The sequence below is a fragment of the Pinus tabuliformis genome, chromosome 4_1, assembly GCF_031772625.1.
Source record: "Pinus tabuliformis cultivar Carrire ecotype Pingquan chromosome 4_1, CPIR1, whole genome shotgun sequence".
Lineage (NCBI taxonomy): Eukaryota > Viridiplantae > Streptophyta > Pinopsida > Pinales > Pinaceae > Pinus > Pinus tabuliformis.
In genome coordinates, this window is record NC_142303.1 from 856,834,284 (window position 1) to 856,978,462 (window position 144,179).

General features: G+C 37.5%; 1 protein-coding gene across 1 annotated transcript; it reads left to right on the forward strand.

Annotated features, from left to right (window-relative positions):
• The first annotated feature begins 106,379 nt into the window (after positions 1-106,379).
• LOC149178911 (uncharacterized) lies at positions 106,380-107,030 on the forward strand. The gene is made up of 2 exons (XM_089422281.1): positions 106,380-106,613; positions 106,734-107,030. Exons 1-2 carry the CDS (start codon positions 106,380-106,382, stop codon positions 107,028-107,030), a joined length of 531 nt encoding a protein of 176 aa, XP_089278407.1.
• Positions 107,031-144,179: the final 37,149 nt, after the last annotated feature.

Sequence of the window (144,179 nt, forward strand, 5' to 3'; positions counted from 1 at the left end):
AGAAAACTGCTAAATAAAAAGCATCCCAGGCCGAGATATCGCAAGTACCACCCTGTCCCGGACCATCGCAAGGAAAACTATAACCAAAATATTTTTTATCTGGCATTAACCTGGAACCACGCGCATCCAAAGCACCTTTAACTAGGATCAATGTAGTTGTATGCAAACCTAGAGCAATAGCATGATAACCAAAAAGTCTCCAGGACCAATTGTTGAGAACAATGAATTATTATTATCATTAATAGCATTTAACCAACCGGGTAACCATATGCTCTTACCTGCATCGAATGCTGGACCACTTGTTGAAGATAGGAGTATATCGAAACCATATAACGTATTACCATGAGCAGATTGTATCCACTGAGCAAATATGGGCTCGATCAAGATTTGTTTTTCTGGAGTACCGAAAGCAAGCATAACATCATTATGGACATAAAGTCCCAAGGTATGGAAACCTAGTAATAAACTAACCCAACTAAGATGAGATATTATAGCTTCTTTCTGCTCCAACATTCTCGCCAATACATTATCCTTATTCTGTTCCGGATTATAATCCCTAATGAGGAATATAGCTCCATGAGCAAAGGCTCCTACCATAATGAACCCAGCGATGTATTGATGATGAGTATATAATGCAGCTTGGGTGGTGAAGTCTTGTGCTATGAATGCATAAGCGGGTAAAGAATACATGTGTTGAGCTACCAAGGAAGTTATAACCCCCAAAGAAGCTAAAGCAAGACCCAATTGAAAATGAAGAGAATTATTGATTGTGTTATAAAGACCCTTATGTCCGCGTCCTAATAGGCCTCCTGGAGGAACATGTGCCTCCAAAATATCTTCCATACTGTGACTAATCCCAAAGTTGGTTCTATACATATGACCAGCAATTGAAAAAACAAATGCAATAGCTAAATGATGATGAGCCATATCAGTCAGCTATAAACTTTGAGTTTGTGGATGGAATCCTCCGAGAAGAGTTAGAATAGCAGTTCCCGCCCCTTGGGAGGTACCAAATAAGTGACTACTAGAATCAGGATTTTGAGCATAGAGATTCCACTGACCTATGAAAAGCGGTTCTAAACCTTCGGGATGCGGTAATACATCCAAAAAATTATCCCATCTGACATGCACTCCCCTTGATTCAGGAATAGCGACATGAACTAAATGCCCTGTCCAAGCTAGAGAACTGACTCCGAAGAGTCCTGACAAATGATGATTGAGACGGGATTCGGCATTTTTGAACCATGAAACACTTGGTCTCCATTTAGGTTGTAGATGTAACCTACCCGCTATTAAAAAGATGACAGAAAGAAATAGCAAGAAAAGAGCTCCAGCATAAAGATCTTTGTTTGTGCGTAAGCCAATTGTATACCACCACTGATAAACATCGGAATAAGCAATATTGACCGGACCAGGAGCACCTCCTCGGGTAAAGGCTTCTATAGCTGGTTGACCAAAATGAGGATCCCAAATTGCATGAGCAATGGGTCTTACATGTAAGGGATCGCGTACCCATGCTTCAAAATTGCCTTGCCAAGCCACATGGAACAAATTACCAGAGGTCCACAGAAAGATTATTTCCAAATGACCAAAGTGGGAAGCAAAAATTTTATGATAAAGGCGTTCTTCGGTAATATCATCATGACTCTCAAAGTCATGTGCGGTCGCAATACCAAACCAAATACGATGAGTAGTTGGGTCCTGGGCCAAGCCTTGGCTGAACTTTGGAAATCTTGATGCCATATACTTTTCAAATCCTCCTAGCTTTTATCCTACTGCAATAATTCTTGCCATGAAGAACGCCCATGTTGTGACGATTCCACCCAGAAGGTAATGAGCTACTCCTACAACACGTCCCTGTACAATGCTCAAGGCTCTAGGCTGGATAGCAGGAGCAACCTTCAATTTGTTATGGGCCCAAACAATAGATTCGATGAGTTCTTGCCAATACCCACGGCCGCTGAATAAGAACATAAAACTGAAGGCCCAAACAAAATGAGCACCTAAAATTAAAAGACCATATGCAGATAATGAAGAACCATAAGATTGGATCACTTGAGAGGCTTGTGCCCATAGAAGGTCACAGAGCCACCCGTTAATCGTAATGGAACTTTGTGCAAAGTTTCCTCCCGTAATATGAGTTACCACTCCCTGATCACTTATATTACCCCAAACATCGGACTGCATTTTCCAGCTGAAATGGAATATTACTACCGAAATTGCATTGAACATCCAGAATAAACCAAGGAAGACATGATCCCAGGCAGATACTTGACATGATCCTCCTCTACCAGGTCCATCACAAGGAAAGCGAAAAACCAGATTCACTTTATCAGGTATTAAATGGGAGCTACGAGCAAATAGAACACCTTTAAGTAGGATTAAAACAGTCACATGGATAGTAAATGCATGAATGTGATGTACCAAAAAATCCGCGGTTCCTAATGGAATTGGTAACAAAGCCACTTTGGAACCTATTGTCACCAAATCACCACCTCCCCAGGTTAAGCTGGTACTCGCTGTTGCACCAGGAGCTGTTGAACCAGGTGCTGAAGCATGAGTGTTTTGTATCCATTGCGCAAAGATAGGTTGTAATTGTATAGCAGTATCTAAGAACATATCTTGAGGATGTCCTAGAGCGCTCATAGTATCATTATGAATATACAGACCAAAACTATGGAAACCTAAGAATATACATACCCAGTTGAGGTGTGATACAATTGCATCACGATGTCTAAGAATGCGATCTAATAAATTGTTGTATTGAGTAGTTGGGTCATAGTCTCTTACCATAAAAATCACTGCATGTGCAGCAACGCCAACTATGATAAACCCACCAATCCACATATGATGTGTGAACAGAGAGAGTTGGGTACCATAATCAATAGCTAGGTATGGATAGGGAGGCATCGAATACATGTGGTGAGCTACAACAATAGTTAAAGATCCTAACATAGCTAGGTTAATAGCTAGCTGAGCATGCCACGAGGTAGTTAAGATCTCGTAAAGACCTTTATGGCCCTCCCCCGTAAATGGACCTTTATGAACTTCTAAAAGGTCCTTGAGATTATGGCCAATGCGCCAATTGGTCTTATACATATGACCGGCTATCAGGAAAAGAACTGCAATAGCCAAATGATGATGCGCAGTATCGGTCAACCACAGACCCCCCATTACTGGATTTAATCCTCCACGAAAAGTCAAAAAGTCTGAATATTCTGACCAATTCAGGGTTAAAAATGGGGTCAATCCCTCAGCAAAACTGGGATAAAGTTGAGCCAAAAGATCGCGATTTAAAATAAATTCATGAGGAAGTGGTATCTCTTTAGGATCCACTCCAGCGTCTAGAAGTTGGTTAATGGGTAGAGAGACGTGTATTTGGTGTCCTGCCCAAGATAGAGATCCAAGTCCTAGTAACCCTGCTAAATGATGGTTCAACATGGATTCTACTTCCTGGAACCAAGCCAATTTTGGGGCAGCTTTATGATAATGGAACCAACTAGCAAAAAACATTAACGCTACAAAGATCAATGCACCAATTGCAGTGCAGTAAAGTTGTAATCCACTGGTTATTCTAGATGCTCGCCAAATCTGGAAGAACCCAGAGGTTATTTGTATCCCTCGAAAACCTCCACCTACATCCCCATTTAATATTTCTTGGCCTACTATTGGCCAAACTACTTGGGCACTGGGTTTGATGTGAGTGGGATCAGCCAGCCATGCTTCATAATTGGAGAAACGAGCGCCATTAAAGTACATCCCACTTAGCCAAATAAAGATGATGGCTAGTTGACCAAAATGAGCGCTAAAGACTTTGCGAGAAATCTCTTTCAAATTATTAGTATGGCTATCAAAATCGTGAGCATCAGCATGTAAGTTCCAGATCCAAGTGGTAGTATCAGGACCTTTAGCTAGCGTCCTTGAGAAATGACCAGGTTTGGCCCATTTTTCAAAAGAGGTTTTTACAGTATCTCTATCCACTACGATCTTTACTTTCTTTACTTCTGGTTCCGGTGAACGAATGGTCATTGAATTCTCCCCTTTTCAGACGGGACTTAAATAATAAGAAACCTGCCAATAGCAATTAGTGAACTTACGAGAGATATATCTCAACTCGTTTCTCCCTTTATTTTCTAGTTTATGACTGGAGCGACTATGATACGGGAGTCAATCTGAGGCAGGTGTTCAATTTTATTATGACATATCTTTGAGGTGCTCAATGGACTGTGGGCTTTTATCATGCAAAAAAGCCTTTTTTTTGTAATTTTAAAAAGCAACGGTGATTATTACACCGTTTCTAGATGGATAAATAAATATATCTGTATATATGGATATATATATATATATATATATATATATATATATATATATATATATATATATATATATATATATATATATATATATATATATATATATATCCATCTATTGATACTCCTCTTATGTCCCATATAAAAGGCCATCCATTATAAATCGTTATTCATGGATCATTAATGAAAAAAATATCCGGATGGATTTTACCCCTATTAAGAAGATCCATCAAAAATCCAGAATCAAAAAAGGTATTCTTTTTATATTGTAAATATATTCCTATAAGATGTCGACGAAATAGAATCTGATTTTTGGGAATATTCTAGAAAAACCCCATTGATTTCAAGTCAGATATTCAATAATGAAAATGATTTCCCAATAATAGAAACTCTCATTCTCCAAAGCGTCCTGTAATCTTTAACCAATTTTGTGCTTCGATGTAATTGCCCAGAGCAAGTGCTATAGCTTGTTCCCAATACTCAACAGCTTGATCGAACCAAGCCTCCGCAGTTTCAGGATCTCCCTATCGAATGGCCTGTTCTCCTCGGTCGGGATAGGTAAACTTGGAAAAGTTTTCTTCCCTCAGAACTGTACTTGAGAGTTTCCTACCTCATACGGCTCAATCCACTATTCTTTAGTCCTCTACCAAAATTTCCAAAGAATTGGAGATGATTCATTGGGAGTTCATATTAACCAAAGGACCAAAAAAAATCAATGACATGAGTTTCTGATTTAACTTCTAATCCATTCAATGATCAGGTTCTATCTTTTCTCCTACCCTCAAAAACATGAAGTATATCTCTTTCTATAATTTAGATTGATTGTCCAAATCAAAGTATTTTTGCAAGGTAACTATCTCAGTTCCGTATAGAATTTTTGGAGAGTACTCTCTGGCTGGAGTACTTCACATCTTTAGGATCTGATGCTACACCGCTGCTCAATAGCTTAGTAGATCAACTCTATTACATAAGTTGATTCCTGATTCTTGTCAATGAGCAGATTTGATCGTATCAGCCCGAACCTTCTTTCAATAATTGATCTTTATGGTGCTTCCATCATCAATTGAATTTATTATCCATGGAATATTTAGGCTCTATCTATTCATATTCAGGCTCCTATGAGAGTTTTTTTCGCTACAGCTGATAAAATACTGTTACTTGGGATGGTGCATATGTAGAAAGCCTTTTCTTTTGTCCTTACTCGTAGTAGTTATTAACTAAGTTATTCTATGGTACAGATAGTCGCACGTAATGACAGATCAAGGCCGTATTATTAAGAGCTTGTTGTAAGGATGGGTTCCGTTCTAATGCTTGGAAATAATATTCCAAAGCCTTCGTATGTTCCCCATTACTTGTATGCACAAGACCTATATTATATAGTATATAACTTCGATCATAAGGATCAGTTTCCAGTCGCATAGCTTCATAATAATTTTGTAAAGCTTCCGCATATTCCCCTTCTGATTGAGCTGACATTCGTTATGGTCGTTCATTCCATTGAAATGATCTTCGATTCAAAACCGTACATGAGATTCCCACCTCATACAGCTCCTCCTTTCTTTACAGTAGGTAATATGGGGAGTAATCCGTGGAATTGAAAAAAAAAAAAAGATTCTGACCCAGTATTATGAATTAACAGGGGCTAGTGTATTTCCAATGAATCTCTAGCCATCCTTCTTGCAAAGATTCTTTTCCAAATACCAAGGATCTTACTACTAGGAATGGAACCTCTAACAATTTCTTTGTTCTTAACGCCCTGTATTATTCGGGGATTAATCACTTCAACAATCTCCGATGGTTCCATTATAAGGGTATCCGAAGTACAAACGAGATGGATGTTTGTTGTCCCAACCATTCTCACTACCCTTCAGAAAAGGGTAATGCATATGGGCTATAACGAAGCTTTTCTGTTGTCGATTTCCATACGTAGTGCTTTCTCCCCTCATGCGCGCCTATCAAATAGGTTCAACTATACAAGCAAGGCCTATTGCATAGGTGTAACCTTTCGCTCGTTACTAAAATCCTTAGGAGATGAAAGCATCTAAAGGTGCATTGACCGGGGATACACGACAGAAGGAATTGTTCTATCTCTAGAACTCACCTTCACTGAGCGTAAGTTTTATTTTACCCAATTTTTATTCCCGAATACCTTACCTTTTCTTTCCCCAAAAAAGAAGAACGGAAAAAATATCAAATCACACCATCTCTGTAATAGGTAAATGCTTCTTTCTCCCCCGGAGCCATCGGGATTATTCGCAATAAGATATCTGCTACAATTGTGAAGGTCTTATCAAATAAAATTGTCATTTCTCTGAGATCTAGGCATAGTCAATTACAGATTTGATAATTTCCTTCATTCCCTTGCGCAAATGATTCCATGAACGAAATTTTTTTCTGGTGCACAATACCATAAAATGGATTTCCTTACAATCGTAAATATGTTCTCATCCTATCTATTCCAATCTATTCCAATCTATTCCTTAAAATTAGAATAGATAGGGAATAAATTGAATAATTGTTCATTAATAACATGAATAATAATGGAAAAAGGCTCGTATTGAAAGAATAATAGATTGGGTAAATTCGGGAAGTCCAGTTCGATTATGATCCGAACAAAGAAAGAGTTAAACGATCGAGCATTGCATAATGAGGATGAAATGCCTACCCAACAATTGTGTGCTTTATCCATATAGATAAAAGAATATCCGGAAAATATAGTCATCATGACACAGGATCATTGCCAAAGAATTAGTTCTTATACAATTGATAAGATGATCACTACAGATCTATATATGATCATAATATGGAATGGATCAGTTAATCTGTCTTAAATTCTTGATTAGGCGATCCGAATACGTGAGATTAACCAGGATGATTGAGGATTTCCTAAAATAAGAGGAAGTTGTAAAAAATGTCCTTTCATCTTTCCAGGGGGGATTGAATCATTACCTTATTTATTACCTATTTATTTCCGAAAGATTGAACTGTTCGTACCCGAACAAAAAGAATTTGTTTCGTAAGGAAGTTGCTATTGACTCATTTTATTAATTAGAACCAAGAGATCTCATTATAAACTAAGATTTCATTTCCCAATCAATTACGAATTTCTATAGTTCTTTGCTATTCCCCATTCGGAAGTAATTCGTTGAGATTATGCACTTTTCTATCTCCAAAGTGCAGCTGGTTGGACCTAGCCATATTATTCGAATATACAACTCACACACACTCCCTTTCCAAAATAGATCAGTACACTAAGCACCACACTTGAATTTATTATATTTGTTTCTAAAATATTGGTATTTGATCTGAAACCCACAGCGGAAGGCCAATAAATCAAGGAAATGAAAGGATCAATTACATTTTTCATACGCTCTCCCCTCATAAATAAGGATATGTTCTACAGAATTTTGTTATTTTCTTATTTGATCCTATCTAGTTCTGGATAATAATATTTGGGATACTTAACTTAGTCCCAAGTCTTTTATAAGGATAAAAAGAATTTGCTTCCCCTATCCACTCCCTTCCCTGCCGCACGCGTCATGAATCTTTCCGACCGAAGTATAGTTATAGGAAGAATAATTCATTTGCTAATTATTCAGATCAACCTCTCCTGCAGTTTAACAAGTAAATTATTGGAGAAATACTAATGTAATGATGAGGTGTAGGGATCTTTTTTTTTTCAGGATTAAACAAAGGGATTCGCAAATAGAAGCGCTAGGGCCAAAACTAGTCCATAAATAGTTAAAGCTTCCATAAAAGCTAAACTTAGCAGTAAGGTACCTCGTATTTTACCTTCTGCTTCTGGTTGTCTCGTAATACCTTCTACAGCTTGGCCCGCAGCAGTGCCCTGGCCAACGCCAGGTCCAATGGAAGCAAGCCCTACAGATAATCCAGCAGCAATAACAGAAGTAGCAGAAATTAAGGGATCCATGGTAATCTCCTCTTACTAAGGTTGGGAAATAGTTGATAATACAATAGTTTCATCTATTGAGTGTTCACCAATGGTAAAATTATGGAACGATTTCTTCTGAACAACTAAGAACAAAAATATTTATTGATGATATCAAAGTGATAATATCAACGAATAGGGTATCCCTTATGCAAATATTTCATCATAAAAAGATTTATTTTTCATAATATTCAAAATAAAGATTCCATTTTATTGGGCATATGAATTCTTATCACGGAGAGAGAATAGACTGCGTAAGAGCCTATAAGTCATTATATATCACATCTATAGATGTGATATTAATCCATATAATCTATAAGGCTTATAATCAATATAAATGGATTAATATATGAAATGAACTATATACAAAGTAAACACGTTCGAAAAAATCCTCCCCTTAATGGGAACAAAAATTTAATCGTTCTACGCCAGTACATTCTTTACTAAAACAACTCCAATTAGTGAACCTGTTCGATCCTGTTATCATATTTCTATACAAATGGAACAATCGGATCCACTCTATTTGGAGATCTAATGGACAGAAGTAGTTAACTGATCTTAAATCTTGTTACCAAGCTCTTTTTACTAAGAAATCTGATTTGCTTCTACCATACATATCAAGTCATGCGTTGGTACGATACTTAGAAAATATTCTGTCTGATTGGACAATGATTTAATGATGAGCCTCCATGGATTCACCTATATAAGCTGCAGCTAGAGTTGCAAAGATCATAGCTTGAATACGGCTCGTAAATAATCCCAGTAACATTACAGGTATAGGAACTATTAAAGGTACCGGAGAAACAAGAATAGCAACTACCAATTCGTCAGCTAATATATTTCCAAAAATTCGAAAAGTAAGTGATAAAGGTTTTGTAAAATCTTCTAAGATGTTAATTGGTAAAAGTATTGGGGTTGGTTGAATATATTTACCAAAATAACCTAACCCCTTCTTTGTAAGACCTGCATAGAAATATGCTACTGACGTAAGTAAAGCTAGAGCAACCGTAGTATTAATATCATTTGTAGGTGCGGCTAACTCCCCTTGAGGTAATTTTAGAATTCCCCAAGGAAGAAGAGCACCTGACCAGTTAGAAACAAAGATAAATAGAAACATAGTTCCAATAAAGGGAACCCAGGGACCATATTCTTCCTCCCCAATCTGAGTTCTGGTCAAGTCCTGAAAAAATTCAAGAATATATTCAACAAAATTTTGACCACCGGTAGGAATGGTTTGTGGATCTCGAACAACTATGGTAGCTGAACCTAATAAGACAACAGTTAAAACCCAAGAAGTTATAAGTACCTGTCCATGAACTTGAAACCCCCCTATTTGCCAATAAAAATGTTGACCCACCTCCACACTGGATATCTCATAGATATGATTCAGTGTGCTAATAGGAGATCTTATGATATCCATATCCATATTACCCCCTTGTAAAGATGAACTTAAAGAAGAAAATAAATTATTTCTGTCAAATGAGAGATTCCTCAATTATTTCACTCTCATCAGAATTTTTGATGTCACGAGATAATAAAAAGGGTATTCCATTAAGCATATTTTTCAATTTGGAGCAGCCAACCAAATCAATAAATGAAATTCCCTCTTACGAGATCTTGGATGGAATAGCAGCCAACTCAGTAAATCCTCAGGTCCTCCCCCCCCCCCCCCCCCTTTTTTTTAATTTTTTTTATTACTTTCTATTATCCCTTCATATAGCTATAATGACCTTAATGCCCTTCCTTCGCAAATTGCTGACGTTAATCTGTTTAGGATCAATTGGATTGAAGCTATACCATCATCATTAGCTGGAATTGGGATATCCACGAGATCTGGATCACAATCTGTATCAACCAAGCAAATTGTCGGAATACCCAAAGTTCTACATTCCCCAAGAGTAATGGATTCTTCTCGTTGATTGGTAATTATAGCAATATCGGGTAAGATTGTCATATATCTAATCCCACCTAGATATTTCTGCAATTGGTCTAATTGTCTCTTGAGCATAGCTGCTTCTCTTTTTGGAAGTTGATTGAATCGTCCCGTATCTTGTTCTTTTTTTAAATCCTTGAACTTCTGAAGTCTCGTCTCTGTAGTAGACCAATTAGTTAACATACCACCAAGCCATTTTCTATTTACATAATGACATCGAGCTTCTGTAGCAGCTGATGCTACTAGATCCGTTGCTTGATATTTCGTACCGACTATCAAGAATTGTTTTCCTCTACCTGCTATATCAAACAGCAAATCACAAGCTTCTGATAAAGAACGCACAGTTTTAGCCAGATTTATAATATGAGTATCTTTACGCTCTGTAAAAATGTAAGGTGCCATCTTAATGTTCCATTTCCTAGTTTTATGCCCTAAATGAACTCTTGCTTCCATCATCTCTTCCAAATCAATGTTCCAATATCTTTTGCTCATTCTCATTCTCTTTCCTCCCCAAAATAGTGAAATAAAATGTATCGTAATATCTAATTATTCCAACGGAATCAATTACATCTCAAAGATTGCCTGTCTGTCTAGTACGTGATAGAAACGTTCTCACTCATAGAATATTTGATATTCTTCCTATTATAGAAGAGATATTCATGAACATAACAAGAAATCTATTTCTCAAGACTATTTCTCAAGACTATTTTAATTGCTGTTTTAATATATTGTGATATTTGTGAGAATTGTCTTGAAAGGAAAAAAAATGTACTTTGTCATGATGAAATAAAATGTCCTTCACTTTGTTTCTAAATAGATTCCTATTCCCTATTCTTGGATCTATTCTGTTTCGTTTCCCTGAACGGTGAATATGTTGCCCAGTACCGGCAGGTATCATCCCCTCGAGAATAACATTTTCCTTCAAGCCTTTCAACCAATCGATACGACCTTGTAGAGCAGCTTTAGCTAAAACCTGAGCAGTTTCTTGGAAACTCGCTTCGGATATAAAATTTTGAGTATTCAGAGATGCCCTTGTTATTCCTAATAACATGGTTTGATAGTAGATTGCCTCTTCCAGAGCACAATCCATTCTCTGTGCTGGTGATAATACAATGAGTTCCCCCGGTGAAAAAACATTAGCCGTTCCATCTTCTGAAATTAAGACTTTCGATGTCATTTGGCGTACAATAACCTCTATATGCTTATCACCAATTCGTACCCCTTGGGATCGTTAAAATTTTTGAATCTAATTGACCAAATGAATCTGAATTTGTTCCATAGTTATCCTAGCGCTTATGAATAACCCCCAAAGAATTCCAAGAAATCTTGTCATATCTCCGGTCCAATTTTCAAAACTTTCTTTCAGATTCATCGATATTGAATTATTCAAACGGGCTTCTGACAATTGTTCAACTTTACGAAGACCTTGAATTATATCACTGGATTTGAACCTTTCATATATCAATGTTATCAATGTATCTCCTTTGTCAAGAATTTATCCATAATGACTATGGACAGTCGCTTTTCGAGTAGCCAAATAAGGTTTAGCTGATCTAATGACTAAAGATTCCTCATCAACTGCTATAATTTGACCAGGTTCGGGGAGTGGTTCATCCTCGGATATCCATACACTTTTAGGAATCAATTGTCCAAGACTAACTACTAGAATTTTTTTTTCGCAGAATTCGGATTCGGATGAGGAAGAGCACCAATTTGGACCCAATAGATTGGAAATGATGTTCCTGCACGGATCGAAATGATAAATTATCATATTTTTGTCCATGAAATAATATTTAGGTACTTGGAAAGTATTGAAAGAATTGTGGAAAATGGAATGTTTCTTTGATAATACTTTTTTATAAGTTAGAAAATGTGAGGATGGAAAACGGTTGGTTACACTATGTAAATTACCCAAGAGACCTGAAAATTCAATGATTTTTCTCATAGGATCCTTTCTATTTGAGTGATTTCCCGTATCATAACATTTAGAATCATTGAATAGAGCGATTCGAAAATAGTCGGATGGTGATAGAACCATAAAAGATCCACTGTCTTCTTCCCCATTAGGTAATGAACAAATAGTTCCTTGATGCTTACTAATTAATTGACTAGCCCCACTAGAAGATAAAAGATTAGTGTGGTCCAAATTGTTATGGAACATCAAATTTGGACTTGTTTTATTGTCCCTTCTCCCCATGAAAAAAGGGGGGTATTTCATCAAGCTAATTTGAACCATATTGTTAACGATCTTATTTGTTCTTACTGAAATAAGAGAAACATAAGCCTCAGATTCTATAGAATCTATTTGTTCCAAATCAAATCCTATACAAGTTTGAACCAATGGAATACTTATATCACTCATTACTTGGATTCGTTCACCATCTTCATACGAAATAGAATAGCTAATTTGAATCTGCAAGTTGTCCCCTTCCCTCGATAAATCTAGCGAAAAGGGTGTTATCATATTCGACCCATCAGGTATTCCATGTTCTACGTTAGAATATTCAAAAATGGAATTTCTCTGTAGAATACCACTTTTGGGTATTCTAAGAATCGCATCAGGACAAGGTATTATTCCTTTTTCCCATTCTTTATCACACTGCAATGAGACGATGAATCGATTCATTTGCTTTTTCCCCTTAATATTGTAATTATTAGGGTAAAAGACATAAATAGAGTCTCGATGCTTGTTGGATATGGTCCGATCAGTTTTGGTTTCTGAATAACTGAAGATTTGTTCTTCCTTCTCATAGCAATTTGAGTCACCTGATCTATGTTCCACTTGATCCACGTAAGAATCGGAAAGTGATTGATGTTTGGCAACAAAAGGTTGAACATATACTTGATCCTGATACTTATGAAATGGAAAGGGTACTACACGGGATCCGTATATACCTCCCGATAATATCCATAGATAACCTGTCCTGAGTATAGGATGAACATTACCCTGTACATATTCAGGTGCATGACACACATTGGTACTCCAGTGCATTTCTCCTTCTAAGTCAAAAAATATATTTTTGCGAACTTTTTCCTTGAAGGAAGATGTTCTAGCACGAACCTCGGCAATAAGCTGTTCCGATTCCACATATTGATCATTCTGAACCAAAAGCAAACTTTGTGGCGGAATGGTTAAGTTCTGTACTTGATCCCGACCATCAATAGTAATGGATAAGTTATTATGACATAGATAAGCCGGATGTCCATTACGTGTACGTGTGGGATAAACCAAATTTTCATTGAATTCAATCTTTCCATTGAAAGGGGCTCGTATATGTTCTGCAATATCACCAGTAAATACCCCCCCGGTATGAAAAGTCCTTAGTGTTAGTTGAGTTCCTGGTTCTCCAATGGATTGGCCCGCAATAATACCTACTGCTTCTCCTAATTCAATCAAGTGACTGTGAGTGGTACTCCGACCATAACATAATTGACAAATCAGAGATATACTCTTGCAAGTAAAGGGGGTTCGTATATATATTGGTTGTGTTCGAAGGTTTATTAATTGATTGGTAAGTCCAACTCCAATATCCTGATTGTGCATGGCAATGCATCTCCTATTTATATATACATCGTCTGCTAGCACACGGCCAATCAGTATTTGTGTTCGTACAACAATTTCATTTCTGTCCCTCTCTCGACCTCGAATGGGACTTACGAAAATACCTTGGATAGTGCCACAATCTGTTCTACGTACTACAATGTATTGAACTACTTCAATGAGTCTATGTGTGAGGTATCCAACATCTGATGTTTGTACAGCAGTATCCACAACTCCTTTACGAGCCCCATAACAGGAAATAATATATTCCGTTAAAGAGAGCCCTTCACGTAAATTCCGTCGAATGGGTAGATCGATGATTTGTCCTTGAGGATCTGACATTAATCCTCTCATACCTACTAATTGGTGAACCTGAGATGTACTTCCCCTAGCTCCTGAGAAGGACATCACATGTACTGGATTTAAGGGATCATTCATGCTAAAATTCAGATTCATTTCTTTTCTCAAATATTCACTGGTAGCATACCATATCTCAATCGATTGACGTAATTTTTCCACTGCGTGTACATTCCCATAATGATTTTGTTTCTCCGAAACAGAACCTTGTTGCTTCGCGTCTTGGATGAGCCATCCTTTGGAAGGCGCTGTTAAAAGATCATCAATTCCTAATGAAATAGTTGTATCAGTAGCTTGTTGAAAACCCGAAGTCTTGAGTTGATCCAAGATATGTGATGTATATGTCATTCCGAAGTGATCTATTAATATGATAATAAGCTTTTTAATGGCATTTTTATCCATCACTTTATTATAAAAGGGCAAATTATCAAAGGGCAATCTAGTTCGTTCCTTCATAAGGAAAAATCTCCATATTTTCATGGGCAGGATTAAGCAATGGGTTCAAGCCAGTTATTCGAAGGCTTCCTCGATCTCTATATCTGCACTAATGAAAAAATCATAAGATCAATAACATTAGATCCTGAGAGCTGGTAGTGATTTATTTGGGTGTTCAGAACAGGCAAACCCTTGTATGGATTCTTCCATTTCTCGATTGAAATGAGTACGACCAATAGTTGTTCGAATGTATATATTAAGGATTTCTCCCATTCTACCTTTTCTTATTCGATAATGTTCATGGATTTCGTGGAAAGTACCCAAAGATTCATATTGAACTTCGATAGGGGCTTCTTGGTTTACTGAGGTAATGATACGTAAATCCACTTCCCCCCACCGGAGCCATAAGGGGCTGTATAAGTCAATTCGTTTCTGTCGGTAAGCTCTGAGCACATCGTCATAACTATAAAAGGAAGGTTTCTTACAAGAAAATCTTTTGTTTTCTGAGTGATACGGATGGTACCTATTCCCATAAATACCTTGACTATTTTGGACCGTTGATATATAAAGTCCAAGAAGCATATCCTGAGTTGGTATAGAAATAGGATCCCCGTTAGCTGGGGACAAAAGATTTGTCTCAGAAAACATGAGTAAATGAGCTTCTGCTCTAGCTTCTAGAGATAAAGGTACATGGACAGCCATCTGATCTCCGTCGAAGTCTGCATTAAATCCCCCACAATCCGATGGATGTAAACGAATGGCACGTCCTTCTACTAAAATAGGTTGAAACGCTTGTATTCACAATTTGTGTAAGGTAGGTGCTCGATTCAACAATATGGGATGTCCTTGCATAACCTCTTGAAGTACTTCCCATACAATGGGTCCCTTATCTCGAATCATACTTTTAGCAGTTCTTAGGTTGGGAGCAATATGTCGTCTGATGAGACTACGAATTAAAGATGCTTGAAAAAGCTCTATTGCTATTTCTGAGGGTAATCCACATTGGTACAATGATAGAAAGGGACCCACCACAATAACGGAACGACCTAAATAATCAACTCATTTCCCTAGTAAATTTTCGCGAAATCTTCCCTCTTTGCCTTCGATCACATCTGATAATGATTTATAAGGTCTATTATGACTGTCTCTCATTGGTTGTCCACAGATACCATTATCGAGAAGTGCATCTACGGCTTCCTGGATCAATTTTGTTCGATAAATAACAAATGACTCAGATATCGTGGGACCTTATCCTCTCCCTCTCCCTTATGGTCGAGCACCTTTCCTCACCATATGAATAGTGAGCCCCCTAAAGGGTCCTCTCCTTAACAGTCGAGCCTGCTTGCGCATCCTTATTAGTCGAGCGTGCTTACGCACCCTAAAGGTCCTCTCCCATTGGTCGAGCGTGCTCCGCATCCTCTCCTTAATAGTCAAGCCTGCTTACGCATCCTTTTGGTCAAGCACCTAACTAGATGCCATTCTGTCTCTTTAACCATTAGGTGCTCAGCCCCCGGCATGGTCACTCTGGAGTCTATTTAATGCCTTCCTATCATTTATTACCCTATGTGTATATTCAGGCATCCGGCAACTCCATGCATGAGTTACTAATTAGGTTTTTCTCTTTTTTCAGGAAGGCGTAGCCCATCGCATCGCTATAACTACATAGCACCGCTATAGGGTATGATTCCCTCACACCCTAGAGAAATGCTATAGCACTGCTCTGGCAACATTGCTTTCATTACAGTTATCTATCCCAGCGTAGCCTCTCCGTAACTACTCTAGAAGTGCCCCAACCTAATAGCAGTAATTCAGGATTTACACGTACACATGAGGTCTCCACTTTCCTATTAATAAGAAAAAGGAAACCAAGTTCACCCAAAGGTCTGGATTCAGTTTGTGTTCGACTAGTGAATTTGAAAAAAGAAAGCTGATCTTAATCCGCGGGTCTTAATTCTCCTAGTCTTTTCAACCCGCCATGACTTCCTCTATTTGACCAAGGATCTCTATCCAGAGTTTCTCCTAGGCTGCTCTTTCCACTACTCTACCTGGCCTGGAAAACGACCTCAATATAGTTTCTTTCTTGGATAGAAGAAAGGATAGGGTGAGGGTGAGCCTGTCGAACTCTCGACCTATGGGAGAGGTAACGTGCGAGGAGAGGCCCGGTAGGGTGAGTATGCTTGCGCATCATGACTGGAAGAAATGCATAATGACATATGCCCATAGCAGCATTTTCTACTAAAGCATAATGACATATATAATGAATGTCACTATCTCTGGTCTCGAAGTCACCTCTAAGTCATGAAATATCAGGTTGGAAAAACCACAATGACATATCTAATTCATGACTGGATTCGAGAGCGTAATTACTGCTATAATATATGCATTGTCGATCGAGCTATCAAAAGACCATAATGACATATATAATAGCAGCTATAATGAATGAATGGAAGGCATGGCAGAGGTTCGCGAGATCGATCTAATTGCTTGCGAAATGACATATATCGAGTCATGAATGGCTGCATTTTCGGCATTCGAAAGGTGCGAAGCCGCTTGTTCTTCCGAGAACAAGGGCCCTTACTTCTTAGGGGTCACTCACTATTCATATGGTGAGGGTGAGGTAACGAACGCTCGACCCCCGGGCCGCCATCGTTTTAACGCTCACTCATCATATGGGTGAGGGTGCGTTAGCACACTCGACTGTCAAGGCCGCCATCGCCCCTACTTTTTCATGGGGTCACTCACTATTCATATGGTGAGGGTGAGGTAACGAACGCTCGACCCCCGGGAGAGGGCCCTTACTTCTTCATAGGGACGGAGTCACTCACTATTCATATGGTGAGGACCGGAGGGGCTCGACTGTCAAGGCCGCCATCGGTCACTCACTATTCATATGGTGAGGGTGCGTAAGCACGCTCGACTGTCCAGGAGAGGGCATTTGATGCTCAAAATAGATCATACTCAAAAACAAGAGTTTGGTCCTGGCTCAGAACGAACGATAGCGGGGTAGAGTAATTGGTCGACTCGTCAGGCCCATGACCTGAAGACTGCAGGTTCGAACCCTGCCCCCGCCTCCCCAAAAAACGATATCGAGCAGCAGGGTCAGTAGCTTACCTTGAACCAATTGATCCCATTTCATTATAACCACCAAATATGAGGGCAACAGAGCAAGCGCCAGAACCATCAGTGTCCATTGAATCTGACCAGGGAATAGAATAAGATTGAACCTGCGCCGAAAAAGGTTGAAAGGATAATGGCTCCTACGCTTGCCGATGATGTGCTTGCAACAAGTGGAGTGCCTTTTCTTTCACTTGCAGAATCTCTTTCTCGTTTTCCTAGTTAGGTTCGGGCTAACGATATCGGGGTCCGGTTCCAGGGCGAGTAGTTTCAAGGTCTTCGAAACTATGAATCAGGCTCTTCGCACGGAGGGTATGCTACTCATGGGTATGTCGGGTATACCTCTAAAGGGTGCACTTACTAAGATGCTTCCCAGGGCGCTACTAAATACTAAGTACTGACTCTACTACGGATGCTTATGGTGCTGGTGAGTATACTATATACCCTAGTTATCCATCTTACCCAACCATCTGTTACCCTTGCTTTTGCAGGATCAACCGAATCCACTGCTGCTCCTGCTACCCTTGCTCTAGCCACTTTCTATACCTACGTGGGTGGGCGCCTTTGCCCTAGCTACGGGTGGTGCTAGTGCTAATGAATCGACAGAATAAAGAGCATCTAGTTCAAGAGCCCGAAGCATCCTTGCTAGTTACAGCTTTCCTTCGTCCGGTTCTACCCCTATCACTAAATTATTCATCCCTATCACGATCTCGAAACTTTAGACCGCTGAATGTTAGGCAGTCAGAAATCCCATCTATCCTTCAATTTTGTGGTCCCCATTCCGAACTGGTATGAACTGGCCGGGCGGGCCTGAAGGTCCCCCGGCCCCACACAGGTTTTCTGGATTCAGTTGTTCACAGTCGCATTGTTTTTCATTGGACCGGATGTTGGAGTTCATATCGGCGGATCTAGATGCTGCTCATTTCCCTTGAATTCTCCCGGCCATACCCTACCCTTGTTGATACTCAGCTTTAGGATTGAACAGCCAATCAATGTATGTGGGAAACAAACACTATATAACTTCGGTTAGTAGGTTTCTCGGTGGCTATAGTAGGTTTCGTAAATGAGTACATATCTATCTCCACCCTCCTTCAACTGATGCGACGGAAGGATCCCGGGTTCGAAAGGATACAGGAAGTCAAACAAACCCTGGGAAATCGAAGATACAGGAAATCAAACAAACCCTGGGAAATCGAATATCATATAAAATAGATTCAGCCACTCATGCATATATATTTCTACATATATAAGGCCACAATGGGTCTGATGTTATCTGTACAAGTTTAGCCGCCTATCACCTGACGATAGGAAGGGGGTGGGGGAGGATCGTAGCATATATTGATTGGAGCGTAGCTTATTGACTTGACTGACTGACCTTCCCAAATATATGCCTTACTTCCTTCTTCATGTAGCATCCTTTGAAAGGAAAGAGTGTAGCATATTGACCGCCGCCCCGCCCTGCATTGACCCGTTGGAGCGTAGCTGACTGACGGTTGGTTGAGGGTGACCGAGTGTATCTATCTCTTTGAGCGTAGCTATCAACCAGCTAGAAACCATATCACCTTATATATTCGGTGAGTAGTGTGAGGGTATTTTAAGAAATAAGGAAGAGAAGGCTTTACCAAGCGATTGAAACGCACGCATATATAAGAGCGTAGCTGATCACCCATATATAAATAAATATATATATCTATTTCTATTTATATCCGTATCCGGTGAGAGGTGTAGCCACATATATCCGTGTAGCCACTCACCTGATGAAGGCTCCGTAGGAGTGTGAGGGTGCTGGGTTGCTTTAGTAGACATCTGAATGGAGTGAAGGTGAGGGGTTGATTGAATATGCGAAGCGAAGTGAGACCACGTAGGGTAGCTGCTACCTTCTCTGGGGTTCCGGGGTGCTTGCACCAGCTTGCTTGGGGGCTCAGACCTAGGACCTAGCGATGGGAGGGAGGTATGCTTGCCTGCCCCCCTACTCAATAGAGTACTTATACCAGATGGAGGGCTCCTGTTGTTTCAAGTGCTGCTCCTCTTTGGACGCTATTCACTATTATAGTGTTATTACATATATAATGAATGACTGGGAAACAATGAATTCAATGATATTACGATGGAGATTCGCTGATCCAACTTCCCCCTATTACTACCTCAAATTCATGGAACTATCCATCCTTGATAAACACCTCCCACCCTAGTTTGTCGCAAGGTAAATAATAACGGATTAACCCGAGGGCTACCATTTTGTATCGATAGCTAATGGCCACGGGGTTCTTTCCCAATCCCAATACAAACTTTTGACTTGGCTTCAGAAAGCCCTTTTGGGTTAGTCGATAGATTACTCTATCCATTGGTACTTTGAGAGTGAGGTTACCTCCCTTTTTATCCCCCCGAGGTAATACCAAGTGGGCCCCTAAGATACACCCCGCTTTCTTGATCATTTTGACCTTAAAATACAGTCCGCCTAGCTCAGTTTTCATAAACTGGCTAAGTGGGTTGAGTGTATCTCGCGCAAGGCTATCCAAATTGACTCCCGTTCCTATCGTGCAGTCATCGGCATAACGCCCATATGTGAGTCCTTTCTCTTTACAGATAGACAGGGCGACACCGTCTAGTTCGTGAAGAACCACATTCATAAGGAGCGGAGAAAATACCGCTCCCTGCGGGATCCCCTTACCCGTAGAAGACTCATTTTGGCCTTTATCATCCAAAATAGGAGTAGACAAAAATTTCATTAGTAGTTCTAGGAATAAGGGGTCTGCTATGTGTTTCTCCAGTAAGTGAATTAATGTCGAGTGCTCAATGTTATCGAAGCACTTTTTGACATCTGCGTGGATGATTCGTTTTATCCCCGTCCATTTGCATACTTCTGCGAAGAAGGAGTGAGTGCTCACTGATGGGCGAAATCCATATGAAACTGGCAGGAAAAGGTGTTCGAATATTTGTTCCAACGCATTGGCGACGGACCTGTGCACAACCCGATCAATTGGGGAAGAGATCGTTATTGGCCTTGTATCCTTCGATTTGGGCTTCGGAACAAATATCCTTCGCATGGGAGAAAAGTCGAACGTGCCTTTCAATAAAGCACAAGATATATGTGCTAAGCGCTCTTTCGAGATACCCGAAATGGTTTCCCGGGTGATGGCATGAGTCATTAACCCCGGGTTCGCCTGGATATTCTCATACGCGCTAACTAAATTATCAATATGCAATATTGTGTATAAAATACGGGTCCACCGGCCTTCCTTATTTTTGATTAATAGGTTCTCTTTTTTTTTTTCCCGTAAAGCCTGTAGCTATTATTATATCGGATCATATACCAATTTAATTATACAGATATATCATAGTTTAGGTATGGAAGTTATGCACGAACGTAATGCTCACAACTTTCCTCTAGATCTAGCCGATGTTGAATCTATTTCAATAGGTGGATAATACTCTGATGGATTGTTATTGTGTATTGCTTAATTGAAGCATACCAAGCCTTTCATTCATTTTATTGAAAGGCTTGGTATGCTTCAATTGTTTGGTGTTATTCTTCATACTTCTTCCCATTCCATCAATAATGGATATGTGCAGTTCCCCTGCATCCAGCAGGAATTGAACCCGCGAGTTCGCCAATTATGAGTTGGGCGCTTTAACCATTCAACCATGGATGCTGGATAAAGATCATCAACATATTCATTCTATAATATGAGTATAGACTCAGATCTAAAATTGGGTAGTTCAGGATTGGGACCCATTTACATTCTTTCTCTCATACTTGATTCATGTCAAATATTCTCAATAGACATTCAAATAACATTTCATTGAATTAATTTGATAATAAGCCATGGATGAAACAAAATATGTGAATCAATTAGACTTGATTGTATTTATTGTTCAGTCCTTTGGTCTTCCACTCATGGTGGGTGGGATAATAATGAAGAAGTTGACGTAAAAATATAAGAATTTGATCTATTTCAAAGGAGTATATTCATGTTCCTATTTCCCTAATATAATACTTTCTGGCTGGATATTTTCATTAATATATAGTCTCATTCCTACCTATTCTTGCATCCTTTATTTCCGGAGCATTGGATCCCATTGGTCAAGAACCAGACTACTAGTTACGAATCAAGTATCGAACCAATGGGAAGATACTTGTATCCGATCTAAGATCATTATATGTTTGCTCTAGTTCTTGTTGTTCTTGATGTTGGAACAGTCTCCCTTTCTCTATGGGCTATGAGTTCTAGTATACAGGGTATATCTGCATTTATAGGAGCTTCAATTCTCGTGCTTATTTTCATCGTTGGTTCAGTCCATGCGTGGTGAAGAGGAACATTGGAATGGTCCTTAATTTCCGAGTGGGGGAGGGAAGTACAAAATGACATAAAGCCAATGATGAATCCTATGAAGTTACCTTTACTCGATCAAATAATTTTGAATCCAGATATTTAAACTACCCCAAACGATCTGTCGAACGAATTGGGCCAGACTCTCCAGTTTATGAATGCTCCTTTACAGTATTAATTGTGGTTTCATCGAATTTGCTTCATTAATAGATTCGCGATTCGACTCCGATTGTTATGGTCCGGTACCAAGATCTGGACCTAGACGAGCTTACCTCATTATAACAGCGGGGACTGTGACCATGAAAAAGGCTCCTTCTGTAGTGAGATTTCAAATGCCAGAACCAAAATATGTAGTTGCCCTGGAGCATGTACTATCACAGAGAAATGTTTGGTATAGATTATTATAGTACCGTTCGCAAAGTAGATAAGTTAATTCCTGTGGATGTCTATTCGCCAGATTGCCCACCTGAACCAGAGGCTATTATAGATGCTATAACGAAACTTCGTGAAAGAAAAGAAAAGATAGTTCGATGGATATATGAGGCCCAAACTCCAACAAGGAAAGAATAAAATATTTCACTATAAATCATAGGGATCATCATATTGGATCCAGTATTCATACTAGAAACTATGGTCAAAAGTTATTACATCAATCTTATGAACCTCAATTCGAATCTACTTTCGAGATACCCTCTGCAACGTTTGGATCTACTTCAACTCTGCAATTATAGATCTATCATTGGGATAATCTATCCCATTTCGATTCGGATGGAATAGGATGAATAGATTCCGGCTAGTGCCGAATTATCAGTCCCACCATCAAATCTTGACTTTTGAGTTCTCGATCCTACTTTTTTATATGTACAGAGTATCGTGATTCAATTGGAACAGACAGAGAGGGACAATATGAGCAAAGAAGAGGGAGAGAATAGATTGATCCATCTATCTATTTTGATCGGGGTGTCCCGTATGTAGATATACATCTAGATAGAATAGATTTAGATAAATGGATATGGAGACATGGATATTGACATCGTGCCAGGAACCAGATTTGAACTGGTGGCACGAGGATTTTCAGTCCTCTGCTCTACCAATTGGGCTATCCTGGCTCTTCCCTGTGGATCATCTTGGTACAGGGTTTTAACTTGCTTGTGTCAACTAAAACGAAGTAAAAAGGTATTTTTACTAGTTTTTAGAATGATCTTTATTATTTTCGATCTGGAAGTCACTAATATGATAAAAATGGACTGCAATTGAATAATTTCAAAATGATCTAATCTATGTAGATCATATATCACAAAATAAATTGATCATATGATCAGCTTATTAACAGATCAACTCAACTGGTCATAAGATGGATGAAACGATTCATGTTCTAATTTCTTCTCTTCATGAAAAAAAAAAAAAAAATAGCGAGGTAAAAGAATCGAGAAATTAGAATGGATTTGAACCAATGGAATTGGAGAAGATAGATCAGTTCGTTCGGGAACAAACCTAGGTGGGGATAGAGGGACTTGAACCCTCACGGTCTACAAAGACAACAGATTTTCCTCCTACTGGAATTTGCATTGTTGTTCATTGACATAATTTCCAGTTCCTCTCCGATCTAGTGCGTTCTCCTATATAGCGGTATCCATGCGATCTTTGGTATGAAATCCTCCCCTTATAAGGGGTGTGACGCTTTTCACTCCCTTGCTGATGTAGGTAGAATTATATACAGAGAGAATCACCCTTTCTTTATTCATTATTTATGGCATGGCGAGTCTTTTCCATCAGAAGCACTCACTCAAGAAGTCGAGCCAACACGCATCCATCGTTATGAAATTCACGACCCGCTTTCTTTCTTCGGGTAAACGTGAACTTTCTTTCTATTACGACACAAACAAAGTGAGGTGAGTGAGCCATCTCTCTCTTTCCCAGTTCTTGATCGACTTTCGAAGGGCTATAGATCGACAATGCTGCTGGTCATCCGGTTCTTTATATAGGTAATTTAGCGCATCGTTGACTTGATGAAATGAGTGGGTAAAAATAGCAGTGAAACAGTGTTCTTTATGCACTGACTTATTTATGCTAATTACCATGAAAAAGAGAGTGACGTGACGTCGGTCGAGCACTCCGTGGGGTGGACTATCTATTGGGGTGGGGCTTTGGTCGAGCACTCCGCCCTAAGTAAGTCGATTTGGTGTGATCTTTTCATTTAGATATATCCTTATATTATACTGCTATTTTTCGTCAATTGAGTTGTAAAGACTTTCTTTTTTGCTAATAAAATATGCTTTATATACGTTCTATTTACCCATAACCGGAGTAATTACAACCATCAAAAGAAAGCTCCATAACCGGTTCCGGAATCAATAATTACATATAGAACTTACTTGAACTCTCCACCCTATTGGGCTATCGGTTGGGTTTACCTTTCTTTCAGGCCCGGTCCTTCCCTAAATAAGTATTTCCTTGAGGGGAAGCACTCACTTGAAGTCTTCCCGATAAGCTTTGACCCTTTTATACAAACAATAGTCAGATATAGGGATGGATTTACGGCTAAATTAAGGACCTTGTCTATCTCCTTATTTCTTTTTAGGGCAGATACGTTCTCGTTCGTGAAAGGCGCCTGATATCTTCTCTTTATGTCCCGTTAAAGGATAAATGACTTAGGAATTATTCCTGAAATATATCGTACAGTAAGAGGGAGATCGAGGGCATTTCAAAACTTTTCATTTTGGGGCCAAACCACTAAACAAAACGTGAAAACCCTCTCCGGACGCCGTATCCGCTGGTCATTATTTATATACGTAATTACGTTTAAGAAAGAAAAAGTGTAGTGCCTGTTAGGTAGCTCCAACCCGGGAGCAAAAGTGCGCTAGAGAGAGGCAAAAATGCCCAACCACAAGTGTGCTACACAAGAGATGCACAAGTGCACATAAAAGAAAGAAATGCCAATCACAAGAGAACGCCAAAGATGTAGATGCCCTGAGGCAGAAAACATTTTATAGGATAGATCCAGAAGATAAAAATATGATAATGTAAAATGAGAGTTGTAATGTATTTATACAAAACTCAAGTAGGGCGCTGCCCCCAAGAGGGGTTAATGAGCCTATGTGTACAAGTTTACTTATTTGTAACATACTCTATTATTCTCTTGCGACTTTAACATTCCTACCTAGATACTATGACCTATGGGGAAACAACCTAACATACTTTTACTCATACTAAGCCCTACTGACCTTTTACCTTTGGGATACCACAAGACAGTCATACTACAGACTACGCTCCCCCATGCTGGGAAGCAATATGCCAAGGGATCGCTCAACTTCGTTGACCTATTCTTGATTTTACCTCGGAGGATCTTCCCTGTAGCTTTGATTATTTGCTTTATGGTATGCTTCTTAGTTCTATGTCTGCTTGCCCTTACCTCCGATACTGCCTGCCCCGCATCATCCGAATAAGGAACGAGCGCTATACACCAGGAAAGGAAAAGAAGGAACGATGATCCTACCTACAAGGGGCGATATTGCTTGTGAATGAGTGCTACCGACTCCAACCAACTTCCTACCGAACCTCTACAACAGGACTGGACGAAAACTAGTGGAATCAAACTGAACGGAAAAAATCAGTCATACAGTGCTTGACCTAATTTGATAGCTAGAATACCTGCTATAAAAGCAAGAAAAAAAGCTATCAAAAATTTAACCTCTATTACCATATCTTCATTCCCTCCCCAATCAGTTTGATTAAATGCGTTACATGGATTATTCCATTTATTTCTCTCCAGTATCAAATTTTGTTATCTAGATATTGAAGGGTTCTCTATCTATTTAGGGTTCTCTATCTATTTTATGTATTATTGTAAAGATATCAGTTGCTCAAGGCCATAGGTTCCTGATCGAAACTACACCAATGGGTAGGAGTCCGAAGAAGACAAAATAGAAGAAAAGTGATTGATCTCGACAACATTTTATTCATACATTCAGTCGATGGAGGGTGAAAGAAACCCAAATGGATGTAGAAGTTATTGCACAGCTCACTGTTCTGACTTTGATGGTTGTATCGGGCCCTTTAGTTATAGAAAGATAGAGCTTTGGATGGATCAGAGATCCATCCAAATATCCTTTAACTATTTAAGTTGATAATGTAACGAATAAAACCCACCTGTATCACTAAACTATACACGCCACAATCCCATTGACGGATATTCTGTCACTTCTTTCCTTCCACATTTGAATCCAAATTCTGGAATTCCTTAATTCTCTCTCTTCTATTTCCAAGAGAGAAGAAAGGATTCTATCCATTCTAGTTTTAGAAATTCTAGGTTGTTCTTTCTCTTTATCAAGGAATTTTTTTTGCTCAACTCCTCTAATCTTCTAATTGAATTCTTTCTAATTCATTTTAGAAAGATCTTCCTCTTCCAGGAAGAAAAAGTTCCATAAACTGGAATGGATCCATATTCTTAGCTCTCAATCTTTGTTGATCTCTTATAGTAATCACATCTTGAGGTTTGCAAGGGTAACTTGGTATATCTACCATATGGTCATTGACCCGGATATGTCCATGATTCACTAATTGTCTAGCTCCGAGAATGGTGGGAGCCATACCCAATCGAAAAAGAATATTATCCAAACGCATTTCAAGTAATTGAAATAGGACCTTACCCGTTGAGCCTTTGGCTCTTCTAGCAATACGAACATATTTCAGCAAATGCTCTCAGGTATAACTTGTCTCCATCCGCTTCGTATCAGCTCAGCCCGAAGTTTCCAGTATAGCAATCCTTAACCTACAAGCTAATATAATATATGTTCTCAACTTGATATCTATAAAGATAGATGGATCATCCATATCCAATTTGTTGTCCATCTACCATAGTAGACTCACTCATTCATAGATGATGAGGGGGCCCTTTTAACTCAGTAGTAGAGTAACGCCATGGTAAGGCGTAAGTCATCGTTTCAAGTCCGATAAAGGGCTCATGTTTCCCACGAAGAAAGAGGGCCCGGGTGTCCATTTCTATTACATAGATAGAAATATTTTCACTGAAATATGAAAATGACAACAAATCGGATTCGGATCCAGTCCGTTTTTTATCTTCTTTTATGAGGCGAATGACGGGAATTGAACCCGCGCGTGGTGGATTCACAATCCACTTCCTTGGTCCAGTTGGCTACGTCTGCCCCGGAAAAACCAATTTATCTATCTATAGTCATTTCTTCCAAGAATAAAAAACAAACTAACGTTTGTTCTTATGTGGGTTGGTGACCTCTGATAGGGGATCAAAGCAAGATCGATGACTAACTCTCAACTCTCGCACAAGTTGTATGCCTTATTATCAAATATGTGATAAATATGAAGTATTTTGTATTTCTCCCGGAGAAATATCCCGATCCCATCTTCCCTACGTTCTTTTGAACGTGAAAGAAGAATCTTTCTTCTTTCATATCGATCCTTTGTCTATTCACTCATGGGCGATAATTATTGTTTTTCCATATTAGATTTTAGTTTTCAACTAACACAGTTTTGCAGATTGGTTCGGTAGATCCCACGTTATTCGAGTTGTAACAAACGGGCCATAACCATTAAAATGGTTCGGTGTAAATGGAATAGATCGAGATCTATCTCGATATTTATTGTATGTTTTATCTTGATACTAAGATCTTGTCCATCTGAACAACTCTGGGCAGGGTATTTGATCGGAAGGCTTATATATGTCTTATTTGCATATGGGGTTCAAGCAGTAAAAGGAAAGGTCTGTAGTGGCAGGCAATATTAGATATCTAAGAATCGTCGCTTTGCGAAATCGCGAAAATGCTTTTGGAAAGAAGCCGTACTGGAGTGATCCAAGATCTCTGTTCTACTTAAGATTTTTTGTTTCTTTTCTTTTTGGGCCAACCATCAAAGTTTTTGGAACTATTCATACCTAGGCATTATAGGGGAGGCAGGGGTTCGACGGGAGAACCTAAGGGGAGAACCTGAGCAAAACAAGTAAGAAATAAAAGCGACAGAGCTACATGTTGTTTACCCTCAATCTATTTCCAAAGCAAAGTCACTATTTACCCTGCGTGATGCGGAAGGAAGGGAACGGTTCAACGCGCGAATGAAGGAGCTCACTCACACTCAATTGGCTGGCTCGCAAAGCTATTTGTCTTCTTGGCCGCTGTCCACGAGAGGGAGGGTGAAGGGAAAGCCGTTCCCTATTTATTTCACCTACCCCTTCCCGAGGTTGGTCCAGTTAAGGTCCTTAGTGAGCTATGCTCTTCCTTAGTGATTGAGTTGGGACTGCTATTAACCTTTCTCTTATCAGGTCAGAACCACCGGATCAATCAACCTTACTCTTACCTTTACTTTATGTTAGAGTTAGACCGCTTAGTTGTCGGATCGGAGGATTGGAACTTTCCTATGCCTTAACCTAGTCACAGAGCCGACTAAGCCGACTACTAATTGGGTTCGGTTCGGGTAACGGGTCCTTTCCTAGATAAATGGTCTGGTCTTCCTCTTCCAGTGTAGTTGGTGCTTGAACTACTGAAGCTTCCAGGAATCCTGCAGAACGTGGGGGTTCTTCAATAGCGCTTACTGAGGGGACAGGGGTTTCTTTCCTTCTCAATGCCCGGCTTATTATCATTTTGTCCAAGTGGAAGCCCACCTTTTTGCTTGTTGCATAACACCGAGCTTCGTACTCCTCGGGTGACATACCCCATATATAGATATCTGCGTCGGGATATACATCCGGGTCGGGAAACATTGAGCAAACCTTTCCCCAACCCTTGACTTTTATACATCTGGCTAGCTTCGAAGCACTTTCCAATTGGCTGCTGGTCGTCCCACCCCTTACAAAATGATATAAAGGCCAGCCAGCCGGATTCTCCATTTTCCATATAACAAGGGTTATGCAGGGTTCGGGTCATCACTGGGACAACCATGACTGCCTTACATCATCATAATGGGAGGGAAAGATACAGATAATGCTACTCTAGTGCTTCCGGCCTGCTCTTCGAAACCCATTCATTCACTGCTTTTTGCTTAAAGAATACCCCTTGCACTAGGAAGCGCAAGCCCCTCCGGGACCTTGTTTCATCTCATAATTATGGGTCCCCAACGATCTCTATCCAATCTTTGATGGCTGGTCGGACATAGCACATATCTCTTGTGGAGCAAGTAAAGCATAAATAAGAAAGCTTACGTTGAGTAAAACAAGTGGACATTAGCTTTCCTATCTCCTCATTCAGAGAGGTAGGCTGCTATAAAAAGGTAGACATCGAAGTGCATGTAGGTGGTTCCCTGGGAAGCACTGGAATGATAGCAAGCTCCCAAAAAAAAGCAATCTCACTTTTCCGGCATGCCTTTAAGTAATAGTAGGGGCCACGTTCATCTCTATCAATTGAAGTCCCTTCCTATGCAATCCTAGTCACTGCAAATACATCTATTCCCTACTATTAGATAAGGTAGGAGATATCTCAACCTTACTATGCCCTTCCCTATTTCTATTAGTAGGGTTAGTTGATATGGAGATAGGGTCTGACCTTACAATGACCTTCCCTTATCTTAGATGGAGATAGGGTCATACATACGAATATATAAACCGATGCTAAGGAAGAACTACGCATTCAGGCAAAGAATCAATTGTGGGCGTTGATTGGATCAAGTATCGAGGAGCTTCCTTTCTTATGAAAGAAAGTCTTGATGCCTCTTCGAAATCTCCCCTCCTAGCTAGTGCCTCCCAGTATCCCTTCCCTATAGAAGTTCCCAATCTTGATTCTATGAGGTATATACTCTAACCTAACCAAAGACAACGCATTCTTATCACGTAGGTAAGGCAAGCAAGACTTGAACCACAACAAAAACTAAGCCAACAAGGAGAGGTAATAAGAGGGGTATTAGGTGAAGAGTGTGATAGAAATCTATAGGTAAGGGTGGGTATTTTCATTCCTGCTATTTTTGGCCAATCTGGGTGGGCTAAAAAGAATAGAGAAAACACAGGTAGGTCAGGTTATCCCTCTCCCCCTGGTCGAGAGTTCGCTTACTCACCCTCATATTCCCCTCAAAGAGCGAGCTATAAGGTCAGGAAGGAAGGTAAGGGCCCCATATTACTTAGGGGTCACTCACTATTCATATGGTGAGGGTGCGTAAGCACACTCGACTGCCTTTAGTTACTTATTTGAGAGGGGGGCCGCCATCGTTTCTCAAACTGATTCTATGGCCGTGGTTCAGGCTATGGAACCGACCTTTACGACCTCAAAGGTATATTATAGGTAAGGTTAGGAAATATGGATACAGATCGAGCAGTACGCGCACGCTCACTCTTCACCGCCCCTCACTCATCATAGAATAGCATATGAATTCTCCTTCCAATCAAAATATCCATTAGTAAGAGAAGCTAGTGCATGAAGAAGAATGGCTTCAAAGTTCATTTGCGATCGTTCTTAAGACATAGTTGGTAACACATAAAAGTGACGTTCCAATGACAACTATGTTTATTACAGAGCCTGCAGTATTGTTGAATCTCCGCTTTTGAACATCTCCGCATAGGAGCATTTTCGCATCGGAGCAATGCGAATCGATGGCGGCACAAACAAGCCCCCCTAGAGGGGAAACCGCTTAGACTAGTAAGACTGGAAGAGGGAGAGATTAAGAAGTGCTGAAGGGTAAGGCCAAACTATGGGTTCTGGGATAACTTCCAGAACCCCATCTTTTTAATCAAAACGCGTTCTATCGCCCGGTCTACCCCTAATAAGGGTTTGGCTCATCGGGCATAGAAAGGGTCTTTTTTTGTACTAAGCAACTTAGCATTTCTGTGCGGGTAAAAACTCACCTGCAGCAGAGGCAAGCAAGGGTAGCTTGAGCGTGCTGTAGCACCACTTAAATGCTTCTCAGTGGTCAAGCTAAGGTTTTTGGTGGGATGGACTCATCAATGGGCTAGCCAACAATCACTAACTAAGCTTCATCAATTGATGGAGGGAGCATTAACACGTGCCTATTGAATACTATTCCATCAAAGTAAGAATAACAGTAGAATATTGAAAATATAGAGAAAGCACTAATATAAGGAAAGAAGAGAACTAATGGAGAAAAGCACTAATAGGATAATTCCGTTAGTGGAGGAGAAGAAATGCTCTATTCTTATTAAAGCAATAAGCTCTCTCTATGTCAACTTGAACATCTAAGAGCATGGTCTGGTCAACAGGATTAGATAGCCCGGTAGATGTGGGTTATCACTCTTTGGCTCACTTGTGTATTGATGATGAGACTCCACTATTTGAGAGCGCCCTAGCTCATATGGGCTAGGTTGGCATCATCTTGAATTCTTCTTTGGATGAGCCTATGTACGCTGTAAAGCGCTTTGCACGTTTCTTCTTCATCTCCTGATTATAGTGGTTTCTCCCTCCTGATGATGTTGCATGGTTTAGCAATGATTGATGGGCTTATGCTTTAGCAACCTGGTTCTTAATGATATTCTACGGTTACACGTTGGCTTATGATGATGTTCATGAGGGCAGAAGTGTGCCTCATTGATGTCTTGGTTGATGATAATGTGCTCTTGGTTACATGCTTTATCATGTATGGATGGTATCAGCACCTTCATTTGATGGACCCTAACTTCAGACCACTGTATCTCTAATGCCTTAGCTCAGATGATGGTTTGTGATATACTGATGGAAAGCTCTTTCCGAGACCTTTCCAATGGTGTATGGCACTCCCCTTAACTCCCTAGGGCGTTGGAGCAATGAAAGCATCTTTCTGGCTGTCTGTACCACCTTTCAGAGCTATTTAAGTCACTTGGACGTCGTATATTTTGCTGTTGAGGTCTTAATTTATGGATTCGACCTTGGAGACAAGTGTACTACATATTTTGAGGTATGATGGTGATCCCGAGGAGTTTTTGTTTCATTGACACATCACCTCCTAGAGCGCCCTCTCTTGGCACACATGTGGAGACTTTTTGATATTGATTGATGGTTGAGCTTGGGGTTTCTATTGCTGACTTGGCATCTTGTGGACACATGACATGGATGTATTGGTCATGTGGAGGAGCGTATGGATGCATTTCTTGGGTTATGACATATTATGACTCTCCTATGCTCCTTGCATACTACTTCATTGAGCTCTCTCCTTATGTCACACTTATCTACTTCCAGATCGCACTACGAATTGTTCGGGTGCTAGGGTGCATGTCACGACGTGTCGACTAATCCTCCCATCGAATAAAGCCCACATATGCTAGAGTTTTGATTGTTCCCCTTCGCCTTCTTCTCATGCTCCGGATGATACAGATTCGTATTATTCACAGCACGTGTAACATCTATCGCCGGGTCATCAAAGGTCTTGAAGCCCCGAGGTGGAAGGTGCGTGGAATGCGTGTGAGCGGAGATTGTTACCGCTGTGTGGCTGGCTGTCTGAGCTGCTGTGTGTGCTGCTGTGGCTGTGTTTGTTGTGGCTAGGGGCTATCGACGGCTTGTTGGTTGCCGTTTCTGCGCCTCTATGTGTGTGCTGGGGAGGAACTGTACTGTGCTGTGTGCCCCTGTGTGCAAGTCAAGTAAGGTAAGGTCCTGAAAGATCTGACCGGATATATCATATATAAATATAACACAGGCAGTAGGTCCTAGAAAGGCCTGGGAGGAAATAGAGAAGTAAGGAGGGCATTGGAATACTGAGCTGAAATCTGCTTCCTGATCATTTACGAGGCATTGGAACTTGACTGAGCTTATTTCCGCTTCCTGATCATTTACAAGATATTCTCCCGACCATCCCTATTTTGTACCTTACGGTAAGCGGCATCTATCTCGCCGGCTTCGGAGGAAGAGAAGGAGCACAGGCCAAGGCTCTCAACGGAGCTTTCTTCTTGACGGTCGGTTTCTCTCTCTCATAGAGAGAATGATCGCTGGCACTGGCACTTTCTATTTCCATCCGAATCTATCTGGTTACGGGTGGCTGGACTGGGGACCTGACCCTAAAGCCTACTCTATCTAGTTACTTTCATATGAGCTTACATGCTCAGCTCATGATATGGAATAGGATTGGTCAGGGTGGCATTAGTCCTCGAAAGGCTGGTTGCGGTTCTTGATTCATAACTGATAATGGCATCATTATGTTTTCCCACTAGTCCAGCCAGCTATCTATAAGCTTGTGGGAATTGCCTTGATCTTGCCTCCGACATGCATGTATGCATACATATAGGAGGCTGGTGCCGCTCCGGGAGAGAGCCAAGCGAATGGCAATGACCGACCGGTCATCTATATTTATGCCACAGCCGCTAGAACAGATCGAAAAGATTCTAGCATTGTCCTTCGAGGCCATCACTAGGTTTATCTCAAGGTCAATCCCAGTGCCTTTCTCCATCCACAGGAAGTGCATCATGCCGGGCAATCCAGCTAGGTTGCGAGAGGGATCCATCCAAATCAAATTCCTCGAGTTGCATCGCTTGATGTGCTTGCTCTGACATGCATGAATGAACTATATTCAGCAGTCAGTATGCATGAAATGCATGCTGCGTTAGGTAAGCACGAGAACAGCCGATCTTCCCCCTGCCTGAGTTAGCGATCCAAAGAAAGCATTAGAATATGTTACCTAAGTTTTCTCTCTTTCTACCTACTATATCTCCTTAGCTACCGAACTCAATTAAGCTTGTATTTATGGTGTGGTGTCTTCTCTTTCTTATCTCTCTAGTTTTCACACATGGTATCATGACTTTTGAGGGGGCAAAGCATTTCCCACTTAAGTCCACTCATTTGGACACTAAAAGTTGAAACCTTAAGTCAAACACGATTTCATAGGCTGGGAGAATCAAATTCCAGAAGGCATTAGTCAAGTACTCTGCCCCTCTCTCCAGCCAGTACTATCACTACGAAGGCCCTGAACATCACGTAGTTCGGTAAAGCATCTCCTCTTCCATTTAGAAACCTGAGGCAAGGTTTGGTCGGTACTAGTGGTTTTACGCTCACCTACCAAGAAGCTGTTGTAAAGTAGGCATATATATATCGTAATGTAAGTAAGTTGCTTCAACTTACGTGTTTCAGTTGTTCTCCTGTGATTCCCAGTCTCCTATCTATGATGATCCCAAGTTCATGACTCGAACGTGCAATCACTTAGAGGTTGGTTCCCCTGTCTCTACTTCGGTACCAAATCTAGCTATGAGAGGGAGGGCCAGATCTTCCAAGGTGATTTGATTCTCCACCAACCAAATCAAACTGAAGTGGCCTCCTAAAGTGGTTTCCCCAACTGATAGAGTGTTGTTCCATCAAGTTGAAAGTCGAAGAATGATATTTCTCACTATTCGCTGTGAAAAAGACCCCAACAACCAATTGAGAATATAACACCCAATATCATACAGGAAACTCAGGGTGCATAAGCGTACTCAACTGTCCAAGCCGCCATCGACGGAGTCACTCACTATTCATATGGTGAGGGTGAGGTAACGAACGCTCGACCCCCGAGAGAGGGTTTTCACACTCGAGCGACCGCCCTACTTTTATGAATTGGGTTGCCTTATTATAACAATAGGGGAAGCGCTCTATTCAACTCCGTTATTATATCGAAAGCGCAGTTCACTTTCCCCAATCCTAATACAGCCCTATATCCATAGGAAGGCGTTTAGAAGCTTCCATCAATCTAACCGGTCCTATTCTTCTCAGCACACATAGAAGATGCAAAGCTTAAATAATAATAAATGGGGTGATTATGAGCGTAGGCTTCCAAACGAGACTTGAACATCACCTGCAATTAGTACTTAAAAGGGATAGTAGCGCACCTTTCGCTATGCTTATTAGGTAAGACCTTAGATCTTTAGTCAGCGTCATTCGCTGTCCTTGCTTTGGGAATTCGATGTCATTCTTAGGGAGCCTATTTTCTTTCTAGATGGCACGTGTGGATACTAAGTACAATTAGGGAGGGCAGATATGATTAGGGAAGGCATATATTGAGGCATATATTGGGGCAGATGCACGTTCATTGGGGCAGATCGACTATCGATCCGCTTAGGACAGATCAGCTATTGATCCACTTGGTTGGCGAAGGTTGATGAAGACCTTGTTAGAGGCTACTTTGGTGGTAATGGTAGAAAAAGAAGTACAATGCACTAGAGAAAATGTTGACTTATAGGTGGAATGAAATTCGATGCCATTTGATCAAAACTAGTCGCTTTGATTCGATTTGATCCCTCCCCGTCCTCAAATGCCACCTTCCTACTCTTCAATTTTCCCACTTCCTTACCGGGCTTTAGACCCAATTGTAGATCTTAATAAGCATCTTTTCCCTCTTTGTTTCTGGTTCTATATGGGCTAGGGCACGAAACCCTTTATCGCCGAGCTCTGCGCTTAAGTCAAATAGGCCTTATCGCCGAAGCTAACTACTGTGCCTGGATAAGATATTCCTCCATGAGCTAGCTGTATAACCGGAGTTTCCCTCGACAAATTTCGAAGCTTCCCTTGGCAAGCGCCTACAACTGGTTACACGGTGAATCCATATGCTGTATAACTAGAGCTATCGATAGAAAGTGCCCACGGGTGCAGTCCACCAAGCTCTTTGTTGGATCTGTTGGCCCATAACCCACTGAAGGATCTGTGATCGTCATTCTCTAAATGTGGAGTTGGCTTAAAGAAAATCAGAATGAATGCCGATAAGGTTGCTAAGCCAGTAAGAAAATATGTATGTCCCGACCTAGTCTCACCCTCCTTGGTCTCTCCCACCCTGATCTCGCCCTCCTTGTCGGGTGAGCTTCAAGCGTTCTCACGTTCTGGTGCCTTTTTTATTAGGCCAATAAAAAATAAAATATGTATGTCTTGGACCTGACCTCGCCCTCCTTGGGTCGGCGCGTTCTCACTTTTGAATGCCTATCCTGGCTGGGTATACGCTCTTCGGTCAATTTGAAGGAATGTATTCCTTTTTTTCTAATCGGTCTTCACCCCTACCAATTTACTTGACCGAAAGGTTGATTGATCAAGAAGCTGTCTTATCACGAACGACTGCCAATAAACAAGTATGTATGCGGCAATAGCCCTAATCTGAATAAGGCTTAAGGCTGACCGGTTAGCCGCCAGCCATTGAGGGTACAACGGGTCCTTATCTTATGCTAACGAAGGAAGGAAGGAAGGAGGGTAGGCGCAATGGGGTCCTTACCCTACGCTTACAAAGGAAGGTACAATTTCTACTTATCTTATGCCTATGTAAGAAAGGTAGGTAAGCGAAATGGGTCTTTTTTACCTCTTCAGGTTAATACAATGACGACGATGGGTGGTTAGGGTTATCAAAAAATATAGCCCTTCGTTGGCAGGTCAAATGAATGGGTCCTTACTTTAAGCTTATGGCTGCTTACCTCGAATGAAAGCGGTTAGTTCAGTACCAAAATGTATGTCCCGACCTGGCCTCACCCTTCCTAACCTCACCCTCAAGCTTCTTCACTTTGAAGTGCCTACCGGATGTTTCATAGGCCAATCAAATAAGGAAAGATGTCTGTCTATCCCTCCTTGGTCTCGCCCGACCTCTGATCTTGCCCGGCCTAACCTCACCCTCTTCGGCTTCAAGCTTCTTAACATTTGAATACCTACCCCGAGTACGTGCTCTTTGGTCAATAAGAAAGGGTCATCAATAAGAAAGTAAGTGTGTTCTTCGCCCCTGACCTCGTCCTACTCAGCTTTCATCAACAAGCTTTCTCACGTTGAAACGCCTATTGGAAAAACATGTTTCTTAGGATGCGTAAGCAGGCTCAACTGATAAGGAGAGGGCATTTGTGTTTGTTTTATGGCTACTTGACACGCCCAAGCTGGGGAACCTACGTAGACCTAAGAAATAGCCTAATTTGCTGCCGTAATGACATATATAATGAGAGTGATTTCCTAGCTAGAGAGAGAGAAGAAAGAAAAGAGAGCAAGCTCCTCACCATATAAGTCAACACTGCAGCTTCTCTAGCAGCAGTGGATTCTGTTGATCCAGTGGATACATCTGATAGGCCACCCTTTCAATAGCAAATTGACCATCCCATAGAATTGTCTCTCCCTGCTATGTCATTGGTCCGTGTGCCCCGTTCGTTGTACAACCCCCCTACACATCATCTTCCTTCATCCGGTGGACAACCACATACAGAAACATCTAGCCAGCAGCCAGCCCGCCACCATGTGGGTAAATGTATGATTTGGTAGGACTAAAATGAAAGGATCGGAGAGATTTCCTTCCTAGAATGCAGTGTGTTCTAATTGATTCCAAGTATCGGCAAGGCAACTCGGTGAGAACAATAGGTCATAGTGGTACCCAGAAGACAAGGGTAGGATAAATAGTCAATATCCTAGTGACCTAGCTGACTAGGATCAATCAATCAATATCCTGGCAATGAATGTTGGGTCTTAATTAATAACTGGCCGGGGCCCGACAAGAGAAGTCTCTAATGGTATAAGTAAGAATATGTCTTAGCAGCAAGTGTTGGTTATCAAGTTGAATTGCTGTATCCGAAGCTCGGCCGTCCATCCATCCCTTCATTTTTCTGAAGTTCTTTCTCGCTGTAATTAATCAATGCGGCAGTTCCCAGTATATCTGCTAAAGGTTCTGTTAGTAATGAATGAATAAATAGGGCAGTTCCGATGATGCCAGATCACACAAACAACAGAGCTTTCCAACTGCGCAAAGGGTATGGGTAAATGATAGAATCCGTGCATGCTGTGCCATTCTGCCCAGAGACTAGAAGGGTTCCTAGTGCTCGATATCTCTTAAGCACCTCATTCATCCAATTATTCTAGTGCATATTGTTATGAAACATAGAAGTAAGTGGGAGGTAAGGGTAAGAAGGTTGTATCATGCCTGCAATGCCATTCAATCAATCTGCTCGGGTCTATAGCTGTACCTGACCTCCTTTCTCCTAAGATTCATTCATCTGATGGGTATAGGGTTAACAGGTCTAAGTCTATGGGTGGGCAGCAGGTAATAAGTTACAGAAGTAAGGTATAAGGGTAAGAAGGTTTCATGCCATTCCTCTCTTCTCTGATGGACCATAATAAAGAAGCTATCTGGTGGCAGTTCAACGATATCAGCGGCTAATGGGAAACTCTCTTTCGGCTAATTGACCCATCCATCTGGTGCTTCTAAGATCAAGTCATGGGTGGGCAGCACTCCATCTATTTATCAACTAAGTGAAGTAAGGTTAGGTAGTTCAAGGAAAGCAAAAGGTTGGTAGCACGGTCACACGTGAAGTCAAAGTGCGAAGCTGAGAAGGTTCATAGCAATGTTCTTCGTGCCCACCCACCTCCATAAGATTTCTCTTAAGTTCTGGCTTTAGTGAATCAATCGATCCGGTAGTTGCATGATATCTGCTGCTAAAGGTTCTAGAATCAATCCAAGCAGTTTCCACAATCCCATACCAAAACAAAGTTGTCCAACTGCGCAAAGGAGTGAAAATGAGAATCCATGTCATGCACCACTAAGAAACTAAAAAAGGCATCCTCCAGCAGCATGAGAATTTTGATAAAGGGAAAAAACCCTATTGACTATTGACCATCCAGCCATGTTTCTTTCATAAGTTCTAGCTATATAGAATCAATCCGACAGTTCCAAGGATCCAAGGACTGTGACTTGACTGGTGGTTCCTATGCTACTCCATTTCTTGTATAAAGTAAGCATTGAAAAGTCAATATAAAGCCTACCTGAAATGACATATATAAAGGCCCAAGATCAACAGTTGAGGAACAATACAAGATTCCCATCTTCAATAGGTACCAGGTTGGTCCGGTCCGGTCAATCCTAAAAACGTATTCAAACACGCTTTGGACAAAGGCATTACATGGTGTGACGGGTTCGTAGGCATTTGATTTCATCTGGGTTCCCAAACTCACATTTTGATTTATCCAACTTGATTCATTTCCTAATTCCTTCTGGCTTGAGCCTGGGTGTCATAATTTGAAAGTCAAAAGGCGTAGCGATGGTGAAAACCTTCTCAGATGTGGTTTTTGCTATATAACACCCACGTTGATCAGGGTTCGGAGGCGGCATCCGGGGGTTGATAACTCAAATTTTGCTATGGTCAACTCGATTTACAGAGCGGCATTTCATATATTCCTTTCATCCAGACAAATAAGTGAGGCAGGCAGAGTATATATACTATAGGTTTTTGAAAGAAGAGGCATTTATGTCACAGGTACTAAAATGAAAGCATCTCCTAGCTATCTGAAGGCCCGTCCAAAATTCTCTATGTTGAAGTCCTTGCACTCGGAAGCGCAAGACCCTCCGGACCTTCCCTTCCATCCCTCCATCCCACCATTCAATCCAATGCAGTAAGTAAGAGTAGGCAGTATCTATAGGTGAACGAGGTAGTTGGTAAGAGTATAAGGTAAGTAAGCATCAGGGGCATAGCGGGTCAATATTCAAAGTTCTAAGTGTTAACCTCCGTCCATTCTTCCATCCCATCCCATCCCATCCTGCCCGGGTATTCTATAGTCGTACCTCCTAAGATTCATTCAGCAAGTGGTTTGGTTGAACGCCCGTGCAACCAACAATGCTCTAAGTTCAGCAGGTAATAGAGCCGGTCAAGTGAAAGGTTGGTGAATAGCGATAGTGTCTACCCACTAGGCATTCCGGGCTGACTCAATGGGTTGGTAAGGGCAGGCAACAGTCCCTCCATCCATCAACTAAGTAGTAGGGTGAGGCAGGGCATAGAGCTAGAGGAAGGAAGGCACGCAGTGAAGCAGGACAGTTAGAAGCTTAGGTGGTACAGAGAAGGATAGCTACTCAGGAGTGAGGCAGGTATGGAATTCGAGGGTCGAGGGTCAAGGTCTAGGGTCTAGTGGTTGTGAAGCGAATAAAACCAATCAATCTATCCAGGCAAGCTACGCCTTCCTCGGGCCCGGTATCCCTTTTCTCCAAGAAAGAGAATATATCCAATCACTTCTATGATAATGACAGCTAGGGGAACAACCATTAAGGCTATCCAGCAGGCGAAAAAGCTAGGTTCACTTGATTCAAAGGCTTGGGTAACGCGGTTCACTTTGACTTAACCACACCCAGACTTACCCACCCATATAGATAGGTCAAAAGATAGGGGAAAACGCGACTAGGGTAACGTGGGCAACGTGCGCTAAGCCCACCCAGTAAAAGAAACCTATCCATAGGAGCCAGGGGAGCAGGGGAGCAGGAGAGCCGGTGACAAGTAGAGTAGTGGAATTGATCATTGCGAAAAGGCTATCCAGTTATTCATAGTGTAGATTCATATATAATGACAGCTAGGGGAACAACCAATGCGGGTGCAACTTTTCCTTCCTCGACAAGCCCCAGAGAAGAAAAATATCCAGTCACTTTTGCTGCTGCCCAGGGAGAGCTGGTTGTTGGGGCTTCGCGTGCTATTACAAGGCGGGTGCGGGTGTCAGCACATATGTAGCAGGCAGAGCGCACACAGAGTGCACGAATAGGTCACACCGCACATCGGTGGCAGGGGCATGTCGCACGTTTAGTCAAGGGTTGTCTTATGTTAAAGGATAAGGCTTATCATTTGAATCGTTTGTAGGTGGAACGTCTGCATCTGGAGACGAAAAAGCCTTAGGATCGTTCGGGAGCCCATTTGCATTAGATACCTTTGCTGTCGTGGGAATCTTTGCATCAGGATTCTAGTATGGGAAACCATTTGTATTGGATGCCTAAGGGGCGTGGGGACCTTTGCATCAGGATTGTTTTGGGTACCATTTGCATTGGGATCAGGTGTGGGGTTGGTTGCCTTGTGATCTATCTGGAGAGATCTTTGCATCAGGCTTGTGTGGCGGAGCATCTGTATTGGGGTTAGGCTTAAGGGTGGCTTAGTCTCTTGTGTGGAGGAGCAAGTGTGAGGGCGTTATCCTAGTTAGTGGGCTACGATACGGAGCATTTGACTTTTGAGCTGTTGGAGGAGCAGGTTCACCCTTAGCTATGGCCAATAAATGCGTTAGTGGTTCCACGGGGTTGGTGGTCTTAAGGTAGAACCGAAAGTGCCGAAGTTGCGCACATGATTTGTTCGTGCTACCAGTGCAACTCCCAACAACTGGCTTATGGGGGTGGTGCCTTGAGCTGTGGCTAGCCGAAAGTGAAAAGGCTGCAAAAAGCAACAGCTACCCCTTTACTTTCTACGGATCGTACACGAACCCTAATCCGATTTGTTGTTTGTTCGTTTCTAATATGCGTGCGCATACTAGGCTGCCTTTATTTCTCAGTGTTGGTAATATATTGGGAGAAGTGGTTTCGGTTCCTATCTCACCTACTCATTTATAACAGATCTAGGTGCAGGTCAAGTTATCCAACGTTGTCTTTCATTTACAGGTGGACCTTACCTTGGTGCGGGAGCGATGAGACTTTATCGCCTTATTACCCGCCTTCTGCATAGGCCTATAAGGGTCATTTCTGCCTTATTACCTAGGGTTGGAAGAACAAGCCTTACCTTACTTCGGGAATACCCGCTTTCCCCCTACGTCTGTAAATCAAAAAGCAAGAGAAAGACCCAAAAAATCTTGGCCTACCTTAAGGGGGAAAAAGTGGCCATAGAACGCACGCAAATGTCCTCTCCCTTTTGGTCGAGCCTGTTGTCGCATCCTTATAAGTTGTTCGAGGCATTTGAATCCATCCATAGGTGAGGGAGAAACCCCGTATTCAATGGGCATGAAAACGCGCTTACGTAACACTTTCACCCTTCGATAGCTTGGGCCACATCAGGCATCTTAATTGGATTTGGTCTGTTATCTAAGACCACCTTCCCCGACTGATAAGGGAAAGCAACTACGTTCCTTCACCATCGCCTTTGGCCTTACCTTCGCCCCGAAAGGGGAAATACCTAAACTTACCTTCTCCTTGGCCTTACCATACCTTAGTGATGAGCTTTTCCAATAGAATGCTACCTATTCAATGGCTTCCACGAAGCAAATGAGGCACCTCATGTAGGCAAGCACTCAATTCAAATAGGTTAGGCTTCGAACTAACTCTGAAGGTAGGCAGAGTAAGTGACCGGTCATTCAACCCTTGCAAATATTACGAATAGGATCCCAATAGTAGTACGAGAGCACTCCTAGCTGATAGTATGATAGCAGTCCAAGCGACTATTCAAACCTGCCAGTTCCGAGTAGACAACCAAACACAACTCTACAATAGTATAAACACACTAGCTAATAGCAGCCCCTTTCTTTTCCCCTTATTAAGCTTGATTAAAGGTACGAAGCTGCTTGTCCCTCCGAGGGCAAGGACCCGACAGGGGGCTCGACTGATAAGGAGAGGAAGATTCTCTTTTCTTAAGGGAATGTCTGGATTAGCGCCGACAATTGAACCGACAGAATAGAAAGCTGGATCTGGATCATCTGCTGCTAGATCTACTGGTACTGGTGCTGCTTCAACCGAATCTACTTTGACTGGATAGACTTTCGGATCGGCTTTTGCTGGTACTGGTCAAGATCAGGTAAGGCTCTCTTCTCTCTGTGTGTTGATTTCTTGATGTCCACTGAAACCGCTAGCTCCGAATCTATAGGCCTAGAGGCTATGGCTTTCCAATGGGTTCTAGCTTTGGATCTAAACCTGGCTTGAAAGGTGCCCGTTATAGATAGATGGAGAGGGAAGGAAAGGAGTTAGTGGGGTGTTACTTAAAGGACAAATTCTCGTACATCACCCTAAAAAGAAAATTCCTCTTACGTCATCTTTCATAGCTGATTAATTAGACTGAAAGGGAATAGAATCGTACACTATGAATTCAAGGAATGATTATGCTTCACACTTTGGACAAGGAGAACATGAGATTCCAGAAGTGAGAAACTGGTGCAATGGTTCAAGTTCAATGTTGTTTATTGCGAATTCACTAAAATGCCTTCCATTTTCCCTGATAACTCTTTTAGGGTAAAGACCTCGGAGTTTGGATCGACAAAAATTGTTTGAAAAGCTTTGGGAACACTTATTTCTCATTTTGAAAACCTTGGACATAAATATGATAAGCTTTTATGGCTGTGATAGGTCTTCAAGTAACAAAGGGTGTGGTAGAAAACGGGAGCCTTGTGCTTGTCAATGGTCTCATTCTTCAAGTTACTGGTCCATTGCAGCTCTTTGGATTTCTCTATAGAGATTTACGACAGAGCTTGGTGGACCGCTCTCTTAAAGATCTTAAGCATTAAGCCCTCTATAGAATATGGATCTATAGAGATTTAGAACAGAGGAAGAGGTGTAGCAGTAAAGGCAGCCAATCTGAATTTCAGTTAGAAAAATGAAAAACAGATTTGGCATGCTGAATCATTCACAACTGATCCATATTTTGGAAAGCAATAATCAAAAGGGGGAAATGAATTTCGCACCACACCAGGAAGTTGACACAGGGAAGGGGGGCCTACTCACAGGAGAACAGCTACCACCTCGAGCTACACAGAGAAAGTAGTCTATTTTTAGAATCGCATATATAATACACGAGCTTATTAATTAGTGCATGCAGAGCGACTTAATCTTCATGCTCACCTGCTGCTCTTCACAGTGAATTGCTTTATATATGTGCATACCGGAGAACCGCTTATATTGGAAGGGGCGTTGGCAAGGGCAGAAAAAAGGAAACCTACGCGATGGCAAGCTTACCGAGACGGAAACGGAGGTCTAGATTGGACAACATTAACGAGGTATTACTTAGTTATGCACCTGGAGAAGTTGATCATGCACGGGTATATAATAACATATATAATGCACGCTGATAAAATGACCCATCTTACGGGAGAGGCATTGAGAATTGGGTTCTATCAACGGATTAGTACTCTGGGGAGGCGAGTTCCCACTGTTTCATCTTCCGGGAGAGGCGTTCCAACTGATTCATCATTACCCTTCTCACGGCCCCAACATTTTCCCATTATCTCCTGCCCGCATATCCCATTCTCCCATTATTGCATTATCCAGTTAGTCCGCTTTACCCAGATTCCCCAGTACACATTACCCATTCAATTTGCATTCACTTCTGGCCGCAACAGACAACATCTTCCGAGAAAGGTGTACCAGCACTGATTAAGTCACTTGATAGAACACATCTTCCGGGGTGGGCCGCTTCGAAAGCAACTGATTAGATTGATTCACTTGGATGGGGCACAGCAGCTTCTGGGGGAGGTCGCTTCGCAAGCAACTGATGATGGGCGGTGGGGAGGAAAGTAGATTCAATTTGATTATCTCCACTGATGAGTCTTCCAGAGAGGGAAGTTCCCAACTACCACATCTTCCGGGATAGGACTTCCAACTGACCCAATCACACGTCCCCATTGAGGGAAGGACAATCTCACGTACCCATCGTTCACTGAATAATTAGATCTCTCGCTTGATCCTTATCTCACGTACCCATCATTCACAATATCTCACTTCCCCATCATGCACGGCTCACGGCCCAATACGTAGACACATCCACAAAAACTACCAAACTCCAAACTCCAAACTCCAACAAAAAAAACCATCTTACGGGAAAAGCGTCCCCATCATTCACTGACCAATAAGCTCTATCACTTCATAATGCTAATCTCTATTCCCATTCCCCAGCTCACGTACCGATACGAGGTGACATCCGCAGAAAAAGAAAGCCCAACTCCCCCACTCCCTAACTCCAAACTACTACAACAATATAGCCCCAGCCTTCCGGGAGAGGCATTGATCGAGTGAACTGATTGATTGGATTTCTAAACTGATGAAGTCTTACGATAAGAGCGTTCCCACCAACAACTGCCCCATCTTATCTATAGTCGTTCCCACCGGCAGAAACTGGCATCAAAAAACACGCCACATACTCTGGTATGCGACAGCATGGGGGGACAGCATGCGACGGCACAGGACGGGACAGTACACAGGGAAGGAGCCTAATAAATGGTACTCAATGGGGCTACTAAAAATACACATAGAGATACACGTAGAGGTTACACAATGTGATTATGAGGTTACACAATGATGGTGGTGGTACTCAATGGCCGGGACTCAATACAAGGCGACCAGGAGGAAGGTAGGTAGGTTACGATCACCTAGCGATGAGGATAGATTGTGCGATAGACACTCAGTTGCTATCACGCTTTTATGAGAATGTTATGCTCTTAACCTGCAAAATGATACCCAAATACAGAATATGCGAAGAAAAGATACCCAGAACACAGAATAGCAATGATTTTATTATTCAGAGAGTAATGTTCACTTGCCTCTTCGAGGGGGCAACCTCCAATAGAGCAGAGCTCGACTACAAAATAAGACACGATGCTCCTCGCAGGGAGTATCTATCCTTTATATATGACTCATACATGCAATACCACGGGCCAATACCGTGGGTTTTATTAATACCATCTATCTAATACTACGACCCATTTGCAACTAACTGTGGTCCCGTCATTAATTGCGGGTTAAATACTTACAAATATTAATATGGGCTTTATTGACTCTTGACTATGACGTGATCCCATGACATAAATAAGGGGGCTAGGGTGGGACCTTAACATGCCCTCCCCCTTAAGACTAGCCTTGTCCTCAAGGCTAAAGTTGCGGAAACTGCTGAAGAATAGTGGCTGGTTCCCAAGTTGCATCTTCCGGAGAGGTGTCTTTCCATTTGACGAGGACTTCCTTAATCATGCGGCCACGCAGGTGGTTGTCTCGTGTGTCTAGAACCTGTTCGGGTTGAAGCCAGATTGACCCTTCTTCGTCCAATTCAGGTAGACTACTTTGAACTCGGCAATTGTTCCCAATCACTTTCTTGAGGCACGATACATGGAAAATTGGATGGATTTTTGCAGTAGGTGGCAAAGCCAACTTGTAAGCCACTTCTCCAATGCGCTGAAGTACTTGGTATGGTCCGTAGAATTTTGGAGAGAGCTTTTGACAACCCTTGTCTTTGAGTGATGTTTGCTTATATGGTTGCAGCCTCAAAAAGACCTGATCCCCTTCTTGAAATTGGCGCTCTGAGCGATGCTAGTCGACCTATTGCTTCATGCAGTTCTGAGCTTGATGAAGATTCTTTCTAAGATGGGTGAGCATGGTTGCACGGTGATGTAGGAGTTGATACACTGCTTGTACTTTGGAGCACCCCTTGAGATAAGAAGTAGGGGAAGGTGGAAGTTGACCATATACTGCTTCATAGGGAGTCATTTTGGTGGTGGCATGATAGTTGGTGTTATACTACCATTCAGCCAGAGGTAACCACTGTACCCAAAGGTGTTGCTTTTCTGAAGTGAAACACCTAAGGTAGGTTTCTAGACATTTGTTGACGGCTTCGGTTTGACCATCCGTTTGCGGATGATAGGAAGTACTGAGTTTTAGTTGAGTGCCTTGTATCCTGAAAAGTTCCTGCCAAAAATTACTGGTGAAGATCGGGTCGCGATCGGACACAATAGAAGTGGGCATGCCATGCAATTTGAAAATCTGATCCATGAAAGGTTGAGCGACCAAAGTTGGTGTAAACGGATGGGGTAGGGCACAGAAATGAGCATACTTCGACAGTCGGTCCACAACCACCATGATGACTGACTTGTTCCCGGACTTTGGAAGACCTATAATGAAATCCATAGAAACCTCCGTCCAAATTGATGTCGGAATGGGCAATGGTTGTAATGTGCCTGGTGTGTTGACGGTTTCCCCTTTGTGGCGTTGATAGACATCGCATTCTGCTACAAAAGTAAGGATGTCCTTTTTCATGCCTATCCAAAAAAATGATCTTCTAGTGCGAGCATACGTCTTCTGAAAGCCCGAATGTCCTGCAATGGGAGATGAGTGCAATTCTTCCAAAATGCGACTTTTGTGGGTGGATGTTGGTGCTATTACGACTCTGTCGCTATAGCGAAGAATATCATCCTGCCACGAGTAGCCCTTGGTGGAATTTGGATCTACCTGCAATTGAGAAATGAGTTGGGATAGCCTGGGGTGTGAAAACCATTCCTTGCGAGCCTCTTCAATCCACTCTGGAATGGGGAGGGAAATTGCTAGCAGAGTACTTTCTTCCTCAAATTGGCGAGATAATGCATCTGCTACACTATTGTCTTTCCCTTTCTTGTAAATGATCTCATAATCATATCCCAGCATTTTCGTGAGCCATTTATTTTGTTGTGGGGAGGATAGGCGTTGCTCCAAAAAATATTTAAGACTGTGATGATCTGTACAGATTTGAAAACGTCGCCCCAATAAGTAAGGTCGCCAGGTCTCGACTGCATGTAAGATGGCCATCATTTCTTTTTCGTAGGTAGATTGGCCCAGATTCCTCCCACTTAGTTGTTGGCTTGTGAAGGCCAAAGGTCGCCCTTCCTACATTAAGATCGCCCCAATACCTGTCCCTGAAGCATCACATTCAATGACAAAAGATTTGGTGAAGTTAGGTAGTGCTAAGACTAGAGTGGAACACATGGCGTTTTTGAGAGCGGTAAATGCCTGTTGTGCTTCCTCGTTCTAGAAGAAGGAATTTTTCTTTAGGAGTTGAGTGAGGGGCTTCGCTATGTGGCCATAGTTGCAAACAAATTTACGATAATAGCCTGTGAGACCCAAAAATCCTCTCAAGCTCTTCAAGGTCTTAGGTTGAGGCCATTCTTGCATTGCGTGGATCTTTTTGACACCTTCACGCCCCACAATGTGGCCCAAATACTCAACTTCTTCCATGCCAAACGAACACTTGGACATCTTGACAAATAATTTATGCTTGCGGAGTAGTTGCAAGAGTAGATCTACATGCTGAAGATGTGCAGCCCAAGTGCCACTATAGATGAGGATGTCATCGAAGAAGACAAGGACAAATTTCCTGAGATATGGTTTGAGAATGTGATTCATAAGGCTCTGAAAAGTAGAGGGGGCATTACAAAGACCAAATGGCATGACCAGGAACTCATAATGGCCTTCATGAGTTCTGAAAGCAGTCTTGGGAATGTCGACTTCCTTCATGCGAATTTGGTGGTAGCCTGAGCGAAGATCCAACTTAGTGAAGAATTGAGCCCCATTGAGTTCGTCCAGCAAATCGTCAACCACCGGGATGGGAAATTTATCTTTGACTGTCAACTTATTGAGGGCCCTGAAGTCGGGACACATCCGCCACTCCCCATCTTTCTTGAGCACCATGACCACTGGGGATGAATAAGGACTAATGCTGGGACGAATGACACCTACTTCCAAAAGTTCCTTGATTATTTTTTCTATTTCATTCTTTTGGGTGAACGGATATCTGTATGGCCGCACATTTGGGGGTTGGGCCCCTGGAACCAAGGTGATGCTACAATCATGTTCCCCTCGCGAGGGTGGAAGCTCATGAGGCTTGTCAAAGATCGGCAGATGGTTATTTAAAATCTGTTGCATCTCAGGATGAATTGGAAGAGACTTGGTTTCGACTACCTGGATGGCATTAAATTGAGCTACCACTCCATGATGGCCCTTTTTAAAAAAAAATTATATCCTATGCGAGCTGATGATAGAGGAGGCTCCCACCTGGAGTCCACGGAGGGTATGTGTGGAGTCGTTCTGCTTACAACTCATATATAACTCCTGGAAATCCATTGTGATTGGCCCAAGAGTGCGGAGCCATTCAGCACCGAGGACAATGTCACAACCCCTCATGTGTATGGCAAACATGTGGGTTTTCAACTGATAATCCCCCATTTGAAGTTTGACATTTTCACAACGGCCTTCACATTTCATTGTGCCCCCCTCCGCAATTTGGACTTGGAAGTTAGAAACTGCTCGTACAAAACAATGCACTGCTTCTGCGACTTTTTGATGGATGAAATTATGTGTACTTCCACTATCAATCAAGACTACTACTGGGCGATGTTTAAGAAAACCTCTGATTTTGAGAGTTTGAGGGGAAGAAATCCCTGCCAATGCATGCAACGAAATAACTGGTTCGTCAGAGACATTGTCCTGTTGGTTGTCTTCTTCTAGCGCCTCATGTTCCTCAAGTGGTGGATCTTCCTCTGTTGAGCTGTAGTCAGTGGCATCTATTTGAAAAAATTTGGGCTCCTTGCATTTATGACCTGAGGAGTATTTTTCATCACAGTAGTAACATAGTCCTTGCTTTCTTCTTTCGGCCATTTCCGCAGGTGACAACTTTTGGACCTTAAGTGTTTGAGTCGTGTTGTGAGCTTGTGGGGGGCGACCTTTAGTGGAGAAATTTGGGCGACTGTATTGGGCTGCTAATGCACGTTCCACGCTACGGGCTACCTTGCAAGCCTCTGTCCATGTGGGAGGGTGGTGCAGTAAGACTTGAGCTTTGATGGCTTCTTTAAGACCGCTGATAAAACATTCTGTGTAGAACACATCTGAGAGACCCCAAGTGCGGAAGGCTAAGGCTTCAAAAGCTGTAATATATTCATCCACTGTACCCGTCTGTCGGAGCTTAGTAAGACGACCAAAAAAGAGGTTTCCTGTTCAAAGCAGTCTTGAAGAGCTTTTGTAAATTGGGTCCAAGTCCGAAAAGGTCCATTGCAACGTTGATGCCATTCCCACCATTGCCACCTTTCATTGTCCAAGTACATGCTCCCCAACATAAGCTGAGTCGCATTATCTAATATGTGATTCAGTTTGAAATACTGCTCCATTTGTGCTATCCATGCTGACAGGTGAGAACCATCAAATTTATGCATATCCAACTTGGGAGGTCGCTGACTGGGTTGTTGGTGGGTGTGCCAGATGTGAGGAGAGTGGCTAGACTCACCCTCATTGTATTCATTTCCATTATACGCCTCCTCGTGGGCTTGCTCCTTGCCTTTCGGGATTAATTGCTGGACCTGGAGACATAGTCCGTTAAGCTGATTGGTGAGGGATTGCATGGATTCTTCAAGTTTGTCCATCCTTTCATTGGCCATCGCTTGGGCTATAGTTTCTACCATACACCAACCTGATGAACAATTGGGACCGCCTAAAAATTTTCACTAATAATTGAATGGTACCACCGTGCTCAGCTCGTCGTCCTGATTCTGATGGCCTTTTTTTTTTTTTTTTTTTTTTTTTTTTTTTTCTGAAAACTCCTAACGGAGTTTTACTCCTTCCTGATCAATACTGCAGTTGCCAAATCCTCAAAATTTCAATGCGGCCAAAAGTCCTGCGAAAATTATACCTCGGTATAGGAACCCTTCACAACAACTCCGATCTGGTGGATCTGAGAGATCTGAATGGCAGATCGGATAGCTCTAGGCGGCGGAACAGACTGCTGCTGCGGATTGACTGGATCTAATAGATTGGAATGACTGATCTGCGAACTCGAGACTGCGGGACTGATGTCTGCTGCTGCTACTGCACTCCTTTGCACAAGCGGATCTGATATAGATGATGTGCAATCCCCCGATAGAAAAGGGAACTATCGTCTTGAGGAGTGTCAGGTGCTACAGATCGCAATATACATAAGGGTCTGGCAGTAGTACTCGGCCCAATGTTTCAGGGCTCTAACTAAGGAGGATCTACCGTACCCTTAGCCGTACAACCCGACTACCCTATCGTATGGGCGAGTAATCTCTCCGAGTGCTGTTCTCGGTGTACTGTAGCCACAAGATGGCCGATGGTTTATCTATGGCGAGGTTTCAAGGGAGCCTAGGGGGCTTCCGATATACCCAGAGGGTACGTGGAAGACAGTCCGTGCGTAGTTCTGTCTAATGCGCTACTAATCGAAGGGGTACCCACAGGGGTTACAAGGGAGTCCAACATACGTGAGCACCTCTTGTATTTCCTGCGTGCATGCCTCCCCAAATCCGTAGGTTTATGTGCTCAACGACAGATCCCGTGGTTTAAAGACGGCGGAACACGTCTCTAGCCGAAAAAAAAAAAAAAAAAAAAAAAAAAATTGCTAAGAATTGGAGATCCCACCGGCCCTAGAAAGTGCTCTGATACCACTTGTTATGCTCTTAACCTGAAAAATGATACCCAAATACAGAATATGCGAAGAAAAGATACCCAGAACATAGAATAGCAATGATTTTATTATTCAGAGAGTAATGTTCACTTGCCTCTTTGAGGGGACAACCTCCAATAGAGCAGAGATCGACTACAAAATAAGATTCGATGCTCCTCGCAGGGAGTCTCTATCCTTTATATATGACTCATACATGCAATACCACGGGCCAATACCGTGGGTTTTATTAATACCATCTATCTAATACTACGGCCCATTTGCAACTAACTGTGGTCCCGTCATTAATTGCGGGTTAACCACTTACAAATATTAATATGGGCTTTATTGACTCTTGACTATGACGTGATCCCATGACATAAATAAGGGGGTTAGGGTGGGACCCTAACAGAATGGCAATCAGCAATGGAAAGGGGCACCAAGGTAGGTATTTCTTTCCCACATTGGCAGTACCCTATTTTATGGCTGTCACATATTTGTAGTCCCACATCGGCAGAGAGGAGAGGGGGTGTAAAAACGGACGGAGGGAAACAACCTTATTTTGCAGTGAGGCCCGGCAAAGAAAGGATCGATTGATGAGATTGAGGGAGAACTTAGTTTTAGGTGAGGCCATACAACACAACAGACGGACAAATCATTCACTTCCCACCAACACTCGCCAAGTCCCCATAAGCCAACTACCCCGGTTTATAAACACGACTAGTTGTTCCATATAGACTCCCCCGGTAGTGTTTAGAGACCCTGGTTCATATAGATAGATAGATGACTGGTTTTCCATCTAGGCCCCCGATTGTTATAGAATTGACCCCTCCCACATACCCGTCTACAGTACGCATACACAACATAGCTTTCAGTTAAAGCCACTACTGCCAAAATTGGGGTGGGTGGGGCCCCAACAACTGATTAGATTGATTCACTTAAAAAAGAACATAGTTGAAGGTGATGCGGCCAACTGGGCAGACAAATGATGAGGATCCTGGGGTGGCAAGGTGATTGATGAATGGATTCTCTAAAATGATGAGTCTTATGGGGAGGCAAGTGACTACTGAACCATCTGCCAATAGCAATAAGCATGTACCCTTCAATCCCCAGCTAACTCCCCATACGATCCCATATTTGCCTTATGATGTGATCGCTACCGCCCCCCCCCCCCATTGATAAGTAACGATACCGCTTGAGACCGGACCAGATGAGGAACGATACCGAAAGATACCCGCATTATGATGATAGCTACCGCTCGATAACGGACCGGATGAAGAACGATACCGGAAGATACTCGGGAAGCACATTGTTAGCTGCCGCTAGCCGATACCGGGGGAGAAAGAAAAGAAAGCATGTTGTTCATGCTTTTCATATGCATTCCATTCAATATGCATCCCCCAATACGCCCGCATACACGCCACGCTCGCTTACACACTTTAGGTTACTTATCGTTCTCCCATCCCCGCTCCATGCATCCATGCAGTTCCATCCACGCTTTCAGTTCCAGCCGCACCAGAACACATCTGCTGAGAGGGAGGGATTTTACAAAAAAAACCACAACTGACACATCTTTTTTGAGAGGCAGTGATTTATTTGATTCTATCAACTGACACATCTTCCGGGAGAGCAAGTTCAACTTATTAGTATTACGGGATAGGCGTTCCAACTGATTCATCATTACCCTTCTCACATACCGATCATACCCACGTATCTCATCCCCATCATTCACCATTTCATGTACCCAGTATTCCCCATTCAATATGTAGTCTCCCATTCCCGCAATGCATCCGCGCTTTCTGTTACAGCCGCACGCTTCCACCCACGCCCCGCATTCAGTTCCATACGCTTTCAGTACGCCTTACATTCCATCCGCACCTGCCTACTCACAGGGGGGGGCAGGGTCTACTACTACAACTACTACACAGAGAAGAGTGAGTTGCAAATGTGGCTACCAATTTAATGAAATGCAATCCAAAGGCATTTGTGGTGCAAAGATCAAAAAGATAAAAGTAGATATGATTAGACTGAATCGCTAGGCATTAATATTCAGTGGTACCATCATATCATGAGTTACTAGGCATGACTCTCAAAATCACAACCAATAACATTACAAATAACTGTTAATAAAACAATTTGGCCATTCTGAGTTTGTGGTGTTACCCTTTGGGTTGACCAACGCCCCTGCAACCTTTATGTGTCTGATGAATAGTGTATGTCATCAGTATTTGGATAAGTTTGTGTTGATATTTATTGACGATATACTGATTTATTCTCAGACTATGGAGGAGCATCAGGAGCACCTCAGATTAGTATTGCAAACCCTCCGAGAACACCAATTATATGTTAAGTTCAGCAAATGCAAATTCTTCAAAGAGCAAATACAATATTTGGGGCATATAATCACTAAAGAAGGAATCGCAGTGGATCCCGAAAAGATAAGGACCATAATGGAATGGCTGGTACCCAAAGATGTGGCAGATATCTGATGTTTCATGGGGCTAGAAGGCTATTACAAACGGTTTGTAGAAGGATTTTCAAGAGTAGCCTATCCAATCACTTCCTTATAGAAAAAGGGAAGAACTTTCAGGTGGACCTTTGAATGTCAAAAAAGTTTCGAACAACTTAAATATCTACTCACCACGACACCCATTCTAAGCATAGCTGATCCTAGCAAAGATTATGTGGTGTGCACGGACGCAAGTAAGGAAGGGGTAGGAGGTGTGTTAATGCAGGAAGGGAAAGTGATAGCATACGAATCAAGAAAATTAAAAGAGCATGAGAAGAAATATTCCACTTATGATCTAGAGTTGGCAGCCGTCATTCACGCCTTAAAAATGTGGCGACACTACCTTATGGGAAGAAAATTTCTATTGTTGACGGATCACCACAGTCTGACCAATTATTTTAGCCAGCCCACCTTAAATGCAAGGCAAGCATGGTGGGTGGATTTCTTGAGTGGTTTTGATTTTGAGATCAAGCATTTAAAAGGGAAAGAGAATCGGGTGGCAGACGCTTTGAGTCGGAAATTGCAATGCTTATACGAGATTTCTTGCAGTGAAGGGAAAAGCCCCTTCGGAGAAATGATTAAAAGGGCAACAAAACATGATATTGTTTATCAGCAAATAAAACATCAAGTTCAACAACCAACCAGTAAAGAAAAATAGCCAGATTATGCTTTGGATGCTGTCGGAATGCTGTATTACAAGAAAAGGTTGTATGTGCCCAATCAGAACAACATTAAAAATCTGATAATGGATGAATATCATAAGAGTCATTATGTTGGACACCCAAGATATCAAAAAATGATCACTGCACTTCGAAAAGAATATTATTGGCTGGGTATGAAGAAAGATGTGGCTGGTTATTTGGCACGATGTCTGGAATGCCAACAAATTAAAGCAGAACACCAACACCCTGCGGGGTTACTACAACCATTACCCATCCTGGAATGGAAGTGGGAAACCATCTCTATGGATTTTATAACGGGTTTGCCTAAGTCAAGGAAAAATAACGACTCCATCATGGTGGTGGTGGACAAGCTAAGTAAGTCAACACATTTTATACCGGTACAATCTACTTACAGAGCTGTGCAGATCGCCCATATTTTCATGCAAAGTATATTTAAGCTACATGGATTATCAAAGACAATAATCTCAAACCGTGATGTAAAATTTACAACGATATTTTGTAAAACATTATTTGAAGAATTGGGGACTCAGCTGAACTTCAGTACAACTTATCACCCTCAAACTGACGGGAAACCTCAACGAGTAAACCAGGTGGTGGAAGACATGTTAAAAGCATATGTGATGCAGCGACTAACTAAGTGGGAGGACTACCTGCACTTGGTTGAGATTGCATACAATAATGGCTATCATACATCATTGTAGATGAGCCCATTTGAAGTATTGTATGGGCGGAAGTGCCGCACCCCCTCAAGCTGGGTTGGACCAGAAGACAAATTGATGTTAGGTCTTGAAATGCTTAAGGAAATGGAGGAATTGGTTAAAAGGGTACGTTCTAATCTAAAGGAAGCTTAGGATAGGCAAAAGAACTTTGGTGACAGGAAAAGGAGGCTTAAGGAGTATCAAGTCGGTGATCATGTGTATGTGAGAATTCGAGCAAAAAAGAGCACATTACAATGGAGTGGGTGCACTAAGTTGGCACCCTGATTCTGTGGACCTTTTCAGGTCTTGGCCAGAATCAGGCCAGTAGCATACCAGCTCGCCCTGCCAAGTCATATATGGGTCCACAACATTTTTCATGTTTCTGTATTAAAAAAATATGTTTATGATCCTAAGCATGTAATCAGCTGGCAGGATATACAGGTAAGGAATAGCCCAGTAGATCAATTTAAATGAGTTCCGTAAAGGAAAAACTGATTTAAGATGTTGCTTGTTTCAGGTCGAACCGGAAGGAGAAATCTTGGTCGAACCACTGAACATCCTCGACCGGAGAGAAGTAATGTTGTGGAAACGGGCTATTACCCAAGTTAAAGTGCAGTGGCAGCACTTTGGGCCTGATGAGGCCACTTGGGAAGATGAAGAACTTATGAAAAGAGCTTATCCAGGGCTGTTCATGGCTGAAAGACATCGGGACGATGTCCAATCTCAAGGGGGAAGATGTAATGCCCCGGGAAAAAATGTAAATATTTGGTTTACTGTGGTAAATATAAACTGAACCTGATATTATTATCTGTTTGAAATTTAAATATATTTGTTTTCATTATGAGAGATAAAAGTGTTTTCTTTAAAGGATGGTAACTTTTCAAGGAGGAAGTTGTCCTCTTGGAAAAAAAACAGTTGCTGTGAGAGCAACCCTAACTACCTCCCCTAACTGGAAGGGTTTCCAAAGAAAAGGGGGGAAGGAGAGGAAAATCTGCGTTGTAGGGACAGGCAGAAAGAGGGAAAAAGAAAGAAGGCTAAGTCTGGTGATGATCAGATAGCCCTGCACACTGTGCAAGCAACTTGCAGAAGACTGTGGTCTAGCAAGTGAGCAAGGGGGGAGATTCTGGTCTCGAAAGATGAATCTCATGGTCGGGCGGTTGATTGGCAGCAGACCCAGGTTTGGGTGACCTTCAGGAAGATCTTTATCAGCCAGAAATACCAGGTATGTAAAGAATTCCTTGGAAAAGAATAGCTGAGTGAACTTTGTATTGTATCATATTTCTGTTAAAGAAGGGTGCGGAGGGTTCCCTTTACAGTAAACAGTAGGGGTGAAATGGGTGTTTCCCTAAAAATGATCTTTACTATAGTAAGAGTTAGTGGTTGTGAAGAGTTTTCCTCATTCTGGAATTAGGAGATAACCGTGAGGGGAGTCTACAGGAACTATTATTCATAAAAAAAATTAAAGCAGAAAATTCAAAGATTTATAACAGACTCTGAAAAGCAAAAGACCGACCTCGTAGTAGACAAAATTCACACAATAGTTAGCAGTTTGATTGTTTAGGAGCTTTCTCCTTAAATACGCTTGTACGCAAAGAAATGTAGTAAAGTCTGAAGAGTAAATTCAGAGCCTTAGAGCACAGTTAGCGGAGCGACATTTATAAATGTTCTAAAGAAAATGCTGAAGTGGTAAAAATAGTTTTCGCAAGGGTTTCAACTACAAAAAATAAAAAATAAACAGAACCCTTTTCTTTCCCTATTTTCATGCAACCAAGACTAGTAAATGATAGCAAAGCAAACCACGTAACCATATGTATATATTTAACAGAAGAACAAATCTTGCATTTACCCAACCATACGAAGGTGAATATTCATGCTGAAGCTAAATAACAGTATAACCAGAGCTCTGAAGAGCATATTAAGCTTAAGCAAAAATGCAAAAGCGATTCACACAGAAGGCTAGTCGTATCCTAGGGCTAGACCCGAAGGCGAATGCCGTCGTGCAATACAAATCTGCTAAGTAGACAACAAGCTCCCATGCGGGAGATTGCCTATACAAATACTTAAAGAAAACAAACGTGCAGAACCAATACAATAGTATTCCGTGATACAAAAACTGTGCATTAAAAAGAGAATTACATTGAATCAACCGCAGAATTGTCACTATAATCCCGGAACCCTGAAGGGTAAAGCACAAATACATTACAATAGAAGTTGCACCATGCGGCGGGGTTTGGCGAGTATATATAAATTTAACACACATTCAGGCCACAAAGACCTTAACATAAATCTGGAAATTAGATATACAAAAATTTGTGCTCAGTAACAAATAAACTGTAACAAACCAAAGGAGTTTCCACCAGGGTTTATAACCTGTACAGTTTCCTTAAATAAATATATATACATAGCAATTTAAGAGTAAGCCTGAAGGCATATCAAAAATATATAAGGCACCAAGTTAACCAGGCCTTCAGTTCGGAATAACTACTCCGAGGACAAGATTTTCCTAAATCCTGGAGGGAGCAGGGCAACCTTGAATGGCGTATAGATTTCGCCATATCTCTGTGACAATAAACGAAGTAGTAGCCGTAAGGACTTGGGCCGTAGGGCCATTCCCAAAATTAAAAGGAAAAACCCCTTTTTCTTCCATCCATAGAACGAGAAAATTGTCAATAGAACCAGAAAATCGACTATCAACAGGAGTGTTACTGCTAGGGACTTACCTGTTAGTCAATTGTAGAAGTAGTAGGACTTGAAAGCCCAAAAAGCATCAACCAGAATCCACGGGCGATTGCTGGAGGTCAGCACCATAATCCTCGACCATAGAACAAAGCCAAGCGAGAAACCCATTAGAATATTGGAACAAAAACCAAACAGAAAACCTGTAAGGGAGAAAAAAAATGATAAACTTAAAATTAATTGCATGATAACATTCTTACCAGAAGGCAGAGCTGTAATATCCAAGACAAATTCCAGTCTGGAGCTCGGCAGGGTGTAAGAACCAGCGACATCTACGCGGCGCGAAGGAGTTCTGGATGGATTCATCGAAGGTAAGACAGAGCTGATGCATGGTCTGAAACAAATGTTTTTGGAAACTCCGCGCCTCCGAATAAACAAGGGAGGAGCATATCGTTTCAGCACAGCCCTCAGATGGGCAACCAAACACCCACGCCGTCAATGAAGGGAGAAGTTCGAGGGTGCGAAGTCAGAGTGTACCCTGACCTCACCCCTTCATGTGACAGAACCGGCGGCAATAAATTCCAAAGCCAAGTGTAAAGAGCTGGCAGCGCCAGCAATAAAACCGTCGTCAAATCAGCTATCCACCGGAGACTTTTCCGATAATGCAAAAGGAAACATTACCCTTTTTATATTTCCAGGTTGACGTAGATGGTACCCGGAGATATTCTTATTTCTAAGAATATTTATGGCTCTCTCTCCCACTCAGTATTCCGCAAGAAAACGCATACTGAGCAGTATCTTCATGCTGATTCCCATCATTTCCCTGCTCAAAAGATGGGTGTTTTTAACAGCCTTGCTACTCGTGCCCTGAGGATTTCTGATAATAAGAGCTTTGATAAGGAGAAATCCCATCTCCTTAATGTCTTTGTGGAGAATGGGTACAGTAGGTGCTTAGGTCAGAAGGCTTTCCTTAAAGCCTCTAAAAATGCGATAATTAATAAAGAACCGAAGGAGCGCCGACTAAGGGTCCATCTTCCCTATGTTCAAGGAACCATAGACAGAATTGCTCGAATCCTTAAGAGGTATGATATCCCCTCTACCTTTAGGCCCCTCAACACCATTCGTGAATCCCTCCGATCGGTGAAAGATCCTATTGACCCTATGGACATGAAGGGTGTCTACTTGATCCCTTGTTCTTGTGGAACCCCCGATATCGGGGAAACATGATGCTCCATTCATCAGAGGATAAGCGAACATGCAGCTGACCTAAGACATGGGAGAACCAAGTCTTCAGCGTTAGCAGAGCATGTGGAAAAGACCAAGCATCAGGTTTGTATTAAGGAGGCCAAGGTTGTTGCTAAGATTGCTCAATTCCATCATCGTAAATTCAGGGAAGCTATTGAGATTGAAAGAAGGCTTAACAATCTCAATAGAGATGACAGCTGGAAAATTAGTAGCTGTTGGATCCCTGCCCTGTCGTCTTAGTCTTTCTCTTCCCCCCCCTTTTTTTTTGCTAGCTTTCTGTGTTCCCCCTGGAGCCTTCCTTCCTCCTGGGGTTGATCCGTTTTGCTCTGTGGTTTCTATTGGTCTTTTTCCTGTCCCTCCCCTTTTTTCGTTCTCTCTGTTTTACTTTTATTTATTTATTTATTTATATACCTTATATTTACATGTATTTATTATTATTATTATTATATTTATTTATTTATTATTATTATTATTATTATTATTTTAATTAATTAATTTACTTATTTATTTATTTATTTTGATCTATTTATTATTTTTATTCCTTTTTCAACTATCTTTTACCTAACTTTTATCCTTTACCTAACTTTTATCTTAGATAACCGAATATTATAACTTATATATATATATATATATAAATTAATTAATTAATTAATTAATTAAATTAAAGTTTTTTAAAACTAACCATTAAAAGTATTTTATTTATCTATATATTTTACCTAATTTAACTTATTTCCATAAATAATAATAATAATAATAATATTAAGAATAATAATAATATTAAATTAATAATAATATTTTGACTACTAATATTAATAATATATTAATATCAAGACTATATTACTAGTATAATATTAATCATAAATAATTTAATTAAACTAAAAATTACTTATATTATTAATATATAATAATAAATAATTTAATCAAATTAATAAATTACCTTTTCTAACTAACCATTTAAATTATTTTATTTATTTATATTTTTAACCTTAACTTTATGATTTTAATTGAAATATACATATATATTATTAATAAATTACTTTTTAAGATAACCATCGAAAATTTTTCTCGTCCTTAACAACATATATATATATATATATATATATAAACAATAATTAGTAAATAATTTAAATAAATAAGTGAATTATCTTCTTAAACTAACCACTAAAAGTATTTTATTTATTTTTTAATCCTAACTTTTATCTTAATAACCTAATATCATAACTTTAATATATATATATATATATATATATAATTATTAAATTAATTTTTAAAACTAACCATTAAAAATATTTTATGTATTAATATTAAAAATAATAATAATATTAAATTAATGAGTAGTAATTTGACCTGGTCCGTAGGTCAAAATTAGTCGTTGGAGTCTCTGCTCAGACTATTTAACATGCTAAGCTGGATCTGTTTCTTCAACTTGTTGGTTCGAAGCGTGGACAAAGGTCTTTCCTCATGTGATTTTGGCCGAAGTTCTGGTTACAATTAATAAGTTAACAAGTATCATTATGTATGCACGTCTGTAATAGTATAAGGATTAACATAAATTAAAAAAAAAAAAAATTATTATCCTGTACGTGAGTATATTACACAATTTCACTAATAATAATAATTGTAATACTAGTTTAATCATATAAATAATAATACTAGTTTAATCATATAAATTAAATGGTTATAAATATGGATAGTCATCAAAACATTTCTTTCATAATACATATAAAATTGCTAAGACTAAAAAAACAGAAAAACTAAATAAACTGTAAATTTATTTTAAATTATTATTACAATGAATCACACTAGATAGTTCGAGACACCTCGACAATACTATTATGATGTGATTTTCACCAAAAATTTTCTCATTATTCATTCATATTCAGAGATCCTTATTATAATTAAAACAATTAATATATAAATTAAATATATATACATTTAAAAAACATAGAACAAAATTATTAACTTAAGAGATTTACTTGCACAAACTATGCAGATTTTTAATTTGTAAATATGATTGGTCCAATATCATAGGCCAATACCATAGCTTATCAATATCACATGCCCACAAAAAATCATAATTCACTTAAGATAATATTTCTTTTAACTAATCAATTAATAAATAAAAAACCAACATAATTATTTTGGAAATAAATCTTAAATTTTGATTTATGTATATATTATGTATATTCTAGAATTTTAATTTATATATACTATTATAAATATTTTAAAATATTTTGTTGAAATAATTTTTTTACATTTTTACTTAACAAATATAAATAATTAAATTAAAATTTTAAAAATATTTTTTTACTTCTACTTAATTAAAAAATAGTTTCTATTTAATAAAATAAATTAAAATTATTTATAAAATATTTTTTTTTAAATAAATAATTATACACGATGAACTAATTTATTTTGGCCGTTGGACACTGTCCTGTCCTGCCCTGTCAGCCATATACCTAACAATGATTGAAACTATTTGTTTCTCTTGGCTGCCTATCAACAGCCTATTCAGGGCAGTGTCAACATCGTGGGGACATGGAGTTTGACACGAAATCTGGAAAAGTAACTACACTCTACTCCCTTCCATTTCTGTCATCTCCCGAAAGGGCACCAATGGAGCAACACATCAAGTGTTTTCGCTTTTCTTCCTCTCCATTAACACACTTTCTTTGTTCATCATCATCACAATGGCGACAACACTACACCATGTCCTCCATCTTCTTCATCATCTCTCACTCTTCAACATGTCTGCAACCATTCTTTAAGTCAGATGGTCATGCAAAGTTGCGACACAAAACAAACACTGCACTGTAGTGAGCAGAGTTTTATTTAGGTTTTGATTGGAATTTAGTAAAATAATTTTTATACTTGAAAAATTGTTTTGAATGTATAAAAAATTTCACTCATTTATAACAAATTAACCTATTAAATTTAGAATTCTAACAAATTTTTCAAATTTAAGATTCTAACAAATTTCTACTGAATTCCATATGAATTTGATTTAAAAAGCCCTCTCACAGAACAGTTAGAATACCACATACAGATATTCAAGTATGCTCCTCCGCTGCTAGAGGGATTTTTCCATAAATAGGGCGGTTGTTGCACAGAGAAGGACGAGAGAGATATCCCAGACTTTTGGCCCTAAATCCCTTCTTAATAAAATTTTCGGAATTTGACTGAATTATTGAAATAGAAATCGTGGAAGCTGTAATTGATTTCACTTTTATAAACTGCAATTGCAAAAGTTTATAGAATCTTGAATTGGCCTAAATCTGAGAAAATACATTTCAAATAACAAAACCGTCCACAATTGCATATCTCAAACGACTTAGTTAGCATTCAGACATTGCATAAAAACCATAGGCTAAATTCTGACTAACATTAAATTTCACTGTGAAATGTCAGGCGTTTGCTTTGTGTTGAGGGACCCAGACGAAAAATTTGCAGGAAAATTAGCCGTCTATGCGTCCGAAACGTTAGTGGAGCTGAGGTGGAACACACAAACAGATATGCGAAATTGAGGATCTATAAATGAATTCGATGAAAAGAACCTTTTGTTTGTTTTGGGGACGAGGTAAAACTGGCGACGGATTGTGAAATTTCCTTTGTTTGTTTTGGGGCCGAGGTAAAACTGGCTACGGATTGCGAAATTTCCTTAATTTAAAATTGGGTAGAAGAAATTTTGATATAGAAATTCAGAATAAATAGCCTGGCTGGCTTTTGATTACCTATTTTCAAATCCCAGATTACGCTCTGCATTAGCGAAGCTGAGCTGGTGTACATAAAAAAAAGTGTTAAAATTGAAAAATTACAAAAGGCCATTGTTTAATATAAATTTTTATAATAATACGTACAACAAATTCTTTAATTTCAAAGGGTCAAAAAGAAGTATTTAATAAAATATTTATATAAACTTTGGAATAAAGTTATCCATAAATGTTGAAAATATATGTGGATCTCTTTTTTACAATTTGATATTGTTTTTCAACATTCTCAGTTTACTTATCTGCTTTTCTATTTTTTCACAATTAATGTGTTTTTTCTCTGTAATAGTGCATAATCTTTTGGATAGGAAAAAAAAAAAAAAATATGACACTGAAAAGTGGCTTAAGACCCCCAAAAAAAAATGAATAAAATGGTTATATCCGAGATTCCCTCAAACTTCTTTAACGGACCACATTAGGTTGGTCAAGTTATGGAACTCTTAGTTTAGAGCCATTTTAATTGCATAATTTTTTAGGTATAAGTATTTTTTATAATGAAAAAATTTAAAAATTGTTTCTATTTTTATAGATTTAATGTTTTTTCAGGTGTTTGTGGTTGACATGTATATATATTAGTTTTTTATTTGTGAAAATTGTGATTATTTAAATTGTATTTTTAAATATAAAAAATGATTTAATGCTTTAAAAAAAATTGACACTTGAAATGTTTAATCTGCTAAGTTCGGAATTTTAACAAATCTTTTGTTGGATTTTAGGTAAAATTAATAAAAAAATTATACACTTAAATGAGTTAAAATGTCAAATAATAAAATTATTTGAAATGTTTTAATGATACGAATATTATTTTTTGAAATACTTTATATAAATGTATAATTGACTTTTATTTATAAATTACCTTATACCTAATAATTTTTTTTTTATTATTAATATATGTTTAAATACATGTTAACACTATTTAATTATACATATCAAGTTTTCTTATTTATGATTTATATTTTTTTTTACTATTATAAATATTTTAAATATAACATATATATATATTAAATATTTGAATAAAGCACCCAACTCTCTTTTATTATTTTTATTAACAAGAAATTGGAATTTTTAACTTTAAATTACTTCTTCTTTTCCTACTATATGTATATTAGAATATTTTATTGTCATCAACTTATATATATATATATATATATATATATATATATATATATATATATATCTATCTCTATATATATATTTGCTATTAGTTTAAATTAATGAGTATTGATATTCAAATATTTATTTAAAATTTTGGATTTTTATATATATAGAAAATATAAGATTTTTTTCTTTTTAATTATTTTCTCTCTCTAAATTGTTATAAAATTATTATTTCATATGGATATCGAAATATTTTATTTATGGTTGAGAGTGAGAGTACTGCAATATCAACCGGTGTATCTGTTTCACATTAGGTCGTAATATCAACAAGTACACATCTATCTTAACCATGGATCTAGTATGTGGGAGCAATCAAATCTTTTGAGGTACAAATCACTTTTATAGTGCATTTTATTGCTCTTCATGATGAATGCTTCATAGATTTATGATTAATCTCTCTATATATGTGTTTTAACCATAATAATTATTTTCTTAATATATACACATTTTTTAAGTATATAATATATAGATAACTAAAATTAAAATATTTTACTTAATATGAATAATAAAATATTTTATTTATAAACTACAATTTACACAATAATGTGTTTACATAATAAACTAATTTTATGTTATTGATATATTATAAAATACATATTAATATTATTTAACTCTTATGAGTGATTTTTTTTATTATAAATATTTTAAATTCAATATTTTAACTTTATATTAAAATTTGAATGATATATATATATATATATATATATATATATATATATATATATATATATATATATATATATATATATATATATATATATATATATATATATATATATATATATGAAATTAACATTAATATAAATTAATTAATTGGTATTAAAATATAATTTTTATTATTTTTTAATGTAGTCAAATTTTTATTTTTATTTAGTGAATATTTTATTTTTATTTTAAAAGGGACATGTGTCAACTAAAGGTTAGATGAATTTTAGATTATAGAATATGCTTTTTAGTAGTCTAACTAATTGAAAAAAATAATTAAAACTAATCCAGTAAAATAATTAAAACTAACCAAACATATATATATATTGTTATTTTTTTTGTTATAAATTTATTTAAAAATATATATATATATATTTTTTATTTTAAAAATGACACATGGATTTTTTTGATATTTATCTTTTCTTATTCTGAATTGATTTACATTTTTTTTGTATTATAATATATAAAAATATTTTACAATTATTAAAATATTTTGCTTCCCTTTATTTTTCTTTTTTTGTCGTTCTTTGAGCAATGCTGTGGTATTAAAAAATTTGACAGTGTAAAAGAATTCAATTATTTAATTTTTTTATTTTAATTTTTTGGATTGTTGATATTTATGATTGCAATAAATAATTATGTGGTATTTATATTTAAAAAAATCTATAATTTTAATTTCATTAATAATAATTATAAAGGTAATGGAAGAGATTTAACATATTCTAGAACAAGGTGAAATTTATCTTTCATTTTAATTAAATTGATTAATTAAAAAAAAAGCATCTTATCAAATGAGATGCTTTTTTAAATATGTAGTTTTAATAAACCATAGTATTAGTGGATGACAGTGTAACCATTTCTATGCTATAGTAAACTCAAATTTCCATAGTTAATAATATTATTACATACTATTATAAAGGTATATATATTTAATTTATAGAATAATTAGTTATATAATTATTAACAATAATAATAATTTAAAATTGATTTATGTTGAGATAAACATTATGACATTTATCATATATTGATATTTATATTTTTCCATTAAAATTTTAAACAAAATTAACTCAAAATTAATATAAGTAATGGTTCAATAAAATTTTATAATTTTTATTATTATAATAAATTAATTTAATGACTAAAATATTTAACAAAATAAATTATAATTTATAATTATAGTGAAAGTTGATATCTAAATTAATAACATAATAAATAGACGAAAATCTTTGCTACTAATTTTAATGTTCTTCCTAGGATATATATATATATCTATATATATATATATAAAGGCCTTTGGTAAAATTAATTTCTATTAGATTTTTATAAGGAAAAAAATTAGTGAGTATGGATAATGGTCGTGAAGCTAAAAAGCAAAGTAACATGTTAATGAGATAGGTAAAAATGAGTTGTAGTTTAAGAAAGGATAGTTGACATAGAAAAAAAAAAAAACCCATCTTCTAGAGAGAAGTTGCTACCACAAGAATTATCATGACAAGAGATAAATGTCATGGTTGGATGAATATGAGATGAAAAAAAATCATGATAAGAGATAAAGGTCATGGCTAGATGAATATGAGATAAAAAAAAAAAAATATTGCAAGGAACAAATTAACACAAATAGTGAGGTTTTAGTATCATAGAAATATTCTACCTACATACAATAAAAGAGAATTTTCAGCGTTTTCAGCCCAAGTTTAGTAGGACGTTTTTAGGGCTTGAAGAGGAAAATATGTGAAAGTAATTGGTTTGTTTGGGCTTGAAGAGGAAAATATGTGAAAGTAATTGGTTTGTTTCATAAGAAGATGTGCCTAGAGCTCAAGGGGGAAATGTTGAGACAATAGTTCATTGGCTAGGACGAGGGTGGTTGCTCCTAGTACATTTTGCTACTAGTATAAGAAACTGGATTGTTTTCTTATGATCTGTTGAGAATTGATTTTCAAGAATTGTTATGTTTCTATGTATATAATAGGAATGAATGAGAGTAATTAATTAATAATTATAAGGTCACATGTTGAGAAGGGCTTAATTTATGTTATAACTAATTTTGAGAAGTCTATATATTAGAGGAAAAGTTTACTGAAATTCTCAATTGATCATGTACAAATTTTTATGTTATAATTAATTTTGTGAAAATACTTATGCATCTATATATTAGAGGAAAAGTTTAATCAAATTCTCAATTAATCATGTATGAAAACTATGGGTTATGGGTTATGCATGAGACTGTTTTATATATGTTTCCATAAAGAGTTTACAAATATATATATAAATATATAATCATATATGATAGGGTTAGCATGGTCATGGGTTAACACTAAGAAAAGGCTTTCATGTTATCCCATAAACAACATGTAGTCCCTGTCGCATGAAAAAATCCTTAAAAAAATAAAATACACAATCCTGAAAACTAGGACCGATGTTGTATAATTTCTGTGTACAAGGATTGTTCTTGACTAACTTTTATATATATATATATATATATATATATATATATATATATATATATATATATATATATATATATATAGATATAGATAGTGTGTCAAAACACAGAGTATTATGTAGGAAAATTTAGAAAAGACAAAACTAGAAACATGATTATGCATAAATAAGGAACCAAGTATTTTTTTACATAAAATTGCACAATACTTTTACAAGTAATTACCAATGTAAAAGAAATATTGTGTGAAATTGGAAAAACATAAACTTACCAGAAATTACATAACAACTATAAATTCCAAATGAATATGAATAAACAAGTATTGTAATAAATTTAGTAACAGACTATACCTAAACTCAAATGAGACATAATAAGTTACAATTTAAAGGTCACAAAAGGCCTCAATAGGAATTTATGTAGAACCACTTATACATAAAGGTAGAATAAATTTAGAACTAGTCATCGTGTCTTATAAACCATTTACACAACTCTTTATCAAAGGAGTGAATAGGCCCAAACGAGGGATTCAGTTAGGCATAGGCCTATATTCAACATAATTAAGGAAGGGGCTACAATAGAAAACCAACAGGAAGAGGAACAAGTTATTGGGTACCTGGGAATATTTTCAATGTGAACATCCTAATGCTTTCACTTTAAATAACTCTTAGTCAAATACTAGAAATAACATATAAGCAACATGGCCGAATGTAACTAAGAAAAAATAATGAAAGGAAAAGAAATTAAAACAAGGGTTTCAATTAAAACAATTAAAAAGGGGTGTACTTTTTTGAAATTACTTGAGAACAACATAACAGTGATTAAAAGTTGCACTCCTAAGACAGAACCCCAACCTGTCATAATTGGAATACTTTGAAAACGAAGCAAGTGAAGAAAATATCTAAAAGAATACACTGCAAGGAACCAAAAATAGATGTATTTACCAACTAAACTAGTGAACGTTTGGTGTTTGGAAAAGGAAAAGGTGAAATAAAAGAAAAAAAAACAAACCTAGCAAGAATTCAGAGTAAGGGTTATATATATATATATATATATATATATATATATATATATATATATATAACCAAATAATTGATTATTCTTATTCTCCATTAGGGTTTAAGAAGAGTTGAGGTAGATTTGAGGTACATTACGAGGATGCCTTATTGAAACACTGTAATCTCATAATTTCTACAGTCATGAACCAGAATTATTAGAGATTTGATCCAAAGTGAAGAAAAGGAATTTTGATAAATAAGGGTTCCTCCCTCATAAAGTTTCAAGCTTCAAAGGCTCTGAGCAAAAGTATGAACACTCTGTGTAAACTCTAGACCTAAAACAAGTTTGAATCGCTAGGATTATTAGTTTGAAAATTATAAAAGAGAAATCAGATGTGGAATGGAAAATAGTAACTTAAAATCTTAGCTATGAATAAAAATAAAACCACTATAATCAGCATGCCTACAGTGAGGGTAACTATGTCTACAATCTGAAATATTAGTAAACACACCATTGTAACATAGAAATGGGTAAGATCTATAACAAAGTAAGTTTTTATTGTAGAACCCAATGTCTAAAGTGCCAAGATAAAAAAGGAAGCCCCTCGATCACTAGTCTACATGCAGAGCTTTGGGGGCAGAGCTTCGGGATGCAAATGATGTTAAGGTTAGAGGAGGGGGTGGGTTAGTTACCCTAACCACCTAGGTGAAGTAATGTCCACCATTAGATTTCCATTCTAAATCTTGTCTATCCTATATTATATGCATAGCTATATATTGTATTGATGTTATGGTTAATGGAGGGGGTGGGTTAGTTACCCTAACCACCTAGGTGAAGTAATGTCCACCATTAGATTTCCATTCTAAATCTTGTCTATCCTTTTTCTAACCGATCTTATATGCATAGCTATACATTGTATTCATGTTAGGACTAAAAAACATATTATATTTGCAATATCACCATAAAATAAAGAGCGTTCAGGGGAAGAACATTAGTGTGAGGACTAAAGTAAAAACCATATAATAAATCCTGTTACATAGGCTCTAACCATAACACTTTTGGTGTACATGAGTGGTTGTCATTTGAGTGGTTATAAGTTGAAATTCGTAAGCATTATGGTTAAGTAATCATATGAATTACTAGACATGTGATAACATGGGGCATGCTACCATTACCTTAACAACGATTTTTTATACATATTCCTTAGGAACACCAAACGCTTAAAACGGATTATAATCTAAAAAGAGATAAATGAAGATGATAAGGAAACTATATACATATTCCTTAGGAACACCAAATGCATAAAACAACTTATACTATAGAAAGAGGTAAATGAAGATGATAAGGAAACTACACATGCAATACTCCAAGCAAAAGATTATCCTTTCTTAACAATGCAAAATTATTGAAAGTAAGATTTTTAAGGTAAGCTAATGATGATAGAGTGTAACATAAGAATGGGCATAACTAAAAAATTGTGAGTTTAAGAAAACTTGGAAATTGATAGATGTATTTGCTTCTCCATTATATATATATATATATATATATATATATATATATATATATATATATATATATATATATATATATCTGTGTGTGTGTGTGTGTGTGTGTGTGTATATATATAGATATGTGTATATATATATACATATATATATACACATATCTATATATATATACACATATCTATATATATATATATACACATATATATATATATATATATATATATATATATATATATATAGATAGATAGATATGTGTATATATATATGTATATGTATATATATACACATATCTATATATATATATATATATATATATATATATATACATAAAGAATAAAAATAAAAATACAACCTTTTTTTTAATGAAATTGTCGCATAGAAATGAGGTACATTACGTATGGTATCAAGTCTAGGTTGTAACAGAGAGGCCTATGAGCCCAGTCACAACTTATGTTTAACAAAATAAATGTTCTGTATTAGATAGAAAGTAGAGAGGAGAAGAAGTGACGACAAAATCACTTACAAGAACATGTATAGGTCACAAATAGATATAAGTACATTTGGGAGGAGAAACATCACCAACTACAATGGAGTTACTAAACATGGTTAAAGGATTGAGGATGGAGTTAGCTAGTCTTTGTGCGGATAATGAGAATCTAATAGAGGCCAAAACTAAACATGAAAAACTAATCAGAAATCTAAAAGATAGGTCAAATATGAAAATGGTGGAACCAATAGTGGAAGAATAAGACAGGGAGAAGCCTCCAAATAAAAAATCCTAGATAGTGTAGATGAAAGTAGAAATGATAAATCTAAAAATGAGGAGGAGTGCAATTCATTTAAAATGATTCCTAATCAAGGGAAGATACTGAAGGTAGAGCTACACTTGGAATTCAAGAAAATTAGACCTCCCACTTATGATGGAGAGTCAGAGGAAGCATATGAGGCATGGTTACTCAGCATAAACCACTACTTTCAAGTATATGATTATCCCAATAATTTCAAGGCTAAATTAGCTACATATCAACTACAAAGAAAAACCTATTTATGATGGGAGGAAGTCATAAATGTACATAGTGTGGAAGACGAAATATACCCACCTTTTGAGACGTGTACCTTATGTTCATGAAGAAAAAACTAAAGTGCGATGATTTATCAGCTACCTTCCACTCTCATTTAAAGATAAATTGAATACAAAAATCCAAAATCTATGGATGAAGTCATCCAAAAGGCTAGAATTTTCTACCAATAGTCGAAACAAAGAGGTGAAAATCTATTGTCTTGGCCTAATAAAGGAAAGGACAAATTTGCACAAGGAGAAAAAGGGTCTAAAATCTCTTATTTTAGTAACTTTGGCAAGAATCACTAGAGTCAAAATTCCAATTGAAATAATAATCAGTCACAAAAGACCCAAACTCAGACTGGAATTTGACATATATATCTTAATAGTAAGGAACTCAATGGGAAGGAAAGGGAAACACTAAAGTGATGTGTTTGTGGGGAGCCTCACTTCTTGTATAATTTCCCTTATGATGTGAAATCAATTTAAAATTTGCAAAATATCCAAGTTGCTTCCACCGTGAATGATATAGCCAGAAGTATTCCTAGAATTAACGCAACATTGGACGAAAGTCAAGCTAAGCACAAATCCACTACATGGGAGATAGAAGGTAATAATGTTAACCCACTTGGATATTTTTTGATATATCTAGTTGCCAATTTGAGTTATATTAGTCCCCAAATAGTCAAAAAATGTAAACAAAATATTGAAAAATATAAAAACTCTTGATTGCTCCAATTGTTTATCGGTAGTAAGAGGAAAGTTACTAACTGGGTAAAGAAGTGTCCTATTATATTAAATGGAAATAAAATAGCCATAAACCTGAATATTTTTCATTTAGGCTCTTATGATGTATTGGTGGGGATGGATTAGTTGGAATGGCATAAGGAAATTGTTAATTGTCTAGACAAAATTGTTACTTGTACCATGGGTGCGGGAGAGGTACAAATCATTAAAGATATTCCTAGACCCATTTGCATCCTACAAATACCTGCCTTACAATTAGAAAGGTGTGCTTGAAAAGGGTGTGAATTGTTTATTATCCAAGTAGAAGATCATTCACAAGAAACCAAAACCATAAACTTAGATGACTTACAGGTGATATGAGAATACAAATATATGATTCCAAACAAGATTATCATACTACCACCTAAGAGGCATATTGATTTTTCTATTGAGTTGATATTAGGGGCCACACCAGTTTCTAAAGCACCCCAAAAAATGATTATTCTAGACTTAATAGAGTTAAAAAGGCAGCTTCAAGAATTACCAAATAAAGGATATATTAGACTAAGTGTTTCACGATGGGAAGCACCAATTTTTTCATGAAAAAGAACGATTTCACATTCATATTATGTATTGATTGTAGGAAATTGAATAAGTTAACAATTAAAAATAAATATTCGCTCCCTAGAATCGATGACCTATTTGATCAAGAGAGAGGGGCCACAGTTTCTTTTAAAATATATTTACGATCTTGATATCATCAATTAAGTATGGAATATGAAGATATTCATAATAAAACCTTCAAAACTAGATATGGACACTTCAAGTTTATTGTGCTTCCATTTGGACTTACGAAGGCCCCAACTACTTTTATGTGCTTGATGAATAATTTTTTTAGTTAGTATTTGAATAAATTTGTGTTGATTTTTATCGATGATATTTAGATTTATTCAAAGACACCAGAAGAACATGAACGACACTTAAAAATAGTGTTGTAAACACTCGGGAACATTAACTTTATGTTATTTTCAATAAGTGTGAGTTTTATTAGGATCAAATACCTGGGGCATGTAATTTCCAAAGATGACATAGTTGTAGATCCTGAGAAAGTCAAATTCGTTCTTAAATAGCTTGCGCCCAAGGATGTGGCAGATATTAGGTCATTTATGATTATTACAGGGTATTACCAAAGGTTCATTGAAGGGTTCTATAAACCGGCTCACCCCATAACCCCTTAGAGTTAAATTTGAATCAACACAGAAATGTGAAGAAAGTTTTTAATAGTTGAAGCATTTTCTTACTTTTACACTTGTGCTCAAAATAGTTGACCCTCATACATATTTCATAGATTGTACTAATGCTTTTTTAGAAATCCTAGGAGGGGGACTAATGCAAGAAAACCATGTGATAGTGTACAAATCTAGAAAATTAAAGGACCTTCAAAGGAACTTTGTGGTATATGATTTTGAATTAGCTGCCGTTATAGTCACACTAAAGATGTGTCATTATTATTTAATTGGAAAAATAATTACATTAATCACCAACCATATTAGTTTAAAATACTTATTTAGTCAGCGTCACTTAAATGCCAGACAACCCAAATGGATGGTCTTCTTGAGTGAATATGATTTTGACATTAAAAATATTAATGGAAAGGAAAATAAAGTGGTTGAAGCACTAAGTCAAAGCTTGAAGAAAGTCTGTGAGATATCGATAAGTAATGCTAAAACAAATTTTATAAAACCAAAAAAGAAACAACCTTGGAAGATAAAAACATACAATCGAAATAAGGAAAAGACGAAAAATAGAGATGATCATTTAGAAAAGACAGGATATGTCATTAATCAGAATGACCTACTAACCTTTAAGCGCATAATTTTGTTGAAAATATGTTGGCATTGGTGTGAAAAATGTGGTTGCAAGTAGATTGGAAAACAGAATAGACTTTGGAAACATTTTTAGTTGAGAAGATCATATCAGAAGTCCTTGGAAACAACTGAGATGGATAGATCTTAGAAAGATAATTCCAATGGTATATTGAAGCCTGAAAAAGAAATCATGGATAGAAAGATATGGCTAGTCAAAGTTATGGGGATAAAATTCAAAATTTTGGTATTTTTGGACCTAAGGCCCCATAAAACAGTCACCATGTAGAGACGAAAAGCACTGCCATGTGGTTGCGCATGTGGATCAATAAAAAACTTAGGAGGGATTGTGCACTTGACACATCATCCCGAAATTTCCTATGGTAGTCACAAGTGAGCAGTTGTACCTGACTAGACACGTAACCCCAACGAATTTCCCCGAAAGTTTTCCAATGTACCTATGAGTGAAATTATTTCGGGAAGGGGTGCCAGGAGGACATGGCTAAGTGACTGAGCATAAATTCATGGTATGAGTGATTGGTGATTAGCATAGTTAATAGAAGTGGGGAGGCCCTACCTGACAGCTCACCCGTATATATTCTCCATAGCTCGATCAAGTACAGACTATAAGTTTAAGTATCGGGGATGGAAATAGTAGGGTGATAAAGCAAGAAAATATAGCAAGGGAGTGGGTGTTTATTGGTGCATGTCACAATAACATGGGACCCCATAGATAGCTCTCCGCAGTAGTTCTTCCCCGATGGGATCCATAGGATCTCGAAGTTTTATTCCTAGGATGGGAAAGCATCAGGAGGACATAGTAGAGGATGTGGAAGATGGAGGTAATGAGTAGGGTAACCCCACCTGACATATCACCTCAATGGTAAATCCCATCATGGCCCTTTAAAAACTTAATAAATAAATTTGTTAAAAGACACGGGCTGGGGACCCCCTTATGCAATATGATGACATGGAGCTTGGCAATGTGGAAAAATTGATCTAAGACTCATGGCACATTTTGATTGGATGCATGTAGTGACATGGAGCCATGGTGGCATGATTATGTCAACATGACATAAGTGAGACACGTGGCACCAATAGTGATGAGCCCCAAAAATGGGTAACTTATTGGGCTCATTTTGCCTACTGTTCTTCATCAATCCACCATTTTTCATAGTTTATGCATGTTTTTTGAGTATGTTTATGTTATTTGAATGAATGAGGGTGGTCACTTTACCAAGAAGGCTAATACGTGGTTATTTAAGGTTTTTTGGACAAATTTTGGAACAAGGCCAAGCAATTATGAGCCAGATGACAGCCAAGCATGAAGGAACAAGGGTGAGGATTCGTAGGAAGGGTGTCTCTTGCATTAAATGGCCCTTCCTCGAAATCTCCACCCTCAACTCGGAGCTCAGCAGGCCACCAAAACGAATCCTAAAGGCAGCCGAGCAGCTTTGTGAAAAGTGACTGTTTACTGGCAGTTTGAACAGTCGAGCCCCTTGAGTTAAGGAGGGCTGTTGAGGACCCTCGTAGTGCATAAATAGGAAGGCTTTTAGCCTTCGTAGGTTACTTTTTGAACTGTTGGGTTTTGCACTATAGTGCTGTCATTGTCTCAGCTCATTTTCGTAGCTACTGCTGTATAACTTTCTTGTGACATGATTATTTTTTAGTAATGGAAAGCAACTTTATTTGGCATCAGTTCTGAGTTTTTCTTAGGAGCCTATAGCTCTTGGGGTTGGGCCCAACCCAAGTGCCAAGGCTTCCTTTGTGTACTATTATTTGTTTTTTATGTCCTTGCAAAATAATTTCTGTTAAGTAGATTGAAATCTTGCTGGTTACCTAGGTCATTGTTGATGATTAGAAAGGCTTTTTATGTTCAGATTAAGTTGATAGGTTAATAACAGGGAAGATCTTCAGAAAAAGGCCATCAAGCACCTCTGATCTCACCTCTCCCTCAGTGGGACCATGAGCTGAGACCAAGGTGTCCTTGCAGCTACCAAAAACATTATCTTTGCTTCATCACACAATTATTAGTGTAGATTCTTATTTGCAGAAGTTGATACCAGTTGTGGTTACACATTCACGTTCATGATTTCTTAGTTTGCATAGCTATTTCATGTGATTTCATTGCAAATAAACTTCTGTTCATTTCCTTTGCTGTTACTCAGGTCAGATTAGAGTGAAGTAGCTATGTCATTGGTTTTCCAAGTCATTGTTTGTTCAGTTTGAGAAATAACTTGCAGAGCGCCTGTAATACCTCTCCATCTACCCGTACTCCATCAATCCCATCTGTTCCATCCCCTAACTCTGATTCTTGCCTCATATTTTCTACGTTCCCTCACTTTGACCTAATTTCCATATTTTTGTGCAACATTGCTCTACTCCTTAAACAAATCCAGCCATCCTCATCACTCCTCGGCTCCATCCACCAAGTCCTGGACCTCCTCACACCCTTATCCTACCCACACACACACTTCTACACATTTCTCTCTCCATCCACTCTCCAAAATCCCATTTCTTAACATCCTGTAGAAATTACAAAACATCCTGTAGAACCCCTGCAGACTTCTTGTAGAAGCTGACGAAAGCGGTTTCTTGATAGCCAAACTCAGTGAAACTCTCTGGAAGGGTGCTAGGGACCCCTTAGGCCCTCTTCTAACCTTCCCAACCTCCTGCAAGCATTTCCTCTTGCCAATCCACCTCTGCACAGTCAAAAACCAGTTAAAGCACATGCGTGACAATTCTGACACTTTACTCAAAAATACAAAAAGAAGTTTTTTTTTTTTTTTTTTTTTTTTTTTTTCAGATTTTACTGTAGAAGTAGCTTAGACACATGCATTTCACCTTCTTATAAGTCAATGGCATCTCTTTCAGTAGCTTTCATCCTCTTTCCTGCATCAGTAGGATTAGCTGGGGAAATTAGGGTTTGCTAGGGTTTGCATTTCCTTTTAGCTTTTCAGTTTCTTTCTGCAAGTAGATTAGCCTCCTTTGAGTTAGCTTCCATCCATCAGTTAGAAAGATTCTTCTCAGAGCTCATAGAAGTTGGCTTAAGCTCCTAGCGGACTTGTGCCAGCTGACCAAGTGATAGCTGCGGCAAGAGCTAGTACTTGTGCATACAACATTGTCGCTTCCAAGTTTGTTACGAACTACTGGGTTGATAAGAGTAAAGAAGGGAGTCCCAGGAGTTGCAACATTATTGTTGCAATACTGGAGCCCACCATCATTTTGACACCGTTGCCGGGGAAGCGTCAGAGTATTTGTGATTGCTGTTTTTCTTCTATTTTTCTACTCCAACCTTCTGCTAAGTAGTTTATTTCATTTCCATTCTGCAATTTCATTTTCGCAAAAGTAGATTAGACATTTCCTGCTTTCATAGATTAGCATTTCAATTCCGCAATTTCAATTCTGCAAGCATACATTAGCATTTCAATTATGCAGCTTCATTTCAGCAAAATAGATTAGTCCTTTCCTGCTTTCATTTCAATTCTGCATTTTCATTTCCGCAAGATAGATTTTAGTTAGTTGCAATTCCATCTGTTTCAGTTTTGCAGGTACAAGCAGAAAAAAAGCAAAAGCAACCAAAAATCTTTTCATGCCTCGTAGGAACAAAGATAATACCGAAAAATTCCTACCCAACACCCCGACCACATCACTGAGTCACCCTTCTCTCTTCTTTGGTGGCAGTGATCCAGAAGAACCTATAGGTGAACCTCCTGAGATATACGAAGATCCTATAACAGAAGAAGAGCAAGAAAACATTCCTTTTGAGACCATGGCTGAAAACAGAAACAGTAGAGAGGATGATGAGAGAATAGAAGGTGCCTTCCCCATCCAAGAGACCAATGGGGACATGAAAATGAAAAACATAAGTCCCTCAGCCTTACCTCACTTCCATGGATTGACTACTGAAGACCCTGATACCTTCTTGTTTGAGTTTGTTGTCCTTTGTCGAACTTATGACTATGCTGAGGACGAGCAAAAGTTGAAACTCTTTCCTTCTACCCTCAAGGATGCAGCACTACGCTGGTTCATGGGGTTACCTGGAAACAGTATCACCACTTGGGCTCAGATGCAGCAAGCCTTTAACAACAAATACCGGGACTATTGTAGGTCCAAGGAAACAAAGGGAGAAATCTTCCGGATGACCATGGGAAATGATGAGTCTTTAGAAGACTACGAGGAAAGGTTCCAACTTAGTTATAAACGGGCCAGGTGCACACTTGACCCTGAATCTCTGAAGCTGGTTCTACTCCAAGGAGTCCCTGAAGACCTTCTAGATACCCTTCATTTGCTAGCTGGAGGGGACATCTACCAACTACCTTATGAGGACATAAAGACTGTGTTTAGAAACCATTCTAGGGCAGCCCGGAAAAGAGGTAGGGGGAATCCGCTTTCAGCTAGTGCCGCCTTCTCCAAGCATGAGTTTGCTAATCAGATGGAAGACCTCAAAAGTGAGATGAGACAGGCCATTGCCATGCAACTTGATACTTTCCGAATCCAACAAAAGAAAGAGGAAGCTAAGAGGGCTTTGGCCATTTTCTGTCCCAGATGTACAAGGAAGCACCCTAAGAACGAGTGTCCATTGCACTCAGTAGAGGTATGTTTCATTTGTGAGGAAGACCACCCCACAAACCAATGCCCAACCTTACCCGGATTTAAAGCCATGTACCAAGGGACTGAGGCAACCACTGAACCTCTCTACTTCCTCAACCAAAGGAGGTCGCATGGGCCCAGGCCTTACCAGCAGGGGATGCAAGGGACACCCCAAGCTTATTATAGCCCCAACCAATTTGCTCACATACCTTCTTGGGGCCCCCCTGCTCATCCTTCCTGGTCCACACCTCCACCGTGGTCTTATCCATCTCAATACCATACTCAACCCACTGCTCATTCGTTTCACTCACAAATCCAGCCACAACCTCAGTGGAATGCACCTCAACCGGGGTGGAGGCCCCAATACAACTCTCCTCCCGCCATTCTGCCTCCACCACCGACTCAACCACAACCATTACCTCCTGCTCCTCCAAGACAACCCCAGATACCTGCTCAACCGAACCCGAACCCCAACAATAGACAGGCCCAGTAGGTATACACTGGGGAGACAACATGCCCTACCTATGCTATGGAGATCCAGGAGATCAACCTGCGATCTGGGAAGGTCCTTCCAGATTGCCAACCTCCTCCCCCGGAGGACGAGGAAGAGAAACAGGAAAGTGAACCCAAAGCCATTCCACCCTTTCCTGAGCGACTAACAGTAACCACGCAACCAAACCCAGAGGAGACTAAACTTCTGGGAGAACTTAAACAGTTGTGTGTGAAAATACCACTTCTCCAGGCCATAAAAGATGTACCAATATACAACAAATTGATCAAGGAGAAGTGTTTCAGGCACCCAGGCAGGCGAAAGAGAGATGCCTCGACTATCAATGTCATAGGACAACTATCTGATCTAATGTTGGGGAAGGTAATCTGTCCAAAGTATTTGGACCCTGGGAGTCCTATAGTTGATGTCCACATCAATGGCACCATAATCCCCCATACCTTGATCGATCTAGGGGCTGCCATTAATGTGATGACCAGGGACACTATGCTTAAACTCAACCTTCAGAGTTCCTTAAGGAAGACCTCGACAGTACTGCAGTTAGCAGACCGTGACTCCCGAAGGGATTGCGGAAGATGTCCTGGCCTCTGTTGACTCTTGGGAGTACCCTACGGACTTCTTGGTCCTTCAGCCAAAGGCAAAGCTCACTGGATACCCCCTCATTTTGGGAAGGCCTTGGTTAGCTATTGCGGATGCTTACATCAGTTGTCGAGCTGGAAGCATGACCATCAAGAATGGGCCTATGTCCAAACAACTAGTCCTATACCCTCCTGCCCAACCTCTGCTAGAACATGACTTACCACTCTGGTTGGAAGAGGGAGATGAGGATGAGGTCTACTCTGCACCATTGTGCACAGTAGAAACCACCAGGGGAGGCCCTCAAACCGAGGATGACTTGATTGAGAATTTGATTCAAAATCCACCTCCTAGTGCACTGTCCTTGGAGGAGTTGGTGGAAGGTACCCAAGCCAGCGCTTTAGTGGACCTCTGTGTGACTGATCCAACCTCTCTCAGAGTTAAGAATGTGGAACTTGGCCCCGAAAGAACCCTAAAGATTAGCGCCTCCCTATCTCTCTCCCAGGAGAAGGCGCTATGTAGCTTACTGAACAATCATCTGGATGCTTTCGCTTGGAGCTATAACGAGATGAAAGGAGTGCACCCTTCGGTCTGTACCCATCACATTTACATTAAAGAATATTGTAAACCAGTCAGGCAGCCTCAGAGGAGAATGAATCCAGCCCTTAAAGACATCGTCAAAGAAGAATTGCAAAAATTGTTGGATGTAGGATTCATCTACCCCATCTCCGATAGTGAGTGGGTCTCACCTCTAGTGCTTGTGCCCAAGAAAAACGGGAAGTGGAGAATCTGTGTCGATTACCGAGAACTTAACAAAGCCACCAAGAAAGACCATTTCCCTTTGCCTTTCATAGATCAAGTGTTGGATGGACTGGCAGGGAAGAAGTTCTTCTCTTTCCTAGATGGGTTCAATGGGTATAATCAGATCCAAATCAGCCCGAAGGACCAAGATAAGACCACCTTCACTTGTCCATGGGGTACCTTTTCCTACCGAGTCCTTCCCTTTGGGCTATGCAACGCTCCTGCTACTTTCCAGAGAGCAGTATTGAGAATATTTTCTGAGTTGGTCCACGGTTCGGTAGAAATCTATATGGATGACTTTACTCCCTATGGGTCCAACTTCAAAGAAGCCTTGAATAACCTGGAAAAAGTTCTAACGAAGTGTATTGAGATGAACCTATCCCTAAGTCCCGAAAAATGTGAATTCCTGATGACTGAAAGGACTGTACTAGGTCAATTAAAAAATATAATTTATATAATAAAAATTTTCAAAAACAAAAACCACTTTACTACATTCTCATCACAAATTTTAAAAATGATGAAATGTGTAAAAATATAAATATTGAAAAAAAATAATTTACACCTCAAAAATATATGTAAAAATTATTTGGATTAAAATAAATCTACACTGATTTTAACCATTCCAACAATTCCATAATTGGACAAACATAATCTGATTTTAACCATTCTAACAATTCCATAACTGAGAAACATAATGTGGTTGGTTATGAGGATTGACGGACTCCAGTGGAATCATTTTCTTTATATTAGGCGACTTTTCAGTATCATATTCCTTTTCGATCCAAAAGCTTGTGCACTATCATAGGAAAAAGTACATTAATTATGAAAGAATAGAAAAACAGATGGGTAAACTCAGATTCTTGAACAACAATATCAAATTATAAAAGAAAGGTCAGCATATATTTTCAAAATTTAATTATGGGGAATTTTATTCCAAAGTTTACATGAATTTTTTTTATTCTCATACTCCATCTTGACTCTTTGAAATTAAAGAATTTCTTGTACGTATTATTATTAGAATTTATATCAAGCAGTCGCCTTTTGTAATTTTTCAATTTTGACAGCCATTTTATATGCACCAGCTCAGCTTCGCTAGGATTAAAATCTCGTCAAATGCGGGGCGTAATCTGATATTTGAAAATGGGTAATCAGAAGTCAAGAAGGTTATTTATTCTAAATTTCTACATCAAAAATTACTCCTACCAAATTGAAATTAAACAAATTTCGTTATCCATCACCAGTTTTACCTCTGCCTAGAAACAAACAAAAGGTTCTACTTTTTATCAAATACATTTATAGATCCTCAATTTGGCATATCTGTTTGTGTGTTCCACCTCAACTCCACTAACGTTACAGACACATAGACGGTCAACGTTCTGCAAAAAGAACGGTCAACGTTTTGCAAAATTTTCTTTTGGGTCCCTCAACAAAAAGCAAACGCCTAACATTTCACAGCGTATTTTAATATTAGTTAGAATTTAGCCTACGGTTTATGCAATGTCGGAATGCTAACCAAGTCGTGTGAGATAGGTAACTGTGGAGGGTTTGGTTATTAGAAAAGTATTTTAGCAGATTTAGGTCAATTCAAAATTCTATGCTTTTGCAATGGCCGGTTATAAATGAATGAAATAAATTACAACTTCCATGATATCTATATTTCAGTCAATCTCCGAAAATTTTATTAAAAAAGATTTAGGGCCAAAGGTCTGGGATATCTCTCGCGTCCTTCTCTGTGCAACAACCACCGCATTTATGGAAACATCCCTTTGTCAGCGCACGATCGTAGTTGAATATCTGTATGCGGTATTCTAACTGTTCGGTTTGAGGGGGTTTTAAATCAAATTTACATGGAATTTAGTGGAAATTTATTAAATTAATAAATTTTATATATGAATTTTGCATAATTTCAAGTGGATGAGTTAAATCTTTTATACATCTAAACCAAAATTTTAACCATAAAAATTATCTAACTTATGAATTATTTTACCAAAATCCAACCAAAAACTCTATAGTTTAATTCCCTCAATAAAACTCTCTTGCCCCACTGTTTTATTCTCGCCCACTATAATGGGGATATAGTGCAGTGTTTGCTTTATGTCGCAACTTTGCTTAAAGAATGGCTGCAGACATGTTGAAGAATGGCTGTAGTGTTGTCGCCATCACGGCAACTTGAAGTGCACGAGGAACAGAGAAAGTGTGTCCTAATGGAGAGGAAGAAATGTGAAAACACGTGATATGTTGCTCCGTAGGTGCCCTTTCGGGAGATGACAGAGATGGAAGGGATTAGAGTGTCATTACTTCTGCTGATATCGTGTCAAATTCCATATCCCCGCGCTGTTTGACGCTGCCCTGAATAGGCTGATGATAGGAAGCAATGAGAAACAAATTGTTTCGATCATTGTTAGGTATATGGCCAGGCAGGGCAGGGCAGGACAGGGTGTCAAATTCCCAAAATAAATTTGTTCATTATGTATAAATTTTTTATATATTTATTTTAAAAAGTTAGTTCATAAAAAAATAATTTTTTAACTAAATAAAAGAAAGTTTAAGAAGGAAAAAAAATATTTTTAAAATTTTAATTATTCATATTTATTAAGAGAATTTAAAAATTTTATTTTTACAAAATATTTATAATAGTTTATATAAATAAAATATTTTAAAATATTGATAATAATAGACAAATTAAAATTTAAGATTTATTTCCAAAATAGTTATATATTTTTCGGTTAATTTAATTGATTAATTAAAAGAAATGTTATATGAAGTGAATTATGGATTTTTTTGGATATGTGATATTGATAAGTTATGTTATTGGCCCATGATATTGGACCAAAACATATTTATAAATTATTAATAGACTTAGTAAAGTGAAAATAAATATTCAGGGTTAATAATTTTGTCCTATGTTTTTTTAAATATATATATATTTAACTTATATATTAATTCTTTTAATAATAATAATATTTTAAACTAAATTTATTGTCTATTCAGTTTTTATGTTTTTTATTAATATTAGCAATTCGAAATATATCATTAAAGAAGTATTTTGATCTTTATCTATATTTATTACTATTTAATTTATGTAATGATTCTAATATTATTTTTATTATTATTAGTGAAAATGACAATTAAAAAAATACACCTAACTTACTTTACCTTGTAATATTTTACATTTACATACTTTACCAAATAAATAACTTTATATTCAAATATTAAATTAAATAAAACCCAATTTATTTATTTATAAAATACTCAAATATAAAGTAAATTAAATTATAAAAAACTACAAATAATTCAATTAAAAACCACTTTATTATAAAATATTATAAGAACCATCATATTCAAAATTCAAATACCCCTAAATCAAACTAATTAATATATATATATATGATGATGATGATGATGATGATGATGATGATGATGATGATGATGATGATGATGATGATGATGGTGGTGGTGGTTACCGTTGGTTGAGACCAAATAATGATCTATCGGACCTAAAAAGACAAATTATTTATTTTGATTTAAGATTTTATTCCTATGCTCAAAAAGCTTGGAGAGAAGCCTCCCGAGTTCACTATAATTTTGGCATTGTAAAAGGCTAGGAAGGTCAGTATTGTAACAAAGGTTGTGAAATTGAGATCTAATGTGGTTGTATGCAGGGCACTCTAAGAGGAAGTGGTTTTCATCCTCGATGCTCCTATTCTCACAAATATGGCAGATCCTTTCCATCCATGGCGTTTTAGTAACTGCCCAGCGGCCAGTTTCACTATGGAGCTCATGAGAATTCGTTCTAATCTTTGCTATATTAATTTTCTTCTTTGAGCTAGTTAGAATAGAGAGATACTTTTGATCTTCAAGGATGGGGTTGATGGCCTTCTTATAATAACTTAATTTTCTTTTAGATGCTAAATCTTTCTCACACCACAATTTTTAGTATATATATACCAAAAATATCTTAAAAAAATATTATAAACATTTATTAAATTTTGGAAAACCCATACAGTTCCATCAATGACGATAGGATATTTACATTTCTCCCTTTCACCAATTAATCTAAACAAAATTCAATTTAAAAGAGAGTTTTAATGTCGTAATTATTATTTGCTATTCATGTGATGGTTTGGTTATTTTTGAATAAGTGTTATTATTATTTTTACTTTAGGTTTTTTTGAACATAGGAATTTTAATAAAGTTTATTATTAATGCAATAAGTTTTTGTTGTTTTTAAATTTTTTGTTGTTTTAGTTGGCTATTTTCTTAACCTATAAATTTGTATATATATTTTTAAATATTTTTGTATATTAAATATTTTATTAATATTAATATATTTAAATAATTATATTAAATTTTTTTTATAAAGATTAATATTTTTTTATTAATTATCTTGTTAGGGTGGAAGACCCTGAATCAACTTGTATTGAAAAATAGCTTTGCAGAAACACAAATCACATACTTTGAGTCAATTCAACCATTCTAAGTATCATTGATATTTCTAGTTTTTTTTTATAGTTTCAATGAATATCATTTTTCCATATTATTTGGAATTTATTAATATTGTGGTATAATGTCTTGTATAATGAAATCTTGGTCAATAAATGATTTTATGTATTAGTTAGCATATGGATATTTGGTTTACTTTCAAATTTTGTAGACCAAGACCGGTGTATTTTGGTATAGAGCTCACAAAATTTTAATTACTATCAACAATTATTAGATAGATGGTACGGATTTAATCTCCATCGAATAGTTGTATTCACAAATCACAGGTTGATATTTGTTTTCAAACTAATTGTGTCCTTTTTTGTTTTTTAATTATATTAATTATAAAAAAATGAGTTATTCATAAGTCATGGTATTTATAAATTAATTATCTTTATGGTAAAATGAGGTGAATCTTCATTACGCCCCTCTAGCCCTCTATTTCCAGTATAGAGTAGATGTGTAGGTGTAATGTAAGTATGTAAATAATAATAATAAAATTCAAAAGTATGAGGATGAGTGAAAAAATTTAAATGTTGGCTCAATTAATAATAAAAAATTGAAGTAATAAAAATAATAAAATTCAATTTTGTTATATTTTGATTTTGTTATTAACTTGTGAATAGATTTTCTTACAATACCATGAGTCAATACCATGGCTTATCAATACTTTAAGTCCAAAAGCCATAACTTATTTCACAACCAAAATATATAACAATATGACAAGATTCTTAACCATGGATATTCTCCCCCACTTTACAATGGATATTATTAACTTGTAAAAAGTTGGCTTTGTTATAATACCATGGGTGAATACTATGGCTTATCAATACCACATGCCCAAAAAAACATAACTTATTTCACAATCAAAATATTTATATAACAATATGAAAATATTCTTAACTATGGATATTCATCCCCACTTTACAATAGATATTATTAACTTGTAACTATACTTTGTTACAATACCATGACTTATCAATACCACATTTCGAAAAAACATAAGTTATATCACAATCAAAATCTTTTATAGCAACATGACATGATTCTTAATCATGGATATTCAGCTCCACTTTTTCATTGATATTATGAACTTGTGAATAAGATTTCTTACAATAGCATTGGCTAATACCATGGATTATCAATACCACATGCCAAAAACCATATCTTATTTCACAATCTAAATATTTTATAACAATATGACAAGATTCTTAACCATTGATATTCACCCCCACTTTACCATGGATATTATTAACTTGTAAATAGGATTTATTACAATACCATAGGCCAATACTATGGCTTATCAATACCACGTGCCCAAAAACCATAACTTATTTCACATTAAAAATATTTTAATTTAATTTAATCTTTTATCATTTTTTTAATTGAAGCTAATAGGAAAAGGGTTATAATTAGTTTTGGGATATAAACCCTCTATCCTCACGACTACTAAAATTAATCCCATATAAATTAAATTAAGGCTATAATAAAATTAAAAAATGAGAATAATTTTATATTTAAATATGTGAAATCTACATAATACAAATATTAATAAGAACCAACATAGATCTATCTTAACTAAGGATCAAAGTGATCACAATAACCAAAGTGAAGGGAAGAGAGGGGGAGGGAGAAAGAGGGAGGGAGATAGTGACAAAGAGGGTGGAGAGAGAGAGAGAGAAAGAGAGAGTGAGAGAGTGATGGGGGGAGACAGAGAGAGGGAGGTGGGAGAGAGAGGTAGGAAGAGAGAGAGGGGAGAGAGAGAAGAAGAGAGGGGGAGAGAGATATGAAGTTGGAGGGGGAGAGAGAGGGAGGAAAGAACAAAGACATAGGGAGATAGAGGTGGAGAGAGAGAGGGAGTGACAAGGGATAGATGGATAGAGAGAGAGGGAGAGAAGAGATGAGGGAAGAGAGAAGGGAAGAGAGAGAATAGGTGGGGAGAAAGATAGGGAGAGAAGGGAAAGAGAGAGAGGGGGGGAGGAACAAAGATGGAGGGGAGAGAGAGAGAAAGAGTGAGTGATGGGGGGGAGATAGAGGGAGGTGAGAGAGAAAGGGAGAGAGAGGACAAGTTGGAGGGGGAGAGAGAGGGAAGGAAGAAGAAAGACATAGAGGGAGAAAGGTAGAGAGAGAGAGAGAGAGTGACAAGGGAGTGAGTGAGAGAGGAGAGATAAAGGGGAAAGAGAGAGATAGAGAGGAAGAGGGAGGGAGAGAGAGATAGATATGGAGAGAAAGTGTGGATGTTTGGGGGGTGAGATAGAGAGAGGGAATAAGAAAGAGAAACATATATACAAATATAGATATTATATAGTATTATATAACTGTAATGCCCCTAGTTAATCGTTAGTGTTTAAATTAAAGGCAGTAAATTTAACTGTTGACTATGGTTATGTTTGGTGAAATTGAGTAACTGTTATTGCTGCTACTGTTTAAATTAATTATGTTGATAAATTGTTGTTGGTTGCTATTAAGTGTGGTTGGAAGAAAAACAACTGATAATGGTTATAGTGCTTCCTCATGAGAGGGGAATTAGAATTAAAATATGACATCTGTCGGAAAGGAAAAAAAAAAAAAAACCTAACTACCTTCAGGAGACGGTTGAGACTCTCATAGAGGGAGGAGACACTATGTCAAAAGAAGGAAGGAAAATAAAAGCGGAACGCTATGTCTGGTAAGGACCAGATAGTGAGGCTCAAAAGGTTGCAATTTGGTAGCGAACGCTACGTCTGGTAAAGACCAGATAGCGAGGCTCGAAAGGTTGGAATTTGGCAGCGAACGCTAAGTCTGTTAAGGACCAGATAGTGCATGTTGGGAAGTAGAAAGCTTCCTGGAATTGCTACGTCTGGTAAGGACCAGATAGCGTAACTCTGGTAGTGCCAAAGGGCTTGCAGACAACAAGAGTCTTGCAGGAGTGCTTGGGGGTGGAAGGTCGAGGAGGACCCTCCTAAGGTCGGGAGGTTGACAAGCGCATTAGAGAGGTTTTCCTCTGAACAGGTATGGAATAACTGAGAATTTAATGGTTTGTATACACTGTAGAATTAATTAAGGTCTATGACAGACCAAGAACTGTGAATGGTATTTGGAAAGAATTTCTGAAATAATGCAGGCAATAAAAGACATGATAAATGTAAAGTCATTAATCTTTTAAGATTGAATTCCTGCGCAACTACCGTAAATAAAGACACAGAAAAAAACCAGAATAAAATCAGGTTCATAGATTTTCTTTCTGAAAACGAATCTTTGTAAAATAAGTAACAGTTGAATGAAACAGAATTCTGTGAACATTTATTTCAGCATACGAATCTAAATCGAAAACATTATATATGTATATGCATACAAAGTTCCATAGACGTTACTGATGAAAAGAAAGAAAGCAGCAACAGGACGATAAGAATAAGTAGACGCGTGTATTCTCTGGACTAAATTTCTGAACAATGGCCGCAAGACTTCTTTCTTAAAAAAATGTAGTTCTAGGAATGTGCAATACGAGAGTGAAATACCTCAGTATTGAGGGGCGAGGGAGGGCTTACGCCCATGCCATAAACATGTCTTAACCCTGTATCAAACATTCTAAATAATCGTGGAACAACTCTGTAAATGGACGGCCGTAGCCTGTGTGAATAGGGTAGGGTTGCCAACGAAAGCTTCCAAAGTCGAAACTGGAAACCCTCATTCATCAAACAAATAACAGCAAGCAAAACTCTGGAAATAATTATCTTAATTGAAATTTACAAGGAAATCTTCGAAACAGATAAGTGTATCAAACGTTCCACAGTAAGCTACAGAAACTTCAAATTCAGATGAGAATATCTATAGTAACCCAACAAACCTCAGAACCATAATGAACAGTATAACGTTACCATGGAGAGAACATACAATTCATTATCCAGTCAAAGAAGAATTAAAATATCAGTAACAGCTAAGGCATTACATGAATGTTCACCGTAGGGTTAACCCTCGGTTCTGTAATAAATTACATAATAAAAGTCAGGTAGCAGGCGCAACCCAGTTTGGGTTTCGCCGCCGGATCTGTTCTGGGCAGAACCCAAACTTGTTACAGAGAAACAGGAGCGGGTTTGCCGTTTTCCCACATTAATGGAATCACTAAAAAACAACGATAGACTCCATAGCTCAAACATAGTTCAGGCAAACTGCCAAGAAGGGAATCGACTCAGACATTCTTCCGGGATCTTTTCTTTAACCTTAAATCTATGGTGACAGGTACCTCTTACCAGGAAAGCGGAGTGAGGAAGGACTGAGCTGGTCCTCCACCAAACGCTGGTCACGGCACCAAGACTCCACACCTGTGACAGAGGGGTTGCCCAAAATTGAATAAGTACCAAAACTGTAACAAAGAAAAAGAAAACAAACTGTAAAACAAGGTAGCAATCACCATGAGTGAGGGAGCGCTGGATTACCGTGACCATGGTTGGAAGGCAAAACTCTTTCTCCATCGTGGACGGGCATGTTGGGTAGCTTGCACTGTGTGAGAATGCAAATCGCTAGAGACCTGTAGGAGTTGGGAGTTACCATGAGAATGAGCTGCAAGGGTTCAGTTACTGCATTGAAACCCTCAAGTCGTATTACCCTTACCTGGAGTGATTCCGACCGTTGATCTAGGAGGTCTCATCTCCACCATAGGAACGAGCGCAACAATTTAGGAGGGAAGCTGTCATATGGGATTGCTCGTGCCGTGTACCAGGCGCATTAAGTATCCATTTCAGCATTGGATAGCCGGAGCAATAACCAGCACGCTGTAGCTTAAGCTAGCTGGTAGGTTGTACGCTCTACGTGCCAAGTGGACGGCATATGGAGGACCAAGTCATCGTGTACCAAAACTTATAGCCAGAAAAACGATAACTGGAGCAAGCTCTCCAGCATCACAAAATCCCAGGCCCGTTTAAATAAATGTTTGATGTTGATTTAATCGTTTATATATGAGAATAATAAATAGCATTGCAGTTCCGCCGGATGGTCCTCGAGATCGAGGACAGAGTCTAGTATAACAATATCCATATATCATACTGTTACCATGATTCAATGTAAATATGCATACGTATTACTGTGACCATGATTCAATGTAAATATGCATATGTATTACTGTTACCATGGTTAAACGTACATATATATATATTACTGTTACTATGATTAAACCAAAAAAAAAAAGATTCACTTCTGGCAGGTAGTTACAAGTGGTATCAGAGCCAGGTTGCAACTCTGTGACCTCGGGTTAACCATAACGGAGAAACTGATATAAATAACTAAATTAATAAGCAAGTAGGGGTTATCCAACAAAAGTATTGCATATCATATCTATTGAAATGAACTAATCTTCTGATCAGGTGACAGCAGAATGAGGAGAACGAGCAGCGCCCCTCATAGGAATGTGGACAGACCAGACAACGTCACCCACCCTAAGGGGAATCCTGAGATATGGGTGCAGCTAGGGGAGGAGGCACACAACACCAATTTTACCATATTAGAGACAGTCCAGGAATTGAAGAACGAGATGGCCCGTTTGCATGAGGACAATGCCAGATTAACCATGGAACAGGAAAGGATCCTGAAAAGTTTATCAGATAAACAAAACTAGCACTAGCCTAATCCCAGTCCAGAGAAAACGCGTGTATCAGAAGAACAGGGTTACCATACTGATCAGGAAGAAACAGAAGGAAGGGCGGAGGTTCGAGGAGAGAAATCTGATAACGCCTCTGAACATCAAACCTCAAAAAGACAGCGGATAGAACTGCAAGGGGAGTTTCGGAAGATCAAGCCGCCGCATTTTGATGGGGAGTCCGAGGAGGCTGCGGAAGCTTGGTTAATTAACATGAACAAATATTTCCAAGTTTACGAGTATGATCACCATCTTAAGGCACGGCTGGCTATTTTCCAGCTGCAAGCCAAAACTACATTATGGTGGGAGGAAGTCAAGATGGTGCGGGGAGTGAGTGAACAAGATATAACTTGGGAAATTTTTCAAAGATACTTCAAGGAGAAATACTTGACTGAACGCTTCTATGATGAAAAAGCACGGGAATTTCATGATCTGCGGCTTGGGCAGCAGACCATGGATGAATTCATTACTAAATTTACATCTCTGCTCCGCTATGTACCGTATATTCGGGAGGAAAAGGCAAAAGTGCAGCGGTTTGTTAGCAGTCTACCCAAAACAATGCGGGAAAGGATCGAATTTGATAACCCGAAGACCATGGATGAAGCGATACGGAAAGCTAGAATATGCTATCAGCAGAATAAACAAAAGGGAGAAAATTTTGGGAAGCGTTGGGCAGATAAAAAGAGCGGCAGAACAACTATGGGAGTCAAGGGAGCTCGTGGCAATTTCAGCAAGGGATTCTCCAAAGGGCCCAGCAATAGGAACCAGTCTAGAAATCAGCTCAGATTAAAGCCACCTAATGAATCTAAATATAGCGAGCAGCCGGGCAGAGTTGATAATGAGGGGACAGCTAGACCACCAGTACAGTGTTGGGGTTGTGGCGGGCCACACTATATTAAGAACTGCCCTCACCGAAAGGGTAGTGATCAGGTGTCCCAGGTTTATGAAGCCTCTACAGTGGGAGACGTGGCTCGGTCCATACCAAGAATAAATGCCGCTCTCGAGGACCGTCAAGCTGATTACCAGCCAACAATGGTAGAGTTCGAAGGTAAGATTTTTGATCGAACTGTTTCCGTTTTAGTAGACCCAGGAGCTACATTAAGTTATGTTAGTCCCAAGGTAGTGGAAAACTGTAATTTGGAATCTGTTAAGTTTAAGAGTCCATGGTTAATTCAGCTAGCTACCGGGGCCAAAAGGCGGGTGCTGGCCAAGGTCAGCAACTGCCCATTGAAGATAGCAGGTCAAACAGTGACGGCAGAATTGAATGTACTTCCTCTCGGCTCATATGATGTGCTGATTGGGATGGACTGGCTGGAAAGGCGGTGGTCCATAATAAATTGCAAAACAAAGACAATTTCTTACCGGGACAAACTGGGAAACGAATAGGAAATTCAGGGTATCCTGAAGCCAGTGAAGATCCGGCCAATTACCGCCTCACAACTGGCTAAATGCATTCGGAAAAAGTGTCAAGTATATGCAGTTCAAGTGGGTTATGCCAATTCTGAAGATAAAGTTGATACATTGGGAAGCATACCAGTAGTGCAAGAATTTGCAGATGTGTTTCCCGACGAAATACCAGGACTGCCACCTAAAAGAGATTTGGACTTTACCATAGAGTTGGTACCTGGTGCAGCCCCAGTGTCCCGAGCACCATACCGGATGAGTGTGCCAGAATTGACAGAATTAAAGATGCAGCTGCAAGAGCTGTTGGACAAGAAGTACATCCGTCCCAGCGTATCGCCCTAGGGAGCCCCTGTACTGTTTGTCAGGAAAAAGGATGGAACTCTTAGTATGTGCATAGATTATCGACAACTGAATAAATTGGCAGTGAAAAATAAATACCCACTACCCCGTATCGATGAACTATTTGATCAGGTGAAAGGGGCGACTATATTTTCAAAGATCGATTTGAGATCTGGGTATCATCAAATCAGAATTAAGGAGGAGGACATAGCCAAAACTGCTTTTCGAACCCGTTATTGGCACTATGAGTTTGTGGTACTGCCATTCGGGTTGACCAATGCACCTGCGACATTTATGTGCGTGATGAATAGTGTATTTCATCAGTACTTGGACAAATTCGTGTTAATTTTTATTAATGATATACTTATATACTGCCGGAATATTAAAGAGCATGAGGAGCACCTCAGACTCATGTTACAGACACTACGAGAACATCAGCTATATGGTAAATTTAGCAAATGCGACTTTTATAAAGAGCAGATCCAGTATTTGGGGCATATCATCACCAAGGAAGGCATTGTTGTGGACCCTGAAAAGATTAAAACCATAATGGAATGGCCAACACCAAAGGACGTGGCAGATATTAGATCTTTCATGGGGCTGGCTGGATATTATAGGCCGTTTGTGGAAAGTTTTTCCAGGGTTTCATACCCTATCACCTCCTTGCAAAAGAAAGGAAAAATATTTAAGTGGACAGCGGAGTGTCAACGGAGTTTTGAACAGCTCAAACATCTGCTCACCACTGCACCTGTGCTGAGCATTGCAGACCCGGAAAAAGATTACGTAGTCTGCACAGATGCAAGCAAAGAGGGTGTAGGAGGGGTGCTGATGCAAGAAGGGAAGGTGATCGCGTATTAGTCCAGAAAATTGAAAGAACACGAGCAGAAGTATTCTGCCTATGATCTGGAACTAACTGTTGTAGTACATTCACTAAAAATGTGGCGCCATTATTTGGTGGGAAGAAAATTTTTATTGATGACAGATCACCACAGCTTAACTAGCTACTTTAGTCAACCAACTTTAAACGCTAGGCAAGCTAGGTGGGTGGACTTTTTGGGCGGTTTTGATTTTGAAATCAAACACTTAAAAGGAAAAGAAAACCGGGTAGCGGATGCATTAAGCCGAAAAGTGCATTGTCTCTATGAAATTGGCCTTAGTGAAGGACGGTCTACCCTTAGCAAAGAAATTATAGAGGCTGCTGAGCAAGATCAAATCTACCAGCAAAAGAAACAACTAGTGCAGAACTTAAACATCCACATAATGCAACAAGGTTATGAATTGGACGCAGCAGGCATTTTATGCTACAAGAAGAGAATATGTGTACCCAATCAGGGCGATATTAAGAAAAAAATTCTGGATGAATATCATAAAAGTCCTTATGCAGGACACCCGGGTTATCAAAAGTTAATCACTTCGCTTCGGAGGGAATATCACTGGCCAGGCATGAAAAGGGATGTAATAGAATATCTGGCACGATGCATAGAATGTCAACAGGTTAAGGCTGAACATCAACACCCTGCGGGTTTGCTACAACCATTACCTATACCAGAATGGAAGTGGGAGATTATCACCATGGACTTTATTATAGGGTTACCGAAGTCCAAGAGGAATAATGACTCTATTATGGTTGTAGTGGACAAACTCAGTAAGTCAGCCCACTTCATACCAGTTCAATCTACGTATCGTGCAGCACAAATTGCAAATGTTTTTATGCATAACATATTTAAGCTCCATGGGCTGCCAAAAACTATAATATCCGATCGCGATGTTAAATTCACATTAGCCTTTTGGAAGACCTTGTTTGAAGGTCTGGGAACTCAATTGAATTTTAGCACCGCATATCATCCGCAGACTGACGGACAGACTGAGTGGGTTAATCAAGTGGTGGAGGACATGCTGAGGTCATATGTGATGCAACAACCTACTCGATGGGAAGAGTATTTACATCTTGTGGAGTTTGCTTATAACAATGGATATCATGCATCCTTGCAGATGAACCCCTTCGAAGTACTTTACGGCCGAAAATTCCGCACGCCATCTAGTTGGGGTGGACCAGAAGATAGACTCATGCTGGGTCCTGAAATGTTAAAAGAGATGGAAGCAATGGTTAAGAGAGTGCGGGCTAATTTAAAAGTAGCTCAGGACAGACAAAAAAGTTTTGCAGATCGGAAAAGGACCTTTAGGGAGTACCAAGTGGGTGAACATGTATATGTCAGAATTCGGGCAAGGAGAAGTACTCTACAATGGAATGGTTGTGCCAAATTGGCACCCCGCTTTTGTGGACCCTTTCAGATTTTAGCACGAGTGGGGCCGGTAGCTTATCAGCTAGCCCTACCTAGCCACATCTGGGTCCATAACGTCTTCCACGTGTCAGTTTTAAAAAAATATGTCTATGACCCTAAACACATAATTAGTTGGCAGGACATACAGGTAAGAAGATATTGTAAGAAGCATAAATAAAAAATGGTTGCTAGGGAAAGCACTGATCAGATTGTTGTGTGTTTCAGGTGGAACCGGAAGGAGAATTTCTAGTCGAGCCAGTGAGCATACTAGATCGGAGAAGGGTCATGCTGCGGAAACGAGTCATCACCCAGGTTAAAGTGCAATGGCAGCACTTTGGGCCAGATGAGGCCACCTGGGAGGATGAGCAGAGCATGAAAGAAACTTATCCCGAATTGTTTATGGGTGAACAACATCGGGACGATGTTGAACTTCAGGAGGGGGAGATGTAATGCCCCTAGTTAATCGTTAGTGTTTAAATTAAAGGCAGTAAATTTAACTGTTGACTATGGTTATGTTTGGTGAAATTGAGTAACTGTTATTGCTGCTACTGTTTAAATTAATTATGTTGATAAATTGTTGTTGGTTGCTATTAAGTGTGGTTGGAAGAAAAACAACTGATAATGGTTATAGTGCTTCCTCATGAGAGGGGAATTAGAATTAAAATATGACATCTGTCAGAAAGGAAAAAAAAAAAAAAAAAAAACGTAACTACCTTCAGGAGACGGTTGAGACTCTCATAGAGGGAGGAGACACTATGTCAAAAGAAGGAAGGAAAAGAAAAGGGGAACGCTACGTCTGGTAAGGACCAGATAGCAAGGCTCGAAAGGTTGCAATTTGGCAGCGAACGCTACGTCTGGTAAGGACCAGATAGTGAGGCTCAAAAGGTTGCAATTTGGTAGCGAACGCTAAGTCTGGTAAGGACCAGATAGCGCATGTTGGGAAGCAGAAACCTTCTTGGAACTGCAACGTTTGGTAAGGACAAGATAGTGTAACTCTGGTAGTGCCAGAGGGCTTGCAGACAACAAGAGTCTTGCAGGAGTGCTTGGGGGTGGAAGGTCGAGGAGGACCCTCCTAAGGTCGGGAGGTTGACAAGCGCATTAGAGAGGTTTGCCTCTGAACAGGTATGGAATAACTAAGAATTTAATGGTTTGTATACACTGTAGAATTAATTAAGGTCTATGACAAACCAAGAACTGTGAATGGTATTTGGAAAGAATTTCTGAAATAATGCAGGCAATAAAAGACATGATAAATGTAAAGTCATTAATCTTTTAAGATTGAATTCCTGTGCAACTGCTGTAAAGAAAGAAACTGAAGAAAACCATAATAAAATCAGGTTCATAGATTTTCTTTCCGAAAACGAATCTTTGTAAAATAAGTAACGGTTGAATGAAACAGAATTCTGTGAACATTTATTTCAGCATACGAATCTAAACCGAAAACATTATATATGTATATGCATACAAAGTTCCATAGACGTTACTGATGAAAAGAAAGAAAGTAGCAACAAGACGATAAGAATAAGTAGACGCGTGTATTCTTTGGACTAAATTTCTGAACAATGGTCGCAAGACTTCTTTCTTAAAAAAAATGTAGTTCTAGGAATGTGCAATACGAGAGTTAAATACCTCAGTATTGAGGGGCGAGGGAGGGCTTGCTCCCATGCCATAAACATGTCTTAACCCTGTATCAAACATTCCAAATAATCGTGGAACAACTCTGTAAATGGACGGCTGAAGCCTGTGTGAACAGGGTAGGGTTGCCAGCGAAAGCTTCCAAAGTCGAAACCGGCAACCCTCATTCATCAAACAAATAACAACAAGCAAAACTCTGGAAATAATTATCCGAATTGAAATTTACAAGGAAATATTCGGAACAGATAAGTGTATCAAACGTTCCACAGTAAGCTACGGAAACTTCAAATTCAGATGAGAATATCTATAGTAACCCAACAAACCTCAGAACCATAATGAACAGTATAACGTTACCATGGAGAGAACATACAATTCATTATCCAGTAAAAGAAGAATTAAAATATCAGTAACAGCTAAGGCATTACATGAATGTTCACCATAGGGTTAACCCTCGGTTCTGTAATAAATTACATAATAAAAGTCAAGTAGCAGGCGCAACCCAGTTTGTGTTTCGCCGCCGGATTTGTTCTGGGCAGAACCCAAACTTGTTACAGAGAAACAGGAGCGGGTTTGCCGTTTTCCCACATTAATGAAATCACTCAAAAACAACGATAGACTCCATAGCTCAAACATAGTTCAGGCAGACTGCCAAGAAGGGAATCGGCTCGGACCTTCTTCCGGGATCTTTTCTTTAACCTTAAATCTATGGTGACAGGTACCTCTTACCAGGAAAGTGGAGTGAGGAAGGACTGAGCTGGTCCTCCACCAAACGCTGGTCACGGCACCAAGACTCCACACCCGTGACAGAGGGGTTGCCCAAAATTGAATAAGTACCAGAACTCTAACAAAGAAAAAGAAAACAAACTGTAAAACAAGGTAGCAATCACCATGAGTGAGGGAGCGCTGGATTACCGTGACCATGGTTGGAAGGCAGAACTCTTTCTCCACCGTGGACAGGCACGTTGGGTAGCTTGCACTGTGCGAGAATGCAAATCGCCAGAGACCTGTAGGAGTCGGGAGTTACCCAGAGAATGAGCTGCAAGGGTTCAGTTACTGCATTGAAACCCTCAAGTCGTATTAGCCTTACCTGGAGTGATTCCGACCGTTGATCTAGGAGGTCTCATCTCCACCGTAGGAACGGGCGCAGGAATTTAGGAGGGAAGCTGTCATATGGGATTGCTCGTGCCGTGTACCAGGCGCATTAAGTATCCATTTCAGCAGTGGATAGCCGGAGCAATAACCAGCACGCTGTAGCTTAAGCTAGCTGGCAGGTTGTACGCTCTACGCGCCAAGTGGACGACATATGGAGGACCAAGTCATCGTGTACCAAAACTTATAGCCAGAGAAACGATAACCGGAGCAAGCTCTCCAGCATCACAAAATCCTAGGCCCATTTAAATAAATGTTTGATGTTGATTTAATCGTTCATATATGAGAATAATAAATAGCATTGCAGTTCTGCAGGATGGTCCTCGAGATCGAGGACAAAGTCCAGTATAACAATATCCATATATCATACTGTTACCATGATTCAATGTAAATATGCATACGTATTACTGTGACCATGATTCAATGTAAATATGCATATGTATTACTGTTACCATGGTTAAACGTACATATATATATTACTGTTACTATGATTAAACCAAAAAAAAAAAAAAAATCACTTTTGGCGGGTAGTTACAAATATAGATATTATATAGTATTATATAACCATCCTAGTTACATCTTAACCCGCATTTATCAAGTGCCGAGAGGGATCAAATCTCTCGAGGTGCAAACTTTTCCTCAAGTTTTGCACTCAAAAAAGAGGTTTTCACATCAAGAGATTGGATCCCTCTAGGCCCTCGATAGATATGGGTGAATATGGATCTAGGTTCATTATTAGGAATCTTGTTACAAGTTTTTTTAAATGTATATATATTTAAGTTATCTATTACATTCTTCTTATAACAACTAATAATAATAGTAAAATAAAAATATTAAATTCAAATTAATATTAAGATTTAGAATCTTGGTAATTTAGATTTTAGTGATTCCAATCCTACTCAACAACAGTAATAAATTTTAATTGATTATTCATACGTACATGTTGGAAAATCAAATATATATATATATATATTAATTAATTACAGAACAAATGATATTTAAAAAAAATTATATATTGCAATCTCCTTATAAAAAAAATAGATATTGTACACTTATTCAATAAAAATTAAGATTTTTACACACGATATATCCCTCCAAACAAACAAACAAAAAATTGTAGAGGCGTTGACTAAACGAGATTGCGTACCTGAGGTTCACATAAAAAAGGGTTTTTTTTTAATAAATAAGATATGAACGGCCCAAATTTTTATTACGCTAAAAGGTTCGAGGCCATTGAGTTGATCCAAGTTAAGGTGTTAAAGAGAAATCCCAAGTCACAAAATAAGGAAATGAGAGGTTTATGGCCAATCATTACGCTTATAAATGTAGCTATCAAAAGTATGTCTATAAACCTGATGAAAGTTAGGCAATGATGTTGAATAAATCAAGTAGCTATAAATATTAATTAAAAATAATAAAGATACTATATAATGGTGAAACTAAATAATTATTAACTTCAACCTAAATATGTGTCATGCATAGCTAAAAGACACTAGGTAATGGTGAAACCAAACAATTATAAAAGACACTAGGTAATGGTGAAACCAAACAATTATATGCGTGCAAAGCATAGCTTTTTTTATTTTTTTCCTTCGGATTCGGATAATAAACAAATGCTCAAAAGCGAGAAGTCAATAGGTAGGGTGGAACCACTTCTCCCAGGATAAAAGTTAGGCGAAAACGAGATATGAGGAAAAAAAACATAAGCATGGAAAATATCGAAATTTAAGAAAATCGTACCCAGGACAACCCTCATTGCAAATTGAGTGAGTTGCAAATGTGGCTGCCAATTTAAAATGCAATCCGAAGGCGTTTGTGGTGTAAAGATCAAAAAGAGAAAAGTAGATATGATTACACTGAATCGCTAGGCATTAATATTCAAGTGTTACCACCATGTCACAAATTAGTAGGCATGACCATACAAAATGTTCAAAATCACAACCAATAACATTACAAATAAATGTTAATAAAACAATTTGCAATATATAAAAAAATAAATTGTAAAGTTCCACTTTATGAAATTGAAAATTATTTAATAAATTTAACCAAAGTAATAGGTGATCAACCCAAAACTAAATGTGTAATAGGGATAATAATAATAAAGTTATAATTTGGTTGATTTTTATGATTTTTTAGCAAGCTTTTTTTAATACTTCTCATAATTGATGTCTATTAGTGTTTACTAGCCATTTAATTTATATGACTACACTATGCCTGATGAGGTGCTCTACAAACCACTATGAGGGAGATGTTATAATGTCTCATTGTAAATGTTTAAATGTTGGCTCAATATAGAGGAGATACTGTAGGGGTTGTAAATGAGCTTAAATATTTAAATATTAACTTAATATGGGATAAATGTTATAGTGTCCTTAAAAACAATTATTAATAATTATAATAAAGTAGAATGTTGACTTATATAAAAACAATAATAATAAGAAGTAAAAAGCATGAAAAATCATATATCAATTCAAGGAAATTGATTATATTATAATTATGTATTTATTAATAACATTACAAACAATATTTTGCAATAAAAATTCATTAATGATCATAATATAAAAAATAACAACTTTAATGGAATAAAATAAGGGATGAGCTCTGCTAGGGTTTTGACCTGCAGTTTCTGAATACTTTTACAAATGTCTTCTTCTAAAACCCTACCGTGTTGCCCCTTTGCTGTAATTCTAACATAGGGTATGAGTACACAAGCTTGGAGGGGAGAAATCCCCTCCTATCATAGCATCACGGCAGGACAATCGAGTAGTCAGGGAGGAACCATGACCTCAAATGGATTTGAACGATGAACTAAAGGTAACCGAGTCTTGGGAGCAAGTGGCACGGAAGAATATGGGGAAAATGTTTGCCAAGAGCAGTGAAGAAACTCTGATTTGTGATTCCCAGCAACAAGCTGGAGAATTATGAAAAATTTATTAAAGACCTTGCACTGATATGCAAGCTTATAGGAATTTGGCTCTCTTAACGTGATCTAGTTAAAAGGATCCAACTAATGTGGCAGCCAAAAGGGCATGTAAATCTGAAGTTGGGGACTCGAGGATTCTTATGATTCACCGATCAACTGTGACTAATACACTGGTGATATATTGCAGTTGTGATTAGTGAAGGAAACAATGAAAGATTATAATTCACCAGGGCAGAGGAGAGGAGTCCAGTGGTTGCGGTAACTTCAGTTGCGAGTTGGGCATATCTCTTGTAAATTTGAATCCCCTCTAAGCGATGACTTATGATTCACCGATCAACTTTCTGGACTAATACAATGGTGATATATTGCAGTTGTGATTAGTGAAGGAAACAATGAAAGATTATAATTCACTAGGACAGAGGAGAGGAGTCCAGTGGTTGCGGTAACTTCTGTTGCGGTGAGGATATGGCAATGACATAGGGACTTAATTAAAACAGAAATTTTGAGCACATCAAAATAGAGTAAAACAAAAAAAGTTGCTTAAATTTATTTGTGAAAGATTAATACCATAACGCAACTAGCCACACTTTATATTATATGTCAAAACATAAGAAAATTACATTGGCGTAATAAATGGAGGTTGGAGCTCCAAGTGAAAACACAAGATACTTACCGCCATTTACCCATCACTGGGGTTGCAGAGTAAATTTCTGTAAATAAATCTATTCTATTTGTGAAAGATTAATACCATAAGTGAAAACACAAATGTAATAAATGGAGGTTGCAGCTCAAAGTGAAAACACAAAAGACTTACTTCCATTTACGCATCACTAGGGTTGCAGAGTAAATGCCTGTAAAACTCTAGTAATCTACTTGTGAAAGATTAATACCATAAGTGACTTACTGTGATTTAGGCATCATTGGGGTTGCAGAGTAAATGTCTGTAAAAGATTAATACCATAACGCAAGTAGCCACACTTTATATTATATGTCAAAACATAAGGAAATTACATTGGCGTAAGTTTTCAGTTCCAAGTGAAAAATGTCTGTAATAAATGGAGTCTGTAGCTCCAAGTGAAAACACAAAAGGCTTATTGTCTGGAGCTCCAAGTGAAAACACAAAAGATTCACTGCCATTTACACACCGGGGTTGCAGAGTAAATATGTAAATAATAATAATAAAATTCAAAAGTATGAGGATGAGTGAAAAAATTTAAATGTTGGCTCAATTAATAATAAAAAATTGAAGTAATAAAAATAATAAAATTCAATTTTGTTATATTTTGATTTTGTTATTAACTTGTGAATAGATTTTTTTACAATACCATGAGTCAATACCATGGCTTATCAATACTTTAAGTCCAAAAGCCATAACTTATTTCACAACCAAAATATATAACAATATGACAAGATTCTTAACCATGGATATTCTCCCCCACTTTACAATGGATATTATTAACTTGTAAAAAGTTGGCTTTGTTATTATACCATGGGTGAATACTATGGCTTATCAATACCACATGCCCAAAAAAACATAACTTATTTCACAATCAAAATATTTATATAACAATATGAAAATATTCTTAACTATGGATATTCATCCCCACTTTACAATAGATATTATTAACTTGTAACTATACTTTGTTACAATACCATGACTTATCAATACCACATTTCGAAAAAACATAAGTTATATCACAATCAAAATCTTTTATAGCAACATGACATGATTCTTAATCATGGATATTCACCTCCACTTTTTCATTGATATTATGAACTTGTGAATAAGATTTCTTACAATAGCATTGGCTAATACCATGGATTATCAATACCACATGCCAAAAACCATATCTTATTTCACAATCTAAATATTTTATAACAATATGACAAGATTCTTAACCATTGATATTCACCCCCACTTTACCATGGATATTATTAACTTGTAAATAGGCTTTGTTACAATACCATAGGCCAATACTATGGCTTATCAATACCACGTGCCCAAAAACCATAACTTATTTCACAATAAAAATATTTTAATTTAATTTAATCTTTTATCATTTTTTTAATTGAAGCTAATAGGAAAAGGGTTATAATTAGTTTTGGGATATAAACCCTCTATCCTCACGACTACTAAAATTAATCCCATATAAATTAAATTAAGGCTATAATAACATTAAAAAATGAGAATAATTTTATATTTAAATATGTGAAATCTACATAATACAAATATTAATAAGAACCAACATAGATCTATCTTAACTAAGGATCAAAGTGATCACAATAACCAAAGTGAAGGGAAGAGAGGGGAAGGGAGAAGGAGGGAGGGAGATAATGACAAAGAGGGTGGAGAGAGAGATAGAGAAAGAGAGAGTGAGAGAGTGATGGGGGGATACAGAGAGAGGGAGGTGGGAGAGAGAGGTAGGAAGAGAGAGAGGGGAGGAAGAGAAGAAGAGAGGGGGGAGAGAGATATGGAGTTGGACGGGGAGAGAGAGGGAGGAAAGAATAAAGACATAGGGAGATAGAGGTGGAGAGAGAGAGGGAGTGACAAGGGATAGATGGATAGAGAGAGAGGGAGAGAAGAGATGAGGGAAGAGAGAAGGGAAGAGAGAGAATAGGTGGGGAGAAAGATAGGGAGAGAAGGGAAAGAGAGAGAGGGGGGGAGGAACAAAGATGGAGGGGAGAGAGAGAGAAAGAGTGAGTGATGGGGGGGAGATAGAGGGAGGTGAGAGAGAAAGGGAGAGAGAGGACAAGTTGGAGGGGGAGAGAGAGGGAAGGAAGAAGAAAGACATAGAGGGAGAAAGGTAGAGAGAGAGAGAGAGAGTGACAAGGGAGTGAGTGAGAGAGGAGAGATAAAGGGGAAAGAGAGAGATAGAGAGGAAGAGGGAGGGAGAGAGAGATAGATATGGAGAGAAAGTGTGGATGTTTGGGGGGTGAGATAGAGAGAGGGAATAAGAAAGAGAAACATATATACAAATATAGATATTATATAGTATTATATAACTGTAATGCCCCTAGTTAATCGTTAGTGTTTAAATTAAAGGCAGTAAATTTAACTGTTGACTATGGTTATGTTTGGTGAAATTGAGTAACTGTTATTGCTGCTACTGTTTAAATTAATTATGTTGATAAATTGTTGTTGGTTGCTATTAAGTGTGGTTGGAAGAAAAACAACTGATAATGGTTATAGTGCTTCCTCATGAGAGGGGAATTAGAATTAAAATATGACATCTGTCGGAAAGGAAAAAAAAAAAAAAAACCTAACTACCTTCAGGAGATGGTTGAGACTCTCATAGAGGGAGGAGACACTATGTCAAAAGAAGGAAGGAAAAGAAAAGCGGAACGCTATGTCTGGTAAGGACCAGATAGTGAGGCTCGAAAGGTTGCAATTTGGTAGCGAACGCTACGTCTGGTAAAGACCAGATAGCGAGGCTCGAAAGGTTGCAATTTGGCAGCGAATGCTAAGTCTGTTAAGGACCAGATAGCGCATGTTGGGAAGTAGAAAGCTTCCTGGAACTACTACGTCTGGTAAGGACCATATAGCGTAACTCTGGTAGTGCCAGAGGGCTTGCAGATAGCAAGAGTCTTGCAGGAGTGCTTGGGGGTGGAAGGTCGAGGAGGACCCTCCTAAGGTCGGGAGGTTGACAAGCGCATTAGAGAGGTTTGCCTCTGAACAGGTATGGAATAACTGAGAATTTAATGGTTTGTATACACTGTAGAATTAATTAAGGTCTATGACAGACCAAGAACTGTGAATGGTATTTGGAAAGAATTTCTGAAATAATGCAGACAATAAAAGACATGATAAATGTAAAGTCATTAATCTTTTAAGATTGAATTCCTGTGCAACTGCCGTAAAGAAAGAAACAGAAAAAAAAACCAGAATAAAATCAGGTTCATAGATTTTCTTTCCGAAAACGAATCTTTGTAAAATAAGTAACAGTTGAATGAAACAGAATTCTGTGAACATTTATTTCAGCATATGAATCTAAATCGAAAACATTATATATGTATATGCATACAAAGTTCCATAGACGTTACTGATGAATAAAAAGAAAGCAGCAACAGGACGATAAGAATAAGTAGACGCGTGTATTCTCTGGACTAAATTTCTGAACAATGGCCGCAAGACTTCTTTCTTAAAAAAATGTAGTTCTAGGAATGTGCAATACGAGAGTGAAATACCTCAGTATTGAGGGGCGAGGGAGGGCTTACGCCCATGCCATAAACATGTCTTAACCCTGTATCAAACATTCTAAATAATCGTGGAACAACTCTGTAAATGGACGGCCGTAGCCTGTGTGAATAGGGTAGGGTTGCCAGCGAAAGCTTCCAAAGTCGAAACCGGAAACCCTCATTCATCAAACAAATAACAGCAAGCAAAACTCTGGAAATAATTATCTTAATTGAAATTTACAAGGAAATCTTCGAAACAGATAAGTGTATCAAACGTTCCACAGTAAGCTACGGAAACTTCAAATTCAGATGAGAATATCTATAGTAACCCAACAAACCTCAGAACCATAATGAACAGTATAACGTTACCATGGAGAGAACATACAATTCATTATCCAGTCAAAGAAGAATTAAAATATCAGTAACAGCTAAGGCATTACATGAATGTTCACCGTAGGGTTAACCCTCGGTTCTGTAATAAATTACATAATAAAAGTCAGGTAGCAGGCGCAACCCAGTTTGGGTTTCGCCGCCGGATCTGTTCTGGGCAGAACCCAAACTTGTTACAGAGAAACAAGAGCGGGTTTGCCGTTTTCCCACATTAATGGAATCACTAAAAAACAACGAGAGACTCCATAGCTCAAACATAGTTCAGGCAAACTGCCAAGAAGGGAATCGGCTCAGACCTTCTTCCGGGATCTTTTCTTTAACCTTAAATCTATGGTGACAGGTACCTCTTACCAGGAAAGCGGAGTGAGGAAGGACTGAGCTGGTCCTCCACCAAACGCTGGTCACGGCACCAAGACTCCACACCTGTGACAGAGGGGTTGCCCAAAATTGAATAAGTACCAGAACTGTAACAAAGAAAAAGAAAACAAACTGTAAAACAAGGTAGCAATCACCATGAGTGAGGGAGCGCTGGATTACCGTGACCATGGTTGGAAGGCAGAACTCTTTCTCCATCGTGGACGAGCATGTTGGGTAGCTTGCACTGTGCGAGAATGCAAATCGCCAGAGACCTGTAGGAGTTGGGAGTTACCATGAGAATGAGATGCAAGGGTTCAGTTACTGCATTGAAACCCTCAAGTCGTATTACCCTTACCTGGAGTGATTCCGACCGTTGATCTAGGAGGTCTCATCTCCACCATAGGAATGAGCGCAGGAATTTAGGAGGGAAGCTGTCATATGGGATTGCTCGTGCCGTGTACCAGGCGCATTAAGTATCCATTTCAGCATTGGATAGCCGGAGCAATAACCAGCACGCTGTAGCTTAAGCTAGCTGGCAGGTTGTACGCTCTACGTGCCAAGTGGACGGCATATGGAGGACCAAGTCATCGTGTACCAAAACTTATAGCTGGAAAAACGATAACTGGAGCAAGCTCTCCAGCATCACAAAATCCCAGGCCCGTTTAAATAAATGTTTGATGTTGATTTAATCGTTTATATATGAGAATAATAAATAGCATTGCAGTTCCGCCGGATGGTCCTCGAGATCGAGGACAGAGTCCAGTATAACAATATCCATATATCATACTGTTACCATGATTCAATGTAAATATGCATACGTATTACTGTGACCATGATTCAATGTAAATATGCATTTGTATTACTGTTACCATGGTTAAACGTACATATATATATATATTACTGTTACTATGATTAAACCAAAAAAAAAGAGATTCACTTCTGGCGGGTAGTTACAAGTGGTATCAGAGCCAGGTTGCAACTCTGTGACCTCGGGTTAACCATAACGGAGAAACTGATATAAATAACTAAATTAATAAGCAAGTAGGGGTTATCCAACAAAAGTATTGCATATCATATCTGTTGAAATGAACTAATCTTCTGATCAGGTGACAACAGAATGAGGAGAACGAGCAGCGCCCCTCATAGGAATGTGGACAGACCAGACAGCGTCACCCACCCTAAGGGGAATCCTGAGATATGGGTGCAGCTAGGGGAGGAGGCACGCAGCACCAATTTGACCATATTAGAGACAGTCCAGGAATTGAAGAACGAGATGGCCCGTTTGCATGAGGACAACGCCAGATTAACCATGGAACAGGAAAGGATCCTGAAAAGTTTATCAGATAAACAAAACTAGCACCAGCCTAATCCCAGTCCAGAGCAAACGCGTGTATCAGAAGAACAGGGTTACCATACTGATCAGGAAGAAACAGAAGGAAGGGCGGAGGTTCGAGGAGAGAAATCTGATAACGCCTCTGAACATCAAACCTCAAAAAGACAGCAGATAGAACTGCAAGGGGAGTTTCGGAAGATCAAGCCGCCGCATTTTGATGGGAGTTCGAGGAGGCTGCAGAAGCTTGGTTAATTAACATGAACAAATATTTCCAAGTTTACGAGTATGATCACCATCTTAAGGCACGGCTGGCTATTTTCCAGCTGCAAGCCAAAACTACATTATGGTGGGAGGAAGTCAAGATGGTGCGGGGAGTGAGTGAACAAGATATAACTTGGGAAATTTTTCAAAGATACTTCAAGGAGAAATACTTGACTGAATGCTTCTACGATGAAAAAGCACGGGAATTTCATGATCTGCGGCTTGGGCAGCAGACCATGGATGAATTCATTACTAAATTTACATCTCCGCTCTGCTATGTACCGTATATTCGGGAGGAAAAGGCAAAAGTGCAGCGGTTTGTTAGCAGTCTACCCCAAACAATGCGGGAAAGGATCGAATTTGATAACCCGAAGACCATGGATGAAGTGATACGGAAAGCTAGAATATGCTATCAGCAGAATAAACAAAAGGGAGAAAATTTTGGGAAGCGTTGGGCAGATAAAAAGAGCGGCAGAACAACTATGGGAGTCAAGGGAGCTCGTGGCAATTTCAGCAAGGGATTCTCCAAAGGGCCTAGCAATAGGAACCAGTCTAGAAATCAGCTCAGATTAAAGCCACCTAATGAATCTAAATATAGCGAGTAGCCGGGCAGAGTTGATAATGAGGGGACAGCTAGACCACCAGTACAATGTTGGGGTTGTGGCGGGCCACACTATATTAAGAACTGCCCTCACCGAAAGGGTAGTGATCAGGTGTCCCAGGTTTATGAAGCCTCTACAGTGGGAGACGTGGCTCGGTCCATACCAAGAATAAATGCCGCTCTCGAGGACCGTCAAGCTGATTACCAGCCAACGATGGTAGAGTTCGAAGGTAAGATTTTTTATGGAACTGTTTCCGTTTTAGTAGACCCGGGAGCTACATTAAGTTATGTTAGTCCCAAGGTAGTGGAAAACTGTAATTTGGAATCTGTTAAGTTTAAGAGTCCATGGTTACTTCAGCTAGCTACCGGGGCCAAAAGGCGGGTGCTGGCCAAGGTCAGCAACTGCCCATTGAAGATAGCAGGTCAAACAGTGACGACAGAATTGAATGTACTTCCTCTCGGCTCATATGATGTGCTGATTGGGATGGACTGGCTGGAAAGGCGGTGGTCCATAATAAATTGCAAAACAAAGACAATTTCTTACCAGGACAAACTGGGAAACGAATAGGAAATTCAGGGTATCCTGAAGCCAGTGCAGATCCGGCCAATTACCGCCTCACAACTGGCTAAATGCATTCGGAAAAAGTGTCAAGTATATGCAGTTCAAGTGGGTTATGCCAATTCTGAAGATAAAGTTGATACATTGGGAAGCATACCAGTAGTGCAAGAATTTGCGGATGTGTTTCCCGACAAAATACCAGGACTGCCACCTAAAAGAGATTTGGACTTTACCATAGAGCTGGTACCTGGTGCAGCCCCAGTGTCCCAAGCACCATACCGGATGAGTGTGCCAGAATTGACATAATTAAAGATGCAGCTGCAAGAGTTGTTGGACAAGAAGTACATCCGTCCCAGCGTATCGCCCTAGGGAGCCCCTGTACTGTTTGTCAGGAAAAAGGATGGAACTCTTAGTATGTGCATAGATTATCGACAGCTGAATAAATTGACATTGAAAAATAAATACCCACTACCCCGTATCGATGAACTGTTTGATCAGGTGAAAGGGGCGACGATATTTTCAAAGATCGATTTGAGATCTGGGTATCATCAAATCAGAATTAAGGAGGAGGACATAGCCAAAACTGCTTTTCGAACCCGTTATGGGCACTATGAGTTTGTGGTACTGCCTTTCGGGTTGACCAATGCACCTGCGACATTTATGTGCGTGATGAATAGTGTATTTCATCAGTACTTGGACAAATTCGTGTTAATTTTTATTGATGATATACTTATATACTCCCGAAATATTAAAGAGCATGAGGAGCACCTCAGACTCGTGTTACAGACACTACGAGAACATCAGCTATATGGTAAATTTAGCAAATGCGACTTTTATAAAGAGCAGATCCAGTATTTGGGGCATATCATCACCAAGGAAGGCATTGTTGTGGACCCTGAAAAGATTAAAACCATAATGGAATGGCCAACACCAAAGGACGTGGCAGATATCAGATCTTTCATGGGGCTGGCTGGATATTATAGGCGGTTCGTGGAAAGTTTTTCCAGGGTTGCATACCCTATCACCTCCTTGCAAAAGAAAGGAAAAATATTTAAGTGGACAACGGAGTGTCAACGGAGTTTTGAACAGCTCAAACATCTGCTCACCACTGCACCTGTGCTGAGCATTGCAGACCCGGAAAAAGATTACGTAGTCTGCACAGATGCAAGCAAAGAGGGTGTAGGAGGGGTGCTGATGCAAGAAGGGAAGGTGATCGCGTATGAGTCCAGAAAATTGAAAGAACACGAGCAGAAGTATTCTGCCTATGATCTGGAACTAACTGCTGTAGTACATGCACTAAAAATGTGGCGCCATTATTTGGTGGGAAGAAAATTTTTATTGATGACAGATCACCACAGCTTAACTAGCTACTTTAGTCAACCAACTTTAAACGCTAGGCAAGCTAGGTGGGTGGACTTTTTGGGCGGTTTTGATTTTGAAATCAAACACTTAAAAGGAAAAGAAAACCGGGTAACGGATGCATTAAGCCGGAAAGTGCATTGTCTCTATGAAATTGGCCTTAGTGAAGAACGATCTACCCTTAGCAAAGAAATTATAGAGGCTGCTGAGCAAGATCAAATCTACCAGCAAAAGAAACAACTAGTGCAAAAATTAAACATCCACATAATGCAACAAGGTTATGAATTGGACGCAGCAGGCATTTTATGCTATAAGAAGAGAATATGTGTACCCAATCAGGGCGATATTAAGAAAAAAATTCTGGATGAATATCATAAAAGTCCTTATGCAGGACACCCGGGTTATCAAAAGTTAATCACTTCACTTCGAAGGGAATATCACTGGCCTGGCATGAAAAGGGATGTAATAGAATATCTGGCACGATGCATAGAATGTCAACAGATTAAGGCTGAACATCAACACCCTGCGGGTTTGCTACAGCCATTACCTATACCAGAATGGAAGTGGGAGATTATCACCATGGACTTTATTACAGGGTTACCGAAGTCCAAGAGGAATAATGACTCTATTATGGTTGTAGTGGACAAACTCAGTAAGTCAGCCCACTTCATACCAGTTCAATCTACGTATCGTGCAACACAAATTGCAAATGTTTTTATGCAGAACATATTTAAGCTCCATGGGCTGCCAAAAACTATAATATCCGATCGCGATGTTAAATTCACATCAGCCTTTTGGAAGACCTTGTTTGAAGGTCTGGGAACTCAATTGAATTTTAGCACCGCATATCATCCGCAGACTGACGGACAGACTGAGCGGGTGAATCAAGTGGTGGAGGACATGCTGAGGTCATATGTGATGCAACAACCCACTCGATGGGAAGAGTATTTACATCTTGTGGAGTTTGCTTATAACAATGGATATCATGCATCCTTGCAGATGAACCCCTTCGAAGTACTTTACGGCCGAAAATGCCGCACGCCATCTAGTTGGGGTGGACCAGAAGATAGACTCATGCTGGGTCCTGAAATGTTAAAAGAGATGGAAGCAATGGTTAAGAGAGTGCAGGCTAATTTAAAAGTAGCTCAGGACAGACAAAAAAGTTTTGCAGATCAGAAAAGGACCTTTAGGGAGTACCAAGTGGGTGAACATGTATATGTCAGAATTCGGGCAAGGAGAAGTGCTCTACAATGGAATGGTTGTGCCAAATTGGCACCCCGCTTTTGTGGACCCTTTCAGATTTTAGCACGAGTGGGGCCGGTAGCTTATCAGCTAGCCCTACCTAGCCACATCCGGGTCCATAACGTCTTCCACGTGTCAGTTTTAAAAAAATATGTCTATGACCCTAAACACATAATTAATTGGCAGGACATACAGGTAAGAAGATACTGTAAGAAGCATAAATAAAAAATGGTTGCTAGGGAAAGCACTGATCAGATTGTTGTGTGTTTCAGGTGGAACCGGAAGGAGAATTCCTAGTCGAGCCAGTGAGCATACTAGATCGGAGAAGGGTCGTGCTGCGGAAACGAGTCATCACCCAGGTTAAAGTGCAATGGCAGCACTTTGGGCCAGATGAGGCCACCTGGGAGGATGAGCAGAGCATGAAAGAAACTTATCCCGAATTGTTTATGGGTGAACAACATCGGGACAATGTTGAACTTCAGGAGGGGGAGATGTAATGCCCCTAGTTAATCGTTAGTGTTTAAATTAAAGGCAGTAAATTTAACTGTTGACTATGGTTATGTTTGGTGAAATTGAGTAACTGTTATTGCTGCTACTGTTTAAATTAATTATGTTGATAAATTGTTGTTGGTTGCTATTAAGTGTGGTTGGAAGAAAAACAACTGATAATGGTTATAGTGCTTCCTCATGAGAGGGGAATTAGAATTAAAATATGAGATCTGTCAGAAAGGAAAAAAAAAAAAAAAAAAACGTAACTACCTTCAGGAGACGGTTGAGACTCTCATAGAGGGAGGAGACACTATGTCAAAAGAAGGAAGGAAAAGAAAAGGGGAACGCTACGTCTGGTAAGGACCAGATAGCAAGGCTCGAAAGGTTGCAATTTGGCAGCGAACGCTACGTCTGGTAAGGACCAGATAGCGAGGCTCGAAAGGTTGCAATTTGGTAGCGAACGCTAAGTCTGGTAAGGACCAGATAGCGCATGTTGGGAAGCAGAAACCTTCCTGGAACTGCTACGTCTGGTAAGGACCAGATAGTGTAACTCTGGTAGTGCCAGAGGGCTTGCAGACAACAAGAGTCTTGCAGGAGTGCTTGGGGGTGGAAGGTCGAGGAGGACCCTCCTAAGGTCGGGAGGTTGACAAGCGCATTAGAGAGGTTTGCCTCTGAACAGGTATGGAATAACTGAGAATTTAATGGTTTGTATACACTGTAGAATTAATTAAGGTCTATGACAGACCAAGAACTGTGAATGGTATTTGGAAAGAATTTCTGAAATAATGCAGGCAATAAAAGACATGATAAATGTAAAGTCATTAATCTTTTAAGATTGAATTCCTGTGCAACTGCTGTAAAGAAAGAAACTGAAGAAAACCAGAATAAAATCAGGTTCATAGATTTTCTTTCCGAAAACGAATCTTTGTAAAATAAGTAACGGTTGAATGAAACAGAATTCTGTGAACATTTATTTCAGCATACGAATCTAAACCGAAAACATTATATATGTATATGCATACAAAGTTCCATAGACGTTACTGATGAAAAGAAAGAAAGCAGCAACAGGACGATAAGAATAAGTAGACGCGTGTATTCTCTGGACTAAATTTCTGAACAATGGCCGCAAGACTTCTTTCTTAAAAAAAATGTAGTTCTAGGAATGTGCAATACGAGAGTGAAATACCTCAGTATTGAGGGGCGAGGGAGGGTTTGCTCCCATGCCATAAACATGTCTTAACCCTGTATCAAACATTCCAAATAATCGTGGAACAACTCTGTAAATGGACGGATGAAGCCTGTGTGAATAGGGTAGGGTTGCCAGCGAAAGCTTCCAAAGTCGAAACCGACAACCCTCATTCATCAAACAAATAAAAACAAGCAAAACTCTGGAAATAATTATCCTAATTGAAATTTACAAGGAAATCTTCGGAACAGATAAGTGTATCAAACGTTCCACAGTAAGCTACGGAAACTTCAAATTCAGATGAGAATATCTATAGTAACCCAACAAACCTCAGAACCATAATGAACAGTATAACGTTACCATGGAGAGAACATACAATTCATTATCCAGTCAAAGAAGAATTAAAATATCAGTAACAACTAAGGCATTACATGAATGTTCACCGTAGGGTTAACCCTCGGTTCTGTAATAAATTACATAATAAAAGTCAGGTAGCAGGCGCAACCCAGTTTGGGTTTCGCCGCCGGATCTGTTCTCGGCAGAACCCAAACTTGTTACAGAGAAACAAGAGCGGGTTTGCCGTTTTCCCACATTAATGAAATCACTCAAAAACAACAATAGACTCCATAGCTCAAACATAGTTCAGGCAGACTGCCAAGAAGGGAGTCGGCTCGGACCTTCTTCCGGGATCTTTTCTTTAACCTTAAATCTATGGTGACAGGTACCTCTTACCAGGAAAGTGGAGTGAGGAAGGACTGAGCTGGTCCTCCACCAAACGCTGGTCACGGCACCAAGACTCCACACCGGTGACAGAGGGGTTGCCCAAAATTGAATAAGTACCAGAACTGTAACAAAGAAAAAGAAAACAAACTGTAAAACAAGGTAGCAATCACCATGAGTGAGGGAGTGCTGGATTACCGTGACCATGGTTGGAAGGCAGAACTCTTTCTCCACCGTCGACAGGCACGTTGGGTAGCTTGCACTGTGCGAGAATGCAAATCGCCAGAGACCTGTAGGAGTCGGGAGTTACCATGAGAATGAGCTGCAAGGGTTCAGTTACTGCATTGAAACCCTCAAGTCGTATTAGCCTTACCTGGAGTGATTCCGACCGTTGATCTAGGAGGTCTCATCTCCACCGTAGGAACGGGCGCAGGAATTCAGGAGGGAAGCTGTCATATGGGATTGCTCGTGCCGTGTACCAGGCGCATTACGTATCCATTTCAGCATTGGATAGCCGGAGCAATAACCAGCACGCTGTAGCTTAAGCTAGCTGGCAGGTTGTACGCTCTACGCGCTAAGTGGACGACATATGGAGGACCAAGTCATCGTGTACCAAAACTTATAGCCAAAGAAACGATAACCGGAGCAAGCTCTCCAGCATCACAAAATCCCAGGCCCGTTTAAATAAAAGGTTTGATGTTGATTTAATCGTTCATATATGAGAATAATAAATAGCATTGCAGTTCTGCCGGATGGTCCTCGAGATCGAGGACAGAGTCCAGTATAACAATATCCATATATCATACTGTTACCATGATTCAATGTAAATATGCATACGTATTACTGTGACCATGATTCAATGTAAATATGCATATGTATTACTGTTACCATGGTTAAACGTACATATATATATTACTGTTACTATGATTAATCCAAAAAAAACAAAATTCACTTCTGGCGGGTAGTTACAAATATAGATATTATATAGTATTATATAACCATCCTAGTTACATCTTAACCCGGATTTATCAAGCGCCGAGAGGGATCAAATCTCTCGAGGTGCAAACTTTTCCTCAAGTTTTGCACTCAAAAAAGAGGTTTTCACATCAAGAGATTGGATCCCTCTAGGCCCTTGATAGATATGGGTGAATATGGATCTAGGTTCATTATTAGGAATCTTGTTACAAGTTTTTTTAAATGTATATATATTTAAGTTATATATTACATTCTTCTTATAACAACTAATAATAATAGTAAAATAAAAATATTAAATTCAAATTAATATTAAGATTTAGAATCTTGGTAATTTAGATTTTAGTGATTCCAATCCTACTCAACAACAGTAATAAATTTTAATTGATTATTCATACGTACATGTTGGAAAATCAAATATATATATATATATATTAATTAATTACAGAACAAATGATATTTAAAAAAAATTATATATTGCAATCTCCTTATAAAAAAATAGATATTGTACACTTATTCAATAAAAATTAAGATTTTTACATACGATATATCCCTCCAAACAAACAAACAAAAAATTGTAGAGGCGTTAACTAAACGAGATTGCGTACCTGAGGTTCACATAAAAAAGGGTTTTTTTTTTAATAAATAAGATATGAACGGCCCAAATTTTTATTACGCTAAAAGGTTCGAGGCCATTGAGTTGATCCAAGTTAAGGTGTTAAAGAGAAATCCCAAGTCACAAAATAAGGAAATGAGAGGTTTATGGCCAATCATTACGCTTATAAATGTAGCTATCAAAAGTATGTCTATAAACCTGATGAAAGTTAGGCAATGATGTTGAATAAATCAAGTAGCTATAAATATTAATTAAAAATAATAAAGATACTATATAATGGTGAAACTAAATAATTATTAACTTCAACCTAAATATGTGTCATGCATAGCTAAGAGACACTAGGTAATGGTGAAACCAAACAATTATATGCGTGCAAAGCATAGCTTTTTTTATTTTTTTCCTTCGGATTCGGATAATAAACAAATGCTCAAAAGCGAGAAGTCAATAGGTAGGGTGGAACCACTTCTCCCACGATAAAAGTTAGGCGAAAACGAGATATGAGGGAAAAAAACATAAGCATGGAAAATATCGAAATTTAAGAAAATCGTACCAAGGACAACCCTCATTGCAAATTGAGTGAGTTGCAAATGTGGCTGCCAATTTAAAATGCAATCCGAAGGCGTTTGTGGTGTAAAGATCAAAAAGAGAAAAGTAGATATGATTACACTGAATCGCTAGGCATTAATATTCAAGTGTTACCACCATGTCACAAATTACTAGGCATGACCATACAAAATGTTCAAAATCACAACCAATAACATTACAAATAAATGTTAATAAAACAATTTGCAATATATAAAAAAAATAAATGGTAAAGTTCCACTTTATGAAATTGAAAATTATTTAATAAATTTAACCAAAGTAATAGGTGATCAATCCAAAAACAAATGTGTAATAGGGATAATAATAATAAAGTTATAATTTGGTTGATTTTTATGATTTTTTAGCAAGCTTTTTTTAATACTTCTCATAATTGATGTCTATTAGTGTTTACTAGCCATTTAATTTATATGACTACACTATGCCTGATGAGGTGCTCTACAACCCACTATGAGGGAGATGTTATAATGTCTCATTGTAAATGTTTAAATGTTGGCTCAATATAGAGGAGATACTGTAGGGGTTGTAAATGAGCTTAAATATTTAAATATTAACTTAATATGGGATAAATGTTATAGTGTCCTTAAAAAAAATTAATAATAAAGTAGAATGTTGACTTATATAAAAACAATAATAATAAGAAGTAAAAAGCAATAAAAATCATATATCAATTCAAGGAAACTGATTATATTGTAATTATGTATTTATTAATAACATTACAAACAATATTTTGCAATAAAAATTCATAATATACATATGAAATTAAAATAAATTTATATAATAATGATCATAATATAAAAAATAACAACTTTAATGGAAGAAAATAAGGGATGAGCTCTGCTAGGGTTTTGACCTGCAGTTTCTGAATACTTTTACAAATGTCTTCTTCTGAAACCCTACTGTGTTGCCCCTTTGTTGTAATTCTAACATAGGGTATGAGTACACAAGCTTGGAGGGGAGAAATCCCCTCTTATCATAGCATCACGACAGAACAATCGAGTAGTCAGGGAGGAACCACGACCTCAAATGGATTTGAATGATGAACTAAAGGTAACCGAGTCTTGGGAGCAAGTGGCACGAAAGAATATGGGGAAAATGTTTGCCAAGAGCAGTGAAGAAACTCTGATTTGTGATTCCCAGCAACAAGTTGGAGAATTATGAAAAATTTATTAAAGACCTTGCACTAATATGCAAGCTTATAGGAATTTGGCTCTCTTAACGTGATCTAGTTAAATGGATCCAACTAAAGTGGCAGCCAAAAGGGCATGTAGATCTGAAGTTGGGGGCTCGGGGATTCTTTATTATGATTTTTACAAGTCTTGAGGATAAGGAGAGGGTTTTTGAAAATGGACCCTATTTATTCTACAATGTTGGATTCTTCATGCACCATTGGAAAGAATGCTGCAATCCAGATCCGAAGAAATTCATGGCCACCCCGGTATGGGTCAGATTATTTTCCCTCCTTGTGGATTCATGGGATCCAAAAATATTGGAAGCAATAGGAAAATCTATTGGGAGTTTTGTTAAGATAACTAATTCAAAAAGCTGAGGCTGATATACTTCAAATGCCTTGATTTGCATATATATGAATACAACTGAGCTCCTTCTATAATTCATTGAGCTAGAGTATCAAGACGAGACATGGCAACAACCACTAGACTACGAGCATATTCCATTCCGCTGCAGAAGATGCCATGAATATGGACATCTGTACCGAGACTTCCCTCTTAATCAATCTAAATCTGTGGTGCCACAAAATGATAAAGATTCAACCAAACCTTGGGAATATGCAAACAATTTCCATGAAGTCCAATGAAAGAAGCACAATGTGAGAACCCCCCTGTTACAACTCAATCACAACTAAGAAAGGCACCAAAAAACAATAATCATTATGAAATATTGATGGAGGATAGCGAGAACCTCGGTGAGTCATGGATTTGGCCAACAAAGAGAACCCTAGAGCTCCTCGACAAGGTGGAAACAAACCTAAGACGAAATCTGAGGAGGAACCATAGGAAAAAGAAGCGCAAGAAACAAATAAGGATCAAGCCAATATGGAGATTGATAGCACGAAGGAGGATCTTAACACGCAAGAATATATCATGAAAAGACTGTTGAATGAATGGTGAGATTTGGATGAAAGATTCACCCCTAAAGATCAAAAGAAATTATATCGGGAAACTTTTTAGTAATATCAAGCTAAACAAGGTTCAACATCTTTGGATCAACCCAATCACTTGGGCTCTCAACTGAGCCAGGGTATGGATCTAAGTATATCTGGAAAAGGATGCAAGAAGAGGGTTTGAAAGAATTTGCAAGAATCTATACAGATGGTGGGAGATTTGCTGGTAAACTAGGGAAGGGTGGTGCCACTATCAACGGTTTTCCACAAAATCAATAAGCCTTCTCAATGATTATTACCTCATAGAATGTGAGACGTATCAACAATAGAGGCAAATAACAGTACTTGAAAGATCAACTTAAAAGATACAAATAGAGAATATTGATTATCTAAGAAACCAAAATCTCAAAGAATAGACTAAAGGACATGGTTAGGAGTTTGAAACCCCAATATGAGGTGGTAGCCTAGGATTCCAAAGGGTGTGCATGAGGACTTGCTATCCTATGGAACTCTACAGGGATTATATTCAAATATTGGCTCAACCTACCTTAGATTCTTTCAAGCAAAATTTCGACACATAGGTACTCATGATTGGGCTCTACTGTTAGGGGTATATGGGCCTAACATTCCTGGAGAAAAATGGGTTTTCCTCCAGAATATACGAAAACTCAGAAGACTCTACTAAGAGGAGCTTTGGATTCTTGGCGGAAATTTCAACCTGATCTCGTCGTTGGAATAAAATAAGGCCATTCTGCGCTGTGTGGATGCAGAGATGGAAGTGTCCCGATACATATTTAAAGAACTGCATTTAGCGGATATGCCAACAAACAATGGTGTGTAAAACTAGAACAACCAATGCGAAGGCCCACATCAGGTAGCATTGCGCCTTGATAGATTCATGGTGTCTGAACAAGTAATTAGTAGGGACATTTTTCTTGAAGCCTCCATTCTCCCATAAATGGGATTGAACCATTGGCTGATCAAGCTGGAGGTTGATCTAAAGACAACCCCCAAGAACCGTCCCTTTCATTTTGAATGTTTCTGGCTATGGGACCCTTTGTTTATACTGAAAGTGGAAAGTTGGTGGAAATGGAATATCGTTCAAGGAAGGAACCATATGCGCACTTTTCAACTAGAGTTAAAGGACATTAAAACTCAGATTAAGAGGTGGAACCAGGAAGACTTTGGTAACATTATGAAAGATCAAAAACAACTTCAAGACAAAATGCAAGAAATCCAACAAAATATAATAAATGAAGGTAGATCTGAAAGCATAGTGGTGGAAGAAGGATGACTAGTAAACCAACTAGAAGAGAGAAGAATAAAAAGAGGAAATTTTGTGGAAGTAGAAATCTAGGATACAATGGCTCACAGAAGGTGAGAGAAACAATTGATTTTTCCCTAAAGATATGATCCAACATTGACAACACAACAAAATATTCTCCCTCAAGGATGGTTCAGGGAATAAATTAGTTCATCATAAAGAAATGGAAAACCTGGTGGTGAATCATTTCCATTCTCTTCTATGTGAACCCCCCTAGGATAGATCGGAAGTAATTCAAAGAATCACTTGACACATTCCACAATTAATTTCCAGAGACCAGAATGTTGCCCTCATGTGAGAAACTACCTTGGAGGAGATAGAGGATGTTTTCGAAGGGATGTACAAAAACAGAGCACCGGGGTCAAATAGATTCATGGAGGAATTAGATGAGGCTTCTTGGAGCTTTATAGGTCAAGACACACTTGAGGTGGTGGAGGAATATTGCCAAAATCAGAAGGTAAGTCCTGGTCTTATTTCCACATTCATTACTTTAATTCCTAAAACTGCTAAATATGAAGATCCTCAAGTCATTAGGACTATTTCCTTGTGTAATGTAATTTAAAAGATCATATATATGATTATTGTAAACCATCTTAAGCCCCTCCTTCCCGGTATTATCTCTCTTGAACAAACCGGCTTTTTGGAAGGCCGTCAAATCTTGTATGTTATTATCACCTCCCAAGAAATTGTTCACTCCTTGAAACAACATAAAATTCCTGGCATGATGATCAAGCTTGAACTTTCTAAAGATTATGATTGCCTAAGTTTGTCTTATCTTATTAGTATCACTAAATATTTTGGTTTTGATTAACGCTGGTTGAACTAGATATTTTACCTTATCTCATCCCTTATTTTTTCAATCCTACTAAATGGTTCTCCCTCTCAAACCTTCAACCCTTCCCATGACTTGAGACAAGGAGATCCACTCTCTCCTTTTCTCTTCATTCTAGTAGTTGAAGGTCTTGGTAGATAATTGCGATTAGCGGTTCAGTCATCCTAAATAAAGGGCCTGTGTCCTTGGGGAAATGATATTCCCTTTACCCACCAGCAATTTGTGGATGAGATTATATTATTTTGTCAAATTTCGCTGAGGTAAGTGAGAAAGATCACATATATATTGCAAGATTTTATGACAGCCTCAAGGACCCAGGTCAATAATGAGAAATATTGTATTTTTTCTTCAATACCCCTGTGAATATTTAAGCCTTCCTTGCTAGGATGCTTGGTTTTGGGATAGGCTCATTACCCATCAATTATTTGGGTGTGACTTTGGTGCTTAACTCCTTAAAGACATATTGCTAGCAAGACCACCTCCAAAATATCCGGACGAAACTCAATAGCTGGCCTTTTAGAGTCCTCAATCTGGCATGTAGGACTTTCCTTCTAAAAGGAGTTCGTCAGTCGATACCTATCTACTAGCTCTCTGAGATGGCCACTCCTAAAACCTCTTGTAATGTTATGTTAGATATCTTTAAAAAGTTCTTATGGGCAGGAGCACAATAATTGAAGAAATGGGCACTAGTTTGTTGGAATAATATCACAAAGTCCAATATGGTTGGGGGCTTAAGTCTCAGTGACCCTTTTAATCTAAATCAAGTCATGGGTGCTAAACTATGGTGGTGATGGGTTAAGGGAGGTCAAGACCTATGGAAAAATATATGGACAAGAAAATATGGTATGTCATTACAGATAGAGGATATTCTTTGATACTAGGATCCTGCTAAGGGGTCCTCAATCTAGAACTTGGAAGCAGGAAACAAAGACGTAATCAACCAACACTTTTTCTGGGAAATCCAAGATGGAAAAACGACAGTCTTCTCGTAGGATTCATGGCAGCAGAGAGAGAAAATGTTTAGTAGGAAAGATCTAGGAGAGCTATTTCTATATACAACCAGTCAAAACTATTATATAATGGATCAATTCTAGAAGCCCTCTAAATTGTCGTCAGGATGGAGGAAATGGAAGGAATATTAGGATTGGCCCAACCCTCCCATTTCAGATCAATGGAAACAACTAGAGAGAGAACTACAATCTAGAAAAATTACAAGATTGGATGGACATGACACTCTTAGATGGGGCTACTCCACTCGTGGCATATTCAACATTAAGGAAGCATATAGTCTATGCACAAAAGAACATCAACACCAGTACAACCATGTATGGAAGAAGATATGGTTAGGTAGATTATGGACAAAAATATCATACTTCTTATGGTTGGTTTGTAAAGGGTGAATCCTCACTTGGGATCATCTTAAAAAATGTTGAAACCATGGTCCTTCGTTATGTTTTTATGTGGGAAACAAAACGAGGATCTAGAACACCTCTTGAATTCCTTCTCTTTTGTAGACAAAAAATGGAGACAACTAGGCAACCGGTTCAACCACCTTGATAGAGATCGAAGAGCATCAAGGAAACCATACTCTTATGGCATAAGGGAATATTCTCAAGCATAATGCTTAATTGTTCTTCGGCTCTAGCTTGGGGATTCCTTCTTTGGGCTATTTGGAAGGAACAAAATAGAAGGATATTTAAATATCGACACAAATCCTAGGAAGAAGTATGGCAAGGCATAATTTAGAATATTTGAGAAACAATCTTTTTAGAGAAATGCTATCTGTATGATTTTTAGGTTGCTCCTCATGAAGCTAGAACCCTAACCTTGCTGAATTTGTCCCCAAATATGATTGCCCCGAGTTCGTGAAAACTTCTAGTTTCCCCTGTTATGTCACCTAAACACTTTTCTTCTCCTCTAGACGACTTCATTAAGTTAAACTTTGATGGTGGATCAAAAGGAAATTCGAGGATAACTAGTTTCGGAGGCCTCTTTTGGGATTCACTTAAGGGGACGAGACTAGTTTTTGTAGCAGATTGTAGTATTTCAAGCAATAATGAGGCATATTAATGCTATCAAACAAGGCCTCCTTACAACCATTATAATTGGATACAAAAAGTTAGTGATTGAAGGAGATTCAAAACTGGTGATAGAAATCATCAAAAACTTGAACCAGGGAGCAAGATGGGAAAATATTAGCCATAGTTAGTGAATTTCTTGATTAGTGCAGGGAGTGGGTGAGCTCCTCCCCAACTTAGACTACATCCTTACTTCCCATGTGTGGAGAGAAGGAAACAAAGATGTAGATTTCCTAGCGAATTGGGGTTTCTCTCACTCGGGAAGATCCATAGGGATGGAATGGCCATCCCAACAACTAGAGAATGATTTGAACCCCTAACTACAATCCTGAAGTAGGATACTCGAGAAAGTCATCAATCTATCCATGAGACAGAACCACATTCCCGATCGGGGTGTGAGCTAGAATTTTTTGGTCCCGCCAATGTTCGATGAGGATCCGAAGGAAATCCCTCACAACTTTCCACATGCACGAGGTACATGGAGTAGTTTTCTCACACATGGAACCACTTAATGCCATTACTAAAGATGGAAATATCATAATTAGGAAGAAAATTCTTGGCCTTCTCGCTAATAATTTTGGTAAGAATCTATTTTGTGATTGTTGTTTGCATAAGGTATGGTTTGACCAGTTTAGAAGCTTGAGGGAGGAACCCTTTGAGGTATTTCATTGGGCATTATTTCATTTAAAATGGGTTCAGGATGCTTGTCTCGAGTATTTTTTTATTCCCTTTATATGTATCCCTATTATGGCTTGGTATACTTGTCCATTGGTTTCTTGGAAGAAGGGATATGAATTGAATTGGATGGTTTGGAAGGCATATTACCAGGAATCATTTACTATTGTCTCATATTTGTTTGAATACTCTTTCATATTTTACATTCCAGTGTTTGTGTTCTTCAGAATTCTATTGGCATGCATGTGTATTTGTTCGGTAAGGCCTATTGGTTTCTCCCAATCTTTACGTTTTTGTTATTGGCGCACTAGATTTTCATATCCTCTAGAAATCGGTGGCCTTGGCCCTGAGTTTTCAAGGTTTTGGTATGATTGTGGTTTTGTTTATATTTACACCCTCAGTTGTTCTGGGCATAGTCGGATTCAAGTTTATGAGCCACGAGACTATATCTATTTCAGGTTCCTAGCATGTGAAATGTGACATAGTTGGTTTCTGTATGGGTTAGGGCTCTCAGATTTGGTTACCTTGGTAGTTCCCCTGTTTCATTATGATCCCTAGAAGCACTCTGCTCCTAGCTATTGACTAGCCTTGGGTCGGCCAACGGGGTTATATACATTTTATTTTAGTATGATATACCATCAATGAACAATGGCTTGTACTACTTCAGGGAAGGGTAAGACCACACAAGGTTTTCGTGGTCGCAAGAAGCAACCCAAAGCTACCACTGATAAACCCAACACTTCTATAGGTAAAAACCATGGACGTAAGTCAACCTCCCACATTATTGATGAAGATACTACTGCCTATCATGTTGGGTCTACCCAAGTCTGCTGACTCATAGGACAATGGGAAGAGGAGTTTAACTAGAGGGCTAAGTTATTATACATTAATTTGGATGATTAACAGACCCTCATACCTAACCCAGGGCACTCTCGGGGAAGAATTTCATAGTATATGTAGATTTTTCAGTTGTACTGGATGATGAAGAAAATCTTGCTCAAATATTTGGAGCATATCCCTTCAAGATCTACCTCGTCCTCTCAGGCATTCCCGGATTACGGTAAGGATTTCCAACAAATTAAATTTCATCTCTAGAAGCAGAATGGCCACCTTAGCTGCATTGAACAACATATCCCATGCATGTTGCACACTGAACTTCCAGGGTCAAGTGCAAAGGATCCAACTCATATTGACTCAATTTATGATGAATATTTTGGTGTATAACCTCTCATTTTGACTTTTCTTGTATGCAATAGTTGTAGTCTTTTCAGTATTTTCGGTATCTTTATAGTTATCTAAATGTTAGGAAGTATAAGGACAATCAAAATAAGTTATCATGGATGCATAGAATTATGATATATATATATATTTTTTGATGACCTATCATGACGTTAGGTGGCCAACAGAATTGGTTTCCCTCTAGGCAGGTTGAGGACACCTAACTAGTTAGATTGTGGTTGTAACTTGCCCTTTTTTGACAGAAAATGAATAGAAAGGTCCTACCAAGCTTACTAAAAAAATGATCGTAATATATATATATATATAATATTTAGACCATATAAATGTGACATTTTGAAGTTTTCCTATTTTTTTTTACGATCTAATTTGTTTAGAATCTTACAAGGATTCATTGAAATCACAAGTTTGATAGGTGAACTCTTCACAATCAAAGTTCCCCATGTGTTATTGAGGGTGTGGCAGTCGAAAAACCAATTTAAACATCACAAATCAAGATTTGGCCACAAACTCCAAAAAGTCGCAATTAAATATTACTCTTTTAAATAATGATTCATATCCATATGCATTATTTCCATTTCGTAAATTCATATTCAAATTTAATTAATAAGCATTTACAAATTCAATATTCATAATATATTTTTTTCTATGTTATATATTTATCTATTCACATATATCGTCAATGTCATATATATATATAGCACAAAAAATAAAATTTAAAAATTTAAAAACATGTAATCATATGTATTATCAAGGTTTTAATAAAATTATTATGATGTTTCTATATATAGATATGTGCAATTTATATAAATATAAATGATATTATTCAGAAGTACTATAGATTCATCTTAACTCTCGATTTACTAAGCATTGAGAGGAATCAACTCTCTCAAGGTGCAAACATTTCTTCAGGTTTTGCACTCAAAATGAGATTTCCATCTTGAGATATTTGATCCTTCTTAGCCCTTGTAGATCTAAAGTTAAAGATGGATCTATGTTGGTAGTTAGTAGGTTATCAATTTAATAAAAAGAAGCTTATTTAAAAATGAATAAATAAATATAATTTAACTTATTATTATTTTTGGTGTAATAATGTATATTTTAGATAATAAGATTTAATAATAATTTCAATCCACTAAAAATGATATTTTTATCTGAGGATATTTGATCACTCTTGCAGAGTAAAATATTATGTAGTCCCATATCAATCTAGTGGAAAAAAAACTTATTTTAAAATAAATAAATAAATAGTATATATTTTAGATAATAAGATTTAATGGTAAATTTAATATTTTAATAATATTATATTTTTATTTTTCTTATTTCTTTATGGGTAAGCATCTAAGTTATATAACCCATCATAAATGGATCTCATTCAATTAGGGTAGCAAATATTTAACATAGTTGGATTATTGGGTGTATCCATAAAAATTGAGGTCCTTCCAAAACAATCACACTAGCTAAATTCGATATAATCTATTTATTTGAATAAATAAAATAATTTTTTTAGTGCTTTAAGGCTTTCTCTAGCATAATATGGCAGAGATGTTGTAATGTCCTATTATGTAAACATTTTTTTGGCTTAGTCAAATTACATAAAAATCAAAATAAAATAAAATTAATAATTATAATTATAATTCTTAAAATAGAATAAAAATAGAATTTACCATTTGTGGCTTTTGGGTTACAACTTTTAACAACCCATGCTTTTTCCAATGATATTTTTATGCAATATAACATATCTAAAGGCATATATATATATATATATATATATATATATATATATATATATATATATATATATATATATATATATATATATATATATATATATTAAATCAACCTAGATCCATCTTAACTCTAAATTTATCAAGAACCAAGAGGGATCACATCTCAACCTCTTTTCTTGAGTGCAAAACTTGAAGAAGAGTTTGCACTTCGAGATATTTCATCCCTCCTAGTGTTTGATATATATGTAATTGAAATGGATCTAGGCTTGGTATAAATATATGCTCAATTATAGAATTGTAATGTGTGTGTGCTATGTATTGATTAATCTTTATTATGTTGAATATTTATGTATTAAAATTGAAGTGGGTTTATGAAAACACGAAAAGTAAGACATTTAGTCAAATGAAATTGTACTAAGTATTAATATTTTGAATAATTTTGAAGAGTTGTTTTCATAATAATTATGATTATAAAAATATTTTTTATAGAAAGTACAAGAACAGTGATGTATATATAAAATTTATTTTATTTTTTATTTCTTTTAATAGTGGGAAAACCTAATATAACTCAATTATAAAACTAGTAGTGAGCCTAGTCATCACTAGTTGCTATCAATGAATACAGGTTCACTCATCACTGTTATTCAAGGAAAACTATAGAAAATGACTCATCACTATTATTCAGGGAAAACCATGCTACCTGGAAGAGGCCTCTACGTATTTCACTCCTGCCAACATGACTCATCACACAACCAATATGGAGAACAAGATGATGCACAATATGAAGAAAGTTTGATGATGAAAAAGACTTTATTTATGTATAGAGATTGCCCATTGTTGTTTATTTTATGTCTTAGTGACTCATCAATGGGACTACGCTATCTTGTTTTCTAGTCAATTAGAAAACTAGAACTATGTTTTAGATAATAGTTTTGCAAATTATTTGATGAATTGGATGACTACCTTGAAAGTATTCCATGTAGAATTTCCTGCAAATTCTCTACAATTCTACCTTTGAGATCTATGTACAAAATCTGATTGTAGATTAACTCGATAATGCAATATACCAAAGCAAAATACTATAATCTGCTTCTACTATCAAACTTGTGGAAGCTTAAAGATCGAGCTAAATCAGAGTTGAACACATATAACCATAAGAAGAAGAATCAATGCACATGAAACACATAAAATACTCAGGGGAAAGCCTCAGCTAAAAACCCCACTATCTGTATTATCATACAAGGTGGAAATATCTTAGAAGTACACAAAGCCTTGGCTCCCACTACTAGCCAACTCGTAGTAAAATCCTCCTGCATGTTCAAAGGAAAACAAGTCTTCTCACAAACCTTCTCCTCTGCCCTCCAAGCCTCCTATTTCCTTGCACAGTTTCTCCTGGGTGATCCTCTTGTTACCAAGTGTAACACTGATCACTCACACTGATCTCACACCCTGTAAAACTGCGCAATCCTCAAGGAACCTTACCTTGACTGCATGGATGAGTTTCCTTTATAGGAAAACACATGCAACTAATAGTAACCTATCCTTTACATTTAGCTCAACTGGGTCTTTCTCAAAATAGACATGCACGAGTTTCTGATGAGAGAATCTTCAGTTATCTAGAGTACACTAGTTGGATGCATGCATGCATTAACTGACTGAACTCACAATTAGTTCCTCAAATAGTTTGGAACTAATTTAAATGGACTTAACTCAGTAAACTGAGCTAACTAATTACAACTCAAATATAATTCAATCTTATCTCCTTAATTAAGGGATAATCTCCTTAATTTAAGGGATAACTGTTGCATGACTTCAGAAAGACTTCTAACTTGAATTTCTCCAACTAATTAACTCAAGATGAAATAACCTTTTTTTTTCAAGCAGCTGGTGAGACTAAATTCGAATTTTAATTCAAGGACAAATTAAAATTGGAGCATACTGGATTCTATTTTTATCATTTCTTGTTGCTATTTTTAACACTCCCTCTCAACAAGAAAGGAATTCAACTCGATCCCGATCCTGAACCTTTCGAATGTTCTGCATGCAACACTTCTCTGTAGTGTTGTTGCTCCAGCAATCTCCAGAAACAAAAAAAACATCCAACCTGAATCAAAATGATGCCTTTGTCATCAATGTCTCTGAGTACTATTGCCTCTGTCGACTAAAAAACTCTGCGCTTCTGCTGACTCAGCTTTTCTGCACTGTTGTCAATCCTTTTTTGTGCTCTTCGGTATTTGACTACTCTAGCCTCTGTCACTTTGATCTCTGACTGCATCAATCCCACTAATTCCTCTCGCTACTATGTACTTTGAGCTCATGTAGCAAGGTACGATCCATGAGATAAAACCTCTCAATGGACCCTACCTAATTTCAGCCTTCTTGGGACTATCACTTCACATCGCCCCACCTCAGACCTGGAGGTATGCCTGCATGTGATCCCTCTGCTGACTTGGCTAGAAATTCCCCCCTATTGGAGGTTTCTGCATGAGTGGATGCCTCCACTCAGTCTCCTCTCAGCATCTCCAATTGTGGTTCCTCCACAATTGTCTGAGACTTCTTCTAGGACTGTATGTTGAGAGGTAACTTACTCTCCCTCTCAACCACCAAGTCTCTAACATTTGCCTTTCTCCTCAAGGCTTTTCATGCATCTTGAATCTCAAGAGCATGCAGGTTCTTAACTCGTGAACCGATCTATTTCACCTGTCCCGTGGTGATGTGTCTAAGGAAAACCTTTCCCTTATTGAAGACAACATCGTAGCATTTGTCCTTCGACATCGCGATCAATACCAAATTCTTCTTCAGTCCAGGCACATACTTCACATATGTCAAGGTGATAAGAGCTTCATGCTCCCTTTGAAAAGCAACTGTGCCCACTCCTGAAACACTATACCTTTCATCGTCACCCATCTCTATGTGCATCTTGAGGTATTTCTCCTCCAAGGTACTGAATAAACTTTTATCGCTGATCATGTTGAATGAGGCTCCACTGTCAAGAAACCAACCACAACCCATCATCGATGACACCATGCACGCGATGAGGGTAAAGTCCATCTCAAACTGAGAGGCTAATGCCTCACCTTCTTATCCTTCCGAGGATCCCTTCTTGGAGTTCTTTTATGGGTAATTAGTCATATAATGACCCATCTTGTGAGAATTAAAGCATCTCACTTTAGACTTGTCAACGTTCTTGCCTCCATGAGAAGAATTCGATTCATAATGGGATGTCTTCCCCTTCCCTTTCCTTTCCTTACTTGCTAAGGCCAGATTTTCTTCATCATCCTTGGATGAAGAACCATCTCGTGTGCTCCCCCTGATATCCTCCTGCATGAGATCCAACCATAGTCATTCCCAATCCAACAGTTTCTCCCTTCCATTCATAGAGTCCCAGTAGCTATTCCAGAGCTTTGGAAGACCAAGGAGAGTGAGGCTCACCACATCATCAACAATAGTTATTCCCACACTACTAACCTCATCTCTGCAAGTGGTGAGCTTGTTCAGATATGTGGAAATAGTATCGTCGTTCTCCATCTTGATTCTTAGAAGCTTGTCCTTGAGCGCCAATTTCCTCTGGTTGCTACTGTTCTGGTAGAGGTCCTTCAATGTCTTCCACATTGAATATGGAGTATCCTTCCCATGGAGACTCGAGACAATATGGTCTCAAACTCCCTCAAGGATGATCCGTCTCGCCCTCGCTACACACTTCTTCCATTCAGCCAACTCTTGTGCATTAGTTGAACCTGGCTTTGGGATTTCCTGATCAATGAAATCCTTCAAGCTGTTATCTTCTAATACAACCTCCATGCGATCTTTCCATGCTAGGTAATTCGAGCTGCCATTCAAGGCATACTCAAGTCTCAAGCCATAAAACACCATTGACCAACCTTGAAGTATGATATGAATTCGATTTGCACCTGCAACCCCGAACTTCAAACTTTGAATTCTCTTCTCAGTATACTGTTCACAGCTCCGATAAACTTTGCTCTGATACCATGTAGAATTTCCTGCAAATTCTCTACAAATCTACCTCTGAGATCTATGTAGAAAATCTAACTGTAGATTAACTCGATAATGTAATATACCAAAGCAAAATACTATAATCTACTTCTACTATCAAACTTACGAAATCTTAAAGATTGAGCTGAATCAAAGCTGAACACATATAACCATAAGAAGAAGAAGATTAATGGACATGAAACACAAAAAATACTCAGGGGAAAGCCTTAGCTAAAAACCCCACTATTTGTATTATCATACAAGGTGGAAATATCTCATAATTACACAAATCCTTAGCTTCCACTGCTAGCCAGCTCACAGGCAAACAAGGCTTCTCACAAACCTTCTCCTCTGCCCTCCAAGTCTCCTATTTCCTTGTGCAGTTTCTCTTGGGTGATCCTCCTGTTACCAAGTGTAACACTGATCACTCACATTGATCTCACACCCTCTAAAACTGTGCAATCCTCAAGGAACCTTACCTTGACTGCATGGATGAGTTTCCTTTACAGGAAAACACATGCAATTGATAGTAACTTGTCCTTGACATTTAGCTCAACTAGCTCTTTCTCATAATAGACATGCATGAGTTTTTGATGAGAGAATCTTTAGTTATCTGGAGTACACTAGTTGGATGCATGCATGCATTAACTAACTGAACTCACAATTAGTTCCTCAAATAGTTTGGAACTAATTTAACTGGACTTAACTCAGTAAACTAAGCTAACTAATTACAACTCAAATATAACTCAATCTTATCTCCTTAATGAAAGGATAATATCTTTAATTTAAGGGATAACTGTTGCATGACTTCAGAAAGACTTCTAACTTGAATTTCTCCAACTAATTAACTCGAGATGAATTAAATTTTTTTTTTCAAGCAGCTGGTGAGACTAAATTCGAATTTTAATTCAAGGACAAATTAAAATTGGAATATACTGGATTCTATTTTTATCATTTCTTGTTGCTATTTTCAACATTCCATTGCTTGTGTTTTATCATCATTGACATGGTACTATATGGACATATTTAGGAGTGTTTCAATACCATGCTTGATTACCTTTTACAATGAGAAAGAAATAATAGGGACATGTTGTTCTAAGTAATTTGTTTTCCTCTAAGTTATGTATAAAGGGGCATGTTGGAGCATGGATTTTTAATGGAATTAGCAAATTTAGTTTACTTAGGCTTCTTTATGAGTTTTTATTACTTCTTGCTTGGACCTTTGAATGTACACAAACCTCATTTTCATATTAATGGTTGATTTTGGTTGTTTCTCTTCGAATCCTTTGTTTTGGTATTCATAAGCACTTAATTGTTTGAGGTATCCATGTGGTAGTTCTAGTGTTTCTCTTTCTCAAGCCTCTATAATGGAACCACTTCTAGTTTAGAATTCATGCAAGCTCATCAAGCTTACCTAGATCTCCACTTCAATATTTTGGCCTTACCTATTGATTATCTTTTAGTCTCCATAGGGATCCTTTTCTTCCCATTCAATGGATCAATATCAGATCTACACTATTAGGTTCCATGATTTTCCAAACACTGACATACTTTTTTCTTTTGGAGAATAGTTTCTTTTCCGATGGGTTCTTCTCCTTTTCTTCACATGTAAGAGATTATTTTGTGCCTCAATACCTAATAATTCCTAGTTGTTGAGATGCAATTTTCCTTATATTCACCGGGCCCTACATTTTTGGTATTTTCCAACACATCCTTTTCCAATGAGCCAACTATTATTAATTGTAAGCTAATGCATATATTTTTATTTTCCCAATTGTTATAACTATATTTAACTAACACTAGCTCTCTTCCATTTTTATATATTCATGACTCTTTTGTGTATTCTAGAGAATGGTAATATAAGATATTCTTTCAAATGTGCAAAATCAACTTATGAGATTACTAATATTGGATTCCAAAATTGGAAAATTAAATTATGAAAATACAAATACCGAATCCAATTTTGGAATATTGAAATTTAAAATTGGAACATTTTGAACTAGATTGAGAAATTTTAATTTTGAGCTTTAAAAGCAATAATTTAGTTTATCTCTAAAGGGGCATAAACTAGAATTAGTCCAAATCTAATGAGTTGGGGTTCTTTTGAATACTTTCAATTTTGTTATCATAGTTTTCTTTTTTAGAGTAGTTATAATGGCAGAATTCATGTTTATGATTTATGAGTTACAATATTTGATTTTGGCATAAACATTAACATTAGTTGTATATCTAGAATTGCATATCATATTTTAGAACATTTATTGGAAATATATTTACCTAAATATCAAATGAATTTATGTCTATATATATATATATATGAATGAAAAGAAGGCAAGGATTTAAAAAAAAAAGAAAGATGAAAAGACCCGAGAGGAATGTATTTGTATCTAATTACTTATAAATTAGACAAAAACATGTTGAAATAAAAACATGTCGAAAATTTATGTTTAGGATACATATGTTATTATAAAAGACAAAATAATTATATTGTCTTCTTATTACTAAAGTAGATACTTTTTTGTAGTTATGCATCATAAATATGTTGTTGTAGTTAATAGATGTGTTAAATTTCTCCATATAGTTTCAAATATCATTACATGTGCTTTTTAGTGTTGAAGTAAAACTAGCATTGCTTGGATATATTTGAGGCAATGGTTTGAAATGTGCAGTATGAAGAGCTATAAGAAACTACATGTTAGAGAGAGAAAGAACTTATTGAATGGAAATTTGAAATAATAGTTCATGATTTAGTACTCATTAGTGTGTTTGTGTCCCTATGTCCCCGTGCCTTTTCTTCGTGACGTTTACACTTGCAACTTTTTTAGAAATCACCAAGTGCCTTGACATTTGAGGACTAGGACAATGTGTGCTAGTGGGCCCTTTGAATTTACACATGAACCATAAGAAAATTCAATGGAGTTACATCATCGCCATTGTGTCTTCCACGTGTGAAAGGATGCCATACGTTACTCGCTGAGTGGTGCCATGTGTCACCTATTTTTGGCCCACTTGGTCACCAAAAAATGGCAAATATGCATGCCACATGTCATGTTCCTATTGGTGCCACGTGTCTCGCTTATGTCATGTTGACATAATCATGCCACCATGGCTCCATGTCACTACATGCATCCAATGAAAATGTGCCATGTGTCTTAGATCAATTTTTCCACATTGCCAAGCTCCATGTCATCATATTGCATAAGGGGGTCCCCAGCCCATGCCTTTTAACAAATTTCTTTATTATGTTTTTAAAGGGCCATGATGGGATTTACCATTGAGGTGATCTGTCAGGTGGGGTTACCCTACTCATTACCTTCATCTTCAACGTCCTCTACTATGTCCTACCGATGCTTTTCCATCCTAGGAATAAAACTTCGAGATCCTATGGATCCCATCGAGGAAGAACTACTGGGGAGAGCTATCTATGGGGTCCCATGTTGTTGTGACATGCACCAATAAACACCCACTCCCTTGCTATATTTTCTTGCTTTATCACCCTACTATTTCCATCCCCGATACTTAAACATATAGTCTCTACTTGATTGAGCTATGGAGAATATATACAGGTGAGCTGTCAGGTAGGGCCTACCCACTTCTATGAATTTATGCTCAGTCACTTAGCCATGTCCTCTTGGCACCCCTGCCCGAAATAATTTCACTCATAGGTACATTGGAAAACTTTCAGGGAAATTCATTGGGGTTACGTGTCTAGTCAGGGACAACTGCTCACTTGTGAATGCCACAGGAAATTTCGGGATGATGTGTCAAGTGCATAATCCATCCTAAGTTTTTTATTGTTCCACATGCGCGACCACATGATAGTGCTTTTTTTCTCTACATGGTGACTGTTTTATGGGGCCTTAGGCCCAAAAACACCAAAATTTTTAAATTTATCCCCATAACTTTGACTAGCCATATCTTTTAATCCAAGATTGCTTTTTCAGGCTTCAATATACCATTGGAATTATCTTTCTAAGATCTATCCATCTCAGTGGTTTCCAAGGATTTCTGATATGATCTTCTCAACTAAAATTGTTTCCAAAGTCTATTATGTTTTCCAATCTACTTGCAACCACATTTTTGACACCAATGCCAACATATTTTCAACAAAATTATGCGCTTAAAGGTTAGTAGGTCATTATCATTAATGACAAATCCTGTCTTTTCTAAATGATCATCTCTATTTTTCATCTTTTCCCGAATTCGATTGTATGTTTTTATCTTCCAAGGTTGTTTCTTTTTTGGTTTTATAAAATTTGTTTTAGCATTACTTATCGACATCTCACAGACTTTCTTCAAGCTTTGACTTAGTGCTTCAACCACTTTATTTTCCTTTCCATTAATATTTTTAATGTCAAAATCATATTCACTCAAGAAGACCATCCATTTGGGTTATCTGGCATTTAAGTGAGGCTGACTAAATAGTATTTTAAGGTAATATGATTGGTGATTAATGCAATTATTTTTCCAATTAAATAATAATGACACATCTTTAGTGTGTGTATAGTTGTAGTTAATTCGAAATCATATACCACAAAGTTCCTTTGAAGGTCCTTCAATTTTCTAGATTCATACACTATCACATGGTTTTCTTGCATTAGTCCCCCTCCTAGGCTTTCTAAAAACCCATTAGTACAATCTATGAAATCTTTATGAGGGTCAACTATTTTGAGCACAAGTGTAAAAGTAATAAAATGCTTCAACTATTAAAAACTTTCTTCACATTTCTATGTTGATTCAAATTTAACTCTAAGGAGGTTATGGGGTGAGCCAGTTTATAGAACCCTTCAATGAACCTTTGGTAATACCCTGTAATAATCGTAAATGACCTAATATCTGCCACATCCTTGGGAGCAAGCTAGTTAAGAATGAATTTGACTTTCTCAGGATCTACAACTATGTCATCCTTGGAAATTACGTGCCCCAGGTACTGTATTTCATCCTAATAAAACTCACATTTATTGAAAATAACATAAAGTTAATGTTCCCGAGTGTTTACAACACTATTTTTAAGTGTCGTTCATGTTCTTCTGGTGTCTTTGAATAAATCTAAATATCATCGATAAAGATGAACACAAATTTATTCAAATACTAACTAACAAAATTATTCATCAAGCACATAAAATTAGTTGGGGCCTTCGTAAGTCCAAATGGAAGCACAATAAACTTGAAGTGTCCATATTTAGTTTTGAAGGTTTTATTATGAATATCTTCATATTCCATACTTAATTGATGATATCAAGACCGTAAATCTATTTTAAAAGAAATTGTGGCTCCTCTCTCTTGATCAAATAGGTCATCGATTCTAGGGAGCAAATATTTATTTTTAATTGTTAACTTATTCAATTTCCTATAATCAATACATACTATGAATGTGAAATCGTTCTTTTTCATGAAAAATTGGTGCTTCCCATCGTGAAACACTTAGTCTAATATATTCTTTATTTAGTAATTCTTGAAGCTACTTTTTTAACTCTATTAAGTCTAGAATACTCATTTTTTAGGGTGCTTTAGAAACTGGTGTGGCCCCTAATATCAACTCAATAGAAAAATCAATATGCCTCTTAGGTGGTAGTATGATAATCTTATTTGGAATCATATATTTGTATTCTCGTATCACCTGTAAGTCATCTAAGTTTATGGTTTTGGTTTCTTGCGAATGATCTTGTACTTGGATAATAAACAATTCACACCCTTTTCGAGCACACCTTTCTAATTGTAAGGTGGGTATTTGTAGGATGCAAATGGGTCTAGGAATATCTTTAATGATTTGTACCTCTCCTCCATCCATGGTACAAGTAACAATTTTGTCTAGACAATTAACAATTTCCTTATGCCATTCCAACTAATCCATCCCCACCAATACATCATAAGAGCCTAAATGAAAAATATTCAGGTTTATGGCTATTTTATTTCCATTTAATATAATAGGACACTTCTTTACCCAGTTAGTAACTTTCCTCTTACTACTGATAAACAATTGGAGCAACCAAGAGTTTCTATATTTTTCAATATTTTGTTTACATTTTTTGACTATTTGGGGACTAATATAACTCAAATTAGCAACTAGATATATCAAAAAATATCCAAGTGGGTTAAAATTATTACCTTCTATCTCCCATGTAGTGGATTTATGCTCAGCTTGACATTCGTCCAATGTTGCGTTCATTCTAGGAATACTTCTGGCTATATCATTCACGGTGGAAGCAACTTGGATATTTTGCAAATTTTAAATTGATTTCACATCATAAGGGAAATTATACAAGAGGTGAGGCTCCCCACAAACACATCACTTTAGTGGTTCCCTTTCCTTCCCATTGAGTTCCTTACTATTAAGATATATATGTCAAATTCCAGTCTGAGTTTGGGTCTTTTGTGACTGATTATTATTTCAGTTGGAATTTCGACTCTAGTGATTCTTACCAAAGTTACTAAAATAAGAGATTTTAGACCCTTTTTCTCCTTGTGAAAATCTGTCATTTCCTTTATTAGGCCAAGACAATAGATTTTCACCTCTTTGTTTCAACTATTGGTAGAAAATTCTAGCCTTTTGGATGACTTCATCCATAGATTTTGGATTTTCATATTCAATTTTATCTTTAAATGAGAGTGGAAGGTAGCTGATAAATCACCGCACTTTAGTTTTTTCTTCATGAATATAAGGTACACGTTTCAAAAGGTGGGTATATTTCGTCTTCCACACTATGTACATTTATGACTTCCTCTCGTCATAAATAGGTTTTCTTTGTAGTTGATATGTAGCTAATTTAGCCTTGAAATTATTGGGATAATCATATACTTGAAAGTAGTCGTTTATGCTGAGTAACCATGCCTCATCTGCTTCCTCTGACTCTCCATCATAAGTGGGAGGTCTAATTTTCTTGAATTCCATGTGTAGCTCTACCTTCAGTATCTTCCCTTGTTTAGGAATCATTTTAAATGAATTACACTCCTCCTCATTTTTAGATTTATCATTTCTACTTTCATCTACATTATCTAGGATTTTTTGTTTGGAGGCTTCTCCCTGTCTTATTCTTCCACTATTGGTTCCACCATTTTCATATCTGACCTATCTTTTAGATTTCTGATTAGTTTTTCATGTTCAGTTTTGGCCTCTAGTAGCTTCTCGTTATCCGCACAAAGACCAGCTAACTCCATCCTCAATTCTTTAACCATGTTTAGTTGCTCCATTGTACTTGGTGATGTTTCTCCTCCCAAATGTACTTATATCTATTTGTGACCTATACATGTTCTTGTAATTGATTTTGTCATCACTTCTTCTCCTCTCTACTTTCTATCTAATACAGAACATTTATTTTGTTAAACATAAGTTGTGATTGGGCTCATAGGCCTCTCTGTTGCAACCTAGACTTGATACCATATGTAATGTACCTCATTTCTATGTGACAATTTCATAAAAAAGAAGGTTTTATTTTTATTTTTATTTTTATTCTTTATATATATATATATATATATATATATATATGTATGTGTATAATGGGGAAGCAAATACATCTATCAATTTCCAAGTTTTCTTAAACTCACAATTTTTTAGTTATGCCCATTCTTATGTTACACTCTATCATCATTAGCTTACCTTAAAAATCTTACTTTCAATAATCTTGCGTTGTTAAGAAAGGATAATCTTTTGCTTGGAGTAGTGCATGTGTAGTTTCCTTATCATCTTCATTTACCTCTTTCTATATTATAAGTTGTTTTATGCGTTTGGTGTTCCTAAGGAATATGTATATAGTTTCCTTATCATCTTCATTTATCTCTTTCTAGATTATAAGCTGTTTTAAGCATTTGGTGTTCCTAAGGAATATGTATAAAAAATGGTTGTTAAGGTAATGGAAACATGCCCCATGTTATCACATGTATAGTAATTCATATGATTACTTAGCCATAACGCTTACGAATTTCAACTTATAACCACTCAAATGACAACCACTCATGCACACCGAAAGTGTTATGGTTAGAGCCTATGTAATAGGATTTATTATATGGTTTTTACTTTAGTCCTAACACTAATGTTCTTCCCCTGAACGCTCTTTGTTTTATGGTGATATTGCAAATATAATATGTTTTTTAGTCCTAACATGAATACAATGTATAGCTATGCATATAAGATCGGTCAGAAAAAGGATAGACAAAATCTAATGGTGGACATTACTTCACCTAGGTGGTTAGGGTAACTAACCCACCCCCTCCATTAACCATAACATCAATACAATATATAGCTATGCATATAAGATTGGTCAGAAAAAGGATAGACAAGATTTAGAATAGAAACTTAATGGTGGACATTACTTCACCTAGGTGGTTAGAGTAACAAACCCACCCCCTCCTCTAACCTTAACATCATTTCCATCCCGAAGCTCTGCCCCCAGAGCTCTACATGTAGGCTAGTGATCGAGGGCCTTTCTTTTTTGTCTTGGCACTTTAGACATTGGGTTCTACAATAAAAAATTACTTTATTATAGATCTTACCCATTTCTAAGTTACAATGGTGTGTTTACTAATACTTCAGATTGTCGACATAGTTACCCTCACTGTAGGCATGCTGATTATAGAGGTTTTATTTTTACTGCTAAGAGTTTAATTTACTATTTTCCATTCCACATCTGATTTCTTTTTTATAATTTTCAAACTAATAATCCTAGCGATTCAAACTTGTTTTAGGTCTAGAGTTTATAGAGAGTGTTCATATTTTTGCTCAGAGCCTTTGAAGCTAGAAACTTTATGAGGGAGGAACCCTTATTTATCAAAATTCCTTTTTTCACTTTTGGATCAAATCTCTAATAATTTTGGTTCATGACTGTAGAAAATATGAGATTACAGTGTTTCAATAAGGCATTCTTGTAATCTACCTCAACCCTTCTTAAACCCTAATGGAGAATAAGAATAATTAATTATTTGGTTATATATATATATATATATATATATATATATATATATATATATATATATATATATTCTTGCTAGGTTTGTTTTTTGTTCTTTTATTTCACCTTTTCCTTTTCCAAACACCAAATGTTCACTAGTTGGTAAATAAATTTATTTTTGTTTCCTTGCATTGTATTCTTTTAGATATTTTCTTCACTTGCTTGGTTTTCAAAGTATTCCAATTATGACAGGTTGGGGTTCTATCTTAGGAGTGCAACTTTTAATCACTGCTATGTTGTTCTCAAGTAATTTCAAAAGAGTACACCCCTTTTTAATTGTTTTAACTAAAACCCTTGTTTTAATTTCTTTTCCTTTCACTATTTTTTCTTAGTTACATTCCGCCATGTTGCTCATATGTTATTTCTAGTATTTGACTAAGAGTTATTTAAAGTGAAAGCATTAGGATGTTCACATTCAAAATTTTTCCAGGTATCCAATAACTTGTTCCTCTTCCTGCTGGTTTTCTATTGTAGCCCCTTCCTTATTTATGTTGAATATAGGCCTATGCCTAATTGAAGCCCTCGTTTGGGCCTATTCACTCCTTTGATAAAAAGTTGTGTAAATGGTTTATAAGACACGATGACTAGTTCTAAATTTATTCTACCTCTATGTATAAGTGGTTCTACATAAATTCCTATTGAGGCCTTTTGTGACCTTTAAATTGTAACGTATTATGTCTCATTTGAGTCTAGGTATAGTCTGCTACTAAATTTATTACAATACTTGTTTATTCATATTCATTTGGAATTGTATAGTTGTTATGTAATTTATGGTCAGTTTATGTTTTTCCAATTTCACACAATATTTCTTTTACATTGGTAATTACTTGTAAAAGTATTGTGCAATTTTATGAAAAAAAATACTTGGTTCCATATTTGTTTCTAGTTTTGTCTTTTCTAAATTTTCCTACACTTTGTAGTCTTTATATATATATATATATATATATATATATATATATATAAGTTAGTCAAGAACCATCCTTGTACACAGAAATTATACAACATCGGTCCTAGTTTTCAGGTTTGTGTATTTTATTTTTTTATAGGATTTTGTCATACGATAGGGACTACATGGGATAAAATTAGAGCCTTTTCTTATCATATATATATATATATATATATATATATATATATATATATATATATATATATATATATATATATAAACTCTTTATGGAAACATATATAAAACAGTCTCATGCATAACCCATAACCCATAGTTTTCATACATGATTAATTGAAAATTTGATTAAACTTTACCTCTAATATATAGATGCATAAGTATTTTCACAAAATTAATTATAACATAAAAAATTTGTACATGATCAATTGAGAGTTTGAGTAAACTTTTCCTCTAATATATAAACTTCTCAAAATTAGTTATAACATAAATTAAGCCCTTCTCAATAGGTGACCTTATAATTATTAATTAATTACTCTCATTCATTCCTATTTTATACATAGAAACATAAGAATTCTTGAAAATCAATTCTCAACATATCATAAGCAAACAATCCAGTTTCTTATACTAGAAAAATATACTATTAGCAAAATATACTAGGAGCAACCATGCTTGTCCTATTCAATGAACTATTGTCTCAACATTTCCCCCTTGAGCTCTAGGCACGTCCTTTTATGAAACAAACCAATTGCTTTCACATATTTTCCTCTTCAAGCCCAAACAAACCAATTACTTTCACATATTTTCCTCTTCAAGCCCTAACAACGTCCTAATAAACTTGGGTTGAAAAGGCTGAAAATTCTCTTTTATCGTATGTAGGTACAATATTTCTGTGATACTAAAACCTCACTATTTACAGTGTTACATTTATTCCTTGCAATATTTTTCTTTTCTTTTTTTCATCTCATATTCATCTAGCCATGACCTTTATCTTTTATCATGATTCTTTTTTTCATCTCATATTCATCCAACCATGACTTTTATCTCTTGTCATGATAATTCTTGTGATAGCACCTTCTCTCTAGAAGATGGGGGATTTTTATTTTCCTATGTCAACTATCCTTTCTTGAACTACAACTCATTTTTACCTATCTCATTAACATGTTACTTTACTTTTTAGCTTCACGACCATTATCCATACTCACTAATTTTTTCCTTATAAAAATCTAATAAAAATTAATTTTATCAAAGGCCTTTATATATATATATATAGATAGATAGATATATCCTAGAAAGAACATTAAAATTAGTAACAAAGATTTTCATCTATTTATTATGTTATTAATTTAGATATCAACTTTCACTATAATTATAAATTATAATTTATTTTGTTAAATATTTTAGTCATTAAATTAATTTATTATAATAATAAAAATTATAAAATTTTATTGAACCATTACTTATATTAATTTTGAGTTAATTTTGTTTAAAATTTTAATAGAAAAATATAAATATCAATATATGATAAATATCATAATGTTTATATCAACATAAATTAATTTTAAATTATTATTATTGTTAATAATTATAAAACTAATTATTCTATAAATTAAATATATATACCTTTATAATAGTATGTAATAATATTATTAACTATGGGAATTTGAGTTTACTATAGCATAGAAATGGTTAAACTGTCACGCATTAATACTATGGTTTATTAAAACTACATATTTAAAAAATTATCTCATTTAATATGATGTTTTTTTTTAATTAATCAATTTAATTAAAATGAAAGATAAATCTCAACTTATTCTAGAATATGTTAAATCTCTTCCGTTACCTTTATAATTATTATTAATGAAATTAAAATTTTAGATTTTTTTAAAATATAAATACCACATAATTATTTTTGCAATCATAAATATCAACCATCCAAAAAATTAAAATAAAAAAATTAAATAATTGAATTCTTTTACAGTGTCAAAATTTTTAATACTACCAGCATTGCTCAAAGAACGACAAAAAAGAAAAATAAAGGGAAGCAGAATATTTTAATAATTGTAAAATATTTTTATATATTATAATACAAAAAAATAAATCAATTTAAAATAAGAAAGATAAATATCAAAAAACCATGTGTTATTTTTAAAATAAAAAATATATATTTTATTCTAAATAAAAATATTAAGTTTATAACAAAAAAAATAACAATAAATATATATATGTTTGGTTAGTTTTAATTATTTTAATGGATTAGTTTTAATTATTTTTTTCAATTAGTTAGACTACTAAAAAAGCATATTCTATAATCTAAAATTCATCTAATTTTTAGTTGACACATGTCCCTTTTAAAATTAAAAATAAAATATTCACTAAATAAAATTAAAAATTTGACTATAATAAAAAATAATGATAATGATGATGATGATGGTTAACGTCCGCTGAGACCAAATAATGATCTATTGGACCTAAAAAGACAAATTATTTATTTTGATTTAAGATTTTATTCCTATGCTCAAAAAGCTTGGAGAGAAGCCTCCCGAGTTCACTATAATTTTGGCATTGTAAAAGGCTAGGAAGGTCAGTATTGTAACAAAGGTTGTGAAATTGAGATCTAATGTGGTTGTATGCAGGGCACTCTAAGAGGAAGTGGTTTTCATCCTCGATGCTCCCATTCTCACAAATATGGCAGATCCTTTCTATCCATGGCGTTTTAGGAACTGCCCAGCGGCCAGTTTCACTATGGATCTCATGAGAATTCGTTCTAATCTTTGCTATATTAATTTTCTTTTTTGAGCTAGTTAGAATAGAGAGATACTTTTGATCTTCAAGGGTGGGGTTGATGACCTTCTTATAATAACTTAATTTTCTTTTAGACGCTAAATCTTTCTCACACCACAATTTTTCTTTGAACTTAGAAGTAACAATATCTTTAATGTTATTTATGTTTTGCAAAGCATCATTCTCATTGATCTCCCAATAGTTTAACCAGGCCCTTGTGTCCTTATGCCATCCTCGGTTAAGCCTTAGGTGATTTTGGCTGGAATTTAAAGCTAGCTTAGGAAGTCTATGATTGTCTATGTTATTGAGCTTGTACATCAGAAACTTGAGCATAGCTAGGCTCTCAATAGAAGAAAGGCCTGCTTCTATAAGGAGAATAGGATAGGGTGTATTACTTTTAATTTTCAGGTTATAAGTTATAAAACGCTTCTGGATTTGCTCAATCTTCCTCCATGATTCTCTGGAGATGCTGCAGCCCCAAACTTCACAGATGCTGTAGCCCCAAACTTCACAGCCATATAAGATAACAGGAGTGACTAAAGTTTCAAAGAGGAACTTCTTTTTATCCCACATTGCGAGGTTTGCTGTTTTACAATTATTTTCAAGACCAAAATAGGCTTTCCATCCCCCATTGATCCTTTTCTCAATGCTATGGTTCCAGTTGAGCTTGTGATGGATATCAATTCCTAGGTACTTGTAAGAATACATTTCCTCCAAGTTATTATTGTCATAGGTAAAAATTATATTTTAATACCAATTAATTAATTTATATTAATGATAATTTCATATATATATATATATATATATATATATATATATATATATATATATATATATTTCATTCAAATTTTAATATAAAATTAAAATATTGAATTTAAATATTTATAATGAAAAAAATCACTCATAAGAGTTATATAATATTAATATGTATTTTATAATATATCAATAACATAAAATTAGTTTATTATGTAAACATATTATTGTGTACAATGTAGTTTATAAATAAAATATTTTATTATTCATATTAAGTAAAATATTTTAATTTTAGTTATCTATATATTATATACTTAAAAAATATGTATATATTAAGAAAATAATTATTATGGTTAAAACACATATATAGAGAGACTATATATAGAGAGATTAATCATAAATCTATGAAGCATTCATCATGAAGAGCAATAAAATGCACTATAAAAGTGATTTGTACCTCAAAAGGTTTGATTGCTCCCACATGCTAGATCCATGGTTAAGATAGATGTGTACTTGTTGATATTACGACCTAATGTGAAGGAGATACACTTGTTGATATTGTAGTACTCTCACTCTCAACCATAAACAAAATATTTTGATATCCATATGAAATAATAATTTTATAACAATTTAGAGAGAGAAAATAATTATAAAGAAAAAAATCTTATATTTTCTATATATATATAAATCCAAAATTTTAAATAAATATTTGAATATCAATACTCATTAATTTAAACTAATAGCAATTATATATATGTCAGTCGATGACAATAAAACATTTTAATATACATATAGTAGAAAAAGAAGAAGTAATTTAAAGTTAAATATTCCAATTTCTTGTTAATAAAAATAATAAAAGAGAGTTGGGTGCTTTATTCAAATATTTAATATATGTTATATTTAAAATATTTATAATAGTAAAAAAAATATAAATCATAAATAAGAATACTTGTTATATATAATTAAATATTGTTAACATGTATTTAACAATATATTAATAATATAAAAAAATTATTAGGTAGAAGGTAATTTATAAATAAAAGTTAATTATAAATTTATATAAAGTATTTCAAAAAATAATATTCATATCATTAGAACATTTCAAATAATTTTATTATTTGACATTTTAACTCATTTAAGTGTATAATTTTTTTATTAATTTTGCCTAAAATCCAACAAAAGATGCGTTAAAATTCCAAACTTAGCAGATTAAACATTTCAAGTGTCAATTTTTTTTTAAAGCATTAAAACATTTTTTATATTTAAAAATACAATTTAAAGAATCACAATTTTCACAAATAAAAAACTAATATATATACATGTCAACCACAAACACCAGGAAAGACATTAAATCTATAAAAATAGAAACAAATTTTAAATTTTTTCATTATAAAAAATATTTATACCTCAAAAATTATGTAATTAAAATGGCACTACACTAAGAGTTCCATAACTTGACCAACCTAATGTGGTCCGTTAAAGAAGATTGAGGAAATCTAGGATATAACCATTTTATTCATTTTTTGGTTTATGTCACTTTTCACTGTCATATTTTTTTTCTATCCAAAAGATTATGGACTATTACAAAGGAAAAACACATTAATTGTGAAAAATAGAAAAGCAAATAAGTAAACTCAGAATGTTGAAAAACAATATTGTAAAAAAGAGATCCGCGTATATTTTCAACATTTATGGAGAACTTTATTGGAAAGTTTATATAAATGTTTTACTAAATACTTCTTTGTGACCCTTTGAATTAAAGAATTTGTTGTATGTATTATTATTAAAATTTATATTAAACAATTGTCTTTTGTAATTTTTCAATTTTAACACCTTTTTTTTAATGTACACCAGCTCAGGTTCGCTAGTGCAGAACGTAATCTGGGATTTGAAAATAGGTAATCAAAATCCAGCCAGGCTATTTATTCTGAATTTCTATATCAAAATTTCTTCTACCCAATTGAAATTAAGGAAATTTCGCAATCCGTAGCTAGTTTTACCTCGGCCCCAAAACAAACAAAGGAAATTTCGCAATCCGTAGCTAGTTTTACCTCGGCCCCAAAACAAACAAAGGAAATTTCACAATCCGTCGCCCGTTTTACCTCGTCCCCAAAACAAACAAAAGGTTCTTTTCATCGAATCCATTTATAGATCCTCAATTTGGCATATCTGTTTGTGCGTTCCACCTCAGCTCAACTAACGTTTCGGACGCATAGACGGCCAATTTTCCTGCAAATTTTTCGTCTGGGTCCCTCAACACAAAGCAAACGCCTGACATTTCACAATGGAATTTAATGTTAGTCAGAATTTAGCCTATGGTTTTTATGCAATGTCTGAATGCTAACTAAGTCGTTTGAGATATGCAATTGTTGACGGTTTTGTTCTTTGAAATGTATTTTCGATAGCCTATAAACTTTTGCAATTGCAGTTTATGAATGTGAAATCAATTACAGCTTCCATGATTTCTATTTCAATAATTCAGTCAAATTCCGAAAATTTTATTAAGAAGGGATTTAAGGCCAAAAGTCTGGGATATCTCTCTCGTCCTTCTCTGTGCAACAACCACCCTATTTATGGAAAAATCCCTATAGCAGCGGAGGAGCATACTTGAATATCTGTATGTGGTATTCTAACTGTTCTGTGGGAGGGCTTTTTAAATCAAATTTATGTGGAATTCAGTAGAAATTTGTTAGAATCTTAAATTTGAAAAATTTGTTAGAATTCTAAATTTAATAGGTTAATTTGTTATAAATGAGTGAAATTTTTTATACATTCAAAACAATTTTTCAAGTATAAAAATTATTTTACTAAATTCCAATCAAAACCTAAATAAAACTCTCCCCACAAAACAACTTTGGCAGACCACCTGACTTAAAGAATGGTTGCAGACATGTTGAA

Bases quoted from the DNA above. Each gene is read 5' to 3' on its own strand.
- LOC149178911 (XM_089422281.1), top strand. From the start codon at position 106,380: ATGGTAGAGTTCGAAGGTAAGATTTTTTATGGAACTGTTTCCGTTTTA. The intron at 106,614-106,733 runs GTACTTCCTCTC...GGAAACGAATAG, and splicing joins CAGTGACGACAGAATTGAAT to GAAATTCAGGGTATCCTGAA.